Genomic DNA, 117,159 nt, shown 5'->3' with positions numbered 1-117,159 from the left:
GAATGACAGATGGAGAGATGGAGAGAAAGACTCAGAGAGACAGCGAAAGAGACATGCAGACACTCAAAGACTGGGACATCCAGAAACCGCAAATACCCAGGCTCCTTGCGCCCCTGCTCCTGCCTAGTTCCCATTAGCACCCAGATCCTCCTCTTGCCATCCTCCCTTAACACCCTTCTTTCATACCAGCACTCCTCGTGGCCCCCACCTCATGGCCTGTTGCCAAGCTTGGGCAGAGGTCCCTAAGCCAGCAGCCCTGACTCACCAGGGCCTCCCAGGAGCCTCCTCTGGGTCCACCAGGAATCCTCAGACTCCACCAGCATTGGGAGCCAGCCTTTATGCCCCATCTGGATCCTGTGTCCAACCCACCCCCCTGGGCCTCTCCGCTCTTCCCTCCAAGAAGACCTCTGGCCTCAACAAGCAGCTCCTGACTCTGGTTCTGCCCCTCCCAACCCACCCACCCAGTGCCAACCACCTTGACCCTCCCTTGATTCTACTGTTGTCGTTGGCCAGCCCAGCTGCTCCAGATGTGTCTAGACAAGGTCAGCCCCACCTCCGGATGTATTAAAGACATTCTTGGGTTGGTGGGTGGCTGGCTGGCTGACCTGGGCAAGCAGGCAGGCAGATGGGAGAACTCACAGCTGGCCTCTGGCTCCCCATCACCTTCTCAGGGTTGAGCAAAACAGATGCGCAGGAAATATCTGTTAAATGGGGGGAAGACATGGGAGACTAGAGAGCAAAGGCACCAACTATTATTACAGGCCCATCTGGGGAAACTGAGGCATAGGCTGAAGGCTCAAGGAGAGGTGTGACTGCCTGGGTTTTGGCAGGGGCAGGTCAGAAACTGAGAAGCCTGAAGCTATGAGAAAATGAGTTCAAAAGTTAAAACCACAGTAAACAAGGCCTGGCCAGGTAGTTCAGTTGGTAGAGCACCATCCAGATGCACTAAGGTTGTAGGTTCAATCCTGGGTCTGGGCACCTATAAGAATCAACCAATGACTATTTGAATAAGTGGACAAATAAGTCAATGTCTCTCCCTCCCTCCCTCCCTCCATCTCTCTATAATCAATTTTTTTAAAATTTAAATACTTTTAAAAAAACTGCAGTAAAGAAACCATAAAGAAGCTGAAGAAAGGAAGTGCAGATATTTTTCCCCAGGATGACTATTCCAAAGTCTTACGAGTCATCAAAAATACATTCTGGATGCAGTTATAGACTTAGTGCCTGGCAGGTGTCTGCCCTCAGGGCTGGTTAGGCAGGGGCATCAAACTCGTTTTCACCCAGGGCCACCTCAGCCTCAAGGTTGCCTTCAAAGGGCCAAATGCAATTTTAGGACTGTATAGATGTAACTACTCCTTAACTAGGGGCAAGGAGCTCAGCACTGCCTCTGGGTAGAAACAAGGTGCCAGGCTGGATGAAGCAAGGTGGAGGGCTGGATTCGGCCTGAGGGCCTTATGTTTGCCACCTGTGGCCTAGTGGATGGGCTGAGAAGTGAAGCAGGTCCAGAGCTGAGCCCTCAGAGCTCAGAATCTGGGGGCCAAGTACAAATGCAAAGCCATGTCATACAGTGGTTAGAGCACGGACTCTGGGCGCAGAGGGTTCAAATAACTCCATTATGTACTCATTGTGAACTTCAGAAGGTTGTTGTAACACTTTACTACAGTGTTTCTCACTTAAGTCAATTGTCCCCCACCCCACCCAGGGGACACTGGGCAATGTCTGGAGACAAGTTAGGTCCTCACACCCGGGGGTGGGCATGCTATGGGCATCTCCTGGGCAGAGACCAGGGATTCTGCTAAACACCCTCCAGTACATAGGACAGCCTCTCACAGCAGATTGTAATCCTGCCCCAGGTGTCAACAGTGCTGAGGCTGAGAAACCCCACTTCAAGGTGTAAGAAGCACCTCTGTATTTTAGCACACAGTAGGTGCTAGGTAGGTGCTGACTGCTATTCCTAACAACCAATGGAGTTTTCAGGCTTCTCCCTCACCAGCAAATCCTGACTGCTAACCCCATGCTCTGCCCACCACAGTTCAGAGAAAGCAGTGGCTTTCCAACCCACCCAAGTGCAACCTTCAGTCAGGCAAGTCCTGTGTTAGCCTGGCTCTCTCTCTCCCTGCGACTAGGGTCTCCATGGAGGTAGGACCCCAGAACCAGCTGATGTGGGACTGGGAAAATGCTTGGCTCATAATAAGTCTGCACCAGTGACCACTCTGCTCCAAGCATGAGAATATAGCAGAGAGTGAAGAAAAACCAAATCCCTGTCTTCATGGATCAGAGACATAAGTGAGGAAAAGAGAAAACAGAGAAGCATCTCTATTGGAAATTTCCATCGGTGAAGGGGGGGTCTCAGGCAGTGAGGCAGAGGGGATGCTGCTGTTCAAGGCTGAGTGTTATGTCTCTTCCTTGTTGGAACCCAAGTAATGAGAATGAATATCAAATCCTAGTTTACACCTTAAATATATAATTTTTACTTGTCAGTTGTACCTCAGTGAAGCTGAAGGAGGAGAATAAATGTTGAATGAATGAATGAATATTCACAAGTCTGAACCTCACAGAAAATACTGTGGCTGATTCCCAAAGTCTGATACAAGTATCCTGAGCCGTTAAGCCTGGTAATTTTAGACAGCACACAGAGGAACATTTTCTATTTTATTCTCTATTTTATATATTTATGGTAAATGAAATGTGATTTGATAAGTAAAGAACACATTCTCAGTGGTATGACAATGATATAAATTTTCTAAATAAATAAGGTTTAAAAGGAAGACTACTGAAAGAAAACTACTAAGTAATAGAAACATAATCCAGAGATCGGGCAAACATGGCAACAGAGGGCTGTGAATGGTTGGAATTTCAGAATCGGACACCGTATGTCTGCGCTAACAAAGATGGAAGAAGAAGCTCAAGACCTCTAAATTTGAGTTTTGGAAATATTAGAACACCAATCTTTCCCAAATTCCAGCAAACGAGAAGCAAAGAGCTCACAACTTAGAAGAGAGACTTTAAAAACAAGTGTAAGATGCCCCCTTGGTCTAGCAGGTGATAAACTTGGACTCTTCATTTCAATAATGTTCTCTCACTTGGTGCTGGCCCTTGGCCAGGGAGGGAGGGGGCAGTGTTTCCAGGTGAAGAAGAGGTGACACAAATAATTGAAGCTTTGCTGCTGGAGGAGGCAGAAGGGAGGCCAGGGAAGGCTACGTGAAGGATGTGACATCTGAGCTGGTACTTCAGGGAGAGGTTGGATTTCAACAGGTGTGGGAGAGGGGGTGGGGCTCAGGCACAGAGAAACCCAAGGGTGTGGCTGGGCAGATGGCTTTTCCTGGCTTAGTGGTGTGAGTCAAGGAGGCTGGAGGGGTGCAGGGGTGAATGTAAAGGGCCTTGAAGGCCAATCTCAGTGGCTGAGGGTTGATATGGTGGGCAATGGGGAGCCACAGATGGTGCTTGAGCATGGGAGGATCCCCCTTTTGATTGATTTGTTTTAAAACACATCAGTGAGGTCGGCTTTAGCTCAAGTAGTTACTTCGTCATGGCAGGCACTAAAACACATCAGTGCTAACTGAATTTTTTAAAGGTGTGAATTTTTTTAGGGATGTGGGGCATGTCCTTATTAGTGACTGGCTGGATGTGAGGTTCCAGAGAGCAGAGGAGGAGAGAAGAGGGTGCCATCCTAGTTTCTTTGCCCTCAAAAATGGAAGGAGAACCAAGTCAAAGGGCATGGAGATAAGCAGTCACTGAAAGTAGGCTTCCTGGCCGTGTGACCTTAGTCAAGTGCCATGACCACTGTGAACCTCCATCCCACACAGACAAAGTAGAGGAGAGGATCATAAGGTGAGGCGTTGGTTACAGGGTGTTTGGCCTCCTGCTTGGCACACAGCTTAGTCTGGACAAACTTCAACACTTCAAGTTTGCCATTTGATTTGAGCTATCTTAGAGGGTCTCACCCAGGGCAAATTCTCCCCCCAGGGGACATCTGGCAATGACTGGAGATAATTTGGTTGTCTCACTGTGGAGGGAGAGGTGCTACTGGTGTCTAGTTGGTAGAGGCCAGGGATGCTGCTCTACACCCTACAGTGTGTAAGACGTCTCCACCCCAGAGAATGATCTGGTCCCAAATGTCAACAATGCCAAGGTTAGGACACTCAAGGTTACCTCGCTTCTAAAAGGCCTATGGGCCATCCAGGGAGACACCCAGGAGGCAGCAGGGCCCAGTGTCTCTGACTCACCTGATTGGGTAGACAGTGGCCCTAGAGTGGGTCAGTGAGGTCACTCCGGGAGGGAGGAGGACATTGAAGAGGGTGGGGAGCCAGCAGCTGTATTAGGGAAAGGACAGGCATGGGCCTGGCCCTGAAGGTGGAGACAGCCACATCTGGAAGATTAAGGAAGAAGAGTGGCAGTAGGTATCAACACCTCTGCCCAGAGGTCAAGGAGCCGAAGCCCCAGAAAGGGACAGGATCATGGGATTAGCAGGTCACCAGAGTCCTCACCCTGGTAGCAGCCAAGGTCCCAATGAACTAAAGTCAGAGTGGGAGGGTAAGAAGCTGAGGTGGTGGCTGGATTAAGAAGATGGTACCAGAAAGACATCTGGAAGTGGGAAAAGTGGAGCATGGAGGGAAGGGCTTTTGCTGGGGCCCCAGAAGCACACAGCAGACTTTTAGAGGCAGAGGTAGAGATAAAGGCAGAGATAGATAGATAGATAGATATAGAGATCTCATCATACACTGTTCATGGGAACGTAAAATGGCGCAGCTGCTATGGAAAACAGTTTGGTGGTTCCTCAAAAACAGAAACATTCACTTACCGTGTGACCCAGCAATTCCACTCCTAGTATATAGCCAAAAGAATTGAAAACAGGGACTCAGACACATACATGCACATGTGTGCTCATAGCAGCACTATTCACAATCACTAGAATGTAGAAACAGTCAAGTGTCCATCAGTGGGTGAAAGAATGAACAAATGTTGTCCATCCACATGATGGAATATTACTCAACTATGAAAAGGAATGAAGCAACCTCAGCTGGTGTGGTTCAGTGGACTGAGTGCCAGACTGTGAATCAAGGGGTCACTGGTTCAGTTCTCAGTCAGGGCACATGCCTGAGTTGTGGGCCAAGTCCCCAGCAGGAGGAGCACAGGAGGCAACCACACTGATGTTTCTCTCCCTCTCTTTCTCCCTCCCTTCCCCATTCTCTATACATAAATAAATAAATAAATAAACAAAAAGAGATGAAGCACCCACACACTACAACATGGATCAGCCTCAGAAACATGCTGAGTGAGGAAGCCAGGCAAAAAAACACATAGCGTGTGATTCCAGGCAAAACCACAGAGACAGAAAGCAGATTGGTGGTTGCCAGAGACTCACTAGGGGGATGAGGAGTGAAGTCCAAACTCAGGGAAAAGGGGTATGAGGTCTCCTCTTGAGGTGATGAGAAAAATTGGAACTAGGCAAAAGTGATGGTCGCCCAACATTGTGAATGTACTAAATGCCACTGAGTACACTTTAAAATGGTTAAATTCATATGATGTGAATTTCACTTCAATAAAAAATAAAAAGAGGGAGTTCCGGCAGGAAACAGAGCACTCAAATGGGGTAATTTGAATAGAGTTTGATAAAAGCACTATTTTCAAAGGGATAGTGAGCATCCTAGGGGCTAGGAAGAGCCAGGCCCATCACACCCCTGGGGGCTCAGGCCTGGGCCCAAGAGGCCATAGTATTAATAGTTATTGGAACCTGAACCAGATAGGGCTATGTGGGGAAGATTGCCTGGCAGGGGCTATGAACCTTCAGTCCAGGGACACGGCCAACCTGCATGAACCATAAAACAAAGGAGATGAGGTACAGACATCCTGACCTCACTGTCCTACCTCCCTCCAATGCTGCTGTGGCTCCCCTTTGACTGTACCCAACCAGAAGCCACAAGGCAAAGGAACCTGTTGAATGGTCCATGCAAGTCATCCTCCCGGGACATAAAATATGGAGCAGAAGAGCTGGAGACAAGACAGAAAATATCAGAAATTTGAAGCAAAGACCAGAGCAGTTCAGAGGTGTGGGGTGAATGGGGGAGCAAACCGCCCCTTCCAATTCATTACTCACCACTCACTCTTGCTCAAGGCTCACAGACCAGACACTTGGGGCCATTTTTTCCAAACCCATCAAGACCATCTCTGTCACCTTTGCGTATGCTGTTCCCTCTGCTTAAAATTATTTTTCCTCTCACCTGCCCAGCTAACTCTTACTTATCCTGAATGTCTCAGCTCAAGAGCTATTTTCTCTGAGGGCTTGCCCCTCTCTCAGCTGGCTGAGTGCAGCCCATACTCGATGCAGCCGTATCTCCTGTGCATCCTCAGTCTCAGTCTCAGCAAAATTGCTCTTGGGATGATTTGTTTAGCGACTGTACCTGGATGAGGCTATGAGCTCCATGCAGACAGGCAGGGTCTTTCACATACCCTGTTTTTTCCCAGCCTGAGCAGGTGGAGAGCACATATTCCTTCAACAAACATCGAGTTCACAGAGAGTACCTGGTGTGGTTTACACTGAAAAAAGGGGTCACATTCCTGCTCTCTGGAAATCACATAAAGCACAACTAGAAAACACATATCAAAAGGGGGTATTCTATGAGATACATACTACAGAGGAAAGTCCAGCAAGATAAGGAAATGAGGACGGTCTCTCTGAGAAGGTGATATTTGAGCAGAGACCAAAAGGGAGGGGGGATCTCTGGAGGAAGAGCATTCCAGGCACGGAGCACAGAGACCAGGGAGGCTGGAACAGAGTAAGCAGAGTAAGCAAGTGGGAGAGTGGGAGGAGACGAGGGTGGGGAGGTGACAGCACCGATCATATAGGGCGAGAAGGTCCAGGAGGAGGACCTAGGCTTTTGGACATCAAAGGTGGCTGAAGTCCGAATGGTCTTCTACCCTCAGCAGTCCAACCTCCATCTTTTGGACACAGGCCTCTGTGACAGGCAGAAGCCACAGATGGTCTGAGCTTAGGAGGATGGAGCCAGATTTAGGCCTTAGCAGACTCTCTCTGGCTTCAATATTGTGAACCAACTGAAGGGGGCACAAGAGCAGCAGGTGGTGGCTGCAGCCTTGGACCTGAACAGCAGCAGTAACAGAGGTGCTGAGGATTCTGAAGGATGATGGAATTTGGAATTTACTTTAAAAGTGGAGCTGATGGGATCTTCTGACAGACTGGATGTGGTTGTGAGATGTTAATCTAAAAATAAAAAGGTCTTTCAACATGAAAGGCAACAAACATTTATTTGAGATCAATAAGAATAGCTATTCAGGAATCATTAATTCAGGCAGAAGCCCAAATAATGTTCCGATTAGAAAACAAATACAGGGATGTTCACGAGAAAGGAAAGCACAATTACATCAATGGGAGGAAGGCAATTCTACTGGTGCAGATAACATTAATATAATGGTGTTAATTCTAAACAATGTTTTTAACTTTAAGTTCGGTAGTCATCAGGCCAGTAGTCATCATATCTGCTTTCTTATTGTCTTTGCAGACATTTCTTTGGGGCACAAGGTTGCTGTAGGCCCAGCCCAAAGGTTATTTTGCTGTTTCAACATTCCAGTGTCTGAGGTAGAAGACATACAAGGCAGTTCCTCTGGAATGGCAGCTCTGGCTCCATTTTGAAGTGGCTCCATTTATTTATTTACTTACCTATCTCTTTATCTACTCACAGAGAGAAGAAAATTCACAGGTGACTGCAAGATTTTTGGCGTGGGTCACATTAGGTTGCTACTGTTCAATGGAGAACAAGAGAAAAGGAAAAACTGGATAGAGCCCTGGCGGGTGTGGCTCAGGTGGTTGGAGCATCATCCCACACACCAAAAGTTTGGTTGTTTGATTCCCAGTCAGGGTAAATACCTAGGTTGCAGGTTCGATTCCTGGTCAGGGAGTGTATGAGAGGCAACCAATCATTAATGTTTCTCTCTTCTCTCTTTCTCTCATCAATAAATGTTTGGATTTTTTAAATTTTTTAATTTTTTAAAAGATTTTTAAATTTATTTTTATAATTTTTATTTTTATAATTTTTATTTTTATTTATTTATTTTTAGACAGAAGTGAAGGGAGGAAGAAAGAGAGGGAAAGAAACATCAATGTGTGGTTGCCTCTCATTCTCCCAGCACAGGGGAACCTGCCCTGCAACCCAGGCATGTGCCATGACTGGAAATTGAACCAGCAACCCTCTGCTTGGTAATCCGGCACTTAGTCACTCAATCCACTGAGCCACACCAGCCAGGGCTGGTTTGAGTTGTTTTGTTTTGTTTTGTTTTGTTTTTTGTTTTTAGAAAAAGGGGATAGAGAGAAAGATAGCAAATAGGGCAGGAGGGAGGCATGGAAGGGAGGGGGAAATGTACAAGAAGGAGAGAATTCCTGAGGGAGGAGAAGGACGATAGCCAAAGAGCCAGGTGGGTGCAGAAAGAGAGCCTTGGGGTGGGTGCAGGGAGGAGAGGCCCTGGTCCTCAGAAACTAAGGGGAGAGATGGAGAGGTGTTCCCCTAGAAAGTGTGGTAAGTAAGGATGCTGTAGGGAAGTAATAGGGAGCTAGAAGGACCAAGGTGCAAGGACTTAGCCCTCCACCTGGGAAGTGACTCCTCGCGCATCTGGGCCAGAAATTCTGATGGTCAGATCATTCTAGAGAAGGGCAGACAGGCAAAGTCTGAATTGCCCAGGATTAGCAAGTAGGAGGAGTTCACAGGAAGGGACTGGGAACCTAATTTAGATAAGGTGGTCAGGGCTAGGCTTCTAAGAGGAAGTAATGTTTAAGTAATCCCTGAGTCATACAGGAAGATCTGAATTGGAGCATTACAAGCAAAGTAAGTCTCAAGTGCAAAGGCCCTGGGGCTGAATGAGGGTGGCATCCTCAAGGAGCAAGAGGCCAGTGGGTTAGAGTGAGGAACCCCCTATGAGAGGAGCTCAGAGGGGTTGGTGAAAACCAGATCATGATGGTTCTAGTGTATACAAGGCAGAAATGAGAGGAAAGGGGAAAGGGTGCCCTGAGCAGAGGGGCCAGCTGGAGCCAACACCTGGGGGCGAGGAAGTACCTGGCCCAGGCCTGTTTGGGGCCCAGGAAGTCAGCCTGCCTCAGGCTGTGCTGATATAAACTGTACAGCAAAGAAAAGGAGTGAGCAGGTTGGGGCAAAAGTGACTTGCCACAGGGGACCAGTTGTTGTGGTTTGTGACCACAGGCCACCCAGTCTGATTCAGCAAGATTCTGTGTTGTTAGAGGTCAGCTCCCCAAAGAGCAAAGCAGCAAAGCAGGGGACCTGCCCTAGGAATCTCTCCTTCTCACTCGCTCCCAGAGGGGTTAAGCTTCAGGAAACTTCTCAAAAATGCTTGCAGGCTGGGTTAGGTCACCAACTGCTGTGTGACTTTTGGCAAATTACTCCACCCTTCTGAATGTCAGTCGGCCACTTTTTTGTCTGTATGATCCATCTGTAAATCAAAGGCCCATCCTCTGCCTACATTACCATGGTCACTCTCCACAGTAAGGCAGAGACTCTGATCATGGTCACTTATAGGGAGAGAAATGGTGGCTCGGAAGAAGGAACTCACTTGCCCAAGTTGGGAGCTAAACCCAGATCTGTTGGATTCCAGCAATGGTGAGGCTTTTGGGGACCCAAGGCTAAAACCCTCTATAGCAAGTGTCTGGCACCCAGAAGTCACTAAGCAGACGGGAGCTATTTTTCTGGTCACTAGCCTTAGGATGGTGGGGGACCACCTCCCCTCTTCCAGCCCTAGTTTCCTCAGCTGCAAAATGGGGACTTAGAATCCTCCACGTAGAATTCTCTCCTTACCGGCTTTGGAAGATATCAGAGATACAAAGTGTGTAAAAATAAATGGTGGGCCTTTGGCAATTCCTTAAAAAGTTAAATGTCTAGTTATCACATGACCCAGCAATTTCTCTCCAAGACATATATCCAGAAAAATTGAAAATGGTACTCAAAGAAGAACAGGCTCACACAGGGGCAAAGCAGCACTAGTCACATTAGCTCAAAGCAAAAACAACCCAAAATGTCCATTATACAGCAATAAAAAGGTCAACATAGTAATGTAAGTCCTAGCCACAGCAATCAGTGAAGAAAGAAAAATGAAAGGCATCCAAATTGGAAAGGAGAAAGCAAAACTCTCATTGTTTGCAGATGACAAGATAGTGCACATAGAAAATCCTATAGACTGGAAAAAAAAAAAAAAGGGACAAAGCCATAGAAAGGAATGAGGCACTTACACCAGGACATGAATGAACCTTGAAAACATTATGCTGGGTAACATGAGCTAGACACAAAAGGACACATATTGTATGATTCCTTTTATATGAAATTCCCAGGGTGGGTAATTCTTTTTTTTTTTAAGATTTTATTTATTTTTAGAGAGGGAAGGGAGAGAGAAAGAGAGAAAGAGAGAAACATCAATGTGCGGTTGCTGGGGGCTATGGCCTGCAACCTAGGTATATACCCTGACTGGGAATTGAACCTTCGATGCCTAGTTCACAGCCCACGCTCAATCCACTGAGCCACGCCAGCCAGGGCCCGGAGTGAGTAATTCTTAAAAATAGACAGCATATTGGCAGTTCCCAGGGGCAGAGGGGAGGAGGGAACGAGGAATGATTACTTAATCGATATTGGGTTTACATCTGTGGTGATGAAACCATTCTAGAAGCCTGAATTGTACGTGGGATCTCCCTGACCTCAAGCAGGTTCCACTCCTCTGCCAGAGAGCCTTGCAGGTGACACACACCAACAGTGAAGTCACCACCCTTGGACACAGGTGACTCAGCAAGAGGGCAGGTAGCAGAACCCAGGCTATTGGGCAGCCTGACCTGGTTCTTCCCCCCTGGCTCAGGAGCACCCAGCCAGGCAGGCCCAGAGCTTAGGGGCTGTCGCAGGGGTGTCAAACCATTTTCACCAGGGGCCACATCAGCCTCATGGTTGCCTTCAAAGGGCCAAATGTAATTTCAACTCCTTAACTGTTAAGGAGTAGTTACATTTATACAGTCCTAAAATTATTTCTGCCCTTTAAAGGCAACTGGGAGACTGATGTGGCCCCCGGTAAAAATGAGTTTGATACCCCTGGTTTAGAGAGAAAAATCTGTTATTTTCACTTCTCTGTGCTCTGACTTGTGCTGATACCCCCAGAAGACTCAGCTCTGGAGCCAGCACTCAAGGAGCTCCCAGTCTGGAGAGTATGGAATTGGACAGACATACTCCCAGGCTTTCAGAGTCAGGACTGAGCCCAGAAAGGAGCCTGGAGCTGGGAAAGCCAAGAGGAGAAATCCAGAGAAGTGAGGCCTCCTAGAAAGGGGAATATAGAAGGTGGGTTTTGAAGAATAAATAGGAGTCCTCCCATTCAAATGAAAAGGCTTGTGAGTATTTTACGTACACGCATACTTTCCTAGTGGGAATGCAAAGTGATATAAGAAAATGAAAAAGTTTGTTAATTTTTTACACACTTGAATACTTTACTAGTGGAGAGGAAATGAATGATATCTGGCAAAATTATATATGAATTTATACAGTTCCAGGAATATATCCCAGTGATTCTTTTGCAAAAATAAGAAAAGATGGATGAACAAGGCTTTTCATGGCAACGCTATTTAAAGTATCAAAAGACTGTAAATATCCTGTATGTCTATCAATAGGGGACAAGTGAATAAACCATGGCACAACCACACTCTGGAGTATTATGCAGCTGTGAAAAGGAATAAGAAAGATCTCTGTACACTAGAAACAGTGGAAAAACAGCAACTTGGATTCATATATATATTTATTTTAATTAAAAGCTAGACCATGAAAAATTATAAATGGTGGCCTCAGGAAGAGGCAAAAATCATGATGGAAGGCACAGAAATAGAAGCTAGAAATCTCTCTGTGTACTACGTTTTATAGATTTGACTTTGAAACCATGTAAATATCTTACATAATTCTAAAATAATATTATATTTTAAAAATAAGGGGTTGGGCTCTGGGCCCTGAGCATATCTTCCCCAACCAGACTAAGGAACCAGAGCCACCCCAGGGCCCTACAGAAGGCACCGGAGACTGGAGCAGCGAGGAGCCTGAGGAAGAGCAAGAGGAAACCAGGGCAGGTCCAGCTGGCTATGCCTCCCAGCCCCTGAACCAAGATCCTGAACCACAGGAGGTGGAGCTGGCACCAGTGGGGGATGAAGAAAGATGTAGCTGTTAATATCCAGGATTGGATCCAGGCCCTGGGGCTTCACTTACCAGACCCACCATTAGAGAGCGATGATGAAAAAGAAGAGGGAGGCACAGCATTGAGCAACCACAGCTCTATTCCCATGGACCCAGAATATGTACAGCTGGTGGAAAGGCCAATGGCTGGAGTAAGCCTGCCTGCACCAGGAGTTCCTGCCTGGGCTCGGGAGATATCAGGTGCCCAGCGGGAAGACATGGTACAGAAGGCTCTCCAAGCCCAGTGGGCATCCCCTGCCTGAAAGTGACCATCTTGAGAGCTGCCTTACCTGCCAGCATTCCAGACTGGAAGCAGCCCAGGACTGAACACAGCCCTGGTTGTAATGAGCATCTCCATCCTCCCCATCTCCCTTTCCACGTCAAGGCAAACCAGACTTCTTCTCAGAAATCCACTTTATTTATTCAGTTCCATAAGTATGGGGACACTGGTCCAAGTCCAGCCCACCACAGCATGTACCACTCTGGAGAATAAAGCCCCCGGTGTACACAACCAAAAAATAATAATGCCCTCAGTTCACACCCATAACAAGAAACTAGCAAGTGGTGGTGAGAATAAGGAGTAAGTGGAACCCTGTGTACTACTGGTGGGAATGTGGAATCCAGCAGTTGTGGGAAACAGTGTGGAGGTTTCCTGAAAAATTAAACATACAATGACCATATTATCCATCAATTCCACTCCTGGATATATACCAGAAAGAAGTGAGAGCGGGAACTCAAACATATTTGCACACCTGCGTACATAGCAGTACTTATTCACAATAGCCCAGAATAGAAACACCCCAAATGTCCATCGACAGATGAGTGAATGAACAAAGTATGGGCCATCCATATAATGAAATATTATTTATTCTTTAAAAGGTAGGAAATTCTGACACATGCTTCAACATGGATGAAACTTGAAGACATTTTGCTAAGCAAAAGAAGCCAGTCACAGAAGAAAAACATGATTCCAGCTATATGAGGTCCCTAGAGGAGTCAAATTTACAGAGAGAGGAAGTAGATGGTGGGTGTCAGAGGCTGGGGGAGGGGAAATGCGAAGTTAGTGTTTAGTGGGAACAGAGTTTGAATTTGAAAGATGAAAAAGTTCTGGAGATGGACAGTGAATGGTTGGTCAATAATGAGATTGCACCCATGTCAGTGAAATGTGCACTTAAAGATGGTTAAAATGGTAAACTTTATGTCATGTATATTTTACTGCAATAAAAAAGTAATGTGGTATTGCCTTACTTGAATGACTCAGTTAATCTCAACTGCATTTGTTATAGTACAATATATCAGAGATATTTTTAAATGGAGGGGGGAGAAGGAAGAATGAGGTTAATTTTTTTATCATGATAAAAGATTGATAATAATAATTACAACAAGACTAATTCTGTTATTTGAGATTTTTTTAATTATGCAGTGGCCCATTTCAGTAAATTCATGGGTTCACAAATATGTATGTAGGAAAGGAATCTCATTCTTTACCTAGGGAGATGTAAAGGAGCCCAATAGCTATTTTGGAAACTAGAGGAAAGAAGAACCAAGCATTTACCTTGCTTTTCCCATGTGAATTGTACATTGGGACCAGGTGGCAGATGAGAGGATGATTCTTTCTAGAGGTATTCCAGCTAATGAAAGAAGAAATAAGATCATTCTGATATCACTCTGTCATAGCGCCTAATGAATTGATAGATCTCGACAATGACCAGTAATGTGAGATAATGTTGCAAAAGAGAACCCATGGGTGGAGGTCATAGAGAAATCAGGTTGGCTCCATGGAGGACAGGTGGCTCAGGAGCTGGCACCTGTCCACTGAATGATGGATGTACGTGGGGGTTCATTACACAATATTGTGAATACGTTTGAGATTTACTATTTAGAGAAAAATGTTTGAAGTCCTTTGCCTTGTGTCATTCTATTGAAACAGGGCAATGACAGCTAAGAGCCTGTAGGTCACAGGTGGCAAACACGAGGCCCGCAGGCTGAATCTGGCCCTCCATCTTGTTTTATCTGGCCCAGCACCTTGTTTCTACCCAGTGGCAGTGCCAAAATCCTTGCCCCTAGTTAAGGAATAGTTACATTTATACAGTCCTAAAATTACATTTGGCCCTTTGAAGGCAACCGTGAGGCTGATGTGGCCCCCCGTGAAAATGAGTGTCACAGCACTGCTGTAGGTACTAGGTAATTAAGTCCCAGGGAATGCCAATATCTGGTGCCATTTACCCCACCCTCGGTCTTGGTCTCTAGCATACTGACGAGGGCTGAACTCATGACTTCACTATAGTATCCAGTATCCTCAGTTACAAAACTCCCATCTCTCCTGTTCCAGGACCAGGTATCCTAGAGATTAAATCTTACCTCTACTCTCCCAGAAAGATACAACTTCAGTCAACTTCTACCCACTGGGGACTGTAGAATAGCCCCAGCTGGAGGCTGTGGGATTGATTGCTCACACCATGACTTGCTTTTCCCTTTGGAAAATTAGGTTCAACCAATTCTGGAACTGGCCTGTCCTGGCTTCAGTGATTTGGCTGGGGTTCCAGACTGGCTTAAGGTCCAGCCCTAAGGCCCAGCTGGCTGCTGAGGGGCCAGGGCCAGTAGGGAAGCCTGAGGTTGGACAAATGCCCCAGCTGCAGAAATAATAGGTGATCAGAATGTGGGAGTCTGGTCATAACAGATTATCCTGTGGGCTGGACCTCTGCTGGGGAGGCTGGAGCAGGTGGGTAGATTGGCAAAAATGACTCCTTACTCACCAAACGCTTTCCACATGCTAGCACAGTTTTAGCTAGTTTAACTCTCACAGTAACCCTATGAGGTTGGTACTATTGTCCTATTTTAGAGATAGACAAAATGAAGAATAGAGATTAAGCCACTTGGCCCAGCTAGTAAGCAACAGACTGAGAACTGAATATGGGTGGGCTGGCTGAGCATGGGCTTGCAAACTTTATTAAGAGGCCACATAAAAGTAATTGTGCAACAGTTTGTATATAAAGCTTGATTAAAACCCATTTTGAAAAAAATTTTAAAGGCCAAATGAATTTGAACTAAATGAAATCACTATTCTGAACAGATATCTGCACCCCAATGTTTCCTGATACATTATTCACAACAGCCAAGACACAGATACAACCTAAATGTCCATCAATGGATGAACAAATAAATATAGAAGGTGTGTGTGTGTGTGTGTGAATATATGTATATGAATATTATTCAGCCATCAGAAAAAAAGGAAATCCTGGCATTTGTGACAATATGAATGGAAGCTGAGTGTATTTTGCTAAGTGAAATAAGAGAGGCAGAAAAAGAAAAATACTGTATGATCTCATTTACACGTGAAATCTAAAAATAAAATCAATTCAGAAACAGAGAGTAGAATGGTGGTCGCCAGGGGCTGGGAGATGCTGGTCAAAGGGTGCAAACTTCTAGTTACGAGTTAAATAAGTTCTGAAAATCTAATGTACAGCTTAGTGACTATAATTAACAATACAGTATTATAGGCTTAAAATTTGCTAAGAGGGTAGATCTTAAAAGTTCTCAGCACACACAAAAAAAGGTAACTGTGAAGTGACAAATGTGTTAACTAATCGTACTGTGGTATGCATTTTGCAAAAGGTGCACATGTCAAGTCAACTCACCGTGCTCCTTAAACTTGCACACTGTTGTATGTCGGTTATGTCTCAAGAAGCTGGGGGAAGGGAGAAGTCACACAGTAAGAAATATTTTCAGATTTGCAGACCAGATGATTTCTGTTAAATCAACTGAATTCCGTTGTTATAGCATGAAAACAGTCACAGACAACATATAAGCAAACGGGAAAAGATGTATTCCAATAAACCTTCATTTTACATAAATGAATTGTGATATATCCATACAATGGAATATTATTCAGCCATAAAAAGGATCAATTCATGATTTTTAAAAAAGCACTGATTCACACTATAATGTGAATAAAACTCAAAAACATTATGCTCAGTAAAATAATAAAAGCCAGACAGGCCCTGGCTGGTGTGCCTCAGTTGGTTGGAGCATCATCCCCTAACCAAAAGGTTGTGGGTTTGGTTCCTGGTCAGGGCACACGAGAGGCAACCAATTGATGCTCCTCTCTCGCATCAGTGTTTCTCTCTCCCTTCTTCTCTCCCTCTAAAAGCAATGAAAAAAAATGTCCTCAGGTTAGAATTAAAAAAGTAAAAATAAAAATGAATGCCAGATACGAAATGTCACATAGTGGATGATTCTGTTTATATGAAATGTCCAGAAAACGAAGCATGGCTCAGTGATTGACAGGGATGAATGAATCCTGGAGAATGACTGCTTAATGGGTACAGGACTTTATTTCAGGTTGATGAAAATGTTTTAGAACTAGATATAGGTGGTGGTTATACAACATTGTAAATGTGCTAAATGCCACAGAGTTTATGCTTTAAAATTAGTTCACTTTATGTAAGGTAAATTTCACCCTGAGGAAAAAAAACATTGTTTTTTCCACATTGACAGCTGATCCATAGGCTGTAGTTTGCTGACTCCTGCTGTACAACATCTCCTAACAAAACCCAGAGCCGAATGTAAAACCTTAGCTTAGCCCTGGCCGGGTGTCCCAGTTGGTTGGAGCATCACCCCTGTACACCAAAAGGTTGCAGGTTAGTTTCCAGCCAGGGTGAATACCTAGGTTGTGGGTTTGATCCCTGGTTGGGGCATTCCGGAGGCAACTGGATCAATGTTCTCTCCTTCTTCCTCTCCCTCTCTCTCAACTCCCATTTCTTCCTCTCTCTCTAAAATCAATAAAAACCTACTCTTGAGTGAGGGTTTTTAAAATCTTAACTCAAAGCTCTGCACATAGCAATTATTGTTATCACTATTAATTATCAGGGTCTTCATTATTATTACATTACTGTTACCAAACTGAATATTATTAACTCTTACCTTGGCTCCAAGACCAGCCCTTCTCCAAGTTCCTTCTCCTCTGGCCTCTGGCCCTGATAGCAGCCTCACTTCAGATCCAGGGCCCAGGGCTCTGCCTGTCTGTGCCAATGCTACTTCCACTAGGGCTGTCCCCAGGCCCTGAACAGTGGCACTCTCGCAAGACCCCTGGTCTGTCTGCAACCTGGAGGGGCCTTGACCTGCCCTGGCAGGTGGCCTCACGAGGTGGGAGAAGAGTAGGGGTGGAGGTGATTCACCCTTGGAGCCTTAGCCTTTCTGCTTCCTCCCAGGCCCAGCCCAGCCCAGGTGCCTGTGTGCTCATCTATGTGTGTGGATGTGTTTCACATCCCGATCCCAAACTGACCCCACATCCTCAGTCAAGCCTTTCATGTATTCAGGAATCCCTCCCTGCCACCCACTTGGTCCTCGGCCTGTGCTGGGCATTTCTGGGCACTCTAAGAGGACTCTGCATCTCCTAGTCTCAGGGAGACAGAACTGGATAGAGAAACTCCCAGCCCTGAATGGACAGGTCTGGGTCGAAAGGAGGAGCCCTAGGCTAAGGAGCCAGGAAAAGAAAACAGAGCAGCCAGGGGTAATCATGGAGGCTTCCTGGGAAAAGGTCCTACCCTAGAAGGTCACAAATCCCAGACAGACCCTAAGAGAAATGCTGGCTGGCCATGACATTCCCCTCGTTCAAACTCGAGCCAGTCTCTGCCACCAACTCCAAACTTTAAAAGGGAATCAGCCCCTCTGGCTGGCCCCTGAATTCCTGGGTGAAGCTGCTCTGCAGCTGGTCAGCAAACACTTCCCCAGGGTGAAGGCTCATAATTACATTGATCCAGACCCAACCACAGGATAGTGAAAACATGCACTGGGCTTGGAGCCCCCCACCTAGTTTCTAGCTGTGTGACCTTGGGTGAGTTACTTAACCTCTCTGAGCTTATTCCCCCTGCTGGATAAAATGGGCATAAGACGGTTAAATAAAACCACAAGTTCCCCACTGCCCCAGGTGCAATTGGTGGGAGAATCAGAGTGACAAACTCAAGATTTATAATGCTGAATCAAGGCCATTCCCAGACCAGGTGGGCATCAGGTGGAATCTCATGGACAGCCACCCCCCACAGCACCCCAGGGCTCCCCTCTGGTCTACACAGGGCCACCAGGACTAGGGCGAGATGAGCGAGGCACAAAGACGGGATCAGAATTCTTGATTTTTCCTTACCTCTGGCTCCAGTAATCTCTGCACAGAACTGTCCCTGATCCATCTCCATCTATTATCAAATGTTGATATTTTGTCCATCATGGACTTCTTGCATTCACTTTGATCCATTAAAATATTGCTTAACTTGTTGACTGAGATTTTTGGCACCACCTTAAATTTTGTGCCAGAGGAGGATGTTTCACTCTCCTCATTCTAGTCCCTGCCCCAGATGGACACATGGACCTCTTCCTGCACATTGTTCTACCAGGCAGAGCCCCACTCTCATTGGAAACTGGGACTCAGAGGAGATTTCCTCGATTCTCCTGGGGAGTAGCCCCCATTCACTCCCTCCCCTAGGACCCTACTCCTTGAGCCTCCACTGTGTCCCCAGCTTCGTGCTGGGTGATGCTGAGTCCCCAGAAGGAAGACACAGGATATCTGAGCAGGCTCCCCCTGGGGAATCCCAAGCCTGGCTCAGCCTGGGCATCCCCAGGCCTGCCCAGGGCTTGCCCTTTGCTGAGTGCCCAGCCTAGTGGGTCCCCTGGAAACTCCCCAGGCTAGTTTCAGGGTGGGAAGGCCACAGTGAAGCAATATGCACAGCATCCCAGTCACATTGAGCCCATCCCACCTGACACTCAAATAAAGGGAGGCAGGCTCACTTCTGCAGGACAGGACCGCAGAAGGGGAGGACCCTTCACTGTCAACCCAGGTGAGCCAAGAAACCAGTTCCTGGGACAAAGCCACGGTCTGGAAGGCCGGGGCCCAGTCCCTGCTCTCAGCTACATCTGGTGGCTTTGGATCAGGAGCTGGAATTGAATAAGAAAAGACATCTCCTGGTCCCCTGGGTTCACATTGGGCCCTGGCAAAAATAATCCCCAGCCCCTGCACCCATTCTCTGCCTGAGCCTGAAGTGCTGGCAGCAAAGGCAAGAGGCAGTGCCAACTTCAGGTGTGTCCTCCTCTCCCCTCCCCCAGAACATTCAGTCTGACCAGTTGGGCTGGCACCTGAGAGTCCCCTGTAGTGGCCAGCAGCAGCCACCAAATGATCAGGAAAGAGGCAGGACTTGCTGGATTGGCCTCAGTCTGCTTTTCCGGGGAATGGGCAGAGTTTGTTGGAGTCTAAACTACCTGGCCTCCAGATGCCTCCTGGGTTGTGCTTGGCTTACTGACCTTTGACCTCAGCCTGGACAGAATAGGACAGGAAAGCCCCTGAGAACCATATGACCTTGACCCAGGGTACTCTGTCCCTATGCCTCCGCTGCCTCCCGCCCACAGCTCTGCAAGGGACAGCCATATCATTCACCCCTGGACTTTGACAGTGACCAAAGACACCGCTCCGCTCTCTGTGCCTGTCTCCTTCCAGCTCTGCCGAGGTCTCTGCTGAAGTCAACCAGATATGCCCCCCAGAAACTGGAATCCCACAACAGTAGTCCAGGCTGTCTTCTGGATCCTGCTTGGACTGTGGCTGTGGCCGGAGCCAGGGACAGGTAAGTCAGAAGGCAGAGGCCTGCGGCCAGGACGATCAATTCTACAGAAGTGTACTGCTGTCCTGTCTGTGACCAGCCCTCTACAGGGCAAGACTGGAGACCCCAGGAGACCTCAGTCTCAAGGAACCTTCAGTCTGGGGACACAGATACTTCCAGCTGAACAGGATCAAGGCAGGGGGTGAGGAAAAGACCTGGGGCCAGAAGAGCAAAAATCATGAAGGCTTTCTGGAGGAAGGGACACAGATCTAGGACAGGAAGGAGATTTTTACTTGGAGAGAAATAGGAAAAGGCATTTTAGTCAGAGAGAAAAACAGAGGAATTACAGTGTGGACCGTCCACTGGAATTTCTGGGTTCATAATCCTGCTTCTCCCACTTCCTGTCGTGTGACCTAAGGCAGGTCATTTAATCTCTCTGAGCTCATAAGGTCATCGTGAAGATTAAATTTGTAAAGTTATCGAAGTTGCCTGGCACATAGTAAATGTTTAAGAAATGTTAGCTATTATTCAACAACCCAGCTCTGAGCCCAGCACTCAGAGCTCAGGGTCCAGTTCAGCTGCTGACATTTCCTCTATAAGACACAGGCCCGCCCTGGCTGGTGTGGCTCAGTGGATTGAGTGCCCTCCTGTGAACCAAGGGTTCGTGGGTTCAGTTCCTGGTCAGGGCACATGCCAGGGTTTCGGGCCGGGTCCTCAGTGGGGGAGTGTGTGAGAGGCAACCACACATTGATATTTCCTCTCCCTCTCTTCCTCCCTCCCTTCCCCTCTCTAAAAATAAATAAATAAAATCTTAAAAAAAAAAGACACAGGCCTACCCTTCCCCTCCCTGCATGTCCTCCAGACACCTTGCCCTTTAAAATTCCCCACACTCCAATCCACCACCAAAAACTGTTCATCTTTCCCTTAGAATACCTGGGGACTCTGCCCACTTTTGTCCATCACACTGCCACCACCCTAGCTTTGGCAATCTTTATTGCTCACCTCCACATTGTTTCCCTCTCTCTACCCTAGCCCCCTGAAAATTCACTCTCCAAAGGCAGTCAAAGGAGCAATCTTAAAACACTCCTGATCATGAACCTGCCATGGCTCCCCAGTGCTCACAGGTAGTCTAAGCTCCTTAACCTGTTGTCTGTGCCTCAGTTTCCTCATTTACACAAGGATGGTGTTGGGAGTCACAGGGCTATCAGATGGAGAGCACTGAGAAAATGTGGAAGCAGCAGCAGGAGGCTCGGGAACAGGGGGTGCTGGGCTGTCAGGCTAACACTATCCCTCCTCCTGCAGCATCCCTGCCCTTCCTCATGGACTCTGTCATCCAGGCTCTGGCTGAGCTTGAGCAGAAGGCGCCAGTCACCGAGGCCAGCCACACTGCCTCCGTGTGGCAGCTGTCAGCCCAGGACTCTGGTCCTCACGATCCCCTCCATCACTTCCTGCTAGATGGATGGAGTCTCAGAGCCACCAAGTTGGATCTCCTTGCACTGAGTCCAGAGCTGCGAGGCCTGATTGAGGAGGTGGCTCGACACGATGTGCGGGGTGGGCAGGAATACGGGGTGGTACTGGCACCCGATGGCTCGACGGTGGCTGTGGAGCCTCTTCTGGCTGGGCTGAAAGCAGGGCTGCAGAGGCACAGGGTCATAAACTTGCCCTTGGACAGCACAGCCACCCCTCCAGGTGCCGGAGCCACGTTTCCAGATGTTGGAGCCATCGTTCCTGATGTAAGAGCCACCTCCCCAGGGCTCAGGGATGCCTCTCCAGATGTCAGCTCTACAGATGTGGGAGCTATGTCTCTAAATGTCAGAGCCACAGATCTCAATGTGGGAGCCATCTTTCCAGATGTCCAAGATTCCTCTTCAGATGTCCAAGTCACCTCTCTAGATAACCAAACCTCCTCACTAGATGCCAAAGCAAAGTCTCCAACCACCGTGGACAGCCTCCTGGTGGTCACCTTGGCCAGAGACCTGGGCCTGACCTTCCTCCAGGGCCCCCAGACCCAGAGCCACCCAGGCCTAGGAGCTGAGGGCTGCTGGGACCAGCTCTCCGACCCCAGGAACTTCACACTCCTGGACCCTGCGGCATCACTGCTTACGACAGCCTTCCTCAATGGTGCTCTGGATGGGGTCCTCCTTGGAGACTACCTGAGCCGGGCCCCTGAGCCCCGGCCACCCCTCAGCCACCTCCTGAGCCAGTACTATGGAGCTGGGGTGGCTGGAGACCCAGGATTTCGAAGCAATTTCCGAAGGCAGAACGGAGCTGCTCTGACTTCAGCCCCTGCCCTGACCCAGCAGGTTTGGGGCGCCCTCATCCTGCTACAGAGACTGGAGCCAGCACACCCTCAGCTTCAGGGCATGAGCCAAGAACAGCTGGCACAGGTGGCCACCCTTGCTACCAAGGAGTACACTGAGGCCTTCCTGGGTGAGAAGGACCCCCTCCCCCAAGACCCTCCCTCTCACAGAGACAGATACTCTCAGCCCCATGTGGTCAGGGGGAGCCAGGACTAGGAATTCCAGAGGGAGAAATAGGGCTCTTGCTGGGGGGACAGGGCAGCTGCAGAGGTAAGCAAAAGCTAGATTTAGGTCTTGAAGGATGAATAGGAGTTCATGTAACAACAAAAAAAAGTAAGGAAGCAGGCACTGCAGGGGGTGGGCTCAACACATGCAAAGGCACAGAGACTGGAATAGAAATTCAACCAGTTATTCCTTGAATCTTTAGGTAAGTTGCTTCACTTCTCTGCATCTCATTTTTTTCAGTGAAGTGGGGTTAGTCTGCTACCTCTTGGATTTGCTGGATGGTTTGAGAAAGAAAGCAAGTAGTACACAACTAAGCATAATAGTTGTGGGCCAAGATTCCTCTTTCTCAGTGTGGCTGTCTCTCCTAGGGCTCAGGGCAGGGCCAGCTGCAGAGAGTGTTGCGTCCTGGGTTGTCAGCCTTGAAGTCTGACCTACAATTCTTGGGGGGTTTTCTGAAGGGCGTGGGAGTCATAGCTGAGAATTCCTATGGGACTGGGATGTTGTAAGATTTAGTTAAGTTAGATCTCAAGGGAGGCCAGTGTGGTGTGAGACTGAACTGTCCCCAAATCTGGAAGGAGGCTAGGGGAATAGCCCACAGATGCGCTTGAATGGGGCTACAGGCGGCAGGAAGAGAAATGATGACTGACCCCAGCCCTGTACACCCTTTCCCACAGGATGCCCGGCCATCCACCCCCGCTGCCGCTGGGGTGCAGCACCGTACAGGGGCCGCCCGAAGCCGTTGCGGCTGCCTCTTGGGTTCTTGTACGTGCATCACACATACTTGCCTGCATCTCCCTGCACCGCCTTCGAGCGCTGTGCAGCGAAAATGCGCTCTATGCAGCGTTTCCACCAGGACACACAAGGCTGGGAGGACATCGGGTACAGGTAGGCGGGGCCTGGGAGCGGGGGCGGGATCAGTTACTGGGTGCAGAGCTCGAGTGGGCGGAGTCTAACTCAGGGAGCCGGTTGGACCAGAGCAAACCTGCCAGAACAGAGGAGTGGAGTGGCTGGGGCAAGGTGGAGAGGGGCGTGGCCTAAACGAGGGTGGGACCCTCTGGGGCTGGAGCAGGGCAGTGGTGGAGTTAGGCCTAAGACAGAAAAGTGTTGTGAATTGGGCAGGAGCTGGACTTGAGTCAACTTGGAGAGGCCGGACAGAAAGGAGCGTAGCCAATGCCAGAGAAACAGGAGGGTTACTGGGTGGCATCCGGTAGAGGAGTGGGACGAGGCAGGGCCAGGCAGAGACAGTGCGACCAGGCAGAACTTGGCACAGACGTCGGGCAAGGCACCCCTGACGCCGCACGTTGGCTGCCCCCTTCTCCTCCGCAGTTTCGTGGTGGGCTCAGACGGCTACGTGTACGAGGGCCGCGGCTGGCATTGGGTGGGCGCGCATACACTAGGCCACAATTCCCGAGGCTTCGGCGTAGCCATCGTGGGCAACTATACTGCGGAGCTGCCTGCAGATGCTGTGCTGAGCACGGTGCGCGACGTGCTTCCCAGATGCGCGGTGCGCGCTGGCCTTCTGCGGCCAGACTATGCAGTGCTTGGCCACCGCCAGCTGGTGCGTACTGAGTGCCCTGGTGACGCGCTCTTCCACCTGCTGAGCACCTGGCCTCACTTCGACGCGGTGAGTCCGTGATGCCAGTACTACCTCGGCCTGAGATCTATCTGACACAAGCTCAGCTCCCGACCCTGCCTGCCTGCCTGCCTGCCTACCCAACCTCAGCAGGCCCCTCTCTTTCCTGTAACCCCTATGCCCACACAGCCTCAGCCAGGTCCCTGACCTCCCTTGCAGCCTTTCTATTCAGTCAACCTAGTCCCAGCTTTTAAGGTGTTTTGATTGCAACATTTCCTCTGCCTGCACAACCTCAGCCTAGCCCCAGATCCAGCCAGGTTGTTGTTTGCCCAGCTTTCAATTCGTCTGCCCTCCCAACCAGGGCATGGACTCTGACTCCTCCAGCAGCCCCTTTGCCCTCGCAACTTCAGCCTGGCCTGCATCACCTATACCCAAGTCACAATGCTTCTGCCTGCACAACCTCATCCCAGCCCACCTAACCTTGGACTCACCCCTGGCCCTTACTCAAAGGACCTCTGTATACACAACAGTAACCTAATCAGTGTTTCCCTACAGAAAACCCCTTTGCCTGCACATCCTCTGTCCAGTTCCTAACTGTAGGTTTCAGTCTTCTGTCCTGACAATCTCATCCCTGAGGATGCTTGCACAGCCCCAGCCTCCCTGACCCTTGATGACAATTCTTATGCTAGAGCAATCTAGGCCCAACCAGCACAACCTTGGCCCCAGACCCTGACCTCAATCACCACCAAAACATTTCTATTCACACACCTGCACAATCTCAGATAGTATGCTACCTGCATACTACCACTCTATTTCATTAAGCTGGCCTGCAGTTACAGTTGTACCCACCCCCTCACTTTCTCTTCTTCCACATACAGGGCTCCACCATGAGGAGGGGTGACCAGCCTCCCCTTCCCCTCAAGCCTCACACTCTTTTGTCTTTTCTAGAATGTGAAGCCAAGAATTGCCAGGAGGGCCTCTAGGATATCTAAGAAGAAGCTACCTCCAGTGACCCTGCCAGCCACAGGCCTCCAATAAAAACTGTGGAAAGAAAGCCTGTGTCTATGCATTATCTGTGTTTGCGCACGCTGTCTTGGTTTGGATTTGCTCAGAATCAGACCCTGAGACAAAAATTCCAGTACAAGTAGTTTGGGAGGTGATCCCAGCACACATCATTTGGGGAACAAGGAAGAGAGGTAGGGAAGGGAAGGCAGCCCAGAAACAGTGCCTTATCAAGCAAGTTGGCACTGGGGGCACATGGAGCTCAATCCCACTAGGGACCTCTGGGAGACAGTATAGGACATGCCCTAAAGTCATCCCACCGCAGTGGTGAGGAAACTGGAGTATTAATCTTCCAAATCCCATAGCCATTGGCTGAGGACTTCTCTTAAGGAGGTGCTAATTCTCTGGCACTTTTGGGCTGCTTGTTGCATGGGCTCCATCTGTCAGAGAAAGTCCTCCAGCAAAAACACGGGGAGGTTGGAGTGGAGCCAGAATGCAATGAGGTGGTAAATGCTCAGAGACATGGAGGAACACAAGAAGGCTCCGCATGTGTGTGTAGTGGGTGGTCCGATACAGTAGGAATAAGATGGGTATATCTAAGGTGTGTGCACCTGCCTGTTACATCCAGCTCCAGAAGGGTCTTTGGCCCTCATAAACACCCTCCTCTTCAGGATGAGTTATAGAATTTGTGAGGCCCAGTAGAAATGGAAGTGCAGGGCCCCTGTTCAAAAAGCAAGAACTTCAAGGCAGCAATAGCAGAGCATTAAATCAAATGTAGTGTGGAGCCCTGCTGAGCGTGGAGCCCTGGGTGAATGCACAGGCCACATGCCCATTAAGGTGATTCTACCCTCCCTACCCTGCAGATTCTTGTCACCCTTGCTTTTGCACAAACCATTTCTTCTGCCTAACATGCTCTTCTCATGGCCAGCTCCCTCCCATGCTTCAGGTTGCAAATGCACCTCCTCAGGGAGGTCTTCCTGGATTTTTCCAGCTCAAAAAACATCACTTCTGTTCAGCCTCTACATCCCAGTCCTCCTCATAAGGTAGGATTGCCCTACACTGAGAGTTCCAGGAGGGCAGGAATCATGTTTGTTTCATTTCCCGTAGCTTCTGTGGCATCTAGCACGCAGTGGGTGCTCAGGAAACTTTTTTTAAATAAAAGAAGGCTCCTATTATAAACCTTCTGAAACTGATATTATCATTGTGTTGTACGAATATGGAAATCGGAGATCAGAGAGAGGAAGTGACTTGCCTGAGGCCACACAGCGAGAAAAGGACCAGCTGGGACTGGAACCCACTCATGGGCCAGGATTCTACTGACTCTCATGTTGACTCACTTATTTCTCAGAACAGTAATTGCCTGCCTCTTTTTCATGAAAATGTTTATTAGAAAAGTGCATCAATGAATTTCCACAACCTAACACATCCATGTAACCAACATCCCACTCAGGAAATAGACATATTAAATTTATGTCATGTGGCTTTCACCTTAAGTTTATTTTTTTACTCCTCACCCGAGAGCATGCTCATTGAATCTTTAGACACAGAGAGAGAGGGAAAAACATTGACATGAGAAACTTCTATCGTTTGCCTCCCAACAAACTCCAACTGGAACAGAATCCGTACCCTGTTGGTGTATGGGATGACACTCAACCGACCGAGCCACCTGGCCAGGGCTTTCACCTCAATTTTAAAAGCAGAGACAAAAATCATGATCAGCTCCCAGAATCCTTCCTTGTGCCCCCCCCCACTAACCCCTCCAAAGAACACTGACTTCCATATTTGTTGCATATTGTCTTGTCTACTTTGGAACTTAATATATATGGAACAATACAGTGTATAGTCTTTTTCTTTCTTAGCATTGTTTGTGATTAATCTGAGTTCAATCATTCAGTAGTTTATTCATTCTCCTTGCTGCCTGATATCAGTTTACCCATTCTACAGTATGTGAACACTTGGGTTGTTGCCAGTTTGAGGCTACTATGAATAATGTCAGTGGGCATGTCTACTGGATGAACTGCTGAGTCAGATGAGAGGTGTATGGTCAATGTTTGTCAATTAAACCAAACAGTTTTCCAACTTGGGTGAATCAGTCTACACTCTAACCAGCAGTGGATGAGAGTTCCAGAGGCTCCACGTTCTCACCAGCCTGTGCCCATTTCATAGAGATCGCAACCGAGACTCAGAGAGGGGCATGTACTCCCTCCTGATCAGTGAGAGATTCTGGTTCCTGCCCTGTCACCTCCTCTCCCCCTGCATCCTGCCCTCACTGTGCCTTACCAGCCTGCCTGTGGGGTGGGGTGGAACAGACAGGGTCACGTGGAGTAGCGTTCAGTAGGAGGAAGCCAGGCAGTGTGCAGAAGGCTGCTGCTTCTGAGGCTGGTCAGGAAATCAAGGTAAGGGAAGGAATGTGTGTGGCCCCCGGGAGGTGGGGAGGTTTTCTGGGGTCCAGCTGAGAATGGGGAGGGGGCCGAGATAAGGGCAGCATGTGGGCCGGCACAAACCAGAACTGTCATCCTCTCCTCCCCCAGGAGAATCCCCACCATGGACCCACCACCAACAAACCAGTCCTCTGAAGCCCAGCCTGCAGCTCCATCCCCAATAACCTCCTATCGCTGGCACACAGGAGGAGGTGGGGAGAAGGGGGCTGGAGGGTTCCACTGGGGCCGCCTTGCGGGCTGGGGGAGAGCACTGAGCCACCAGGAACCCATAGTCAACAGCCAACCAGCTCGTCGTTCGCTGTTCCGTCGTGTTCTCTCTGCGCCCCCGAAGGAATCACGCCCAAGTCGCCCCCGAATATCCAAGAGCTTTTGGGGGAGGCATAAGAGCCCACCACTGGAGCCAGAACCAAGACCAGAAGCTTCAGGTACGTGGCTCCCCCACCCAGAGCTTGGGCCGGATGCTTGGGTTTTGACTGCCTCCAGAGCATCAGACTTACAGACACAGGAAGTTGTGGGGAGTACGAAAGCCCAACAGGAAGTGGCTGGGACCCAGCTGCCCTCTTCCCTCTTTCCCCCTTACCCAGGGCCTGGGGGAGGGAGGTGTGGCCAAGGGCCTGTGGGCCAGGGGGTCTACTGAGGAAGAGACAGGGAATAGGCTCTTGGCCCCACCTGGTCTCTTTTCATATTCAATGGCCCAGTCCCATCCTCTCTTGCCTGGATATCCATCTCAGCCTCCTCCTGCTCTCTAGCTTCCATTTCTTAGTTCCAGCTTCCATGTCTTAGTTTCTTCACTTCCTTTGGCCTCAGCTTCCCCATCAGTTAAATGGGAATCATGCTCCCTACCTGGAAGGGTATATGATGTCATTCATTCATTCATTCATTCAAGCAGAGGTCTTGGAGCATTTACTATGTGCCAGGCACTGATTTAGGCACAGAGAACACAGCAGTGAACCAAACAGATGTCACTGGCTACCCTGTGAAGCTCACAGTGTAGTGGGCATGAAAGACAGTGAACAAGTATGAATGAGAAATGGCAAATGGAGCTAGGTGGTGCACAGAGGGATCTAGAAGGGTGCCATGAGCCTTGGAGCTCATGCGTGAAGCGCTAGGCCAGGGCCCAGCACATTTTAAGTAGTCCGTTAACAGTGGGAGTTATCATTTCTTTCCCTAGTGGTAAGACAACAGGACAGACAGGTAGTCTGGGAGGGTTGGTTCAGCCCTCCTGTTCCTGGAAGCCCATTTAATTCTCATCATTCATAGCTCCATTTTGCAAAACATCCCTTCCAATTTCTCCAGGTGTCAAGTATTGCCCACTCCATAGAATCCAGAGAGCTCTCTTTAACAAGCAGATCTGATTTTTGCATGCTCAAGTACGTTCCATTGCTCCACACAACCCCCAGGGTAAAACCCCTTCTAACTGGCACCCAAGGTCCTGTACCAGTCTCTTCCTGGACCTCCTTCTTCTCTAGCCTCTGTGTCCCCCCAACACTTTTGTCCTTCCCTTTATTTCCCTGGGTCTTGCCATGTCTCAGCCTTTGATCAAGCTGTTCCTGCCATCAAGGCCTAGCACAAACTTACTGTCCCTGGGAGACCACTGCACTGCCACCACCCCCTACCCTGACCTTTTTCTGTCCCTTTCTCAAACATTGAATATATTCCACCTTAGACTAGTTATTTATGTAAGAAAATAGGGTGCTGTCCTGTTGTTTAACTTCTCAGACCTACACACGGAATTGGTTCAGAGAAGGATGCTTGCACCTGAGGCCCAGCTCAGTCACTCACAAGCTTGTGAATGTAGAAGAGTCACTCAGTCTCTCTGGGTTTCAGTTTTCTCCTTGGTAAAATGGGGGTTACAATAGTCCTTTCAATGGCTTTGGAGGATTAAATGAGAGAAAGCATGTGGCGCAGTAAACACAGAACAGGTTACATACTAGGTGGGCTAAGTCCACTATCAATGGCCAGTGGGGACAAGGCTCAGAGAAGGACCCTGCTCAATAAGTCAACAACTACTTGGCTGCCTGGGGTGGGGGTGAGGGGATGAAGGAAAGAGGAGGCACTTAGGAGGGGGCCCCTAGTGAGCCTCAGGGAATGAAAAGGGTGGTCTGAGGTTCAAGGAGAACTCCCAGGTCCCCAGCATCTCCTCCTCTACCCAGATCCTGAGCCAGAGCCGGAGCCCCCTAGCCCTCAGATCCCTGAGGCGCCCGCACCTGATGTGCCCATCTGGAATATTGGGGCCTTCGCTCTGCTGGATGGGAGGCTGGTGCTGCTTGGGGGTGAGGAGGAGGTGAGAGAGGAACCCATGGGAAGGAAGGAGGGGAAGGGAGTGGGGATAATGGAAAGATGTCCGCCTCTCCCTTGGTCTCTTTGCCTGCCTCCCTTTCTGACTAACCACTCCTGTGGAGGAACAGGGTCCTCGCCGGTCCCGGGTGGGGAGTGCTAGCTCTGAGGGCAGCATCCAGGTGGCCATGGGGAACTTCAGGGATCCCGGTAAGTAAATGTGAATGGGGGGAGGGCAGGGGCATCCGGGAGCCTTTCAAGGTTGGGAAGAATCCAGATGATCCCATCCCTCAACCCTCCACCCCTGATTACCCACAGACCGGACCTCTGGAAAGACCGAACCAGAGGCTGCTGGCCCCCACCAGGTCCACAATGTCCGGGTGAGACATGCAGGGGGAGGTGTCTCAGAGGTGAGAGGGGACTATTACTGGGTGATTCTGGGCAGGTCACTGAACCTCTCTGGGCCTCAGTGTCTCTATCTGCCAGATGGAGCAAATGGGAAAACCTCCCTCTCTGGGCTGTTTATGAGAAATCAACAGAGAACGCAGGAAAGCATATGATTGGTGCTTTAGAAATGGAAGCTATTGGTTGCCTTTATTATTCTTACTAATACAGCCTGAGCTTGTGGCTACCTAAGCTTGTGGTCCCCCAAGACTAGCAGACACTCCAGGACACCCTGAGGAAAAAGAAGGTGAGGAGGGAGCACAGGGTTCTGCCCAGCTGACAGTCCTCTCCCCACAGGGGCTGCTCAAGCGGCTGAAAGAAAAGAAAAAGGCCAGGTCAGAGCTAGGAGCCAATGCCTCCCGGGATGGGTAAGAGCCTCTGAGGGGCTAGAGGGGCTAAGATTCAACATTGCCCCCTCCCCCTTATCCTGCCTATCATTTTGACCCTCAACACACACCTTCTATTTCCCCCTCTATGTCTTGCCCTGTGTTGGGCCATGCTAGGGCCACTGAAAGACCCTAGCACGGAGCCAGTTCCTCATGGAAGAGTGAGAGTAGAGTCTGACAAAATAATTCTAAAACCGGGGCTAAGTCAACATCCTGGTCTGGGAGTGTCGGGGAAGGGAACTGAGCTGAAATCTGAAGGATAGGTGGAAGTTAACTAGGCCAAGAAGAGCAGAGACAGCATTCCAGGCAGAGGGAACAGTATGTGCAAAGGCCAAGAGGTCAGGTGAAGACACAAAAACAAGGCCAGTGCGATGGGAATTCAGTCAGTGATTAAGTGAAGAGAAATGAGGTCAAAAGATATCAAGAGCTATACTATGTAAGGTCATGCAGGCCACCATGAGAAACTGGGTTGATCCTAAAAGTGATGTGCTCAAGTCCAGTTTAGGTTTAAGTCTATCCTGGCCTCTCCTCACCCTTCAGGCCGTAGGGGGTGTTGGAAGGAGAAGGGAGAAATGACCCTTGTTCCCCATCCCTCCCCAGAGCCCCCAGTGCTCTGGGCTCTCGGGAATCTCTGGCCACACTCTCTGAGCTGGACCTGGGCGCCGAGCGGGATGTGCGGGTCTGGCCACTGCACCCCAGCCTCCTGGAGGAGCCCCACTGTTTCCAGGTAAATGTAGGCAACTCTTGACGTCATTCTGACCCTTTGGCTCCACCTTGGTCTCAACTGCAAACTGAAATCCCCCTCCCCAACAGGTAACATGGGCAGGAGGGAGCCGCTGCTTCTCCTGTCGCTCAGCTGCTGAAAGAGACCGCTGGATCGAGGACCTTCGTCGCCACTTCCAGCCCAGCCAGGTCAGTACTGTCGGAAGTCAGGAGCTTGGAGGCCCAGGCCACACCAGAGCCCCAGCCCTTTCACCAACCCTGGCACAGCCCGCTCCTTAGACACTCTTGCCCACCCACACCTGTGCAACTACTCCGAGACCTTCCCCATCTAGTACCAGTCCCCTGCACAACGACCCCGTTCCTTCTTTTCAATCTGAATCCTATTCACATCCAAAGCTCCGCCTACCAAGCAGTCTCCAAGTCCCCACCCCTCGGCTGTTCCACAGCACCATGTAGAACCCATCTATCCGGGAGATCATAGAACAGCTAAAGGTCTTCCACTTGGCCACCTTGGGACCCCTGTGGCCTGACTTTCTTCCCCCAGGGGCCCAGCGATCTCCCAGGGGGCATGGGCCTCACATTTCACCTCTGGTGCCCACCACCGAGCACCCACTCCTCCCTCCACCACTCTGGTCCGCAGGACAACGTGGAACGAGAAGAGACATGGCTCAGCGTGTGGGTGCACGAAGCGAAGGGGCTGCCACGAGTGGCGGCGGGGCCGCCAGGAGTGCGCGTCGAGCTTTGGCTGGATGGCGCGCTGCTGGCGCGCACTGCGCCACGGGCTGGTCCGGGTCCGCTCTTCTGGGCAGAGCGCTTCCACTTCGAGGCGCTGCCGCCAGCGCATCGTGTGTCGTTGCGGCTGCGCGGAGCGGGCCCAGGAAGCTCGGCTCTGGGCCGCGCGACACTGGCACTGGAGGAGCTGGGCGCCTCCCGAGCGCCCGCCGCGGGCCTGGAGCGCTGGTTCCCGTTGCTTGGGGCGCCAGCCGGCGCCGCGCTGAGGGCGCGCATCAGGGCGCGGCGCCTGCGCGTGCTGCCGTCCGAGCGCTACAAGGAGCTAGCAGAGTTCCTTACTTTCCACTACGCACGCCTCTGCGAGGCACTGGAGCCCGAGCTGTCCGCGCAGGCCAAGGAGGAGTTGGCGGCTGCCATGGTGCGAGTGCTGAGGGCCACCGGCCGAGCACAGGTGTAGTGCGGCGACAGGGCGGATCCTGGTGTCCAGACTAAGTGGTACCTGCGAGGGGCGGTGCTCCCTGAGGGGCGGGGCCTGAGATTCAGCGGCGAAAGTCTGGGCCTGAGCTGAGCCTCAGCTCTGAAAGGCTTACATTTCTGCTGTGAGAGGCGGGGGTTCCGGTCTGTTAGGTGCCCCAGCAGAAAGGCCCGGGCCTGACCTGTAACTTTGGGGGGCAGGGCCTGTGCCCAGGTGGGAAGGACTCGCCAAGGGCAGGGATTCCCCCTGGCTCAGTCTGTGCCCAGGCAACATGACACCTGCTATGCCCAGGCACTGGTGACAGACCTGGGCACCGCAGAGCTGGCCCGCAGTGGAGGCCGTGAGGCGCTGCTGTTCCGGGAAAACACATTGGCCACCAAGGCCATCGATGAGTACATGAAGCTGGTGGCACAGGACTACCTCCAAGAGACGCTGGGTGAGCAGCGCAGGGGAGGGGGATATGACATAAGCCTGCTGGGAGGACTAGGGGATCCCAGAGGAGATCTGGGAGTCCCTGGGTAAACTGGATTCTGGCAGTAGGTGATGCCTTGGGATCCCCACAGTAAACTGGAGATAGATTGGAGGTTGGGTGTGGTGACTTCTGGTGGTCATGGCCCTGGCCCCTGTCTGGCTGTGCTGGATGTAGGGCAGGTCGTGCGGCGTCTCTGTGACTCCACTGAGGACTGTGAGGTGGACCCCAGCAAGTGCCCAGCCTCAGAGCTCCCCCAGCACCAAGCCAGACTGCAAAACAACTGTGAGGAGGTCTTCCAGAATATCATCCACTCCTATGAGTAAGAATCCAGGCTCCAGCTCCTGAGCCTGCCCCTGCCTCCCAGCCACTGTGCTAGTTGCCAGATAAAATACAGGATGCCCAGTTAAATGTGATGCAATATTTGGAACATACTTATGTTTAAAAATTATTTATTTTTTATCTGAAATTCAAGTTTAACTTTAAAGTTATTTCAGAGTTTTATTTGCTAACTCTGGCAACTCATTCCCAATGTTATGCCAGCTAAACCCATTAGCCTAGGATGCAATTCCTTGCCCTCTAAACACAAGTGACCACAGACCCTAATTTCATGCCACCTGACCACAGTTAACATAGGACTTCAATCTTATGACCTCTGATTTGAGGTAATATCATTCCCTCAGTCCCATGACCCTTGACCTTAATTGACCCTCTACTCCAAATCCCATGCAACTGATCACAGGAAACCTGGGATTCCAGTTCATTGACCTCTGACCTATATGCCTAATCCCATGCCACCTGCGACATCGACACCATGATTTCTGAACCTAGGTGACCCTGTGAGCACATTCTATTTCATATCATGTACTCTATCTGGCACCACAATCTCATATTATAGCTCAATCCCAAGATCATGGCCTCTGTCCCCATGTGAACCTGTACCCCCAACTCCAAGATTACTGACTCCAGAAGTCACCATAGTAACACCACCATAAATCCTGACCTCAAGCATCATTATTGATGTTGCCAATCTTGGAACGCAGAATGCAGGTGACTTTGATCCCTGACCTTAGGATTTTGATCATCCGTGAGCTCTATTCCCACATACTCCGCTTTTGACCATCGCCTATTCTGCCCCAGTTGGTTCCCAGCAGAGCTGGGCATCATTTTCTCAGGTTGGAGAGAAGCATGCAAGGCCCGTGGTTCCGAGGCACTGGGCCCCCGGCTGGTGTGTGCCTCTCTCTTCCTGCGGTTCCTGTGTCCTGCCATCCTGGCACCCAGCCTCTTTGGCCTGGCACCAGAGCACCCAGCACCTGGCCCAGCCCGCACGCTGACACTGATTGCCAAGGTCATCCAGAACCTCGCCAATCGTGCCCCGTAGGTGCTGGAAGGCTGAGGGGCAGAACGGGGCCATGGGGGTGGCAGATGCAAGACCTGACCCACTCAGTTGGACTCTCACCCAGGTTTGGTGAAAAGGAGGCCTACATGGACTTTATGAATAGCTTCCTGGAGAATCATGGACCTGCCATGCAACACTTCCTGGACCAAGTGGCCATGGTTGATGTGGATGCAGCACCCAGTGGTTACCAGGGCAGCAGTGACCTGGCCCTCCAGCTGGCAGTCCTGCATGCCCAGCTCTGTACCATTTTTGCTGAACTTAACCAGGTGTGACCAGAGCCCAGGACATGGCATAGGGAGGCAAGAGGGCAGGGAAATTCTGTCCCCAGAGAGCTTGCTCAGCATCTTCCCTACGTGCCTCACTAGGCAACCCGTGACAGTCTGGAACCTCTGCCCACCATCCTGCAAGCCATAGAGGAAGGCCGGCCTGTACCTGTGTCTGTGCCAATGCGTCTTCCACCACCCCCAGCCCAGATCCACTCCAGGTAACCTGCCTGCCTCCAGTCTGTCCAGTTCTGACAGGTGGGAGAAGGGGCAGGGCCAAAGGCAAGCACAGGGTCTGGCTGGGATGAGAGGTAAAGGCCGGATTATGTCAGGAATGAGGGCCAGGATCACATTGGGGTCAGTGTCAGTGTTGAGTGGAAGTCAGAGGCTGGAGATGGGGTCACTCAAGGTGTCAGGGAGAGGCTCACAGTGTGGTCAGGGGGTAGGCACTGGACCAGATTGAAGTCCAAGATGGAAATTGGTCATTTCAGAAGTAAGGGAGAAATCACATCTGGTGTCAGAGAGAGAAAGTGACATTGTGGTCAGCAATGAAGGTCAGATTTCAGTGAGAGGTTGTCGATGGGGTTAAATCAGGGGTCAGAGTCAGGTCAGATGTTAAGATACACCATCAAGGGTTATGGACAGGTTAATATTGTAAGCAGAGGTAAGGGTCACATGGGTCAAGGGTATAGGCAGAGTCATGTTTGTGGTCAGAGGTCAGACCATGGTCTTTCAGGGGGCAGGTCAGAGACAGGTCAGTCTAAAGTCAGAGGTTGGGGGTACAAGGGGATCATTTAGGAAGGAAGAGGATACCTTTGTAAGCAGAGACTGAGCCCAAGGTCAGATTGGAATTGAAGTTACAGAGAGGGTCAAGTGAAGGGTCATACTGTGTTAGAGTTCAAGACAAGTCTAGAAAAGAGTCAAAGGTTCGATTGGGGTTGGTGTCAAGGATCATAGAGAGGACAGTACTGTCAGAAGTCCAGAACAGCGTCAGAGGTCAAAATGTGATCCTATCAGCGACTGGGTTACATAGGAGTAAAGAAATCATGGGTGTGGTCGTTTCAGATCAGAGCTAGGAGCAGGATCTATCTGCTCAGGGGCCAGTCAAGGGTCTGAGCTCTCCTATCTTACCCCCAGCTTTTCAGCAGGGGAGAAGCCCGGCTTCCTGCCCCCTCGGGACCTCTCCAAGCACACCCCTCTCATCTCCAAGAGCCAGTCCCTTCGCAGCGTTCACGGCTCAGGATGTTGGGCCCGGCAGCGGCCAGATCAGGAGCAGCCCCCACGGCTGCCCCGACCTGTGCAGCGCACGCAGAGTGTACCGGCTGGCCGCCCAGCCCGCCGCCGCCCGTCCGCAGGGCCCCGGCCGCGACCCAAAGGATCTGTATGCACAGGCCCCGCGCCCCGCGGCTGGCCCTGCACTGGGGCCTCGGCCTCACTTCCTCGGAAGTCGTCAGTACCCTGGCAGCGCCACCTGGACCAGCCGCGAGACAGAGACCAGGCGCTAGGCACGCACCGACCCATGGGCAAGGTAAGGTCCAGCCCAGGTCTGCGCACCGAGGGCAGAGAGGAGACTTGTAAACCAGGCAGGTCTGGGTTCAAATATGAGCTCCCTGAGTCATGCTACCTCGGGCCTAGCTCAATCCTCTCGGAGCCTCAGTTTCCTTCTCTGCATAAGAGAGCGATGTTCCCCAAGAGGGAGGTAGTGAGGAGGCAGAGCGCAAGGACTAAGGAGGTCAGGGTCCTCCGGAAGAAAAAGGGGTGGGACTGCGGGTCAGGTTACAGTGGTTCCCTGCCCTACAGCTGGCCGAGCTGCAGTGCGAAGTGGCCGCCCTGCGCAAGGAACAGAAGGTGCTGTCTGGCCTCGTGGAGTCGCTGAGCACCCACATCCGGGACTTGACTGAGCAGCAGCAGCAGCTTCGCGGCCAACTGGAACACCTGGACTCCAGGCTGGGTGGAAGGTGAGTCCTGCCTCTCTATTAGCTCCGCCCCCAGGTAGACCCGCTACACGTAACCAGATCACCCAGGCCTTACTTTCATTCAGGCCCTGTCTCTCAGTCAATCAGTCACACTCAAATCCCGCCAGGCACGGTCATGCCCCATCTTACCTGTCTAAAACCCGCCTCTTAAAGCTCTGCCAGTACCTAAGTAAGCCCGACTGCAGGTCCATGGCAAGTAGTCTTGTCAAACCCTATTCCTCGAACAGAACCTCCTAAGCAGGTTGGGCCAGGCTCTCTCAGTCTGAGCACGCCCCCAACCTGGTCATCACCCCACCCAGGATGGACCAAGCCCCGCCTCCAAAGGTTCCATTTGTCCTTTCATCCTAGGCATTCCGGGCTCTGATTGAGCCCCTTCAAGTTTACCGAGGCCTCTTTCCCTATTCTGGACAAACTCCACCTCTAACTTAAAGCCCCGCCTCCCTGAATCTCTAGCTCTCCAATCAGGGGCTGGAGGGGAGCTTCCCAGCCTCTGAGCTCCCCATTCGCCCTTGATTCCCACAGGACGTCGCATTTGGATCTAGATCGAGACCCTCCAAGCAGTGAAGCTCACTGTCTGAAAAGTCTGGTGAGACACACACCCGCCCCGACCGAAATCTGGGGCAGATCTGGGAGGTGAGGAAATGAGAGTTGGGGTGCAACTCTCCTCTGGCTCTGAGCCCACTGCTGCTGCCTCTCCAGGAGCATCGCTTGGCTGAGATGGAGAGTTCTCAAGCCCAGCTGAGGGATGCCATCAAGAGCCTGCAGTTCCTTCCATGGACGCCGGGCACCCAGAGCCAGCCTTTGCCCCTCAAAGCACCCTGCGTCAACGGAGACACCACCTGAGCTGCCCACGACGCACCACAGGGTCTGGGAGCAAAAGAGATCCGTATATTAGGGGCCCCTACCTCAGCCCTACATGGCCCACAGTGTGCAGTGGAGCTGTAGGTGGCAGCCAGTCTGGCACTGTGAGGTTGCCCAGTAAAATCTTGATTTCAGTAAAATCAATGGTTTCTTTGTCCCTAAGTGTTGCCAATTAGAAAGCAACCCCTCTCCTAAATTATCTCCTAATTGGAGGGAATGTAGGGGGAGATGTAAAGAGATTCTCACTAGCTGTGTGACTTCATGCCTTCACTCTCTTAGAGCCTTAATGTCCTCATCTGTAAGTTGGATCTAAAGGTCCTTACACAGTAAAGGACCCGTTGTTTAAAGTATTCAGAAAAAGGTATTCATTTGTTAGGCCCAACATTCACTTCTTAATGAAGCCCAGATCCCCACTAGATCCCACCTCCACCAACCTCCATGCTCCATTTGAGAGTATCTTCCAGGGTCCCTAAATCCCATACCAGCTCCTCCATGGCAGGGAGAGCATGAGTCTGGGAAGCAGATGAAGAAATAGGTGGGTAAGTGTGGAGGTAGTTGAGCTCTGTGGCTGTTGGCTGGGTAAATGAATGAATATTTGAATTATGGGTGAGGGGTAGAGTGGATGGGACATAGACAAATGAATAGGTTAGCATTTGCTAGATGTTCTCACTAGTGGGTGAGTAGTTAAGTAGGTGGTTAGCTTGGGTGGGTACATCTGTCTAGAAAAAAACCCATTTCATACTAGGAAATAAATATTTGAATTAATTATGTGGTTATATGTGTTGTATGAACATTTGTTAAAGTGTCCTGAGACTCTTGAGCTGGCAGTGGGGAAATAGTGATGAATTAAACAGGCAGGACTTCTGTCCTCAGGGAATGTACACTCTAGTGGAAGAGGCAAGCAAGTAAATATGCAATTGATGGATGGATGGATGGATGTTTGGGTAGGTGGGTGAAAGGTTCTGAGTAGGGAAGGGTGGAGTTGTATGGATAAGTAGGTATTCACTTGGGTGGTGGTAGATGGACAAGTAGATGAGACATGATGGGTGAGAGGGATGGATGTTCGGATAGGTCGACGGGTATGGGGATTCGGGAGTATGGTTAGCTGACTAACAGGATCTGACGTTGAGTTGAGTGGTAGATGGATGAGTAGGTAGATGAGAGGTAGATGGGTAGTGGTTAGAGTGGGTCTTTGGATGGATGGATGGGTAGGTGTTGGACAGGTGGATGGATAGGTGGTTAGTTGATTGGATGGGTAGATGTATGGTGGACAATTCAGTTGTGTAGATGAATGGAAGGAGAGCTGCATGGTAAGACATGTGGATGAGTGGTGGCTGGGAGAAGGCACCAGGCCTATTATGTGTGTGTAATAGGAGGCTGAAATTCTAGGGGGAGAAGGGGTGCTTAGCAGTGGGAACCTAGGGTAGGCTCTAGGGCCATGGAGATTCTGAAGTCCAGTGTGAATAATGAGGAAGGAGGGAGTGAGCTTGTGGTTGGAAGGTAGCTGACTGGGGACTGAAGGCTAAGGAATGACTGGGTGGTCAATGATCTAAGTGACCCATTGGGGAAGTTCTCTGCCCCTTTCCCACTCTTCTGGTGCTATTAGCGAGCTGCATTGGAAGAACCAGTGAAGTGATGAGGAGCCATGGGGTTGGGGGGCGGGGCAGGAGGACAAGAGTGTTGTCATGATAATAGAGCCTCTCCCTGGACTCCCAGTCTGCGGGACCCTTTAAGGGTGACCCTCCTGGCCACTCCCAACATGGCGCGCCCGCGCTGACCGCTCCCCGTTCAGGGGCGCCGCTGAGGGGGGCGGAGGGGGCGGGGGGGCGTTGCTGCCCAGACCTCCCCATCATGGCGGCGCGGCGGGGCTGTCGCGCTTAGGTCACGGCGGCGCGCCGGGGGGGGGCGGGGCGGCGGGGGGGGGAGCAATTTAAAGGGACAATGTCCCCCGAGCGTTGGAGGCAGCGGCGGCTGCGGAGGCCGCGGCACCGGTACCGGTAGTGGCAGTGGCGGTAGCAACAGCGACTGCCGCATCAAAGAGGGGAGCTCCGAGCCCCGGTACCTGGCCAGCTGCGCCGCCTCCCTGGTGAGGCCCGGTCTGGCCTGGGGAGCCCGCGGGCGGGGCGGAGCCGACGCGGGGGAGGGGGAGGCCCGGCCGGGCCGGGCCAGGCGGGACCCCCCGGGGCGGGGGGCGGGGGCGGGGCCTTCAGGGGCGGGGCCTGGGCGGGGGCGGGGCCGCACAGGTGGGGGGAGGAGCGGGGGTCCTGGGGCAGGTGTCCCCCCCACCTCCGCGCGTCCCGCGGGGTCTCCCGCCCCGAGATGCACGGGCGGAGGGCGCAGCTCCTGGACCTTGGTCCCCCGAGGGGTGCGCTGGCGCGGCGCCACTCCCACCCCTGCGACTCCCGGGGGGCGTCCAGACAGGATCCCCCTTCCTCACGCTGCCAAAGTGCTCCGAAGTTGCGATTCCACCGGTTCCCCGCCGGCATTGCCCACCGGGTGGGTACCCGCAGGTGCTTCCTTCAGGCCTGGGCTGGGACCCCCGCCACGACTGCCAATCTTCGGAAGGGCCCCCTGGGAGCCCCCGGGCCCCCAGGGCAGCGCCCGCAGCCAGGCCTGGAACCCCGGCCCCGCCCCGGTTGCCAGGGCTCGGCCTCCCCACCATCTCCCCAGGGAGGGCGCCTCATTCCTGCCCTTCACTTTCCGCCGTTACCTTGAAGGTATTTATAGGTGTAGAGGACAGCCCCCACCCTCACAGCCTCCTCAGGGTCCTCATTTCTGGACCAGGAGCCCCATCCATCCCTATTGCCTACAGACTAGAGAGATATTGGGAGGGGCGAATGGAGGAATCCAGGCTGGGTGTACATGGGGGGTAATATTGGGGGAAGGCGAAGAGGTTAATCTGGGGTCACTTGAAGCTGTTGTGAGGGTGAAGGTGTTAATGCTGGAGAACCCTAAGATTGTGGGGGGAAGGCTAGAGTGTGGGAAAGTGCAGGGGTAATGATGGGAGGGACTTTAGACAGGGTCTAAGATCAGAGTATTGAAGTGGCCGGCATGCATGCCACAGCGGGGGCATAGGGTATACATGTGCATGGAAGTGAGGGCACTCAGCAAGAAGTGATAAGATTAATGCTGGAAGAAAACAGGTGGCTGAGTGTGCATGTGTAAGAATGGGTAAACTGAGGCAGCACAGGATCTATGTAAAGAGTGTTCTCTGTACACCTGTATAGGACCCTAGCACCATTTATTCAGCTCACCTGGCCAGGAGGTAAACTGAGGCACTGGCCTGCAAGGGTGAGGACTGGGGCTCAAGGAAGGAGAAACTGAGGCAGAGTCCCTTTCCTACCTCTCCTAAGCACCTGTCTCTCTGCCTCCAGACCTACAATGCCTCACTGAGCCAGCCCAGCAGCTCAGTGGAGCTAAGCAGAAAGCATCCATGGATGGACCCCTGGCAGGCGGCCTGGCTGCCCCAGATCGTCCTCGGGGCCCTGAGAGACTGCCAGGCCCGGCACCAAGGGAGGACATCGAAGGTGGAGCTGAGGCTGCTGAGGGGGATGGTGGCATCTTCCGATCCACCCATTACCTGCCTGTCACCAAGGAGGGCCCTCGAGACTTTTTGGATGGCAGAGGTGGCATTTCTGGTAAGAGAGTGGGCCCTGTGGCCCTGGGGGAGCATCCAGCCCCATTCCCAAGGCTCAGACAGGGCCAATTCACTCAGCCCATCAGGCGCTAGGTTGGGATTCAGATTCTGCTTGAGTTCAGAGCCTTCTTTTTTCACTCTGCTTAGTTTTCCATTTTATAGTAGTTAAAACAGAGGCCCCACAAGCAAATGACCTGACCAAGGCCCCACAGTGGGTAGCAAGGAGCTGAGACTTGAACTCAGATCTGCCTCTCTCCCTCCTCTGAGCACACTAATTGGGTTCAGGTGCCCAGCTTTGAACTTCAAGCTCCCTGCCCCAAGTCTACTTGTTCCCCAGGGTTACCCACTTGTTCCCCAGCAGTCTATCCTCACTCTCTCTTGCTGCACTATCTTGGTGAGTCCTCCCCATGAGCCCTGTGCCAGAACAACGTGTGCCCTCTAGTGGCTGGGGAGAAACTGAGTTGTCAGGGATGCCAGCCACCCCTTTGTGCCTCAGTTTACCCAGCAGGAGATTTCACACTGTCCCTACCTGAATATTTGTTACTCATTAAATTCTCAGCACCTACTAAATGCCAGTTTTTGTTCTAGGCTGAGAATACAGCCATAAAAACAAGAGGCACAAGTCCCTGCCCTCAGGGTCTTAACATTCTAGTAAGGGAGATAAACAGCAAGCCACCAAATAAAGTAGGACAAGTAGTGACAGATGCTGTGAAAGTATTCAATAAAACACCAGGCCTGTGCCTGGGGGACCTGGGAAAGCCTTTCTGAAGGGATGGAATTTGAATGGAGTGTGGAATGAATGGTGGGAAGGGAAAGCTGGGTGGAGAAGATGGCCGGTGCAAAGGCCCTGTGGTGAGGAGGAGTCTGATATGGCTGGAGAGTGGTGAGGGCAGTGCAGGCTGATGCACCAGACACATCTCCCTTCATCACCTTGGCCTTAAGGCCTTGGTTTCTAGGAATCTGCAAGCACCCCGTTGGGGGGTGGGGGGATCCTCCATGCCAAGCCCTTACATGATCATCTCATGTGATTCTCAAAAGAACCCTGTGGGGTAACCTTGGTTATTATTATCCCATGTTAAAGATGGGGAAACAGACCCTGAGGGTTTAAGTTGTCCAAGGTCTTAAAGCTAGTCAGTAACCTGGCTTGACAGCCCTCCCTCATCCTTAATCACCACACTCCATCAAGGCATTCTTGACCTGCGCACGTTCACCCTAGCAATGCTCATGATGCTCAGATATTTACAGAGCACTCTCTCAGCTGGGCACTGGGGCACAGCTGGTGACCAACCACTCACACCATCCCCTCCCTCATGGACCCTGCCACCTGGGATCAGGACGACAGACCAACCACCAGTCACTGGGGCTGCAATGGGGGAAGCCCATTTGGGCCCAGCTTGGAAGGCATCCAGGATTCAAGGATGAGGAACAGTGAGTTAGGCAGCAGGCTCCATACATGCGATGGCATGGAGGTGACTGGTGGCACCTGAAGGTATTGTGCAAGAGGATGGCAGAGGGAGACCTGTGGATACTGGAGCTCAGGGGCCTTAGCAAGCCCCTCTTCCAAACCCTTAGTAACCAAGGCTGAGAGAGACAGGACCCTGTCCCAGGTCACACTGCTCCCACAACTTCCCTGCAGAGCAGGCCCAGGACCTTGACTGGGAGCCCCAGGGAGCAGGCTCTAGGTTCCAGGGCCTGGTTCTGAGGAGTTGGGTGCTTCTCTAACTGGCAAAAACCCCAGGTAGGCAGGTAGGTGGATAAGTGTCTCCTCAGTAGCACCCAGCAAATCAACCAGGGTCCAGTGCATGTGCCTGGGGAAGAGGGGAATGTGGCTGCTGAGTGGGGGGGGGAGGGGGGCAGGCCCACCCTTCGTGGTGTCCCTGAGTGAATGGGGCATAGGGTGGGGATGGCTTGAAGTGGGGTCTCAGCCTGGCGGTTGGAAAAGGGCCTGGGCTTCAGGCATGGCATTCCCCCTACCCCTGCCGCCCTCTCGGCCTGCTCCACCCCCCTTCCCTGGCATGGGCACCTGCCCTAGGAGTCTTGTGATGTCTATAAATAGGAATAGTTTCTTGTGCTGCTGCTCCACCCTGAAGCCTGGGCCCTCCATCAGCCCCACCCAGCCCTCGGGATCCCCCAAGGGCACCCCTGAAATGGCTATCTTTTCCACCTGGACATGGATGTGTCCACTGCCTCTTCTGTCCTCTAGTAAGGCTGTTGGCCCCCACAACTTCCCTGCAGCCACCCTCCAGTGTTTGCCCTCTCTGGTTGGCCTCCCAGGAGCAGCCAAGGTTTGGGGGGCTAAGATGGTCCACGCAGATTGATAAAAAGTTTGGTGTGTACTGGCTTTGGGACCAAGGGGTCGGGGGATGAACAACACATCTGCCCTGGTGGAGCCCCAGGCCAGAGAGGAAACTGGAGCATGGAGTGAGCAGGGGCGAGAGACTCTGGGGCTAGCCCCCAGCTTCCAACCTGGGACATCTGGGGACCCCCCTGACCCCGTGGGCACTCCTACCTCTTTCTTTCCCCTCTTCTGCTGCCTCTGTAGATGGAACATTTATTGTCTTCTCTGTGGCACCAGTTACCTGCCATATGAGACTGGGTCTGTGGCTATCCCCACTATACAGAGGAGGAAACTGAGGCTTAGAATTGGAAAGGCATGCCCTTCCTGTCGCTGCTGGTTCTTGAACTAGAATCTGTCTGACTCCAAAGTCTAGTTTTTTGACCACTCAGCCATGCCGCCTGGCTTGGGGTTCAAGCTGCTCACAGACACCTTTCTTGTATTTCCTCATTTCCAAACCTCTTGGGGATCCCAGAAAGCAGGAGTCCATGAGGGCCTTTTGGCATGGCCACTGCTGAGGCCTGTGTCCTGGGCACCTCATCTGACCCATAGGGACTTCTGAATCCCTGCCGGCTGGGTGAGCTCCTGGCCCCCAGGTGTTTTAGATATGGGGCTCTGCTTGGCCTGCTTCCTTCAAAGTCACTGCCACTAAAAATAGGAGCCTCACTGGAGCTGCTCAAAGAGGCCAGGGGGCCCCCTGGCTCATTGCATTCTTAGACAATGGCAGTCACAGAATCATCAGATCTGGGATGCCCGGAATCTTAGCAGCTTGAGGTCCCTGAATCTCAGTAGCAGGACACTGGACCCTGAAACTTGGAGCTGTGCTGGGGCCTGTTGCCAGTGAACTGGTTGCCCTGTTCTGAGAAGCTCACACCTCTGCTGCTGGGGTCTTATTCCCTTGGCTGGTGTAGGCCTGGCTTTCCACCCTCTCCAACACTCCACCCGCCCCATCGTCCTACGCTGACACTGCCCCTTGCATCCACACATACCCCTGGCCCGGCTCTGCTCCCTATCTGCCTACTCCAGGGGTTCTCAAATGAGGGGCAGTTCTGCCCCCAGGGGACATTGTAGATCTGGAGACATTTTTTATTGTCATAACTGCAAGGGGGAGGCAGGGATTACTGGCATCTAGTGGGTAGAAACGAGGGACACTGTTCAACATCCTACCATGCATAGGGCAACCCCACTAAAGAATAGTTAGCCCCAAATGTGAATAGCACCAAGAGTGACGAACTGCTCTGGACAATGAATTTCTACACTTCCCTCGGCATCCTTACCTTCCTGAGGCCAGACACCAGTCACAGCCCTGCCATGCAGAAAGCCCCTCGGGCAGTAATCAGGACTCTCTGACCTTTCTGTCTGTTCCCGCCCAGACTTGTTATTCTTTGACTCCTGACAGTCAGCTCTCACTGTCCTGGGAAAATTTGACAGTGGGGGGTTGGGGGGAAAAAAATGAGCCCCAACTCTAGACCTGTTTCTGGCCCTTCTTCAAATTGATACTAATCCAGCAATTGCATCTGTTGGGCTCTGGACAGGGTACAAGTTCCCCAGTGTGTTAACCTTGGCCCAGGCTGTTGGCAGGAGCCCCGATTGGTGCACTCGCCTTGTCAGGCAGGGGCGGCGGGCAGAGGAGGCACAGGCCAGGATCCCTGTGGTCCCTCTAGGCATTGGCTCCACAGGCGGATAATGGAGAGTTGGCTCTATCTGTGTGAGGGGTCCCAGGAGGAGATTCTAGGATATAGGCTTGGAAGGTATCTAGAAGGCAAGGATGGAACCTCCCCGGCTCAGGCCAGAGGGCTCCTCACTCATCTGACCAGTGTTGTTTGAGCACCTGTTGTGTGCCAGATGCTGGGTGCTACAGTGAATGAGGATGAAAAGTTCCCCCTGCCTTCAAGTGGTGCTTACATACAAGCAGGGGACACAGGCATGCAGTCATCCAGAGAAGGAGCTAGGCAGGTCAGAGAGTGCTAAGAAAGAAATGAAATAGGTGATGAGAGAGAAAAATCATAGGAGCTCACTTTAGCAGGTGGCTAGGGGAGTGCTCTTTGGGGCAGAGGGGATAGCTGATGCAAAGACCCTAAGGCCAGAAAGAGTTAGGTGGGCTTGAGGCTTCAGCAGCAGTTGGGGGTGGAGTGAGAGAGGGGTGAAAAGAGGGAGGTAAGGCTAGAGAGACCTGCAGAGGTCTGACCTCACAGGCCCTCATGGGGCCTCATAGATGGTGCTTGTGTCTGGCTTTTATTGTAGGTATGAGGAGCCAGATGAGTTTTTACCAGTGAGTGACTTTAAAAAATCACCCTGGCTGCCTATCAGGAACAAAAGTTGATTGAAGGCAGTAAGCCCCTGGTGTCCCCCAGGAGAGCTAAGGGGCTTCTCCAAGGAAACCCCTTTCAAGGCTCAGGAATGTAGAGGCCAAAGGCCTCTCAGGGGAGAGGGTTGGGGAGCCAGGCCCTCACAAGGCTCCTAGTAGAGCTCCCAGAGCTGGGGTACAAAGGGCCCCAGCCAGGGGACACCAGCCCCTCAGGGTCTCCCCTCTCTGTTGCAGACGGGCAGCCCCATCCCGGCCTCAGCGAAGCCCTCCCCCGTGCCACCTCCGCCACCCATCGGATCAGCAGCTGGTGAGTGCCACGCTGGCCCTGACCTCAGGGAGGGCAGGGGGGCAAGCAGGATGTACCCAAGCTTGAGGAAAGCCCATGGAGTGAGAAGGGGACCAGAGGGATTCAGGAGGCCAGGCAGGAAGAGGTGGCTCCCAGCAGGCAAGCCCCTGGGCGTGTGCAGGGGGTGGGGGGAGGACTGGGATGAACACAGACGGTCAACTCTCATTATCCCTGCCAGGAGCAGAGCCAGAGGGGTAGGAACCTGGAGGTTGGATCCTTGGAGTCCTGTCTCTGCCAGGTGATCCTTAGAATGTTGCCAGGCCTCTCTGAGACTCAGTTTCCTCATCTGTAAAGTCCCTAAGACACATCTCATGAGCTTATCTTGAGGATCCAAGGGATGTTGAATGGAAACAGGAATCAATAGCAAAGCTGACGGCAGTGACCCTTTAGTAAAAGGCATGGTGGGTGCCAATACGTGATAATAGTCATACCAGGATTAATAATAGCTCTCTGTTATTGAGCACTTACTGTGTGCTGGGCTCTTGGCACAGGTTTACCCCACTGAATTTTTTCCACAGCCCTGGGGGAGTGGTCTTGTTAGTATCTCATGTCACTGATGGGGCTTAGAGAGGTGGCTCTGTGATTTCTGGCTGGCCTCTTGGTGTGGTTGACAACCCCTTGAGGAGGCGGGATCTTGGAAATGAAGGGAGATGCATCTGGAGCAGTCATACTAAGGGCCCACATTAGTCATGGGCTGACCAGAAGCCAGGCTTTGGGCCAAGTGAAGCATTTCCTCAGGCTGAGTTGTGCCATTTTCACCCTGCACTTCATGTGGTCAAGGTCCCCGTTGAAGGGCTGTGGTTGGGATCATTAAATAACCACCCTTCACATCTTAAGTTTTCTTCAATTGTGGACATGAGAGAGCTCCTTAGATGTTGCATAAGGGCATAGGAGCTCCTGGTTCTTGGGCCTTGTTCCATTTTTAGGATTGGAAAACGGAGGCTTAGTGAGATGGCCTTCACTCACCTTCCTCTTCCCCCAAAGGAGGTCAGGGTCACTGGGGCCAAAGGCTTAGTGGGAACTTTGCACCTCTCTTGACTGCTCTTCCAAGAGGAGACACATGGAGGGAGGGGGTGGTGGTGCCATTGGCAAGGGGAGCTATGTCCCTAGAGCTGTTTATGCCACAGAGTTTCAGCAAATTTGCTGGAAAAGTGAAACTAAATAAACTAAATCACCCCAGTTTGGGAGGACTAGTACAAAAGCAGCCTGGAGCATGGGTTAAAGCCTTGGGGCTTCCCCGGGGACAGATGAGAGTTGACTGTGCTAGGAGACTTGGAGACATACGTTATGACCCCAGTGTGGTCTCCACACACTCCCCTACAACGCAACAGGGCTAGGCTATATGCACAGGTACATCCTCGGACCTGAATCTAGCTTTTGGCCTAATAGCTCTAGAAGGGCCCACATGTACTTCCCCCACCTCCCCATCCTCACACCCATATTCCCAGCCATTCTGAGGTTGCCCTTGGGCTGGGTCTCTGGGGCCTATCTCAAATTGCCTGGGAGGACCACTTTCCCCCACTCATGGCTAACTGAGGGAAACTGAGGCCCATGGCTAACCTATCCCCATTGGCACTTCCTTGCAGCTGCTGGGATGGAGGCAGCCTGGACTTCCGGCCGGGCTCCCCACCACCCCATCTCCTGGGCCACTTCCCTGGCCTCCCTGATGGCCCAGGGCCCTGGGAGCACCCCGTGGTCCAGGAAGCCGGGGAGGGCATCCCATCTGAGCAGAGGTTCGAGGATTCAGTCATTGTAAGAACCATGAAGCCCCGTGCTGAGCTTGAGGGCTCTAGAAGGTTCTTGTGCCACCAGGGTGAACCAAAGCTCTTGGAGAAGCCCCACCAGGGCCACCCAAGGTTCAACTGGCTCCAAGACGCAGATGAGCAGTCCCCACCCCAGGATGCAGGGCTGCCCTTGGACCTGCCACCTCCACCACCACCTCTCACCTCCTTCAGGACAGTGCTGGTGCCCGTAGAAGACACCACAAAGACCTTGGATGTGGCGGTGGTGGGCACCAGAGAGCACTTGACGGATCTGGAGGGTCTGGCCCAGCCAAGTGTGGAGTGGTGCCTGCCTAGGTCAGCCACAGAAGTGGCCACTCAGACCTGGATGGTGAACTCTGAGGCCTCTGTGGAGCGACTGCAGCCACTGCTGCCCTCAGTCCGGACCAGTCCCTACATGTGTGAGCTGATGCAGGAGGTAGCTGAGGGGGTGGCCAGCCTGGATGAGGATGAGGACGAGGACCCAGCTGTGTTCCCGTGTGTGGAGTGCAGCATCTACTTCAAGCAGAAGGAGCACCTTTTGGAGCACATGAACCAGCACCGCCGAGCCCCAGGCCAGGAGCCCCCAGCTAACTTGGCCCCAATGACCTGCAGTGAATGTGGCTGGGCCTTTGCTGACCCCCGTGCTCTGGAGCAGCACCGGCAACAGCACCAGGCCTCCAGGGAGAAGATCCTTGAAGAGATTCAGAAACTAAAGCGGATTCCGAGCGATGAGGGCCGGGAGGCACGGCTACAGTGCCCCAAGTGCGTCTTTGGCACCAGTTCCTCCAAAGCTTTTGTGCAGCATGCCAAGCTGCACGTGCGTGAGTCTCCAGGCCAGAGTGCCAAGGAGCCCTTTGGGGGCAGCAGTCCAGGCCTTGACGCTACTGCCCTCAACTATCAGCCCTATGGAGCCTCTTCAAGCTTTAATGCTTGTGTTTACTGTGGCTTCCCAGCATCCAGCGAGAGCCTTCTCAGGGAGCATGTGAGGCTTGTACATGCCCGTCCCCACTGGGAGGAGGATGGCGAGGCTTTCGAGGAGGACCCAGCTAGCCAGCCTGGCACCAGCCAAGGTTCATACTCCTGCTTCCCTGAAGCTGCTGAGGACTACTTTGGCAATGCTGAGCCTGTTTTGGCCTCCACATGGCAGGAGAACCCTACTGGATACGACCCCAGCCTGGCCTTTGGCCCAGGCTGCCAGCAACTGAGTGCAAGGGATTTCCTGTTGTCAAAGCCACTGCCACACAGCATGGTCCAGAGGCCTCTGGGAAGGCCAGCCTTTCCCTCACCATTAGCATCTACCCCCTACTCCTTACAGCCCAGTAATAGCAAAAACACTGTCTATCTGCAGAGGCTCCCAGCCCAACTGGGGGACCAGAGGCACCCCTGGAGTGAAGAGGAGGAGGAGGACGTACAGCTGGCCTCAGAAATAGACTTTTTCCCTGAAAATGGGGTCTTTCCACCCCTAGCCATTCCTGGCCTCATCCCAGAGCCAGCACTGGAGCTGAAGCGGACTTTCCGAGAAGTCCTGCAGGCAGCCAAGGCCTCACCAGCACAGCAGCAACAGCTCCTTGGGATGGTACCAGTTGTGCTGGTGGCTAAGTTGAGGTCCCAGGTCCTGGCTGCAGCAGCCAGGGCCCCCCCAAGGCTGCACCCCGAGGAGCTGGGGCTAGGGGGCAACCACCCCCTGGACTTTTTGCTCCTGGATGCCCCACTGGGTGGCCCGCTGGGGCTGGATGCGATCCTGGATGGGGACCCTGCAGTGGCGCTGAAGCATGAGGAGCGGAAGTGCCCCTACTGCCCCGATCGCTTCCACAATGGCATCGGCCTGGCCAACCATGTGCGGGGCCACCTAAACCGTGTGGGCGTCAGCTACAATGTGAGGCATTTCATCTCCGCTGAGGAGGTGAAAGCCATCGAGCGCAGGTTCTCCTTCCAGAAGAAGAAGAAAAAAGGTAGGGGGGCTTCGCTCCAGCACTCACCTCCCTCCGAGGCCCCCAAGACACACAGCTGGGCAGCTGAGTCTGAACCAACCCTCACTCTAAATCCTCCCATAGTGCCAAGCTGGGTGAAGTTGGGGCCTCCCCTCTGGGAAGACCTGGGAGCCACAGCAAAGGCAGTCACCTCGGTGGAGGTGTGGGGATACCCCCATGCCATGGCCCTTCCAGCAGCTGGAGGAAGGAGTATAGGCAGAGGAGTCGGCCCCAGGCAGGAGATTTCATTGGTTTCTTCATTCAACAAATATTTACTGAGCGAGGTCCCCTCTGTTCTGGGCTTTGGGGCCACAGCAGTGAATGAAACAGCAGTCCCTGCTCTCCTGGATTTCGCAGCCCAGTCACAGCAGTGGTGGGACCCTGGCTGGCTTCAGAACCTCCGGGGCTGCCTGTGAGGTATGCAGAGTTCCAGGCACCAAGGTTCTGATTCCACGGGTCTTTCTCCAACACCAATGCCCTGGGTAGTTCTGATGCTGGCAGACATGGAGACCACTTTAGGAGATGTTGGTATGGTGTTTGAGAGTGTGTGTGTGCACATGCGCTGGGGGTGAAGGACATGGGTAGATAGCACAAAACCAGGCAGTTATGTGATGGTGAGTGACCAGGGCTGTGATGGGGGAAGAAGCTCTGGGAACATGAGCTCTAGACACGAGAAGGTCTTAATCGATCACTCACCCAAATGATTGCAAATCTACTACTGGAGAAGTGTTTGAAGGTGGGATCCCTGATGCTTCAAACTGTTGAGTTGGGGGAACCTAAGAGGTCAGGAGAGAATGTTTCTTGGAGTTGGGGAGAGACTTAGGAGCTGACACATCAAGCAGGAGCATGATGGGCAAAGGAAAGGGAGGCACCCAAGTGAGGAACAGCACCAAGTATATGATCCTCAGAGGGTGAGCAGTCCTGGGAGAGGGAAGGGCTAGGGCTGGAGAGTCACCCACCCCTTTCCCTTTCAGGCAGTCCATGTCCACTCTCTCTCCACAGTGGCTAACTTCGACCCTGGCACCTTCAGCCTGATGCGCTGTGACTTCTGTGGGGCTGGCTTCGACACGAGGGCTGGCCTCTCCAGCCACGCTCGGGCCCACCTGCGTGACTTTGGCATCACTAACTGGGAGCTTACCGTCTCACCCATCAACATCCTACAGGAGCTTCTGGCCACCTCAGCCACCGAGAGGCCTCCTAGCCCCCTTGGCCGTGAGCCTGGGGGGATGCCTGGTGGCTATCTGACCTCCCGCAGGCCTCGATTACCTCTCACAGTGCCCTTCCCGCCCACTTGGGCTGAGGACCCAGGGCCAGCCTACGGAGATGGTAAGGGGAGAGAGGGTGGGCAGGTGTGGAGCCCTGACCCTTCCCAGGAGCCCAGAGGGATGAAGAGATGGGTGGGGGCAGCCACTCCCCTTTCCTGAAAATGTTTCAAGTTACTCTACAAAGTATGTTGACAACTGTTCTCATAACCACCCTGCCACTTACCGGTCATTAATTTACTCAGCTGGCCCAGGGCTCCTCCTAGATCCAGTTCCACCCTGCCTTGCCTGACAGTTATTTTAACACCCTTACTGGGCTCTTACTAGGAGCCACTTGCTGTTCTAAGTACTTTACAAACATGAATTCATGTACATGCTTCTAACAACCCGATAAGGGTGGTATGATGAGCTCCATTTTACAGATGGGGAAACTGAGGCACAGAGAGCTGAATTAACTTGCCCAAGGTCACACAGCCAGACGTGGTAGAGCTGGGATTTGAAACTCCAGGCAGGTCAAGCTCCTGATCCTTGCTCTTAATGACAACTTCTATCTAGGGCAGTGCCATTTGGTAGAACTTTCTGAGATGATGGAAATGTGTTGTCCTACAAAGTTACCACAGACCACATGGGGCTATTGAACACTTGAAATGTGCAGGTTAGTCTGATCCTGTTGGACAGTGTGGTTTTAGAATCTACACTCTAGATTTTCAATGGTGCCTAATTTATCCAGCAGCAGCGATAATTCAGTGCTTGCTGTATACTAAGGTTTAACCTCATGTATACCACAAAGCAATTTCTTGGGGCTAAGGATTGTTCTGTTCCTGTTTTATGGTTAAGGAAACTGGGTTATGTGCTTTGCCATGGCCACAAACCAGTAGGGCTAGACTTCTGAACGTCATGCTCAGTGGTCTCTCTAGTGAGAGGGCTGGCGAAATGCAGAAGTAGTATTCTGGAGAAGGGACCTGAGGCTTGGCACCATGAAGGGACCCAGCCTTGGAAAGCCTGGCATTATGGAAGCCTTTATTGAACCCTGAGGCAGAGAACTTGGCAGTGAGGAGTAGGTGGGTTTGGAGGAATGGAGAAGGTACCTGAATGGCGTAGGGTGAGGGGGTTGTCTAGGGGCTGAGGCTTCCTTGTTTCTCCTGTCTGGAGCTTCCTAGGTCCTACCTCAATCTGTACTCTGGTTCCATCTGCAAGACCCGTTAGCAGTGTAGGGCACTTGAGGGGCTGCGAAAGGGAGGGGAGGGCTATCAAAGCCCCCTTTCCTCCTTGGACCAAGAGGTGACTGAGGCACAGAGAGAGGATAATGGCAGGTCAGGGTCACATTTTGGGGGAGTGACAGAGGGGGGACATGACCTCAGGCTTCTTGCCTTTGCTGGAGACTGCCCCCTGAACATTCAGCTTACACACCTGGCTAGGTTTGTGGTGTCTCAGGGGTGGCTTCAAGGCACAGCTGGCAGTTTGTAGGCGGTAGGCCTGCGGCTGAATGTTAGTCTCACACCCCTTACACACCCAGCAGCCAGGGTGAGCTCTGGCTAAGCAGTTTCCACCAGAAGACCAGTGTGCCAGCTTCCCAGTTAGTGATGAGGGAGCCTGCCAACCATAAGATTGTGAGGAAGCAACCCAACACTGCCCTGGCCTTGTCCCTGTGAGGGGTAGCCATGATCAGTCTTTCAGTGGGTGGTGGGGGCGGGGGCGGTGGGCGTTTAAGGAATGCTTAAGATCCTGACAGCCTTGCCTTGAGGAAGGATGCTGAAGATTGGGCTAGGTTTGGGCACTGGCCCTGCGAAGCTGTCCTTAAAAGCTTCTCCCACTCCTCCCGAAGTGGGCCTTAGGGGGCGGATGCTAAATTGGAGGCGGGGCAACAGTCAGATTCTGGCCCCACCCAGCTGTCAAGGAACAGCTGGGGGCAATCGGTTTGGTTTTAGAGAGACGAGGGTTTTGCTTAAAATGTGGTTTCGGCCGTGTGAGGAGTTTTGTAGGGACAGTGCGGTCAGAATGTTGGGGGGATCCTCATGGTTGGGAATCAGGGATCTTGCAGAATCCCCGACTCAGATGAGAGACTTCAGGGAAGGGAAGGGAGCAGGGTCCCAAAGCAGGTCCTAGCTCCGTTCGTCGGGTTCTGGGACCCTGGAGGCTGTTAAGACGGATGCGTGTGACCGGAGGATTCCTATCCTAGCCTTGGGGGCTATATATACTGGGGAGGCCGTTGGAGGGCCCTGGAACCCAGCTCGCGTGCATCCGCCAGCGGCGGGACTAGCAAGGCCGGGACTAGCGTTTCGCTCTCTGCGCTCGGCGTTCGACTGGCCGTCCTGGGTGCGCACCAAGGGGCGGGGCGGAGCGGGTTCAGCGGCGGCTCTCGGCGCTCCTCTGCTCCCGCCTGGGGCGGCCGCCCCGCGTGCGCCGGAGCCAAGATGGCCGCCTCCACCGCCCAGTGCCGAGTGACAAAAGCGGAGAGCAAGGCGGCGGCGGGGCCGCGCGCGGGGGGCGTCCGGGAGCGCGCGCCCACGGGGGCTCTGCCGCCCGGTCCCCCGAGCCCGGGCCCCGCGGCCCTCCCCGAGCCGCTGCTGCCGCCGACCCCACCCCCGCCGCCGCCGCCGCCACTGCCGCGGGACGGGCCCAAGGCCGAGTCGGAGCCGGGGCCCGGGCCTGTGCCCGCGCCGGGTAAGAGCCCGAGCCGGGGAGGGATAGGGGAGGGCGAAGTCGACGTCCCATCTGCCCTGTTGCCCCCAACGCCCACCGTCTGGTCTCCGGAACTGCCCCTCCCCCCAGGCCCTCCAGTCGCGCGGGTCTTGGGCCTCTTGTCGCAGCTCTCAGGCCCCCAGCCTTCAAAAACACTAAACCGCCACCCCATGGGACCCTCGCCCGGTCTGACAGAGTCCTGGGATCGTCCCTCGCCAGAGTTCTGATCCGTACCGCGTGGAAATCAACTCCAAGTCACTTTAGCCCTGACACAGCCCCTGTTCCATCTGACAGACACACCACTTCACTTCACCCGGAGACTTTGACAAAGTTCTCGGTGTCCCGGCCCCACTGGTCCCCTCTGCCTGCCTTCTGCTTGCTTTCGTAGGACTCAGCTGAGCAGGCGACCCGCCAACTCCCCACCATAGCACTGATTGCTTCCAAGGCCCTATCTGACACACTGGTCCTTCCTTCTCAGAGCCCTGTCCATGCTCTAAGCACTAAACCTGGGGCTCAACAGGCCTCTCAGGCCCTTTTCTCTAAAAATTAGACCATGAAAAAATGCTCCTTTGACTCCCTGTCCTCATGCACATCTAATTCAGGGAGGCTTACTGACCTGATGGATGATGCTTCACAAACTTATACTTAAGTTCTGTGGTTTCCATCCAGTCTCCAGTCATCTCTTAGTTCTCACCTTACTCTACCTGGGACTCAGCTTGGGATAGATAGGCCAGACCAAGGTCCTCCTGTTGTCTTTGCAGCTCCAGCCCCAGGTGTCTCGCCTGTTTGGAGATTCCCCACAAGCTCCTTGGAGCCTGCTTCCTGTCCTTGGCTCCCCATCTCTGCATTGTCTCTTTGCCTCTGACCCTGGTCTTTTCTTACCCAATTCCCATTTTGACCATCCCCCATCTGCCCCTAAGACTAACAGATGCCCCCCTTCACAAGTTCTGCCAAGAGAAAGATGTTCTCTGAGATCTTACACCATAGAATTCTTGGCTCAGATAAGCACTGCGTTACTGACCTGTCTGTGTTCAGAGGTGGGTGGAAGCTGCTCCCAGTCTCTGTTGTCAGTGGGCATCCTTGACATCCTTGCATTGTACTGGCTCTGGAGGTTATGGATGGAGCCTCAACTTTCATGGGGTGAGCTGCCCCCAAGAGTGAGAACAGGCACCAAGGATGAGGAGGAGGGCTCCCCCACCATCATGTCCCTGCTCTTAGTCCTTATGGGGGTAGATAGCCCATGCCTTGTCTAGGCTGAGCCTGTCTTCCCAACCTCACAGGCCTGGGTTCTGAGGAAAACACCATGGTGGCCATGGACTTGGGCTCCCCCCCGCTCTCCAAGAAGAGCCTGCCTGTTCCCGGGCCCCTGGAACAGGTAGCCAATCGGCTGAGCAGCAAAGTGGCTGCAGAGGTTCCTCATGGCAGCAAGCAAGAGCTGCCAGACCTCAAGGGTGAGTGGCCCAGGTGGCAGGGCGGGGTTGCTGGTCAGGCTGGTCACACTCACAGGGAACTCTTGGGCCTGGGGATTAATGTGGGGCCCCAGGTTGGCCACAGTTTTCTTCTCTTTGCCACCCTGAGACAGCAAGGAGACACCGGCAGTCTTCTTATTCTTCTTTTTTAAAGATTTTATTTATTTTTAGAAAGAGGGGAAGGGAAGGGGAAAGAGAGGGAGAGAAACATCAATGTGTGGTTGCCTCTCTTGTATCCCCCACAGGGGACCTGGACTGAAACCCAGGCATGTACCCTGACTGGGAATTGAACCGGCAACCCTTTGGTTCACAGCGCATTCTCAATCCACTGAGCTACACCAGCCAGGGCCAGCTGTCTTCTTTTTTGAGCTGCTTCTGCCCTGGGTATTCATGGCCTTGGGCTTCACCTTTACTGGGTGAATGAAGGGCCTCCGGAGAAGCAGTGGGTATGGGTAACAAGGACTCACACTGAGACCCAGTTCATTGGCTGACTTTGACCCTTGTTAGCTGTGTGATCTTCCTCATGACATTGCCTTGTCTGTGCATAGATTCTCAGGTCATTGAGTAGTGACAGGCACTGTGCTGGACCCCAGGGATGTGAGAGATGTAAAATAGACCTGGTCCTTGTCCTTGGGGTCATGGTGTTGGGGAGTGGGAAGGCAAAGAAGCAGAAGACAGGCAGGGATAAGGGCTCTGTAGAAGAGGGTGAAGGACACCACAGGGACCGTGGCTGGGGCATCCAACCCAGTGTTTGGGGCATGAGTTGAGTGGCAATGTAGTGACCAGGACCTAGCTCTGTGAAGGGTGTGGCTGGCAGGTCAGCGATTGTGTGAAAACCTGTTGCCAGGACACTCTGGTACATTGGAGATCTGAAAAGCATTTCACTGGCTGGATCGAGTAGGGATCTGTCTTCTGCTGTGTACCCTTGGGCACAACTCTTCCACTCTCTGAGACTCAGTTTCCTTATTTGCAAACTGGACAGGCCAATTCCCACCTCATTATGGTCATTTTAAGGATCACAAGAGCTTGACTATATAGCAAAACCCTTGCAAGGAGCCTGGGTGAGTGGGGCCCTGGGGAAAGAGAAGTGGGAGAACAGGGCCTGTGGGGCTCACAACTGGCTCTCCTGGCCTCTGTCTTGCCCTCCAGCCCAGAGCCTGACCACCTGCGAGGTCTGCGGTGCCTGCTTTGAGACACGCAAGGGCCTGTCCAGCCACGCGCGCTCCCACCTGCGGCAGCTAGGTGTGGCCGAGTCCGAGAGCAGCGGTGCCCCCATTGACCTCCTCTACGAGCTCGTGAAGCAGAAGGGCCTGCCTGACACGCCCCTCGGGCTGCCCCCAGGCCTGACTAAGAAGTCCAGCTCGCCGAAGGAGGTGGTCGCTGGGGCCCCCCGACAGAGCCTGCTCACCCTGGCCAAGCCCCTGGATGCCCCTGCTGTCAACAAGGCCATCAAGTCGCCTCCTGGCTTCTCAGCCAAGGGCCTGGCTCACCCGCCCAGCTCCCCACTCCTCAAGAAGGCGCCACTGGCCCTGGCAGGCTCCCCTACCCCCAAGAATCCTGAGGACAAGAGCCCCCAGCTGTCCCTGAGCCCCCGGCCGGCCTCCCCAAAGGCACAGTGGCCTCAGTCTGAGGACGAGGGGCCCCTAAACCTCAGTGAGTGTGGGTCCTGGGAGCCAGGGGAGGTGCCAGCACTGGGGGGGTGGGGACCTCAGGTTGGGCTATGGGACCAGGGTAGGGGCAATGGAGACTGCAGGTCCTGTGTCCTGGGTCACCTGGGTCAGAGTGTTGGTCACAGTGCTATGTTTCCTGTTGTGCTGGCCGTGCTGCATATTAAAACCTGTCTCCCACTTTGCTGTTCTTTCCCTGGAGGCTTGGTTGTGGCTGCTAAGCCCGCCAAGGTCATCCTTGCCACTTAGGGCAGCTTTTGGCCTTATCTGGGCCTAAGGGTTGGGGCAATGAAGGGAACCAGGGTTCCCTTGAGACATCTTAGGCCCTGCAGGTAGACAAGGGTCTACCTGACAGGAGGTCCTGTGGTTGGCCCTGTCTTCACATGCTCTTGGCCATCAGTTCTGCACAGAAGCACCTCTGACTGCCAGCACCAGTCTGCCTATGGGCCTGGCTAGACAGGGTGTGGGAAGAAACCACCTCAAACTCAGTGAGCAGGTTTAACTTGGGCAGCCCTTAGAAAGTCAGGCCTTCCTTCACATTGGTGATCCCTAGAATTTAGGGATGACCATCCCAGTTGGCACCTCAGGTTCCAATGAAGCTATTTCCACAGTCGGCTGTACTTCCAGGAGCAGGTCCCTGAGCTGCATGTTCCCTTGGCTGCACGATGCTGGGCAGCCAGACAGAGCCCTGCTTTGTACCCGCCACTTACCGCGCATAGCACCCATAGTTGGGGTCCCAGGGAAGAAAGCCTGGGAGCATCAGATTAGATCGCTGGAACCTACTGACTCTCTACCCCACATCCTTGAGCTCTCCACACCCACCGTGATGCCAAAGAACGGGACAGGTAGCAGGACATCCCCCTTCCCAGAACCTCTTAAAATCAATCCATGGCACAAGTCTCAGACCCCAGATGGCCTGAGCAGCCGAGCATCACACCAGGCCCTCCTGCCTCAGTCCCCCAGGGCCGGCCAAGGTGGCGGCCGTGAACCCCCCCCTGTGTTTTGTCTCCGCAGCTTTAGATAGTGACGGGGGCAGAGAGCTGGACTGCCAGCTGTGCGGTGCCTGGTTTGAGACCCGCAAGGGCCTGTCCAGCCACGCCCGTGCCCACCTGCGCCACCTGGGCGTCAGCGACCCGGACGCCAAGGGATCCCCCATAGACGTACTCCACGGGCTCATCAGGAGGGTCGGCGTCCAGAATCGCCTCCCACCCGGGCGCGGCGTGCTGGCCCAGCTGGGGCGGCCTCCTGCCTCCACAGCCCTCTCCTTGCTCCCCCCCCCACCGCCGGCCAAGAAGGCCAAGCTGAAGGCTGCGGGTATGGCCAGCCCCTGGGGGAAGCAGGACCTCTCGGCCGCCGCAGCCGCCGGCATTTTCTGGGCCTCTGATGTGGAGCCGTCTCCTCTCAACTTCTGTAGGTTCTCGCTTCAGCTGCCCCCTCCTCCCTGCGGGCCCTTGAGCCCCTCCCGGGGGGGGTCGCAGCCCCCTCCCTACTCCCTCTCTGCTGGGGCAGGGAGTAGACAGGGGCCCTTGGCAGTGGGACGGTTCTGCCCAGAGATCTTGTTGGCAGTCAGCTCTTAGGCCCTCCCTCTTGGCCTTTGACCTCCATGATTGTGACCTTCCCTGAGAATGAAGGCCAAGAGTGGGGTGCTGCCTGTTGGTGTGAAAGGTGTCCATGGTTTTCCCTGGTCCGGATGGCATGTGGCATTTAGACTGCCACTTCCTGTTCTCCTGTCCCAGTCATTGTTGGGACCCGCAGAGCTGTGGAATCTTGGTTCCGTCCTTCTCCGCCAGGACTGAGGGCCCATGGCCCTCTGGAGCTTCCCCTTGCTCCTGCTGGGTGTCTGGCCCCCACCCCTATCCTCAGTTCCCTGGTCTGCACCTGCCCTTCACCACCACCCCAGCCTGCGGGTGTGCTGCTGCCCACGCCCAGCTAACCAGGAGACCTGCAGGTGACAATGCTGATGGTACCCATGGTGTTAACTGCCCCTTTCTCCTCCTGCTGCAGCTTCAGGCCCAGAACCGACTCGTGACATTCGCTGCGAATTCTGCGGTGAGTTCTTCGAGAACCGAAAGGGTCTGTCCAGCCATGCGCGCTCGCACTTGCGGCAGATGGGCGTGACTGAGTGGTATGTCAACGGCTCGCCCATCGATACACTACGGGAGATCCTCAAAAGACGGACCCAGTCCCGGCCCGGCGCACCCCCTAATCCACCGGGACATAGCCCAAAAGCTCTGGCCAAGGTGGTGGGCAGTGGAGGTCCTGGTAGCTCACTGGAAGCCCGCAGCCCTGCAGACCTTCACCTCTCGCCACTGGCCAAGAAGTTGCCACTGCCACCAGGCAGCCCCCTGGGCCACTCACCAACTGCCTCTTCTCCTCCCACGGCCCGAAAGATGTTCTCAGGCCTGGCCACATCCTCCCTGACCAAGAAACTGAAGCCTGAACAAATGCGTGTGGAGATCAAGCGTGAGATGCTGCCGGGGGCCCTTCATGGGGAGCTACACCCGTCTGAGGGTCCCTGGGTGGCGCCACGGGAAGATATGGCCCCCTTGAACCTGTGTAAGTGTGACCCTGGGGCAAGGCATGGAGAACAGGTCAGGTTGGGGGTGACCTCCCCCTCCTCCTCGGGATACCCAGAGGGCCCAAGGTTGAAATGGAAGGGAGGATACACAGGTCCAGAGGACTAGGGGCTGGCTGTACAGCCCTGCTACACTGACCCTTAACTGGGCTGCGGCTTAATTCTCCTTCACACGTTCAGTGATGGCAAAAAGATTCTATTTCTTTTGTCATCTTCAATCAACTGGTTAGTGGCTATCAACCATATTCCTAAAGAGAAAGATCGCAGGGGTCAATTAGTGATATCTGCCTTGGGCAGGAGTAGAGACCCACTAGAAGCCAGTGTCAAAACTCTCTGACATTTGTAGTCACTAAGTGCTTGACATTTGGAGTCAGGTTCAAGTTAGGGTTTCAGCTGCCCCACAGTCTAACAATAAATGATCTTGGGCACGTTTCCTCTTTTGGAAGATGGAAATCAGCATGGTCCCCACTCTGGTTTTCTGAAGTATAAAATGCTTACCATGGTGCCAGGTGAAAAATAGCTCAGTGTATGCAGTCAGTAGTTGTAATGTCCTTGTCACTCACTTCCCTCTTGCACTATCAGGTTGGCTGAGCTCTTACTGCATGCCCAGCGGATGAGGATGGCCCAGCCCTAGGCTTTAGCGCTCATGTGGTTTCACGCTGCTTGGTGCCATGTGCTCTGAACTGTTCCCACTTTAGGCCATCCCAGTAACACTGGGAGGTGGAATTTCATTTCCATTTTGCGGAGGAGGAAAACCCAGGATCAAGGGAGTGCTTGCTCCTTAACACGTCACCATGTCACAGGGAATCATCTGGAAGCCCGCTAGACTTTGAGGTGACAGAACAAGCAGAAGAACTAGATGTACACAAGGGCCCCTGGAGGCAGATGAGGGAGCAGGGCAGTTAACACTAGCCTCCAGTTTGGAGGCCTCCTGCCAGTAGCCACCTCCCTATTTTCCCCTCTTCCCTGACCCCTTGCAGCATCTCGGGCAGAGCCGGTGCGTGACATCCGCTGCGAATTCTGCGGTGAGTTCTTTGAGAACCGCAAGGGCCTGTCCAGCCATGCGCGCTCCCACCTGCGACAGATGGGTGTGACTGAGTGGTCTGTCAATGGCTCGCCCATCGACACACTTCGGGAGATCCTTAAGAAGAAGTCCAAGCCGTGCCTCATCAAGAAGGAGCCCCCAGCTGGAGACCTGGCCCCTGCCTTGGCTGAGGATGGGTCCCCCACAGGGGCTCCTGGGCCCATGCAGCCTCTCCTGCCACTGGTGCCCATGGCTGGCCGGCTGGGCAAACCAGGAGCTGGGCTGGCTCAGGTACCCCGAGAGCTCAGCCTGGCACCCATCACTGGTGCCAAGCCCTCAGCCACTAGCTACCTGGGTTCAGTGGCAGCCAAGCGACCCCTGCAGGAGGACCGCCTCCTCTCTGCAGAGGTCAAGGCCAAGACCTACATCCAGACTGAACTGCCCTTCAAGGCAAAGACCCTCCATGAGAAGACCTCCCACTCCTGTAAGCAGTGGGTGGCAGGGTCTCGGGAGGGCATCTGCCGGGGCCTGCAGGGCCGGGCACTGCCTCATGCATGCCCACCCCCAGCAGGGGTCAAGGCCCCAGTGGGAGGCGGGACTGGCTCCCGACCTGGGCAGCGACTTCTGGGTACCCTTGCTCCCTTGGGACTGGGGCTCAGCAGCGCCCCCTCTGCCTGCAGCCACCGAGGCCTGCTGTGAGCTGTGTGGCCTTTACTTCGAAAATCGCAAGGCCCTGGCCAGCCATGCTCGGGCACACCTGCGGCAGTTCGGCGTGACTGAGTGGTGTGTGAATGGCTCACCCATCGAGACACTGAGCGAGTGGATCAAGCACCGGCCCCAGAAGGTGGGCGCCTACCGCAGCTACATCCAGGGTGGCCGCCCCTTCACCAAGAAGTTCCGCAGCGCGGGCCACGGCCGAGAGGGTGACAAGCGGCTGCCCCTGGGGCTGGCACCTGGGGGCCTGTCCATGGTGGGCCGCAGTGCTGGGGGTGAGCCAGGGCCGGAGGCTGGCCGGGCAGCCGACAGTGGTGAGCGGCCTTTGGCAGCCAGCCCACCAGGCACTGTGAAAGCTGAGGAGCACCAGCGGCAGAACATCAACAGTGAGTGTTGGGGTCAGAGGGTCATGAGGGCAATGGACACCAGCAGGGTCCACTCACTGCCTCCTCCCCATCGGGTTTTCTGCTGTGCATCTGTCCTGGAGTCACTTCCTCAGTTGCTCAGCCATTCACTTACCATCCACCATCCATCTGTCACCAGAGCCAGGCAGCATCCAGGCACCAGCTGTCCCATCTTATAAATCCCCACAGTAATTGCCCATTACTTGCTGAAGGCAGGAACCTCCCCAGGGGCCTTGCCCTCCAGCTTATCTCCTATCCCTCTCCCTCCTCCTACCTCAGAATTTGAGCGCCGACAAGCCCGCCCTGCAGATACCTCTGCGGCCAGGGGGGGTGAGGAGGCCAACGACCTGCAGCGGAAGCTGGAGGAGGTGCGGCAACCCCCACCCCGGGTCCGGCCAGTCCCTTCCCTGGTGCCCCGTCCCCCCCAGACGTCACTGGTTAAATTCGTCGGCAATATCTATACCCTCAAGTGCAGGTATGAGTCCCCTGGGAGAGGGAGGGGTGGAGGGAGGCTACCTGCCTGGGACTTGGCCACCCGGAGCCTCTGAGCAGGATGGGCTGCTCAGGGTTGGGAGAGGGAGCCTCAGCGATGCCCTGGGATGGGCTAGGCCCAGGCAAAGGGCTTCTTACAGACAAAGGCCCCTCAGAGCATTAGGCTGGGGCCCTGAGCTTTTTAGCCAGGGAGATCTTGACACTTAGCAGCTTAGTGACTTTGGCAAAGGACTGTCTGTTCCATGCCTCAATATTCCCACCTATACAAAGGGGTTGATAGCAGACCTACCTGATTGATTTGTTATGAAGATTAAAAGAGTTGAATGTTTATAAAGCAAACTGTGCCTAGAATACAGCTCTCAACAAGTGTCTGCCTGATTAAGAAAAAATAGGTCTTAGTTCATTTTTACCAAAGTGTAGGTGGACATCTGAGCCCAGGAAACTGGGAGTCTGGGATGTGAGAGGGCCACCTCAGGCTACGCAGGCCAAGTCAGAAGTAGGATTTACACCCACGTCTCTGCAGCCACAGAGGAGCCTGGGTTTAGGGCCTGTGTGCTCTGAAACCTCCCTTAGGCTGTGAGGGCTGGGAGCTGGTGAGTTGGGTGCATAAGTAGGGTGGGTGCTGGTTAGTGCCTGACCCTCCTTTCCCCAGCTTCATCCTTCTGTCCTGGAACCTGCCAGGGCAGGATCTGTTTCTCTGCTCTCTCCAATCAAAGTGCATGCTTACAGTCAGATGATAGAGGTGCTTGGGAAGCCAGATGGCCTATACCCAGTACCTGAGCCATCAGATTGCCCTGAGCATAGAGATGGGCACTTCAGGGGACCCACCAATACCCTGTGATGGGTAGAGGTAGCTGTCCACATGGTAACATCTGGCTTCTGGGCTCCCCTCAAATCCTGGGCTTGCTCTGTCCACACTGAGCAGCAGCAAGTTTGCTGGACACTCAAGGTGTAGCCAGGACACTGGCCACTCCTCCCTTTATCTGTCTCCCATGCAGGTTCTGTGAGGTGGAATTCCAGGGACCTCTCTCCATCCAGGAGGAGTGGGTGCGGCACTTACAGCGGCACATCCTGGAGATGAATTTCTCCAAAGTGGACCCCCAGCCCGAGGAGCCCCAGGCCCCGCCAGCACAGACAGCGGCGGCAGAGGCGCCCTAACACAAAAGCATTCCAGATCTCTCTCGTGCCACCTCTGTCTCCTCCTCCTCCTCCTTTCTTTTCTGTTCCCAAAGGAGCAAGCCAAAACCTCAAACCGGCACCCTCGGGGGCCGGGCACACTACAGCCGGGGTGCCCCTCTCCTAGTTCAAGGACTCTGGGGCCAAACCCAGGGTGTCTTCCTTCAGGCCACACCCATCCAATCCAGCCAGGGTAGTGGCCAGGTCCCTGGTGGCAGGTGATCTGGTCACAGGAGAAAGGCCAGTGCTCTCCCAATGTCTAGCAGCAGATGGGGCTCTGTTTGCCATCTGTGGCCATTCACAAAGACCCCAAAGACCCCCTGTCCTTTTGCCCCGTAAATATCCTCTCACACGCACGTATGTACGCACGCACCTCGTGAGGCCCGGGATCTGCCCCAGCCCCCCAGTTCCCGAGTCAAACGACCACATCATGCCAAGGTGCTTGCTCAGGGGAAGGCACACTCCCTCTGTGGGTCACTGGGGCCTGGGAGCCCCCACTGAGCCCACAATGCCACGGAAATCCTTCCCTCCCCATCCAGAGTGGCCTTCCCAGCTGGGAAGAGCCCAGAGCTGACAGCTGCCTCCTGCCATGTCCAGGCCCCCTAGAGCCTCTGGGGCTCTGGGCCCTGGAGGGGGTGGGGTGGGACTCTCCTCCCCCACTCCCATTCCCCTCCTTCTTTTTTTCACTGTTCCTTTCTATGTATAGCTCCCTAGACCTTTCACTTTTTTAAAAACGCGTTTTGTGTAGAGAATAAGGAACGTGGATCTTTTTATTTTGCAATCCTGGGCCAGCTAGAAACTGGGAGCTGATCGATCTTTTAACTTTTTTCAGTGGCCACATTTTGGTTATCGATGTACTTAGAAGTATGTAAATTAGATTAAATTTCTCTTCTGGAAACACCCTGGGGCAGGCGGCCAGTGTGTCTTTTTCTGTCGAGTGGACAGGCTGGCATCACCTGGTGCTGAGATCAAGCCACCTCCACCCAGGGCCCTTGGAGGCCCTGGGTTTTCCCATTGGCCGCCAAGCCAACCAGATCCAGCTGGGGATGAGTTCAAGTTTCCAGCTTGTTGGCCTTCCATGGCATGGCCAGTTTGGGGGGCGGGGGGGGGGGGCTTCTGGCCAGGTGGTAAAGGGGCTCCTGTGTGCAGAGGAGAGGAAACAAGGCTCTGAGCAGCTGGTCCAGGAAAGGAGCCAGGGTGGAGACCCAAGGGCTCTCTCTAGGAGGCAGGAGCTGACCAGTGAGGGTGTGGGGACACTCTGGGTGAGGAAAGAGTACACAGCTGCCAGGAGCCATTAGAGGGCAGGGGCTGGCCTACCATCAAGAAATGTAACCTGCCGGAAGACATGCACCCTGAACCCCAGTGACAAGGAAAAAGGAAGCTGCTGGCTCCTCTGTAATGTTATTTATTTTCTCGCTCTACAAATGTTTATTGAACATTTCCGAGATTTTAAGAGATTTTGTTGGCTGCTCCTTCTTGTTTATTACATGTGGTTTTTCAACTTACCGTTTTCACTTGAATGGCCAAGGACTAGAAAGTGGGAATGACCTCATGGGGTACAGACAGAAGAGGCCTCCTCAGCCCTCTTTTACCCTCCCTAGTTCTCACCATGTACCAGGCTGGGAAGAAGAGGCTAAGAACTGTTACGATATGCCCATGGGAGTGGTCTTAGCCTGCACACTTGGCTTTTCTGCTTGTGGGTGGGAGGTCAGGACATATCTTGCCCAGTGGAGGAAGGCTTCTGCCACTGCTCTCCATTCCAGGCTGTGGGTGGGTGTGTCTTAGACTTTGAAAGCAGGGAGGATATCTTGGATGAGAACTCACCTAAAGGCATATATTTCAACTTTTTACAAATTAGTTTAAAAAATATGAAAGTGATATAAGCTGAGTTTTCAAAAAGTTCAAATGATGTAAGAACTTATAAAAGTTACCTGAGAAGCCCTTCCTCGCCCACAATTGTGTAGTGATAGCTGTGTAAGGCCTTAAAAGGGTCAGAGGTCTTACCACTAAGGCGTCTTTTACTAAAACTTTTGAGCACACCCCTTATTAAGTCATTCTGACTTTGAGGTAGAAGATTGGATGTTAACGAAATCATCAAATGAGAGTAAAATGATGGCTGTGGTATTTGATACAAAGGAAGCTCCCCAGGAGAAGTATCCAGGGGACTGCTGCAGAGGACAGGCAGGCAGGCATCCCTGAGGGAGGAGACACAAATGAGCCCCAAAGCTGGAATGTGTGTGTATATGTATATATATTTATGTGGTTCACGTAGGAAGTGTTTCAAGGCATCAGAAACCTTGTCCCATGAGGCAGCAAGATCTGCAGAAAGTCCCCCTTTGCGGGGGGAGGAGTCGTTTTACTAAAATTTTACAGAGAATCCGATCCTGCAAAATAGAATAGTACAATGAACCCTCTCATTTACTCATAGGTTATTAACTCATGACCAATCTCTTTAGCTATTAATTCTCCACCCCTCCTCCCCTTACCCTGTCCGAATTATGCAAAAAAGTGTAAAAGCCGTAATTGTGTAGCTTGATGAGTTTTCATAAACATACATTAAGGGCCATTTTCAATATCTGCAGCTCTGTTGAGTAATGTCTCAGAAGTTATGAGATGTCTCTGACTGATGGCACATATCCAGTGATATGAACACTAGTGTGAACAGGGCTGGAGCCTGGCCTGGCTCTGGAAGGATCCCTTGAAGTCCAGAACCACCAAGAAGGTTTTAGAGGAGTCATTGCAGCTTTAACACTTAAGTGTGAAGGATCTTGAGCAAGTTATGAATTCTGTCTCAGTTTTCTTTTTAAGTGAGAATTTATTTTATTTTTAGAGAGAGGAGAAAAGAAGAAAGAGGTAGAAAAACATCAGTGTGCAAGAGAAATATCCATCAGTTGCCTCTTGCATGCTCCCAACCAGGGTCCTGGCCCACAACCCAGGCATGTGCCCTGCCTGGGAATCAAACCAGCAACCTTTTGGTTCACAGGTCAGAGGCACTCAATCCACCAAGCCACACCAGTCAGGGCTGACAAATTTATTTTTAAAGGTCCTCGTAGGTATGAGGAAGCATTCAAGATGACAATCCAAACATTTATTACATCTATAGTATAAACATGCTATATAAATATATTTGCTATTGTTACACAACCATTGATAACAAAATATAACATTTAGTGCACCCGGCACTAGACTGATTGTTTTACATATATTGCCTCACATGCTTGAACTTCTGCCCAGCATCTTGTTTGGCACTTAGTTATTATTTCATTCCAACATGGTTTTACCATGCTCGTTTTGGAGCTGAAAGCCAGAGATGTTAGAAACAGCCCAGGCTGGCACAGCACCCCGGTGGCCTACCCCGGCTCCCTCTGGTGGGCGTAGGAGGCACAGACTCTCCTCCCACCAGGCGTTCCTGAGCCTTAGGGTGTTCCGTAGTGCATATCTCCGCCCCTTCGAACTGTACAGGACTCCACCTCCAGAGCTGCTTATTTTAGCCAATCACTGCGGGCTTGAGATAACGGAAGGAGGGGAATAGGGTGGGACTTTCATGCGATTGGTAACGCCTTCCGCGTTTGATATATACAGCATGGTGGCCCAATAGGCGTGAAGCCAGGGCCGGGAGTGAGCCAATGCGGTTGGGAGGCGGAGCTCGGTTGTGTGCAGAAAGAGTCGGTGGGATTGTGTCGTGAATTTCGGCGTACTGTGTGCGGTGCGCCTGTCTGAGTTTTCAAGTGCAATATTTGCCGCTGCCATGAGCTACACAGGTGAGCCCGGCAGGATTAGGGATCGCGTCTCCTGGGACAGGGACGTACCAAGGCCGCGCCGGGCTCACCGGCTCCTCCCCTGAGGCCTTGATGCTGCCCTCTCTGCGGTCACAAAATGGCGCCGCGGGCCGGTCGCCCAAGATTCTCGCTCTTCAACCTTCGGCTCCGCAGTTGTCAGTGCTTGCACCCTCGCGTCCCAGCTCCGGGCCGCCGGAAGTCATTACTTCTGTTGCCCGTGTCTGCGGGCTCCGGCCTCGGGACTCGAGGTCTTTTCTTTCACCACCTCCGCTCCTGGCCCGGCCTCCTCGGACTTTGCAGCCACAGGTCGTCCTTTCTCAGGTCTCACCCCTTTGGATCAGTCAGCAGGCTCGCCCTCTGTCGCTGTTGCCCTGCACAGTGTCCCTGCAAGATGTCGCAGCTCCCTCCCGCCCCTTGTGATCCCCGGGCTGGGAGAGACACCGGTCCCGGGGCGAAGAGTAAATATTTGGAGGGTTTGAACTTAGCGGGGTACTTTAGGCCTTGAGGAGGAGCTGAGCCCGAGCTGAGCCTTGAGCAGAATGGCTGGTTGCCACGGTAATTCATTCACCATCTGTCAGATTCATCCTGTTAGGTGCTGAATCGGCACTGAAATATTGGCAAGAATGCCTCAAACAGTTTATAGGCCGAGGCAGACCAAAGCAAGCAAACAAATGAATATGGGATATATTCTGGGCTGGTCAGTACTCCGAGGGGATTGTTCTGTTACATGGGCTGGTTGGAGATCTCTAAAAAGGTAACTCAAGCAGAGACCAGACTAGAGTAAGGGAGTTAATATCTGACCCAGGGAGCCCTTGACGTAAAGGCCGGGGGTGGGGGTGCGGTGCTGCAGCTGCCTGGCTCCTTAAAAGATCTTCCAGGGAGGCCGGTGGGACTTGAGCAAAGTGGAGGGTGGATGATGACATCAGAGAGGGGGGCTTGGGATATGCTTGGGCAATTGTAAATCATCCCTGGATGAATTGGACTGCTGCGATTGTCTTGGTAGTAACCAATGAGGCGCTCAAACAGGAGAGACAGACAACCATCCCCTCCCCCCTCCCCGTCGTTGTGGGTATTAGGCTGAGCACGTGTGGTTGCCCGGTAACCAGGATTCTACTCAGGAATGTTGGGAACTGAGAAAGGAACCTAAGCCTCTGGGGCTCCTCTGTAGGCTGCTTTATGTTGGTCTAGGCAAGAAGTTGGTGCCAAGCTTCCCAGGTCAGGAGCAATCATCCCTTAGCCGAGTGGTTCTCAACCAGGGGTGATTATAACCCCGTAGGGGACGTTTGGCAATGTTTGGAGACATTTTTGGTTGTCATGTTTGGGAGGAGGGGGTGCTACTGTCATCCAGTGGATAGAGATCAGGAATGCCGCTAAACATCTTACGGTGTACTCCCACCACAAAGAATTATCTCACTTGCCCTGACCCGTGTGACTCAGTTGATTGGGTATTAGTTCGAAAAGCAAAACGTTGCTCGTTTGATTCCCCATCAGGGCACATATCTGAGTTGCAGGCTAGTCCCCAGTTGAGGCAAGTACAAGAGGCAACTGATAGGTGATTTTCTCTCCCTTTCCCTCTCTCTAAAAGTAAATAAATAAGTCTTTAAAAAATGAAAGAATCATTGGTTTGCAAATTAGTAATGCCAAGATTGGGCAACCCTGCCCTAGCATTTCTGTAACTTTCCTGATTCAGGAGGAAAGTCATTAGGGTTGTTACTGACATCTGTGTAATTGAGTTGTAATCTTTTTCACCAGGTCTTACCAAGAACTGGAAGATAGTTCCATATCTAGGGGCAAGAATTCTGAAGAAGCCACAATAGGAATGGTTAGGTACTTTGGGGTAACTTAAAAATGGAGCATTTATATTTATAGATAAGGAAACTGAGTTAGAGAGGTCCCTAATGGCCAAGTCTGAATTTGAACTCCAGATCTTGTAGATTGTAGGTTCAGGGTTTGAGCGAGTACTGAGTTAGCAAAGCTAATGAGGTTATGATTAGTATTTTTTCCTTGATCTTGATCAACTAAAAAGCACAGTAGGTTTATAATGTCTTTCGTTTTTAAAAAGCAGACCACTAAAGTCAAAGGCACTTTAATTGAATCTCAGACAACCATTTTGCCTTTAAGAAGTTCTGGAGGCCTTGGAGCAAATGTTACAATTACTATTACTAATAGAATGTGATTAAAATAAATTATCTTCATGATAATTTTTCCAGCTTTTGAACTTAGTTTATGTGTACTTGGGAAAGGAGTCTCCATCTCTGGCACTGAGGGGAGAGATGAGAGCAGTGGAAACACAGGACAGAAAAAGCCAGAAGCAGGCCTTCAAACAAAGGTCTTAAACACTACCAGTCTTTTTATGGGAACATTTATTATCTCACAGTTTCTGTGTGAGAACAAACAAGTGGTTTAGCTGGGTGGTTCTGGGTTGGGATCTCTCGTGAGATTACTTTTCTTTCTTTCTTTTTTTTTTTCTTCCATTCCTCCTCACCTGAAGTCATTTTTTCATTGCTCTTAGAGAGGGGTGGGGAGTGAGAAAGAAACATTAACCTAACAGAGAACCATCTCTTGGTTGCCTCTCGTAGGCTCCCCAACTAAGGATCGAACCTATGTGGGCCTCTCCACAGTCCTACTGAAGGGACCCTACAGCATGGTGGCTAGTTTTCCCAGAGTGAATGATCTAAGAGAACACCGGGTGGAAGCCTTGGAAGTCATACTCAGTCATTTTTGCAATCTTACTGGTTACACTGACTACCTCTATCAGTTTGGGAAGGGATAACATAATGGCAGAAGGCAAGAATCATTAGAGGCCATGTTGGAGGCTGGTTTCCACCACATAGTTTCCCCTTTCAGAAAAAGAAGGAAAATAAACTGAGACGCTTTGTTTATTTTTATGTGAAAAAGATGTCAGGGAGGCTGGCCAAGAGGAGGCAGCTATGATGCATAGTTACCATAAATCCATGGTCTGACCCTTAGCTTTATAGGACCAAAAACTTGCTTATTTTTTACCCAGAGTAGGTCAAACTGGTTCATCAAACCAAGAGGAGAATGATGTATGAACCGGACAAGAAAGAATTTACTCACAGTTAGAGCATAACTGGCTATTGAAGGTCCTGACCTGGGGACAGTGTCGTGGAACAGAAAGTTAATGTATGCAGAGCAGAATTTGAGCAGAGGTTGCTGTTGAGCTCTTAAGGCTGGATAGATTGCCTTTCCTTTTTGCCAGGGAAGAAAGAACCAGGGCCCCTTTCCCTGGGTAGACAGCTTTTGTACTGTGCTCCAGTGTGTGTTCCTGTCAACATGTGGTAGGTTCCAGTTGCAACTGCAGTACTTACAAACCACATTACCTAAAGTTTGGTGCCATATTGTTGGTGGTCTGATTGCTGAACAAAAAGGTTTCCAGAGGCTATTTCAGCAAACAGTGGAGAAGGCTGGTGTAGGGTACCTTTTTATACTGAGGCTTTCCCAAAGGTGAACCATATGAAGAATGCTTTTAGTGTTTCTTGATCTGTTTCATCAATGCTTAGAATTTATGTATCTTAGGAAGCTACTTGGTCCCTGGAGAGAATCCATTTGAATGTGCCCTCTCTAATTTTTTTAATTGATTTTAGAGGGGAAGTGGGGAGAGAGAGAAAGAAACATTGATTTGTTGTCCCATTTATTTATGCTTTCATTGGTTGATTCTTGTATGTGCCCTGACCAGAGATCAAACCTGCAGCCTTGGTGTATCAGGATCATGGGACAATGTTCTATTCAATGAGCAAACCAGCTGCCTGGTCAGGGCTAAATGTACCCTCTTTATTTATTTACTTGAAATAATTTTTTAAAGATTCTTTGTTATTTTTAGAGAGGGGAGGGAAGGAGAAAGAGAAGGAGAGAAACATCAGTGTGTGGTTGCCTCTTGCGCGCACTGTACTGGGGACCTGGCCCGCAACCCAGGCATGTGCCTTGACCGGGAATCGAACCAGTGACCCTTTGGTTTGCAGGCCGGTACTCAATCCAGTGAGCCACACCAGTAAGGGCTGAATGTGCCCTCTTTCATTAGGGAAGGTTAAAAAGGTTGGATTTGTATACTTCAGGCTTTTTCCTTCCCCGGTGCCTCTTCTTAGTTCCCTCTGGAAATGAAAGTGTGGGTCTACTGATCCTCATTTGAAACCCTTGGTGATGGGTGTGTTTTGGAATTCTGGCTTGAGAAAAGGACATTCCACAGCACCCACACCGGAATGTGGGCTAGCACCCAATAATTAAACACAATATTTCTGTACCTAGTGGTGTAAAGAAAGATTGTTCTCACAGGTCATTTTTGCTCCCTAATGAGTATTTTACCACGTTTGAGGAGAACACTTGGTTTACAGACATTTTTGGACTATAGGATTGCAGGGTAAGGGATCTTAGCCCTGTCCTCTTTGTTGCTTGTGGTAAGGACAAAATAAAATAATGCAGATATAGCTCTTAGCACCCTGTGAAAGAGACCCTTGTTTAGTATTGGCTGCCATTGCTGTCATCTTTGTGGCTGTGGTCTTAAGAGATGAACTAGAGAGACTATCAACAATACATGAGTGCCTATCCCAGGAAAGGCACTTCGTGTATGCTTTTGTTCTAAATCAGCTGTTGGAGGTGCTGGCTTTTATTTTTAGGTCATGAGTTGGTTCTGGTGGAAATAGGCAAAGATTGCCCCTTATGATTATCTGTCATAATTTCCGTGTTGTGGGTAAATCATTAAAAAAAAATTATTTTAATGTAGGTTTTCTTTTTTTAATCCTCATCCAGGGTTATGTTTATTGATTTTAGAGAAAGGGAAACATTGATGTGAGAGGGAAACATCAATCAGTTGTCTCCTATATGCACCCTGATGAGGGATCAAACCTGTAACGTAGACATGTGCCCTAACTGGGGATCGAACCTGCAACCTTTTGGTGTATGAGATGACGCTCCAACCAAGTGAGCCACCTGGCCAGGGCTAATGTAGTGTTTTGTTGTTGTTGTTGTTGTTGTTGTTTTAATTGATTTTAGAAAGAGAGGATAAACATCAATTTGTGTTCTACTTATTTATGCATTCATTGGTTGATTCTTGTACATGCCCTGACAGGGGTCAAATCTGCAACCTTGTCGGGTGGATACAATGCTCTAGCCAGCTGAGCTACCAGGCCAGGGCCTTGATGTAGTTTTAAAGATAGTGTTAGGATTGATCATAGTCTATTACAGTAAGTATTTAAAGCAGTAGTGTCTGTAAAAGGTTCAAATTTTCCTTGCTTGGAACCAACTCATTTTAAGTTGAGAAAATAGGATATAATATATATGTGATATTTATTCCATATAAACATGCTAACCCAAGTAGTTACATTCAAAAGGTAATTGTAATACATACATTTTTATAGGAAAATTAAAAATACAAAACAGGTTTTGGTTTGGGATTTGGGGGAGGGAGAATATTATTTGTGTTAACATTGTTCGAAAATAACCCCCATCCTTGTCTGAATCGGAGACAGCCCACCTGCAATAATCAGTCACTTGATATGAGCATTTTCCTCATTTAAGTGAATGATATTTTGGGTACTCATTTATCAAAACGGGTTACTGGTTTCAAGTATTTGAAATTTTTTATCCAATTCTTCTGGTGCAGCAAGTTAAATATAGCCTGCCTTTCCATTGGTTAATATGTTATGGAGGTATGATTAAAGTGTTCAGAAGCTAGAGTTTTTGGTGGCTTTTCTGTAAGGGGCAGACCTGTCAGTCTACACTAAAGGGTATTTTTAGGTCATTGACAGATGGCTTATTTGGGGAAATTAACCACACTCTGCATATGTTTAGGCTTTGTCCAGGGATCTGAAACTACTTTGCAGTCAACGTACTCAGACACAAGTGCTCAGCCTACCTGTGATTATGGTAAGTGTGGGCCCCTGGGAACCAGAGAGTAGGCGAGTACCATCTAGTGCCAGAGCAGCCTGATTGGTATGAGCAAAAACCAAGCCATTAACTTAGCCCCAGGGTAGTATATGGGACTGCTGTGTCAGAGGCTGCCTGGCTGAATCGAGCAAGCTTTTGGAGATGTCAGGCCTATCTCAAGCCTGGCAGCTCCTCTAATATAGGGTTGAGGGAATATCACAGCTTAATTTCTCAATTGTGGACAGACGTACTAAATCTAAATCAGAAGTAGTCACCAGCTGATAAAGCTGGTCTTTCCATGGCCTGTCAGTTGACAAGGAGCCTTCTTTGGAATTAATAAGGATAATGTCTTGTTTGCTGAAAATGGTTTGTTTGTTTTACTATCAAGGTCTGGGAAAAGACAGCCTACAATGGTAACATTCCCTCACTGAATAAATAGACATTAAGTAAGCTACCTGAAGTACTAGCAGTAGTCCCTACAGAATAGGAAGACTTAAAATATTTTAAAATTGGGTGAGGAGTTACCAGGTATTTCATAAATGAGGAGAAACTTGGTTTGCATGGCTTCCATCTCCTGCCTGCCTTGCCTCACCCCTTTTAATCAAACACGGCACCAAATCGCACATCTTTTTTGAATTGTTTTCCCTCTGGTTTATGTATCCTGGGTATAGGGATTTTATCAGATGTGCCATTTGCAAATATTTTCTCCCAGACTGTGACTTTTCTCTTTATTCGCATCAGTGTCTTTTGAAGAACACCAATTTTTCATTTTGATATTCAATTTATCAGTCTTTAATAGATTGTGATTCTGTGTTTGTAAGAAATTTATGCCTAACGCAAGGTCACAAAGATTTTCTTCTAAGATTTCTTTTCTTTAGGTGCTTCGTAGTTTTATGTTTGACATTTATGTATTTACTTACTTATTTATAAGATTTTTAAAAAATTACTTATTTTAGATAGAGGGGAAGGGAGAGAGAGAAACATCAATGTGTGGTTGCCTCTCACACACCCCCAGCTGGAGATGTGACCTAGCCTGCAACCCAACCTTGTGCCCTGACTGGGAATTGAACCAGCAATACTTTGGTTCACAGGCCGATGACACTCAGTTCACTGAGCCTCACCAGCCAGGGCTGTGTTTGATATTTATTTTGTGGTCCATTTTGAGGTTTTTTTTTTTTTTTTTAAGATTTATTTATTTATTTTTAGAGAAGGAAGGGTGGAAGAAAGAGAGAGAGAAACATCGATGTGTGGTTGCTGGGGGCCGTGGTCTGCAACCCAGGCATGTGCCCTGGCTGGGAATCGAACCTGCGATACTTTGGTTCACAGCCCACGCTCAGTCCACTGAGCTATGCCAGCCAGGGCATGAGTTAATATTTTTACAAAGTATGCGGTATAAGTCAAGATTCTTTTTTTACCTTTGTTAAAAGTCAATTGAATATGTATGTATGAGTCTGTGACTGTACTCTAAATCTGTTGCATTGATTTATATGTTTAAATACCCTCCAGTTCTACACTGTCTTGATTGCTTTATAGTAAGCCTTGACATCAGTTAATATGAGTCATCCAAGTTTATTTGTTTTTCCAGAATTGACTTGAATATTCTAGTTCTTTTGATTTTTTTGCATATGAATTTTAGAATCAATTTATCCATTTCTATAAAAATTCCTGATGAGATTTGAGTGGGATGGCCTTGAATATATATGGATTAGTTTGGGAGAACTAGCATATTAACAATATTAAGTCTTCCAATCCATAATATTCCATTTATTTAGATCTTAGATTTCTTTTGCAGTTTCCAACACACAGATTCTTCACATATTTTGTAATTTACGCTTAAGTCTTTCTTAATGCTAAGGTAAATGATAGTTTTAAAATTTTTAGTTTTCAACTGTTCATTGCTAATATGTAGAGATTGGGTTGATTTTTATATATTGACTTTGTAATAAACCTTGCTAAGCTCACTTATTCTAGTAACTTATAGATTGTTTGAGGTTTTTTGTTTTTGTTTTTTTAATGTAGACAGTCATGCTGTGAAAATATAACAACAGTTTTATTTTTCCTTCTGGCTTAAATTACAGGAACAATGTGACAACATTTAAATAACATTTTGAAAAATATTCCATCAAGATCTCACCATTTTAATATTTAACTTGTATCAGCATACCTATCTTAGGTAGTTGAATAATTTATGTGTGGCTAGAATTGTGTATCCTGCTTTATTTTTCTTACTATAGCAAATTTCCTTGTGCTACATAAAGCTTAATAGATTCTTTTTTGGTGCCTATATGAGATATTTCACCAAGAATTTATTTTTGCTTTATAAGTATTGCTTACTGTGACCATCTTATTTCCTCTGACTTGTTTCTTTAAAAAATGTGTGTGTGTGTGTGTGTGTGTGTGTGTGTGTATGTATGTATCCATGGCCCAGCCCTGACTGGTGAGGCTCAGTTGGTTGGGCATCATCCTGCAAACCAAAGGGTTACAGGTTCATTTCCTGGTTGGGGCACATGCCTAGGTTGTGGGTTTGGTCCCCAGTCAGGGCATATATGAAAGACAACTGGTTGATGTTTCTCTCTTATGTTTCTCCCTCCTTTCTGTTCTCTCTAAAATTAGTGAGTATGTTCTCAGGTGAGGATTTAAAAAATAATTTAAAAAGAAATGTCCTAAAAATTCCCTTTGTTAAAAATGATCTTATCTTTCTGGGAATGGAAGTAAGTTTGGATATTCTTTTGGAAGGAGCAAATCTTGGAGGGTGGGGGTTGTGTCTCCAAATGCCATAGGGTAGATAAACAAAGGTTTCTACCTGAAAGGACCCAACTGGGGAGCCCATCAGCGAGTCTGGGTTGCTCTGGGCGTAGCAGTTAGTACATAGCAACTGCTTGTCTGAGCCTATCATAGCAGCCAGCAGCCTGTGCTTGTGTTCACAGAGTCAGTGTCCACTCTTTCCTTCCCTTGTGCTTCCTCACTGTTCTGGTAGGTCCTCAACAGCCTCACTAACAGCCTCAACGAATCTGCCTTGCCTCCCAGTCCTGTCTCCTTTTGAATATTTAGGGTCACTGTCCCTCATGCAAACAGCCACATGGCCAGGCTCTCTGTAGCTGCCAGGGCTAAGTGCATTATTCCTTGTGTAGCTCTGCCAGCCTCTCTTCTTATCCATCACTCATTATGTGATTTCTCACTCCTGACTGTCCATTGCCACTCATTGGTTTGTATTGTCTCTCTGTTTTAACATGCCGTGCTCTGGGCCTGAGCAGTGCCCACATCTGCCAGGCTCTGCTCTGTGTGCTTAAGATGCTAGTTTTTGAATAAATGAGTGAATGAGAAGAGTCTGCTTTGGTTTCCTCAGATGAAGTGCTTTTTTGCTTCATGAGCTCTTTTGTGCTCACATGCATTAAAAATAATGGTCATCTAAAGTCCCTTGCTGGTTTTTGACACCTCCCCAGTCTGTTTGTGCACTAGATTAAGAGGGATCTCAATCTGTCCCAGGTTCTGCCTAGTTCTTTTTTTTTTTTTAACACTTTATTTATTGATTTTTAGAGAGAGGGGAAGGGAGAGAGAAAGGGAGAGAAACATCAATATGTAGCTGCCTCTCATGCAGCCCTACTGGGCACCAGGCCTGCAACCCAGGCATGTGCTGTGACTGGGAATTGAACTAGCGACCCTTTGATTCACAGGCTGGCACTCAATCCACTGAGCTACACCAGTCAGGGCCTGCCTGGTTCTTTTCAGTGTGTGTGTTCTTGCTCCACTGTGGGTGCATTCTGCCATTCATCATGCTGCCATCTCACTGAACTTTGGTCCTGCTCTGGAATGAGCATGGCCTCTTTGCAGGGCAGAGAGAACCAGGAGTAGGAGATGACTCTGGGCCCTCACCAAAGGTACTGGGAAGGTGCTTGTCCTCATGAATTCCCTTATGGAGGAAGCATGTCTGCCTGACTCAGTTCCCACTTGGCTTCATACTTCATCAGTTCTAAATGGCTTTGTGTTCCTGAAGGAATAAATTTTTTTCATGTTCTGTGATAAACTACAGAGCATATTTAGTTTATAATCCAGATTGGAGTTGTGTCTTGTCTTTTCCTCTGCTGATGTGTTACACTCACACAGTTTGATGGCTTGGTGGCCCTTCCAGACATTTGAGGGACTATCGTGGTCAGTTTCTCTACTCCACAAAACCTTGTTGGACAGTTTGAGTGAAATGACTTCAGAGTTGATGTGGACTTGGTGCTGAGCTTCTTGTACAGCAGAGTCTATGTGAGGCGCTGGGAACCACTCTCCTTTTCCTTTGATCAGTACTTAGCCAGGAACAGGGGTAATCTTCTAATTTGGGGTCCTTAAGAGAGTATGGGAGCCAAATTCCCTAGCTGAGAGTGTTTTGAAGGGGAAGCTCCTTGAATAGCAGGTGGTCAGAGACCCAGAAAGTGGAGCGCCAGGGCAGCAAGTGGCCTGGATCATTTAAGTGGTTCTCTCAAGCTCCAGGCTTCTCAATTAAGGACAGGTTCAATCTCCTACAGCCAGATAGTAGAAGTCATTGTCTTTTTTCATTCCTGAACTAAACTCTCATTGTATTGTAAGAGGTAACTACCCTTTTACTTTTTGTAGGATATGGAACTTGGAACTCTGGGACAAACAGAGGCAAGTATCATTTCCATGATCGCTCTCCTCTCCCTTGGGATTGAGCTGGTTGTGTATTTCTGCCACTGGCCAGCCTGATCAGGTGGGATGGGTGCCTTTGAGGGCTCTGGATTGGCTACTCCTACACAGGAGAACTCCTTGGGTGGCTAGGGTCCCTAGATTGTCTCTAACAGAAAATGTCCTTGTGTCTGTGTTCGGCTCTGTCTCTGCCTGTCTTCTCCCTGCCCCCGCCATCTCTGTCTGTCTCCCTGTTGCAGGCTACGAGAACTATGGTTATGGCTATGGCTATGGCCAGGATAACACTACCAACTATGGGTACGGTATGGCCACTTCAAACTCTTGGGAAATGCCTAGCTCTGACACAAATGCAAACCCTAGTGCTGTGGGTAGCGCCAGTGCCGATTCCGTTTTGTCCAGAATTAACCAGCGCTTAGATATGGTGCCGCACTTGGAGACAGACATGATACAAGGAAGCATGTACAGCTCAGGTGGAGAAAGGTGAGTGGGCACCTGCCTAGGGCCTGAGGCTCTGTAGGGGCGCTTCCTGCCTGTTGCCTTCTCCCTCTCTGAACTGCCTATGTGTCTGCTTCCTCCCTCCTTGCTCTCTTGCTGAGGCTCTCAGAGACTCTGCTGGGGTCCAGTACACTATCCTCTGGCTTTGCCCCCCTGCCCTCACCCCACTGCCCAATGGCCAGCCTCTCCCCAAGCTTGTAGCGGAGAACAACCTCAGACCAGGCTGGTTTTACTGCACCCTCCAAATGGCTCATAGGAGCAGAGTGTTAAGTAGTCCTTCCCTCTGGAGACAGCCGTTTGGAATTTGTACAAGAGTTTGCATCTTCCTGCTGTCAGGGCAGGACAGATGGGTTGGGTGTGAAGAGTGGGATGAGGCTGTGGGGCTGAGCACAGTGGGTTGGGCCATCCTTACATAAGGGACAGGACAGACATGAACACTTCCTGGCTGCCCTTCAGCACCTGACAGACGTGTGCACCTGTCGATCCTCCGAAGTACCCTGTGAAGAACTGTCCTGTCCTCATTCTGCGGATGGGCAACATGAGGCACAGGCATGTCACACCCTTGCCCGAAGGCACCCAGGAGTAAGTGGTGGAGCTGGGCCTGGCACCCAGACCTGCCCTACTCCACAGCATTACTCTGTAGGCATTTGTCACTGTCTGAACTGGTGGTGGCCCAGGAATTCTTGTGCTCTAGTAAGAAGCTTCAGTGAGGGAGCGTATGGATTTCTAGCACAAAGTGGAGTAGTGGGTCTAATGGCTCCAGTTGACAGATGGGGAGAGCAGAAAGTGAGGAGGGGCCTGGCTGGGTACTGGTGGGGTCAAGTGAGACCCCCAGGGCCACTGGGAGGCAGAGGGACTTGCTTGCATGGGTTATGTAGAAAGCAAAAAAGTGTTGGGGGAACCCCAGGCACAACCCTTGCCCTTGTGCTGACAGCCACAGTGCTTGAAATTGAGGCTGCCAAAGGCAGGGAAGGACTTGGCTCTTGTCCTGGTGACCTTGTGGCCCCTTTGCTGCTGCGTATGTACCATCTGCCACAGCCTGGATCCAGGTGTGAGGGATGAAGTGGCAACTGGGTAGCACTGGCCACTTCCTGTGCCTGAGAGACAAGTGGGTTCTGGGCCTGTGGGGCTGTGGGCTACAGCCACGGGTAGAATGGCTCTCTGCAGTGCCCTGTCTCCTGCCATAGGAGGTTTAGCCTATCTTTCTCGTTACTACATAGGGTTCAGTCCCCTGCCCCCCCTTCCCCCCTTCCCCCAGGGTTCCAAGTTGATGGAATAGAGTATTTTTTCCAGTCCCTGGGCAAGCTCCAAGTGTTTTTCCTGGGAAACATTTCCCATTTGGTCCCCTTCTCCTTTTGGATATTGAGGGGCTTTAGAGAGTTTTGGGATTCCCCCAGCCATGAGGGATGAGATCAATTCAGGTTTCTCATGGGCATTATCAGTCCATTGGACAGGCATTTCATGTGCTGAAAGATGTTGGGGTGCTCAGCTCTGCCTCTGCCAAGGAACAACCTTGGGTGGAGTGGCTACCACAGATACATGCATGTGCTTTCATAGGGTTAAGGGGTCTGTGGTGTCTCTGCCCTTGAAACTTACTCCACCCCGGTCCTCAGTCCTTCTTAGGGTCCCCAGGCTGGTGATTGTCCACATGCAGGCTTGTGGGGACATCAGCTGAGGGGGCCGTTCCTACTGTTAGAACTCTGCTCCCGAGAGGCCTTTTACCTGGCATTTTTGAACATTGAGCCTCTCCAGCAAGGTGGGTGGGTACTGGAACAGAGCTTTCTGTCCCCAGGACAGGGGGGTTTGGGGGGAAAGAAAGGTGACAGGACCTGAGGCCCTCCCTGATCCTTGCCACCTGCCTCTGCAGATATGATTCCTACGAGGCCTGTGACTCAAGGGCTGTCCTGAGTGAGCGTGACCTTTACCGGTCGGGCTACGACTATGGCGAACTTGACCCTGAGATGGAAATGGCCTACGAGGGCCAGTATGATGCCTACCGAGACCAGTTTCGCATGCGTGGCAGCGACACCTTTGGCCCACGGGCTCAGGGCTGGGCCCGGGACTCCCGGAGTAGCCGGCCAATGGCCTCAGGCTATGGGCGTATGTGGGAAGACCCCATGGGGGCCCGGGGACAGTGCACGCCTGGTGCCTCCAGGCTGCCCTCCCTCTTCTCCCAGAACATCATCCCGGAGTATGGCATGTTCCAGGGCATGCGTGGTGGGGGCGCCTTCCCAGGCGGCTCCCGCTTTGGCTTCGGGTTTGGCAATGGCATGAAGCAGATGAGGCGGACTTGGAAGACCTGGACCACAGCTGACTTCCGGGTGAGTGAAAGAGGTCTCCCTTCCTGGCTCCTGACTAGGCAGAACAAGGAGCTCAGAGCCACCTGCCCTGACCCAGCTCTCCCTTTCTGACCTAGACCAAGAAGAAGAAGAGGAAGCAGAGTGGCAGCCCTGATGAGCCAGACAGCAAAGCCTCCCGGACTGATTGCTCAGACAACAGTGACTCGGACAATGGTGAGCAAGGGTCACCCTTGTCACTGGTCACTGCCCCTACCTCCTGCCCCTGGAACTCCTGGGCTGAATGTGTCTCCTCTTCTAGATGAGGGCACTGAAGGGGAAGCTGCTGATGGCACTGAAGGTGCAGACGCTGTGGAAAGGGGCTCCAGAGTGGTAAGTGGCTCTGGCCCTGTGTGCTTTGTCTGCAGGGGTGCCAGTGAAGAGTGGACTGCATGAGTCCCTGAGCCACAGAGCAGGGCTTTCACAGGGAGGCAGAGAGCTCTGGTAGAGGGAGCAAGGGCTACTGGGAAGGTGTGTGGCACCTGGCCCAGTATCTGTCACATTCAGGGCCTTGTCATTTATAGCCGTTGCAAACAACTGCAAATGCTTGACATTGGGTTTTTGAAATCATGTCTTAGGAAGGAGAAGACGAAGAGGGAAAAGAGGAAGGAAAGGAGGACGGCAAAGAGGATGCAGACAAGGGTGAGTCTCCTGAGTGGTCTGTGTGTTGCAGCAGCTCTTCCAGGTGCTCATGGTAGGAGGCATCCAGCTGAGGGCAGGGTTGTGGCATAAACATGCCCAGCTTGGGCCTTACCTTGTGGGGCTGGCAGGGGGCTCCTCTTTCTCTGGCCCCTTTCTATTCTGTCCCTATTTTCAGAGAGGCTATGGGTGGTGATGGCTCCTCCTAGCACATTAGTTTTGACTTCCAGTGCAGGCAGCAAACAAGTATGAGTGAACCCCAGGCACACCCCCTGCCCTCAGTCCCTTAGTAATGTGAAGTCCAAGTCCTCAGTGGCTGGTGTCTAAGCTGGGACCTTTGGTGCAGTTTTTGCGGCTCTGGTTTGCATGTTCTCTCCCTAGCCCCTCTCCATCCCCTGTTTTGGGAGTCCATGTCCCCCCACTCAAGTGAGTGCCGGCAGGTACCTAACAGTAAATACATCCTAAGCCCACTATTGCCATGGTGTCCAGTGGGGATGGACAGGGCCGTGTAAGCTTTGGGATCTTTGCCTCTGGGGGCTGTACTTAGGCCCCGGCCATAGCCTCACTGCATCCCACACATAGGCCCTCCCCACCAAGGTGGCCTCTCTTTGCCTTCCAGCTTCCTAGTGGAAGGCAAAGAGAGGAAGGCCTTCCCATACTCTGCAGAGTATGGGTGTCCTGGAGAGTGGTGGGGTCAGTGTGTATCTTCCCCGTTTAAGGCCAAGACCTAAGCCAAAACTGCTCCCTGTCTAGCCCAGGGTACCCACCTGCTCAAGGCCAGAGGCCTTGCTCAGCAGCTGCTCTCAAAATGGACCCCCTGGAGTAAATGGCAGATGATACAGCTACAGGCCACAGGGCCTGCCCTGACCTGTTGGAGCCAAGCTGGTAGCTATGCTCCTTTGTTCTCATAGGGTCCTTGAGCACCCAGGATGAGGGTGGCCAGACCAAGCGCAAGTTACAAGCAGGCAAGAAGAGCCAGGACAAGCAGAAGAAGCGGCAACGAGACCGCATGGTAGAAAGGTAACCAGCTCCCCCCCTCCCCACCTTTTTGCCTCTGCCTCACAATTGGGGCTGCTGCCAGGAGAACAGGGCCATAGCTCTGCCGCCTCATCACCCTCTGGCCTCCCTTGGGAGCTGCCACCTGCTCGGCCGTGCATGGACCCTGCTTCCCACCCGACCCAGCTCCAAAGCCTGGCTCGTTCCCTGTCTCTCTATGGCCACCTGGCGACCACTGGTGTCTTGGGTCTGAGACCAGACACTGCTCAGCACTGTTGCCCAGAAGCTCCGGCGCTTGGTCAAATTGGCGCAGGGGCCTCGAGGTGCACTGGGGGCCTGATGCCCCTGCGGGAGGGGGCCAGCACATCAGAGACTCAACGTCCAAGGCGCCTGTGCCACCCCAGCTAGCTGCCAAGAGGCCGCCGCTGTACCCAGGAGAGATGGCAGCACCTGTGGGCTGTGGCAGCCTTGGGCCTGCCCTCTGCCCTGTCCATCGGCCCTATCAGGCCGGGTCTATCTGTGGCTGAGCCCTTCACGCCCCTTGGTCGGGTCTGTCTGCCCTCAGGGCTCCCGTACTGGCGCTTGCCTCCTCCTCCTCCGCCTCAGACTCTTGCTCTTGCTGGACCTTCCTCAGCCTCGCCGGCGCCCGGCCCCCTGGGCTCTCCAGAAAAAGCTGACCCTGTGGCCCAGATAAGGACGTCCGGCAGAGGTAGGGACCTGCCCCGAGGCCTCGGTGGCGGCTGGCCTCCTCTGCCCCTTGCCACGGCGACCTGCTCCAGCCCAGGCCCCAGACCCCAGGCTTCTGCTGTGGATACCAGGCCCAGACAGAGCACCTTGCTCAGGTGACTCCAGGCTGCCCTCTGGCAGGCCAGGCAGGCGTCCTCCTAGCTCAGACTGGTCTCTTCTTGGAAGAGGAAGATGAGGCAGCAGGTGCCCAGGCCTGCTTGCCTCCCATCCCTCCTGACACCACCCCCAAGCACTCTGAGCAGAGGATGGACTGGGCCTCTCAGTCCCCCAGGCCCCCGGAGGAAGATGCAGCACCTTTTCGGGCCCTGCTCAGGACTGCGTACTCCACTCTGCACCTCAGGGCCACCTGGCTCATGCCAGGGCATCCTTCCTTCTGGTCCCCAGTTGGGCAAAGTGCACAAGCTCCTGCCCAGCCTTGGTAGAGAGGCCCTCCGGCTACCTTCCAGCAACTCCTTGCCTGTTGCAGCAGCTGCTGCTTCAGCCTCCTGCCTGTGGGAAGGAAGAGCTCCTCCCCTGTCCCCTACGTTGCAGTAACTGCAGCTTAGAGATGTTCTGTCCCTTTCTACTCCTGAACCCACTGGTCCTAGCCTGTCCCCCTGCTGGGACTGCACTTCAGAGGCCCATGAACAGAGCCTGTTCAGGGCTCAAAGCAGGGTTGGGTGAGGTGACAGCACTGTTCCATGGGACACTCAGGCCTCAGCCCCTCATTTCCCTCCTGTGGCAGGATCCAGTTTGTGTGTTCTCTCTGCAAGTACCGGACCTTCTACGAGGATGAGATGGCCAACCACCTCGACAGCAAGTTCCACAAGGAGCACTTTAAGTATGTAGGCACCAAGCTTCCCAAGCAGACAGCTGACTTTCTGCAGGTGAGCCTTGAAGAGGCACAGCTGCTCCTCTCTTTCCAGTCCCCTCAGGAAATAGAGCGGCCCACACGAACCTTGATGTGGTTCTCTCCTCGCTGTCTCTGGCAGGATTACGTCACCAATAAGACCAAGAAGACAGAGGAACTCCGAAAAACCGTAGAGGACCTTGATGGTCTGATCCAGCAAATTTACAGAGATCAGGATCTGACACAAGGTGAGAAGGTTCCATCCCACTCCAATAACAGGGCCTCAGCCTGCCCTCTGAGCATGACTTCCCTCTTCCCCCAGAGAGGGTTTGTGAGAACAGCCTTAGGCTCACATGGAACTCAGAGGATGAAGTGAGGAGCTAGTCTGTGTTTTTCCTAAACTCTTGGGTCTGTCTTAGACACCTGGTGCCAGTGGCAACTCTCTCCTTTTTCCCCTACAGAAATTGCTATGGAGCATTTTGTGAAGAAGGTAGAGGCAGCCCACTGTGCAGCCTGTGACCTCTTCATTCCCATGCAGTTTGGGATCATCCAGAAGCACCTCAAGACTGTGGATCATAACCGGAATCGCAGGGTGAGTGGCCATCCTGTGGGAGATGCTAGGGCTACATAATCTGCCTTCCAGTGAGGAACTGCAGGGGACAGGTAGATACGGACATTTGTGGCCCAGTACAGTCACAGACAAGGGTGGGAAATAGGGACTCTGCTGGAGAAGGCAGAATCAGAGCTGGATTGTAAGGAGCAAGCAGTCTGTGGGATATGGGGAACTCCACGTGCATAGGGGCCAATGGCCAGATTAGGTTCAGAAAGGAAACATAAGTGTACAGTACACATGTTGCTGGAGGAGGGGTTGGACTTCAGAGATTCGTGATGGGTGGACTGAAGGGTCTGAACTTGTTTCCATAGACAGCAAAGTTTGTAAGTGGGGGACTAACAGGATTAGTGTTGGTGTTGAACTAGAGACTTTGGGCACCTGGTGTGGGAGGGAAGCTGGAGCCAATGACGGGCTACTGCATAAAGGTGTACCTATACCTTGGGGATGAAGGGAACAGCAGGATAGAAGGTCTGTTTAAGGAAGCAAGCAGGAGATCAGCTTGAGGGAGTGTCAGGAGTCTGGAATGTCTCAGATTTCTGGCCTGAGTACCTAGGGGGCTGTGGTGCTGCCATGATGGAGAAGACAGAATATTGTACAGATAAAGGAACAAGTTTGGCAAGAAATTGAACAAATTCTGTCTTAATTTTTTCAGTGGATCCTCAGTGCCTAGCATAGAAACCAGAGTATGTGGAAGTGAGGGAGTTGTTTTGTTTTGTTGTTCAATGGGTGTTGACATGCTGGGTTGGAGGAAACTGTTAGAGATCGGATGGAGTTAGAGGGGCTGTACAGTTGGGAAAGAATTGAGAAGATGGGCCTGGGATAGACAGAGGCTTAGCTGCCATCACCCTAGAGGAGGCCGAAGGGATTTATGAGCAGGTGATAGCAGTCAAGGGGGGGCCATAGGAAATAGCATTTATCAATCTTTTTTCATGCACATTAAATTCATCTCTGGTCTTTCTCAGTGCAGTGATTCTCAACAGTGAGATGAGGTTAAGGGTCTGGCTTGGGTAGTTGAGATTCAGGCTGGGTATTTGCCACTAAGAGAGCTGGAAAGAGGGGAAATGCCCATTGTCTTTGCAACAGAGAAGCTGTACAGATCCTACAAGGTCAGATTCTTAGGTTGGGAGCTAATAAGAGGTAGGAAGAGAACAGAGAGCAGATTGCAGAGTGTGGATGGTTCATGGCATTAACTTTTGGAAAATCTAGGTGAAGTGGGTGATAGCTAGCGAAATATAAATTCAAAATTGACCCTAAGAAGTTAAAAGAAAAAGAAAGAAAAACAGCCATAACAACTAGAAACCATAGAGGGGTTTAGAAGGGTGATGAAAAAAACTTAACAAGGTACCAGAAGTAGTTGGTTTATAGAGATAATTTAATACAATTTAAATACTGTATATTTTTGCCCTGATGTGTGCGTCTTGGTTGGGCATCATCCCACAAAGCGAAAGATTGCCGGTTCAGTTCCAGTCAGAGCACATGCCTAGGTCATAAGAGGCAACTGGTCAATATTTCTCTCTCACGTTGATGTTCCTCTCCCTCTCTTTCTCCCTCTCTTCCCCCTCTCTAAAAATAAATAAATATTCTATATTTTTAAATTCTAGACTGTAGAAATGAATGAGAAAGCTTCTAATTATTATTTTTATAACAGCTTTATTGAGATATAATTCACATACTCTACAATTCAGCCATTTAAGGTATATAGTTCAATAATTTTTTTCCCCAATTACAATTGACATTCAATACTATTTCGTAAATACTACTTTTCGGTAAACAACATAGTGGTTAGATAATCACATACTTTACATTTAGAGAGGGAAGGGAGGGAGATAGAGAGAGAGAGAGAGAGAGAGAGAAACATCAATGTGCTGTTGCTGGGGATCATGGCCTGCAACCCAGGCATGTACCCTGACTGGGAATTGAACCTGAGACACTTTGGTTTGCAGCCCACGCTCAATCCACTGAGCTACGCCAGCCAGGGCTATAATTCAGTAATTTTTAACATATTTACAGTTGTGCAGTCACCATCATAATTAATCATAGAACATTTTCATTACCTCATAAAGACACCCAGGCCCTTTTTCCATTACTCCCAAACCCTCAGTGCTTCTTTCCCTATGATAGGCAACCGCTAATCTATTATCTGTCTCTACGTATTCTCTTAGTCTGGCCTTTTCATATGATTGGAGTCACATAATACATGGTCTTATGTGATTGCTTTCTTCTACTTAGTATGTTTTTAAAGTTCATTCACATTATAGCATGTGTCTGAACTTGTATGGCCTAAAAATACTATCTCACATGGGAATATCACATTTGATTTATTCATTCATGAGTTTGGATATTTGGGTTGTTCCAGCCTTTTGACTATTATAAGTAATAGTCAACATTATTATATTTGTGTGCAACTTTTTGTGTGGACATAAATTTTTATTTCTTCAGGGTATGTATCTAGGAGTGGAGTGTTAGGGTCAAATACTAACTCTTTAACTTCTTGAGGAACTGCCAGGCTGTTTTTTAAAAGGCTGCTCCACTTTATATTCCCATCATCAATGTTTGGGGGTTCTGAGTTACCCGCATCTCAACAGCACTTATTTGACTTTCCGATTATGCTAGTGGGTATGAAGTGGTATCTGTTGTATTTTTCTATTTGCGTTTCCCCTAATAATTAATGATATTGAGCATCTTTCATAGGCTTTGGCCATTTGTCTTCCTTGGAGTTGGAAATGTTTGTTCAGATCCTTTGTTCATTTTTTAACTGTGTGGTGCTTTTGAGTTGAGTTTTGTTTTGGTTTTGTTTTTGTTTTAGTCTATTTTAATTATTTATGTTTAGAGAGAGGGGAAGGGAAAGAGAAAGAAAGGGAGAGAAACATCAGTGTATGGTTGCCTCTCACACTTCCACTCACTGGGGACCTGGCTCAAAACCCAGGCATGTGCCCTGACTGGGAATCAAGCCACGACCTTTTGGTTCACAGGCTGCTCTCAATCCAGTGAGCCATACCAGCCAGGGATGAGTTGAGTTTTTATTATATTCTAGATATATCTCATATCACATATAGGATTTGCAAATATTTTCTCCTATTCTGCAGGTTGTTTTTTCACCTTCTTGATGTGTCTTGCAGCATAAAAGTTTAATTTTGATGAATTCAGTATATCTCTTTTTTTCTTTTGTTGCTTATGCTTGGGTATTATCTTTAAAAATCCATTGCTGAATTCAAGGTTACAAAGATTTATATGAGTTTTACAGTTTATCTCCTGTAATTTGGATCTCTTCTCCATTTGAGTTAATTTGTGTTCATGGTGTGAGGTAAGGGTCCAGTTTCATTCTATTCCAGGTGGAGGTCCAGTTGTTCCAGCACCATTTGTTGAAGAAATTGTTCTTTACCCATTGTGAATGGTTGTGGCACCCTCGTCAACAAAAGTCAGTTGACCATAACTGTGTGGGTTTATTCCTGGACCCTCAGTTCTATTTTGTTGTTCTGTATATCTGTTCTTATGCTAGTACCACATCATAGTTTTGTAGTAAGATTTGGAATCAGGAAGTGTGAATCCTCCAACTTTGTTCCTCTTTCTTAAGATTGTTTTGGCTAGTCTGTGATCCTTGAGTTTCTATGAGTTTTAGGATGAACTTACCGGTTTCTACAAAGAAGCCAGCTGGTATTGTGATAGGATTGTGTTCCATTTCCAGATCAAGTTGGGGAGTGTTGCCATCTGAGCAGTATTATCTTCTAATTCATAAATAAGGGATGTCTTTCCATGTATTTAAATCTATAGTTTTCGAAGTGTGTTTGGCACTTTCTTTTGTTGTTGTTAAATTTATTCCTAAGTATTTTATCCCTTTTTTTTTTTAAGAGTTTATTTATTTTTAACCCTGGCTGGTGTGGCTCAATGGATCGAGCTCTGGCCTGTGAGGCAAAGGGTCACTGGTTCAATTCCCTGTCAGGGCACATGCATGGGTTGCAGGCCAGGTCCCCCCCAGTAGGAGGCATGCTAGAGGCAACCACACACTGATGTTTCTCTCCCTCTCTTTCTCCCTCCCTCCCTTCTCCTCTCTCTCAAAATAAATAAACTCTCTTTGAGAGAGAGGAGAAGGGAGGGGAGGAGAAGGGAGGGAGAAAGAGAGGGAGAGAAACATCAATGTGCAAGATAAACATCTATCAGTTGCTTCTTGCACTCCCCCACCCCAGAACCCAGGCCTGCAACCCAGGCAGGTGCCCTGACTGGGAATTGAACCAGTGACCTTTCGCTTTGAGAGAAGACACTGAACCTACTGAGCTACATCGGTCAGGATCAGGGCAATATTTTATTCTTTTGATGCCGTTGTAAGTGGAATTGTTTTCTTTAATTCTGTTTTTGGGTTGTTCTTTGCATGTATATAAAAATACAATTGAACTCTGACCCATGTGGCTTAATTGGACATTGTCCTACAAACTTTAAGGTTGCCAGTTCTATTCCAGGTCAGGGCACATGCCTAGGTTGCAAGTTTGGTCCCCAGTCAGGGTACCTACGGAAGGCAGCTAATTGATATTTCTCTCTCACATCAATATTTCTCTCTTCTTTCTCCCTCCTTTCCCCTCTCTCTGAAATAAAAAATATTTAAAAATACAGTTGAGTTCTGGCCAGTTATCTCAGTCGGTTATAGTGTCGTCCCCATACTTCAAGGTTGCAGGTTTGATATCCAGTCAGGTCACATACGAGAAACAACCAATGAGTGCATAAGTCGGTGGAACAACAAGTCAGTGTTTCTCTGTCTCTGTCTCTCTAATCAATAAATAAAATTTTTTTAAAAGAATAGTTGATTGTCTGACTGCTGTGGCTCAGTTGGTTGGACAACATCCTACAAAGCAAAACATTGCCAGTTTCATTCCCTGGTCAGGGCATATTGGGTCATGGGTTCTGTCCCCTGTTGCTGCGCATACAAGAAGCAACCCACTGATGTTTCTCTCTCACTTCAGTAATTTTCTCCCTCCCTCCCACCTTTCCCCTTTCTCTAAAAATAAATAAATAAATAAAAATGTAAAGAACAATTGATTGTTGTATATTTATTTTGTATTCTGGAACCTTACTGAACTTGTTCATTAATTCTAGTAGTTTTTAGTGGATTCCTTAGGATTTTTTGTGTATAAGGTCAATCATCTGCAAATAGAGATAGTTTAACTACTTCCAGTCTGGATGCCTTTTCCTTCTTTTTCTTGCCCAGTTGCTCTGGCTAGACCATCCAGCACAATGTTGAAAAAGAAGTTAGAGTGGACATCCTTATCTTGTTCCTGATTTGGGGGGTAAAACAGTCTTTTACCATTAAGTATGTTGTTATCTGTGGATTTTTCATAGGTTCTCTTTATCTGATTGATGAATTCCCTTCTGTTTCTATTTTGTTGAGTTTTTTATCCTGGAAGGGTATTGGATTTTGCCGAATGTTTTTTCTGCATCTTGTTGAGATGATCATGTGGTTTTGTTTTTTATTCTGTTGTAATAATATATTACAATTAATTGATTTGGAGTATTAAACCACATATACCTGGGATAAATCCTGCTTGGTCATAATATGTAACTCCTTTTATATGTTGTTGAACTGGGTTTGCTAGTATTTCATTTGAGAATTTTGCATCTGTATTCATAGAGATACTGGTCTGTGGTTTTTGCTGATGTCTTTGGTTTTGGTATGAAGGTTATACTTGCCTCAAAGGATGAGTTAGGAAGTTTTCCCTTTTTTTTTTTAGAAGAGTTTGTGAAGAATTGGTATTAATTCATTAAGAGTTTGGTAAAGTTTGCCTGTGAAGCCATCTGGACCTGTGCTTTTCTTTGTGAGTAGTTTTTCTATTGGGTTGGCCAAATAGTCCGTTTAGTTTTTTCTGTAAAATAAAAGACGTGTTCTCATTTTCACCAATAACTTTATTGATTTGGATATTTTGAGTAAGTCAACTGTCTCCCGCTATTGGCTTCTAGTGGGCAGAGGCCAGGGTGCTGCTAAACATCTTCCAATGCATAAGACTGCCCCATAGCAAAGAATTATTTTGCCAAAATGTCAATAGTAACAAGAAACTTCTCAAACCACTTTTGACACATTTGATCAGTCACAGAACCTTCTCCATACGCTGCACAAATCTTGTTTTTGTGTTTCAGTTGCAATTTTACCTTTCTTGAAATAATAAAGCATAATATGCCAAAAATGTTGCATACTTCATTTGATGTTCAATAATAAAATGACTGCACAAAAATTCACTAATTTTGACTTTTTTTAATATACACTGATATGACAGCTGTCATGATACAATCTAACAAAATTGTTAGATTGAATGAAGTTAATAGACAACCAAACACTACTAGAGCCATCATTTGAGAAAAAACTAAATGAACTTTTTGGCCAACCCAGTATTACTAATACAATTTCTTTAATTGGTCTACTTATGTTTTCTAATTCCTTTTGACTCAGTTTTAGTAGTTTTCATCTTTCGAGAAATGTACCATTTCATCTAACTTACCTAATTTATTAGCATACATTTGTTTATAGTATTCCTTTATAATCCTTTATATTTCTGTAAGGTCGACAGTTCCCTTCTTTCATTTCTGATTCTAGTAATTTGAGTCATCTTTCTTTCTTGGTCAGTCTTGCTGACACACTCAAGTTTTGATAATTTTGTTAATCTTTAAAAAGAACACACTTTTGGCTTCATTGATATCACCCACTCCCATTTTTTTTCTCTTCATTAATTTTCACTCTAATCTTTATTCTTTCTTCTTTTTGCCTTTTAGGTTTAGTTTGTTATTTATTTTACTCATTTTTAAGGTGGGGTGGTAGGTTTCCTACTGCTTTCACTGCATCCTATAATTTTTGGTATGTCATATCTTCATTTTCATTCACCTCGTTATTTTCTAATTTCTCTCTGATTTCTTTTTAGACCCATTGATTATTTAACAATGTGTCATTTAATTTCCACAATTTGTGAATTTCCCAATTGTCTTTCTATTAGTGATTTCTAATTTTATTCTCTGTGATCAGAAAACATACACTGTGTTATTTTAGTCCTTTTTAGTGTACTGAGGCTTGTTTTATGGCCTATGACCATAAGGTCTCTCCTGGAGAATGTTTCTTCTGCACCTGAGAGAAAAATGTATATTCTGTTGTTGGGTGGAATGTTCTGTAGATCTGTTATGCTTATTAGTCTCTCCACCTATTATTGTTGAATTGTTTGTTTCTCCCTTCATTTCTGTCAGTTTTTATTTTACGTATTTTTGGTGCTTTGTTAGATGCATCTATAATTGTTATGTCCTCCTGAACCTTTTTTAAATCAATTGAGAAGATAGGAAAGGAAATTCACATTTATAGTGTCTTTTAGAATTATACCTTTATTTTTTTTTTCCATGTGAATTCACATTACTCTGGGATCACTTGCTTTCAGCTTGAAGAACTTCTTTTGGTATTTTTTATACAGTCCACCAGTAGGAAATTCTTCCAGTTCTTTATTACAGAATGTTTATTTCACCTTCATTTTTGAGAAGGCTTGGCTGGGCATAGGGGTTGTTGGTTGACAGTTTTTTCTTTAGCATTTTAAATGTTATCCCACTGTCTTTCGGCCTAATTTCGGATGAGAAGTCAGTTTTTTACCCCTATTAGTGTTCCCTTTTAAAAAGTGATGATTCATTTTTCTTTTGTTGCTTTTAAGATTTTTATTATGATGTGTCTTTGTGAATCTCTGTGTTTATCTATTTGGAGTTTTGTTGAGCTTCTTGGATGTAGCAAAGTTTTTAATCAGATTTGTGAACATTTTAGCCATTATTCAGATAATTTTTCTGCTCCTTTCTCTTTTTTTCTGATGTTCCCATTATACATAGTTGGGTGACTTCATGGTATCAGAGGTTGTCTGGGACTGACTATTCATTTTTCTTTATTCCTTTTTCTCTGTTTTCAGATTGTATGATCTCTACCTATCTACACATTTACTAAATCTTCTGCCAGTTCAAATCTGTGAAGCTCCTCTAGGGAATTTTTCATGTCCATTGTTATATTTTTCAGCTCCAAGATTTTTATTCATTTTTTTAATATCCTTTTATTGATTTCTATTTGATGAGACAGTGTCATTATGCCTTTTCTTCTTCCTTCCCCCCAAGTCTTGTTACTATACATTTGCTTCCTTGTTTGTTTAGTTGCCTTGTCAAATTATGTTAGTGTTCCCTCGCTGGTGTGGCTCAGTAGATTGAGCTCTGATCTGCAAATCCAAAGGTCACTGGTTTGATTTCTAGTCAGGGTATATGCCTGGGTCATGGGCCAGGTTCCCAGTTAAGGTGTGTGAGAGGCAACCGATCTGCAATGTATCTCTTACACATCAGTGTTTCTCTCTCTCTCTCTCTTTCTCCCTCCCTGCCCCTCTCTAAAATAAATAAAATCTTTAAAAAATTATTTTAGTGAAGTTTCTTTCATCCTCACAGTGTAAAGCCTCTGATCGTGCCGTGGAGGAGGAAGCCATAGGCAAGTGTACAGCCATCCTGGGATAATAATGGTTCGATAGGGCTGTCTTTGATTATTTCTTTCCCAGACTTGCACTTAGCTGTTAAGCTCCACAAATCGTTGGCTGATTTATCTATTATTCTCAACAAAGCCTTGAGTCATGAAATTACTCCCCAATCTGATCTAAGTAAATTTGGGCTAGTTTACATGGATCATTTTTAAGGTCATTGTTTGAGCTTTATTGTGAACTCAGTTATTCTTAGCTGTCTGTCTCACTTGTCTTCTCTGGTAACCCAGCCAGCCAGTGGTTTAGTTTATATTGCTGTCAATCTACCTGCCTCCTTTTAGTTTTCTCCACACACTCCACTGTTTTGAGAGTGCTGTTAGTCTTGAACTTCCCTACACTCCTGCAAATGAAGTATGTTCCTTTGGGACGAGATTTGAAAGTTTATTTTTCTCAGGCCTTCCTTTCTCCCTGAGCAAAATCTTTGAGTCTAAACTCCAGAATTGGGGTTGGGGACAATGGAATGCTTCTCTTTGAGTAATTCTGCTGCTTTAGAAGAGATGGATGAAGGGGCAGCTGTAGCTTCTGGTATTCTTGGTTTGGCTTGCCTCTCCCAGCATGGGAACTCTGCTTTATGAAAAAGCCAGTATTGTTAGCATGTCATGTCCAACCCAGCCTCCATTCCATGGAGAACTGGATAGAAGAAGGGAGTACCCATCTCTCTACTGAACTTGTCCAGAACTTAGCCTCAGCAGCAGATAGTTAGATGTTGACATCCTGTCCCTCCTGGGAAGATACAACCCTTAATTGGAATGATCTGGGTAGAAAAGGAGGCCTGTATTCTTGGTGATGCTATCTGTAGTGGAGTTTTCATCATGCTGAGCTGAGAAGCCAAAAAGCTACAGGTCATGGTTAAACCACCATCACTTGCCCTGGCTGGCATGGCTCTTTAGGTTGGAGTGTTGTCCCATAAATTGAAGGAACGCGGGCTCAATTCCTGGTCAGCGTACATACCTAGATTGTGGGTGGTCCCTGGTCGCAGCACATGCAAGAGGCAACCAATTGATGTTTCTCTCCCTCCCTTTCTCTTTCTCTAAAATCAATAAAGCATATCTTAAGGTGAGGATGAAGAAATAAATCTGCAGAACTTCTCAGGATGCCATGCTGGAAGTCTATTCTCAAATTCATTTTTAGAAAGCCTTTTTAACCTTAATTCCAAAAATTTGATAAAGATAACACCAAGATGAAACTGGAGGTTAGTTATTATGAAAGAATAAATGTGCCCCGGCTAGGGAGCATCATTCTGTAAATCAAGTGGTGGTGGGTTTGATTCCCAGTTAGGGCATGTACCCAGATTGTAGGTTTAACGCACAGTCAGGAAACATGAAAAGGCAGCTAATATTTCTCTCTTTCTCTTCCTCTCTCCTCTCTGTGAAGGCAATTCATCCTCGGCAGAGGATTAAAAAATACTCAATAAAATATTTATAATTATAAATCGAGGAGTGATTGAAATGTGTGATACACTATAAGTTTGTTTCCGGAATACAAGGATGGTTCAATAGGAAATAAGCAACATCATCAGTATAAAGATACTGAAAATGAAAACTTTTTATATGCAAATAAATGAATCTCAGAAAAGGCGAATAATTCCAGCAAAATGTTCTTAATTCATTGAATTTGGCAACTGGGTTGAGATTTAAAATAACATACAAAAAGTACTAGTTTTTCTCCACTCTTGTAATAACCAGTTAGAAACGTAAATGGGGGGGGGGGGGTTACCAATAACCACAAAATGCATATAATAACTAGGGATGTAGCTTCAAGAAGAAAGTTATGGGATCTTAAATTTCAGACAAATAATACCTCAATGCATGAAGCCTGTGGTCTTAGGTGGGAGATTTAATAGAAAAACAACAAAAACTAGTGTTCCCCACATTAACATAGTGCAATTCCAGTCAAAGTCGGGGAAGGAGGCTGACTGAAATTATTTGAAAGTTTTATTTGTAGAGTATAATTTATATAGAAAGTAGTAGTGAGTTCAGGGCCTTGCTTAAGCAGATACAACCAACTACAAAGCCATTGCAATTAATAAGAAAAAAATGATAATGACACAGTAATAAAACTGGAACCAGAATAGCATCAGTCTAGTGAAAGATCCTATGTGTTTAGGAACTTCATGTTTGTCAACATCAGTACAGGTTCCTTATCTGAAACCCTGCAGCCAGATCTTCTTGAATTAATTTTTGGATTTCAGAACACATGATATGGTCACTTGGATATGGGGAAGTTCTTAGTAGTTGAACCCTCAATAATTCTTCAGGTGACTTGTATGTAAGTGGAACAAATAGAAATGGTACAAAAAAACATAATGTCAGTTCATGTTTTACCACTGAATGAGTTTTAGGGGGAAAGTTGGGGGTTTTAGTGGAAACTGGTTTACCTTATAAATTTTTGGAAGGATAAGTTGACTCCTACCTCCTACTATGTAATTAGATTCTAGAAATCTTAAATGTACAAAACAAAACAAAACAGATTATTTGTTTACCTTGATGTTTTAAAGGAAGCCTTCCTAAGCAAGTCGGGAAACCCAGGCCACATAAAAACACTGGGCAGGTGGCCACTCTGCGTGTCAGAGCACTTGGATTCTCTGGTGGGCAGGGACATGCCATGGGAAGCCACAGAAGTATCCCACAGTGCTAATAACATCTAATGGTGACCAGGAGGCAGGGGAGACAAGTACATTGTTTTAGTGCAGTTGGAGGAAGCATGCTTTACAACTTTTTTGCAAACTACTCCTGCACACGGCCTTTGGTGAACCTGTTTGGTAGAATTAAAAGCGCCAGCATAGAAGTTTTTGTTTATTCTGCTGATGTTTGGTCATTGCAGCAGAAATCTGAAAAGAATGCAAATATACCTCATTTGGGAGACATTGTCCTGTGTGCGACTGTGCTCCTCCTAGGAGGAGGATACTGTGTTGGCATGTGAGAAAGTTGGGGAGGAAGTGGTCTGTTGTTATGTCCCAATTATGCATATCTAACTTGTTTCATTTTGACTATGCATGAGTTCTGTTAATGTTTTCCCCAAGTGGTAGAACATGTTAAAAAAAAAAAGGCAAAGGCAGATAAAGGGAGTAGAAACAGCAAGTGAAACATGATGTAGAGAGCTGGTTGCAGGAAGTGGAGTTTCCCCCCAAGAAAAATAGCTTTATCAGTTACTTTCCTGCTTATGGCTTTATATACACATTACCTTGCAATGATAAAAGTGTGGTTTGCCTGTAATCTCACCGCTGAGGAAATCACCTAGCAGTTTGTCGTCAGTCCTCCCAGGCAAAAGACTCTGGTAACTATACAGACGGTCTGTCACACAACTTTATTATCATGTCAGGGGAGAGAGATGAGCCCTATCTTAAGGACTGCATAGTGTTCTTTTCAATGTATGATGTTTAACTACTACTCCACTGAAGAACATTTAGGTGCTTTCTAGTGTTTCATTACTGCAACCCACTGCACACACCATTCCTATTCCTAAATTTAGGATAGGATAGATTCCAGGAAGGAATTAACAGTACTCAAAATTTTTACTTTTGATACTTTCTACCAAACTGCTTTCCAGAAAATACAAGTAAACGGTTGAGCATCTTTCCAACAGGGTAAAAATGCCGTTTTTCAACCTTGCCATTAGTGTATATATTAAATCTTCATCCTGGGAATCCTATTGATTAGAAAGGATGTGTGTCACTTAAGTTTACTGTCAGATATTTATATTCTTGCTTTTATATCCTCCTTATTGATCCTAAAGAGTTCTGTGCTTATTAGGGCCGCTCTTTGTTACAGATTGCACATTTAGCTCTTAGTAGGTTTTCTAAATATGTTCACTTCCTATAGCTTTTATGTAAGTGAATCAGATTTCTGCAATACAGCTGTAAAGAATGTCTTTAATCAGTTGCATACAAAGTATGGTGTGGGAAAACAGAGCATTTCAGCAATGATAAAATCTGTTAGTGGCTCCATGCTCAGAGGGTTGGCCGGTGGCTCACTTGTACCCAAGGTACACTTAAAAACCTAAGAAATCAGGTTGGTGTGCAGTGCAGGAGGGCCCCACCATCTGGCAGGGTGGGGGTCTCCACACCCAGAGAAGCCTCTCCAACCCCTCCCCGCCTGCCCTATCCACAGCTCATGATGGAGCAATCGAAGAAGTCATCACTCATGGTGGCCCGCAGTATTCTGAACAACAAGCTTATCAGCAAGAAGCTGGAGAGCTACCTGAAGGTGAGGTATGAGTGGGTGCCTGATGTAGGCCCCAGCTGCATTCCCCAGTCCCTGGTCCCACGGGTCCTTTCTCCCTGACAGCATCTGTGCCCTTTCCACAGGGTGAGAACCCTTTTACTGACAGCCCTGAGGAGGAGAAGGAACAGGAGGAGGCTGAGGGCAGCGTCCTGGATGAGGGGCCAATGGTGGAAGCAGCAGGGGACACTGAGGGTACCAAAAGCATGCCAGTGCAGCCCCCAGTGCCCCCGGAGCCGACCCCTGGAGCTGTGTCGCCCCCACCGCCGCCGCCTCCCGAGGAAGACGAGGAGGCCGTGCCTTTGCTAGGGGGAGCGCTGCAGCGTCGGATCCGTGGTATCCCCGGCCTCGACGTGGACGACGATGAAGAGGGCGGTGGGGACACCCTGTGACCGGGGTCAGAGGCGGGCAGGGCGTGCGACACACAGGCTGGTAGAAGAGCTCAATAAAGTTACTCCTATCCCACCTCCAGGCGTGTTTCTGTGGGTGGTGCGGATGGCAGGTGGAAGCCGGGACCTCCCCAGTGGGTGGGGGCCCTTGCGTGTGGGATTGGGGGGAGGGGCGGGAAGGACGAGTTATGAGCCTGCGCACAGTGTGGCCCCGCAGCCCTACCCAAACTCCCATGATGCTATGAGCGCCAAGCCAACCAACCAGCTGGGGCGATGGGGGCGGGCCCACCGTGAAAGCCAGGCAATGGTACTAAACGCAGAGTTACGTATGCGTCTGGTCTTCCAGTAGCTGACGGCGGGAGGTGCTTTGAGCGCGAGCGTCTGGTGGCAGCTTAGAAAAGGGCTGCCGGAGGGCCGAACCTGAGACATGGAGCAGGGCTACGGAGGAGGTTCGTGTGGTCAGTCTGGTGTAGTGTGGGTCGGGCAGGCCTTGTCCACAGACGCCGCTGCGCAGAGGGCCACAGGGCCTGGGCCTACGCCCGAATGCAGTTACCGCAGCCTGGTCGTGTGGAGAGGCGGATAGGGCGCGCGCGCGCCGCTCATTGGAGTGCGACGCCGTCGCTCCCGCGGCGCTGCGTAGGATTGGACCGCGGCGCTTGAGGAGGCGGGCAGAACTCAGCGTCCCGACGCTGCGGCGGGCTTCTAGGGCTGCCTTGTGCCGCCTGGGCTGTTTCTACTCCTCACCCCCAGCGCGGCTAAGTTCCTTGCCGACTGTGCCGTTCGGGGACCTTCCTTCTCCTTCGGAAGACGCCACAAAATGGCGGTCTGGGGGGGCGGAGCCACTGTTGGAGCTCGTGGGGCGCTGAGTCCTTTCCTCAGGCGGCCGGGCCTGTCCCGGGAACCACGGAGTTCAGTGGGGACCTCTACGCGTCGTACGTGGCGAGGGGCTCCCATTCCAGAGTGCGTCTGGGCGGCACTGGGTTGGAGGCTTTCCCACCAGCTCCGCGGTGCAGCGTGGCCGGGCCGGGTGAGGCCTCTGTGGGGCTCAGCCGTGGACCTGACTCGTGTGGGCCTAGGACGAGATCTTGAGGGTCATATGCTGGGTATTGTGCGAAGCTGGAAACCTGATGTATCTCGAAGTGGTGGCAGATTGGTGGCTTTCTCTCAGGCAATGCCTTAATGTGGCCTGGAGGTGCTAGAGGGTTGTGTAAAGAGGGGACGTGTTCTTTCCCCACTTGGGTTGTAGGGTCTGCGGCAGGTTGGACCTTCTAGGAACTTACTCTTTGTCTTGAGAATTAGTGTCCTGGGAAGCCTTGACTCTCTGTGCTTGGAGTCGAATTTGCCCTTTAGGAACAGTTGGCTTGACTAGGGGCAGATCCCTATCTGAGTATATGACGTTGGAGAAGCAGGCGATCTGATCTTGGAAACAGCAGCTGGAGAAGGCGTCTACCTTGAGAGGTGGCAGTCAGCGTTAATAGGATCCAGGCCGCAGGAATTACTGAGGCAGAGAGGTTCTGAGGTGCATAGGTGTGTCCGGGGTCTTAGAGTGGTTCAGCCTGACTCTCCTGATCTTTTCTGCATCCTGACTGGGTCTCTTCCTTCTTTGCTTGCCTTCCCACTAGATCTCTCAGCCAGTAATCAATCCTGCCTGATGCAGGACCTTAGCTTGAAGACGTTACCCCACACCACCGCACCCCGCTTTGTAGCTGCTAAAAACCTTTCAGACTCGGTGTAGATGCTGCAGCTTCCCTGAATCTTTCTGTAGCTTTTCCACCTGGAGTTATTTTCTAGGACTTGCTGACTCTTGACAATTGCTCCCTGACTTATTTCCCAACTCCATGATTTTGGGCAAGTGACTTGGTCTCTCAAGCGTTTTACAACAGGAAAAATAGTAACATATCTTAAGGGATACTGTGAAGTTATGTGAGTAGTATATGCCATTTGTTAGACCAGTGTCCTACAGTGAAGCAGTTAATACCCTGCAGTTGGTCATTTGCTGTTAGAACTGCCACTCTGCCTTTCTCTGCAGATGTGGAAGCTGTGTTGCATGGGGAGAGTGTACCTTGCAGAGGACAAACTTCCATTGTGACTTTGGATCAAGTACCCGAACCTAAGCCTTAGCTCCCTTGTCTCTGAATAGCATTCTGTGATGCTGGCTAACATGTTGTTGATTGGCCCACAGTAGGCAGGTCAGCTAGTGGTTTGGGTTGTTCAGGTAAGGGAGACCAGATGTGTTCTTGCTTCATTAAGGTGAAGTCATTTGACAGTATAGATAGCTGCCTGTCCCCAGCTCTGTACCACATCAAGGATCACAGAGATGAAGAGGGACCAGATGGATGCTGTTATTGGGGTCTGGAGGGGCAAGGGAGCCACCACAAAAGGGAGCATAGTCTGATGCCTTAGGGCCAGATGAAGCCCTGGGACTTGAAGGCCCATAGGAGCTTTGGAGAGTTCAAAGCCACACGGAAGTGAGGCTTGGAGAGGCACAATTGTCTCCAAATTCCAAAGTTTCTTCACTTATGGCTATTTGGTTGGTGAGGCAAGGAGGGGGAATGGGAGTGTCCTAAATGCTGGGTTAACTGGTGGCTCTTCTGTGTTATCCTTAGTTATGGGTTGAGACTTAGGCCAAGGTCTCTCAGCAAGTGACCAGAGCTGGCCCAAGGCCCATTTCTCTTCCCTCTTTTTTCTGCTTTGACCTCAGGCAGGTGGGGTGTGATGATGTAATCACCTAACTGTGGGATGACCTTTAGGGAGGCAGTGTTGTGGTTCTCCTGTCTTCTTGGAAGGCTATCACTGAGCTTCTTTGAAGATACCCTTTTAGGCTCGTCAGAGCACCTCCAAAGCACCTATTCTCTAGTCTGACACCCAGGATCCTAACTCACAGTTCTTCTCTTCACAGGTTATGGGGCATGGAATGCTGGACCCACCAACACCCAGGGTAGGTTGGACCTGCTTTCCAGGGAGGCAGGGGCTCCCAGGACCTCCAGCCCAAGGCATCAGACTGACAGAGCTGTTCCGAGGGCTGCATGGGGGCATAGTGGCCTGTAGCCTGGAGAAGCATGGGGTAGGGGTGGGGGGAAGCCCAGGGACCAGGAAACCTTTCTGTAAAGAGCCAGATAGTAAATTTTTTCACCTCTGCACGCTACATGATCTTTGTAGTGCAGCAGCCACCATGGACAATTTATAAACAAATAGACATGGCTGTTTTCCCATAATGTTTACGGACAAATAGACATGGCTGTTTTCTAATAACGTTTACTGAAGAACATTTGACATTTACGCACCATATAATTTTTTCATGTGTCACAAAATAGTCTTTCAGCAATTTCTATTATTTTGTTCTAAGTAAGTAGCTGATTATATAACCAAAGGTTTCTTAAATTAATAGATTTTCTGAGGTTTTGATTTATAAGACAGAATAGATAATATATAGAGTTTCATATACTCACCATATCTTCCACCCTACAGTTTTCCATATTATTAATATCTTGCGGTGGAAGGATACATTTATTACTATTAACAAACCAGTGTTGATACATTATTGTTAATTGTAACCCCTAATTTACATTAATATTTACTCTGGCCCTGCCCGTTGTGACTTGGTTGGAGTGTTGTCCCGTAAACCAAAAGGTTGCAGGGTTTGATTCTCAGTCAGGACATAAGTCTGGGTTGCACGTTCAGTCCCCAGTCAGGGTACAACATGCAAGAGGCAACTAATCGATATTTCTCTTCCTCTTTGTCTCCTCCCTTCCCCTATCTCTGAAAATCAATAAGCACGTCTTTGGGTGAGAGTAAAAAATATATGCATTTACTCTGTATTATACAGTTCTGTGGGTTTTGATGAGTATATAAATGATGTTTTTGATGTCATTAAATATTCTTTTCATTTTCATTTTCTTTTTCAACCATTTAAAAACATAAAACCCATTCTTAGCTTGTGGGTAGCTGTACAACTGGTGATTGGCCTGCAACCTGTTTGCTCACCCTGCTCTGGAGTCCAGGTCATGGTGCTGAGTGCATTTGAGGGACCAGAATGTGCTCTTGTTGCCAGCTTTATGCAGCATCTGTCCCAGGGGGTGGGGCGATGGTTTCCTTTGTTTTCTGAGCCTGGGACTTGCCCCTAGCACCATTGGGGACAGGGTCACTTCTTCACCCATCCCAAGAAGAGGCCTTCCATGTCACTCAGACATACATTGTCCTCTTGCTCAGTTGAGTTGGGCACGTAATTTCACACTGGTGCATTCTCCATGTTCTTGGTGGTGCCTGAGCCCTGGATCTTCGTGAGTGCTTGGCACTATAAAAGGGCTCTGCCTGGGGACCTGGCCTGCTAGCCTCTTGGTGGTGGCCTGTACTGGTTAAACTTCCAGGGAAGGATGCAGCATCCTTCCTGTTGTTTTGATGGGAGAAACTAGGCTTGCCCAAGAGGGAATCCCTGCTTATCCCTGATTAGCGGAATGCTCTGGAGGAAATTAGTTTTACCACCAGGGGCCCAGCCTTTCCTGGCCTTAATAGACAATCAAGGGTTGCCTCCCACAGTGCTGCAATAGACACCTGCAGCCCTGGCCCTGTGGATAGTGGAATGAGGTGACAGCTGTCCTTCAACATCTGGAGGTTGGGTTGTCTCACTTGCCTTTGTTCTGCAAACAAAGCTCTTGTGTATTCTTGTTTCTTTTAAGGTGCATATGGAACTGGTGTGGCCAGCTGGCAAGGTAGGCCCTTATGGGAGCCAGTGGGTGGGTGAGGGAGCCTTTAATCAGCCACCCAGAGGAGCTAGGATGCAGGGATACCCCCATCTCCTCTCCTAGCTGTGCTCATAGCTCTCCTGAAGGCTTGGCAGGCTGGGCCTGAGGTGCTGAGGAGGCCTCAAGGGGAACTTGCAGGAGGTGAGGAGGTTGTGGTTGTGTTCTGGGAGCAACATCTCCATGGTAGATCTGTCAGCAACCCTAGCTGTCACTTGTGTGTTCTCAGCCACCTCTGGATTTGGGTGGGAAGCAAGTCTTAGGATCTGTCACAGAAAATCCACTGCTAAGAGTTGAGGTCTTGCCTCTGCCCTCCTGTAACAAGGCAGTGTGGGTGATACCAGCAGCACTTGGTCCCTTTTCTCTTATGGCAGTAGGTGTTCCTCCCCAGATGTGCCGACCATGGACAGGCCTTGTGGCTGCTGAGGTCTGACTTGGCTCTTCTTCCCTCTGGCAGGTTATGAAAACTACAATTATTATGGTGCCCAGAACACCAGCGTCACCACAGCAGCAACCTACAGCTACGGCCCAGCCTCCTGGGAGGCCACCAAGGCCAATGATGGCCTAGCCGCTGGGGGCCCTGCCATGCATTTGGGTTCTTATGGTGCAGAGCCGTGCACTGACAATTCCGACTCACTCATTGCCAAGATCAACCAGCGTTTAGACATGATGTCCAAGGAAGGAGGCAGGGGTGGGAGCAGCGCCTGTGGGGAGGGCATGCATGACCGGGACAGGTAATTATGTACCTTAGCCCTTTTCTGGGGATCCAAATATTATGCTTTGTGCAGAAGGGAGTGGGCACCCACTCTCCTAGAAAGGCTCTTCCCAAGCAGCCTCCTGAGTGTGGGTGGATGAGTTGGGCCTTTGTTGGGGCAGAGACATTGTAATAGGACTTGCTTATAATATATTTCCTGAGTGGTGGGGTTTAGGGCATGACTGTGGCTAAACTGTGCCAGACTCCCTCATTTCTGCACCAGGAGCTTAGCAGAGCCAACGGCTTGTGCCCTCATTCGTCAGCGTTCCATTTTGCTTCTGAGCATTTAGGAGGGGTGCATGGTGGTTTGGTTTTCTTTGCTGTTCTTAGAGTAGGAAGGTCAGCTTTGCAGGAGGTGTTGAGGTTGCACCCAGAGTGTGTAGTGACGGTTGTGCTTTCTTTGCAGTTCCTTCCGCTTCCAGTCATTTGATTCCTACGACTCCAGGCCTTGTCTGCCCGAACACAATCCCTACCGCCCCAGCTATAGCTACAATTATGACTTTGACCTGGGGCCTGACCACAATGGTGGCTTTGGTGGTCAGTACAGCGACTGCCGGGACCCCTCCCGTGAGCGGGGCTCACTTGACGGCTTCATACGGAACCGAAGCCAGGGTCGCTTCCAGGACCGGAGCAACCCCGGCGCTTTTATGCGCAGTGACCCTTTCATGCCATCATCTTCCTCTGATCCCCTGTCTGCTCCCTGGACTGAGCTGAACTATGTGGGTGGGCGGGGTCTGGGAGGCCCCTCCCCCAGCAGGCCCCCACCTTCCCTTTTCTCCCAGTCTATGGCTCCCAATTACGGGGTAATGGGCATGCAGGGGACCGGAGGTTATGACAACTCTGTGCCCTACAGATGTGGCCAGTCACAGACCCGGATAAAGGATCGGGTAAGCCCTTCCAAAGTTATAACCTGCTTGCTTTGCTTTGCTTTTTTAAACAGCTTTATTGAGGTAAAAGTAATAGATTGTAAGATTCACTCATTTTCAAATGTGTAATAGGACTTTTAGTAAAAGTGTACAGAATTATGCAACCTTCTTCGCCATCTAATTTTAGAGTGTTTCTGTCAACCCAGGATGAAACTTCTGTCTTTAGCAGTCATTTCCTGTTCTTTCCTCCAATCTCTGGCAACCACTAACATACTCTCTGTTCCTATGGATTTCCCTGTTACAGACATTTCATATGAATACAGTATCAGTATTGCATCCTTTTGTGTCTGGCTTCTTACATTCAGCATAACTTGTAGGCGGGGGTAAACTACGTTGTTTTTGCTTTCTGAGAAGTCCTTGTCTACTCTTACTCTCTGGTCTTAAAACCTTTTCATTCTTCGTTTCTTGGGGGTATCTTAATGGTCTGGGTAAGCCGTACATGAGGATATGCTTGTGTCTGTAGCCCAGGTGGAGAGGGTTTGACCGCTGTGGCCCAGACGGCATGAGCAGGAAACGGAAGCAGTTGCAAATCTACAATGAACCAGATGCCAAACAGGCCCGGGCTGACAGCGAAGGAGATTTTTCCGAAAATGGTATGCCCTGGGGGTGGGGGATACAGTGAATTTTCAGTTGGTGTAAGAGGAAACAGTCTCATGCTTAGTTCTCTGCCCGCCTGTTCGTACAGTGAATGCACAGGAACTCAAGGGTGCTGTGTGTCATCCAAGCTCCTGTAGCCCCCACCATAGTAAAGATGAGCTTGGTCACTGGACAGTGAGCTTGGGAGGGTGAAAATTGAGTGGGCCAACTGCTGAGGGGCTGACTTTCCCTATTCCTTTTGTGTCTGGTAGATGATGGAGTTGGTGACTTCCGGTCAGGAGATGAAGAATTCAGGGGTGTAAGTCCACCTTCACTCGTCAGCCTCATTTGTCTCCAGTGCAAGATTTCTTCCTTATTTTATTTTAGCTTTTTTCTCTCAGAGGCAGGAACTGCCACTGTGGTAGATTCACCTCCACCTTGTGAGTGGCTTTAATACCCTGACTTGCAGCTGGGTTTCTAAGAATATTCCACTTGCAACAATCCTTCTTTTCTGGAAAAAATTCTTAGTCCCCTCCCGTGTCCTTGTAGTGAAGCATCTAGCTGCACATGTGGTTAGTGCAGTGGCTCTGCAGGCTGAGGCTTCCGAACATGTACTGCAGACTGCCAGCTTCATGCTGGTGCTGAGCTGCATCCATGTCATTCAGTCCTTCCAACCAGTCATGGTAGTCTTTCTAACCAGCACGTGTTTAAAGCCGGCTCGTGGCCAGAACCACACCTGAGGACCCGGGGAGCCAGCCTTTACCACCTCCTGCAAATTCTGATCCAAGTCTGGGTCGGTCTGGGGTGTGTTAAAGGCTTTGTCCAGGTGCTTCTAATGGTCAAGTTGGTTAGGGTTAGGTGGGAGGGGTAGGGTACAGTGAAATTTCAGCTTTTCTGAGGGCCTTGCTTGCCCCTTATGTATCTTGCTTCTGTCTTGAGTCTAGGAATCTCTGTACCAGCTGATTGGTAATTTAATCTTTGGTTCAAGGAATGGGCTTCCTTGCCCTGGCTGGATGGCTCAGTTGGTTGTCGCATTGTCCCATATACCAAAAGTTAGCAGATTTAGTCTCTAGTTGGGGCGCATATAGGTGGCAACCAGTCAATGTTTCTTTCTCACATCAGTGTCTTCTCTCTCCTTCCTCTCTCTGAAATCAGTAAAAAAGTCTTTGGGTGAAGATTTAAAAAATATATATTTTCTAACTGAAGGGCAAAGAGCCCATTCCTTTTTTTTTTTTTAATCCTTACCTGAGAATATATTTTTGTTGATTTTTTAGAGAGGGAGGAATGGGGGGAGGGGGAGAGGAAACACTGATGTAATATAAAAAGAAAACATCAATCAGTTGCCTCTGATACAAAGATTGGACGGCAGCCTACTAGATACATGCCCTGATAGGGAATCAGACCCACAGCCTTTTGTTGTATGGGACAATGCTCCAGCCTACTGAGGCACCTGGCCAGAGCTAGATGATCATTTTTATCTACACCTGCTTTTTTTTTAATAGCCTTTGGTAAATACAAACACATAGCTAGGAAACTTGGTAAAGCCCATTTTCAGTAAAGAGTGCCTGAAGTAGCATCCTACAGATTGAGGTTTCTTGACATACAGTTTATGAATGACCTCCTGGTATTCCAGTGTGCAGAGCTATGCAGGTGTACATTGTCAGAGGCCATTCTTTAGCTTTAGAGAGAGCTGAAAGAAGGTCAGTATCTTTAATAGAAAAGCAAGCTAGTTATGATCACAGAATCTCAGAGCACCCAGCAATGACAGGACACACTGAGGCTCTATCCCATAGCCCTGGGTCTTGTTCTAACACATTGTGACTAGGTTCCTGGTGGCACAGTTTCCACCAAGTGGTGTCAGAGAACTGGGCTGGTGTGGAGAGTTGTGAAAATTACACCTCACTCCCCAACTTCATGTGTCCTTTTTCAGGAGGATGAATTCTTCGACTCCGGGAGGCAGAGAGGTAGGCATCACCTATCGTTCCTTTGAGCTTTCTTGTGTCTGCGTGGCTGTCCTATATTCACTGCCCAACTCCGAGCTAAACTGGGCTCCTGAGAAGCAAGCCTGGATGGGGCCTGAATGGAAGTACTTGCTGACAGTTCAGGGCAGAAAAGGGGCTGTGATTGCTGGGTGGGCCTTGGCTATGGCACTCACCCCAAGGCTTTACTCCATAGTATGGAGTAGACTTGCTGCAAATGGGTCTGTTGGTCTCATTCAATGCAGGCTATGGAGAGGGCAGGGAAGAGACTCATTTGCAGGTGTCTGAAGCAGCTCACAGTGGTAGTGAAAGGAGTCTCAGAAATGGAAAAGAGGAAAAGAAAAGGTGCCCTACAGCCTGTCTTCTCAGTTCCCCTTGGCCAATGCAGGTCCTAGTACTGTATTCTTCTGGGCTTCATTGTTTCCACATTTTTCCTTGGTTACCAGCCCAGAGCCATGCTCTCAGCCTCTATGGTAGGAGTGCTGGCAGTTGCAGTGCACTTGCTGCATGGGACAGAGTTTGGGCACCTGCCTGGATTGGCAGTTCAGGGCAGTGGGGAGGCTGTCAGATACACCCAGGTCCAGATACTCCAGAGGCAGTCATTGCTCAGCAGGTCTCATCATTTACAGTGGCAGAGACCTAAGAGTCCAAAGTCAGTGGCAAGACCAAAGCCAGGTTAAACCTATTGGGGGAGCGTGGAGAAGCAGCCTGAGACATGGTGGCCTTGAGCTTACCAGAAAGCCATTTTGCTGTTTCCATGGGTCTGTCCATAGCTGTTTCCCCCATGAATCACAGGCTGGCTCTGCTCCCATAAATTTTGAAGGACCCTGGCTTAGATGTTCCTTCCCTTATGTGTTCAACCCTCTGAGGTCCTCTCACCCTGTTTATTGAAGCAATTGTGTTTGTAGCATGGGACCATACAGCATTGAGCAGCTCGTGCAGCGGGGAAAATGCTAAAGCAAAGGTGACATGTTTATTGCGCACAGGTCCTGCTACCTACCTGGGATGACTTTGCTATTAAACAGCAGTAATAGTTTCAGGCAGTGACCTCTTGCCAAAAATCCCACACGCCCTTTTGAGAGGCTTCTGAGCAGCGCACGCCGGTCGCCATCTTCGTGGGACAGTCTCGTGACTGGCATCAGGGGTAGGGGTTACAGTTCAGATGCTTATCCAACCTTTTTTCAGTGTCTAGCCCTGGCCCTGAGCCACGGTAACCTGGCCTGGCCTCGCCTCACACTGGGATGCTGGGCTGCACAGCTCTCAGAGGAGCTCCTGCACTGCCCCAGGGGATGGATGGAGGACCGATAGGTCTCTTCCCACTTTTATTTCTAGGATTGCTTTCCATATAGCCATGAGAAAGCCCTAGAGTAACAGCTTTTGTGAGTGGAAGGTAGAGTTTGGGCCAGCAAGGACTGACAGACCTGCTGAGGCCCTAGTTCGGAGGAGGCTTAAGGGACGGTTTTCATTGTCCACCTAGAGGTGGGACGGAGGGAGGTAGAACAGCTTTCTTTATTTTCTGAGGCCTTCCAGCTGCTGCCTCTTTACCTAGAATTGTTTCCCTCTTAACTGATTTTGGGAGAAGACCCACTTGTAGGGCACTGAATTGGAAAAGCAGTGTAGAGAAGGTCAGAGAGCAGATGGGCTGCAGTGTGAATGGGACAGGTGGGCCATGTCCCTGGCCCATTCCAGCCTTATCAGGCTATGAGAGAAGTGAAGTGTCTACCCTGGGAACTCCCAAGGGTTCTCATCAGAGCCCATCATTGTTGGGAGCCTTTGGTGCTTAAGGGTGTCCTGACCCTGCTGTGTGTGCAGGCAGCAGCAGGGCATGGGGTGCAGTGGTCACGCTGCAGCCCATCAAGGCCCTGGTGCTCAGTTCCTCTGTGGGCTCAACAAAGGGTCTTGAAGGGATTTTTCTGTTGTAGGAGAGAAGGATGATGAGGATGATGAAGTGAAGAAGAGAAGAGAAAAGCAAAGGAGAAGAGACAGGATGCGAGACCGAGCAGCTGACAGGTGAGTGGCAGGTCAGCGGAACCTGGGCACTGTCAAGGCTGAGCTTATCTGTCTTCACTCCGTCGGGTGGGGTGGGGGACCTGTCTGGTGAGGAAATCCTAGTCAAAGTGGTGGGAGACAAAACTTGGGAAACATGTATGGAATCATATCCTTGCCAGGGGGTCCTGTGGCCCTCATGTCCCCGGCAGGGGCCTCTGTTGCCCTTGTCCATACTTGTAGGGAATTACCTTGTCTCCTGGCTTGTGTCTGTCATCCCAGTCAAATGATCTTCACTCAGCAGAGCTGCTAAGAAAGTGCTCTGTTGCTTTGTCTAAATCCAGACCGCCTTTGGCGTTTGATTTAGCAGTTACATGTGCATAGATGTTACCTTCAAGATTGTCTTTGAACAGAAAAAAGAAGCACAAAAGTGAAAAGCCAAAAGGGTGTTGGTGTATGGTCACACCATGCACTGCTCTCCCTGCTCAGTAATGAAGTAGCTGCTGACTAAAAATGTAAACCACTGCTGGCCATGGGAGCACTTGCTTGCCAAGGCTTTAAGCACACAAGGCTTCTTCTCTGCACAGGTTCTCAAAAGAGCTAACACAGGCAGGGAATCTAGGAACCAAAAAGTAGGAGCTCTCAGTTGTTTAAAAAATTCATCAGCCCTGACTGGTTGTGGCTCAGTGGATTGAGCACTGGCCTGTGAGGCAAACGGTCACTGGTTTGATTCCCAGTTAGGGCACATGTCTGACTTGCAGGCCTGGTCCCCAGTAGGGAGCACATGAGAGGCAACCATGTATCGATATTTCTCTCCTTCTCTTTCTCCCTCCCTTCCACTCTGTCTAAAAATAAAACTTTTTAAAAGTTCATCAAAACCCTTGTTAAACAGATGAGTAAGTGATGGCTAGTTTTTATCTATTTTCATGCTACATGAAAACTGAGATGACATTTTTTAAAAAGAATCTTTACATTCCACCTTAGTGACTGAGGATTCTCAGAGCAATTATCAATTCTTGGAGCAATTCTCATAGGGGAGATTAAGATGCACCTGGGAAGCATATTTCTTTCTGACAGTTCTACACATAAGGCCGGGATGATTTTTTCCTCTTCACTCCTCTGTCAGGGTTACCTACAAAAGCTTGTGGTGTTTATATAGAGATCTAAAGCCAGGTGTTGGAGGCTGGCAGAACTCTTGAGTTGGCCAAGGAGGAGTCCTGAGTAGCACAGGGCTTGTGCTCTTACCCCGGAAAATGCGCAAAAATCCTGGGCACATCCAAGGGAAGCAGCACTCCACTGTGGTGGGGGTGTGGAGGTCTGCAGGCCTCTCTCCCCTCACCTTACAGCATAATTGCATTTGTGAGACTTTGGAAGCACATGATAAAAAACCTCAGTTTTTATCCATGAATTTGACATAACATGCCTTTACATTGAGTCCTGTGGGAGAATTGATCTTAGATTATGTGAATTTTTAATTGTGCAAAGTCTTTGGAATTTTCCCACCACGTAAAATTGGGTGGCCTTATATCATCCCTATGACTGTAAAAAGAAACACATCTGAGAAGCTGTGGTGTTACGTACTGTGCCCCCAGAGCAGTGGTCTAGAGGCTTAGGGAGTCCACAGTTCTGAATAGTCTCCACCTTTGGGTGTTCTCTTAAGGACCTTTGTGCCAAAAAGACTGTTATGGTAGTAAATTGTTATGTGAGTCATTTTCCTGAAGGCTTTTGAGGTTTTACTCCCATTCTTAGGATGAAGAAACAAGGTGGTAACTGGTGGTTTTGACACCCAGTGAGAAGTCAGAAGTCTTGGTTCAGAAATTGCTTTCTCGTTTCCATTTCAGTTCTAACCAAAGATGAACTGGTTATCCCTGAATCACTACTCTTGTTTTTGTCTTCCTTTTCCAGGATTCAGTTTGCCTGTTCAGTGTGCAAGTTTCGTAGCTTTGAAGATGAAGAAATCCAGAAGCATCTGCAAAGCAAATTTCACAAAGAGACACTGCAATTTATAAGTACCAAACTACCCGACAAGACTGTGGAGTTCCTTCAGGTGAGGCACACTTGTTCTGCATCAGCGGTTCCCAATGACCCTATAGGTGTCAGATTCTTCAAAGGGAAAGGAAAGGGAAGGGAAATAGGAGGTCTTAACTTGGTTGGTCAAGTTTTCTTTTTCCAGAATAACAGCTATTCCAATCTCCAAGTCAGAGGGACAGCTGAGAACTCCAGCCATTGTAGTTCCCTTTAGTTCTACCCACAGAGCTGCTGTGGTAGCCATCTTCCCACCCTTGGAACAACTGAGACAAGACTGTCATCTGATAGGGGCTTAGCAGCTACCAGCGGTGAGCCGCCTCTGGTGCATTCGAGATATACCCACACATGCTACCCTCTCCTGATTTCATTTGGTGCCATCTCCCAACCCCTCTAGGAATACATTGTAAATAGGAATAAGAAGATTGAGAAACGGCGTCAGGAACTGATGGAGAAGGAAAGCATGAAACCAAAACCGGATCCTTTCAAAGGTGAGTTGTGATCATGGGAGGTATGCTGTTCCATGCGGCACCAAGGCACATGACTTGGTGTAAAGTTAACAAAGGGCTGCTGAGGATGTGATTGAAGACCTGTGGGAGAGACACTTAGTAGGGGAACGAGGTACTTGAGTAGATCTCAGCTCTATAAGCAACTTACCAGAGTAATGCAAAGTACTCTGCAGTTATTTCCTCTTTGAATCAAAGAATGAGAAAAGTTGGAAGTAATAAATGACCCAGTGCAGAGGCTTGTTGTTCCAACCCTATACTCCTGCTGGAAGGCAGATGACGCCTGTCTCAGATTCTGTCCTAACTGAATCCCTGGAGAGGGCTGCAGGGAGAAAAGGTGGACCTTGTTGGGGGCTGGGAGGAAAGCATCATATGCATGCTGTCCCAGATCCCACATGACTTGGATTTCATCAACAGGGATTGGCCAGGAACACTTCTTCAAGAAGATTGAGGCTGCTCATTGCCTGGCTTGCGACATGCTGATTCCTGCACAGCACCAGCTCCTGCAGCGGCACCTGCACTCTGTGGATCACAATCACAACCGCCGGGTGAGTCCCATCTGGATGGATGCTGGCTGCCAGGCAAGCCTTCTCGGGCTGCTAGTCGGGTTTCAGAACCTTCTGTGTCTTATAGGGAACACTAATATCTTCAGGGGCTCTCGCCATATTCCATCAAGTCTCACTTCATCAGTTATTTGTATGATGCATCCCAATTTCTGTTAAAAATAAGAGAAAATATGTTGCTTAGAAATGATTAATGTGTAGCTGAAATTGCCCTGGCTTGAGAATGTTCCCTGTAAACCACATAAATCAATTCCCTGGTTGCTGAAAAACTGGATTTTCTTTAAACTAAGGCCAAGGGCCACTCAGAGCAGAGTCCTGGGAACCCGTTTGGTCCTTACTAACTAGTGGGGCCTGAGACTAAAAGTTTTGTCCGGGGTCAGCAAATTTTTCTGTAAAGAGTCAAACTGTAAATATTTTTAGCTTTGCAAGCCATAGGGTCTTTGTCCAACAAGTCTGCCATTGGTGGGCAAAAACAGTCACAGATGCTAAGTGAAGGAGTTAATGTGGTGGCACTTGGGCCACTGGCTATAGCTTACTGACCCTTGATTTAACATCTCTGTGCTTAATTTATCCACCTATGAAATAGAGCAATTGATACCTGCTTGCCCATCTCCCAGTTTTATTAAAGTGCAGCCAAAAGCACTATGTAAACAAAGGATTACTATATGTGTGACTAGGTCTGTTTTGGAACATGCATACTTCTGGTAATAAACTTACAATTAAGTTAATATAACTCAAAACTGAAAAAATTCACTCCTTTCCCTACAAAGTTCACAAAGCTGCTAATCTGTAAATGCTTATTTCATCCTTGCTTACGCACATCATACCTGTACATCAAAAGTGTGTCTGTGCTTTTATCTTTTAAGATTATCAGACTTGTACAGTTTCACAGTGTTAATTCTGATGTCTCTAGTTCTTTCTTTCTCTCACTCTTGGAGTCTGGCACTTTGGGATTTGTCTCAGTGAAGAAAGTTTGGTCATCTCTGCTTATGGCTGATCTCAGGACAACTTTCTTTAGCCTGGCTGGTGTGTTCTCCTGCTCCTTTATATGTGCCATTTTTTAAAGTCTATATTTGGTTCCCCTTGCAGCTGGCTGCTGAACAGTTCAAGAAAACAAGTCTCCATGTGGCTAAGAGTGTTTTGAACAACAGACATATAGTGAAGATGCTGGAAAAATACCTCAAGGTTAGGAGTCCAATGAACGGGAAAAGCTTTTGAAATGGACTTTGAGTATGGAATTGTATCTTGGATGCAGTATTTAGCATTTCTGAGGTTTTTGAAGAATTGAGGGATGTTGGAATATATCAGGCTTGGGATTTCCACCACTGTGGATTTCCTGAGACACGGTGTTTGCCTGGGAACTCTGGGATGTGGTTCTGCTTGATTAATCTGTACAATAATACTGACTCTGACCATGAGAAACTTTGACTATCTATCCATAAAATACTGAGCAAATGATGGTGAGATGCTTAAAAAAAATAACAAAGACAAAAAACGTATCTAAGGTAGGTAATTGCCCCAGAAAGAAGCTGAAAACAGGTTTTGCTGGCAAATCCAACTGACACTGAAATGGAGATTCATGGCAAAGGGAAGAGCCAGAGGTGCCACAATCACTGAGCCATAGTGACAGGAGCAGCATAAGTCCCAAAGAGGAGGAGGATTCCTGGGAGAGAAGTTGGAGGAGCCCCTAGTTTTTCCTTGGGAAGCCCATTTTGCTAAACGCTTAGCACCATGACTTCAACATTTGAGGCTGGTAGCTAAGCTGCAGCATAGCCTGGTTAGGTGGGACCTGTTTGCCTTCCTCTCATTTATTAAATGCTTCAGTGTTTGACCGTTCATTCTGTCCATTAAAGGCACAGAATCTAAATACAGCAAGTCCTCAAATAATGTCTGTTCAATGTCATTTCATTATAATGCTGATGAGATACCACAGGTACTTAACTCTTACTTCTATCAGTTAGCCTATGTTAAAATTAGTTTAGTTGTATACTGTTTATCTGCAGTTCCAAGAACCTGTTGATGACACTAAGTGAGGACTTACTGTAACCAATTTAATAACCATGACTGTCAGTGTTTTACCAATGGCCTAAACAGATTTAGTCTCTGGAGTCAGATGCAGGCTTAAGCTTCTAATCACCATATTTTAAAAATACATTTCCTATTCTGGTAGTCATAATAATTTAGTTTCTTTTTTCTAAACTGGAGACAATATGCTTGTGAGAAATTTGGCTTCTGAGAGAGTCAGACTTGGATTTGACTCCTGACTGATGTTTAATAGCTGTGTGACCTCTGGCAAGTTACTGATCTTTAAGTCTCATTTCCTTATCTGTAAAATGGGGACAATCCTCATGCCAGGGTTTTGAGCCTAAATTAAACTAAAATTTAAAATAGTCTTGCACTGGCTAGTGTGACTCGATTGATTGGAACATTGTCCTTAACCAAAATGTTGAGGATTTGATTCCTGGGACAGGGCACATACCTAAGTTGCAGATTTGACCCCTAGTTCAGGCACATATGGGAGGCATCCAATCTATATTTCTCTCTCACATCAGTGTTTCTCTTCCTTCCTTTCTCTCTAGAAGCAATGAAAAAATGTGGGGTGAGGATTAAAAAAAACGTTCTTAACAGTAGTTAACTTCCTGTTAGGAATTTTTCTTTTTGGTTTAGATACTAGGTCTTTTTGAACTTTTTCTCATGGTTACATGCTTGAACAAAAAATACAAAAAATAGTTGTGGTAAAGATTTTCAAAGATGTCGTTTCTGAATTTATAGGCTCTGAGAACCTTTAGGATTAATTTACCTGGTATACTTTAAAGTATTTTTCTTGTTGATTCTGCTATTGTGAAAACACAAGCCCCCAGCAACCTGGGCCTCCTTCCATCTCTCATTTGGACAGTTCTTTAGATTGCACTGACCTGTGTTTCTTCTTGGCCAGGGTGAAGACCCTTTCACCAATGAAGCTGTCGATCCAGAAATTGAAGGAGATGACAATTTAGGAGGTGAGGATAAGGAAGAGACACCTGAGGAGGTGGCTGCAGAAGTGTTAGCGGAGGTGATTACAGCAGCAGTGAGCGCAGTAGAAGGAGAAGGAGAGCCCCTTCCAAAAAATACTGAAATGCTGGCCAAAGTAAAAGGCCTCGTGGACATGGCAGAAGCCACTAGTAAACAGCCACTGGAAGCAGACACACGCTGTGAAATGGCATCTGAGAAGGAGAATGCTGAAGCAGAGGCCAGTGGTGAAGCTGCCCAGGCTGCTGAGGTTGAAGATGAAACAGAGGCAGAAAGCACCATAACAGTCACTGTTCCTACCCCAGCTGCTACAAAAGCTGAAGTGGAACAAACTGATGCAGAGTCCAAAGATGTTATTTCCACAGAGTGATACTCTCTCCCTGTTTCAAGGGATGTTTATATGATGCATTGCTCTTTCTCCTTTGGTTTATACGCAGTACTAGGGTGTGTGTACTGGAATATGCTGAAAACTTGTTTTGGTGAAGAGACCCAGCCATTTCCTTCAGAAAAATGTACCTCACAGGCTTGTCTTACAGAGTTGTGTAGCTTTCTGCCTCAGTTTGAAGGCTGCAGAAGTATTGTACATTCCCCCAAGCAGCTGTGCTCTCTCTACAGTTGAAATAATAAAATTTGGGTAATTAGATTTTGATAAAGCTTTGCTTGTTAAATACAGCCATTAGTTGAATGCCGATGATGATGATGATGATGATGTCTGGGAGCAGCTCATTCCTAGGATACACCTTGCTTTTTGATGGGTTTTTTTGTTTGTTTTTAACTTTCAAGATTTTGTTTTGGCATCAGTTTTTGATTCCTGCTTTTGTTGTCACTGAATGGTGTGCGATCCTCACAAGATGTGGCAGAATCTTGTTAACACGTGATGCTGGTTCTATCACATCAATGAACTCTCAAAGGCCTGTTGAATCTGACACAACTTCACTGGCAACACACCTAGTGGCCCCTCAAGAATAAGACACTGACTAGGGAGTTGTTTTCCAATCTTTAATCCTTGGTGAATCACCTTCAGAATTTATCTCATGTGTTCCATCTCTGCATTACTTCAGGGTTTCCTCTATAAATTGAAGTATTTTCTCTAAAACATTTAAAAAGAAAACTTGATGTCACTCCTATGAATGGAAAAACCAATATAAGTTGCCACAGATAAGATGCTATGTGTAAAAAATTAATATAATGGAATAAACATTTATTTTAGATATGTATTCTTCCTTTGGAGCTTTCTGAGTCTGTGAGAAAGGAAAGTTAGCATGTGTTAAAGTCTAGTGAGCACCAGTTATATGTTCATATAATCGAAAGAATTGGAAGAGACCTCCCATTTGAAATGGTATTGCTGGGGCTGTTTTCCTGGAAACTTTTGAACTCACATTTAAGGAAGCATTTGACCAGTGAGAAATTATTTAAAAAGAGATAGTGAAAATATTTGATGAGTACTCTTGCTGGTGTGGCTCAGTGGTTGAGTGCCAGCCTGCGAACCAAAAGGTTGTCAGTTCAATTCCCAGTCTGGGCACATGCCTGGGTTGTAGGCCAGGTCCCCAGTGGAGGGGCATGTGACAGGCAACCACACATTGATGTTTCTATCCCTCCCTCCCTTCCCTTGTCTAAAGAATAAATAAAATCTTAAAATATATATATATATATATTTGATGAGCATCTACTGTGTACCAGGTGCTAATTCATGATAAAAATAAGATACAGATGCTGCTCTTTAGGAGCTTTATTGGAGATGTGAGGTGAATATATATGAAAAAATTCAATATTAGAGCTGAAAAATAAATGCTCATAAGCAAGAAAATAGTGCCTCTGAATTGTTTCTGCTCATCATTCCTTAATACTGCATCACTGTGGCTTAGTTCCAGGTCTACATGCCCTTTGAAGCTTATTCCCTTAAGGCAAAAACGACTGAAAAATGATAAAACTATAAAATTGCTTTTTTTTTCCTCGTAAAAGTAATTCAAGGGCTGTTATTAAAGCTGTCTAAGTTTCAGTGAGGTTCTTCCATCCCTGACCCAATGCTAAATGACACCAATCATTTTATTCCTAAAGGTGGATTGAACCAGGCCATCATTCCCCAAGATGAGGAGTAACAACTTGGGTGCACAAAGGAATGCCCTTACATTTCTAAAATGACCGGGGCAAATTGCAAGCTTCCTCACTGGGAACTAATATTTATCACTTACTTCCCAATTATAGACTCCTGAGGGGAAGGTGAAGGAATTTTAGGGTGACACCTTGAAAATGTAGGGATACCCAAATTAATACATAGGTCTGTTAAAATACCAATGGACATGAGCCTTCCATAGAGGACCTTTGTTTAAAAACAGGCTTTGTGAACATGGCAATCCCTGCTATCCAAGCAAAGAATATTTTGGGAATGGCAGCTTAATTACAACTTAATGTAATCATGTTGCTGGCCAGTGTGATTTCATTTGTTTTTTATGAAATAAATACAGTTGCTAAAGGGGAAACTTAAATGTAATGACCAAAGTGCCCATTCAAGAGTACATATCATTAGTATCAACTCCAAAATTAGATTTTTGGACCATAAAAAATCCTATACACTGCCTGATAACCTGGTTGAAAGTGGTCCCTGCTCACCATAAGTAGAGTTCTGGCACAGTAGAATTCAAGTAGAACTTTAGAATTAATGGAAGTAGAGTAAAAGCCTTTGAGCATTTTTTTTAATAGATTTCTTGGGGGTCTCAATAAATAGGCATGGGGAAAAACAAACCATGGGTGTGCCTTTGCAGTCATGGAACATGAATGGCTCTGGTATTTGAGAAAGTATTGGGCTACTTTCCCATCATCTTACACAAGGACACTGAAGCCTAACAAGGTACTA

At 49.6% G+C, this 117,159-nt stretch overlaps 5 protein-coding genes and 1 pseudogene across 19 annotated transcripts; all 6 read left to right on the top strand.

The window, feature by feature from the left end:
* Positions 1–9,489: 9,489 nt before the first annotated feature.
* Positions 9,490–12,469, top strand: LOC123828570 (annotated as a pseudogene).
* A 7,143-nt stretch (positions 12,470–19,612) lies between these two features.
* PGLYRP2 (peptidoglycan recognition protein 2) lies at positions 19,613–24,941 on the top strand. The gene is made up of 5 exons (XM_045853271.1): positions 19,613–19,813; positions 21,092–22,219; positions 22,989–23,199; positions 23,641–23,938; positions 24,836–24,941. Exons 1-5 carry the CDS (start codon positions 19,723–19,725, stop codon positions 24,923–24,925), a joined length of 1,818 nt encoding a protein of 605 aa, XP_045709227.1. The 5' UTR covers positions 19,613–19,722; the 3' UTR covers positions 24,926–24,941.
* A 2,250-nt stretch (positions 24,942–27,191) lies between these two features.
* On the top strand, positions 27,192–38,100 carry RASAL3 (RAS protein activator like 3). Of its 2 annotated transcripts, none has more exons than XM_045853463.1 (18): positions 27,192–27,285; positions 27,421–27,755; positions 29,484–29,614; positions 29,739–29,817; positions 29,926–29,987; positions 30,349–30,419; positions 31,038–31,164; positions 31,251–31,349; positions 31,801–32,343; positions 32,659–32,803; positions 33,014–33,158; positions 33,977–34,213; positions 34,300–34,501; positions 34,601–34,719; positions 35,636–36,026; positions 36,299–36,456; positions 36,997–37,060; positions 37,174–38,100. In XM_045853463.1, exons 2-18 carry the CDS (start codon positions 27,434–27,436, stop codon positions 37,315–37,317), a joined length of 3,039 nt encoding a protein of 1,012 aa, XP_045709419.1. In that variant the 5' UTR covers positions 27,192–27,285; positions 27,421–27,433; the 3' UTR covers positions 37,318–38,100. The 2 variants fall into 2 exon arrangements, with proteins under 2 accessions (XP_045709419.1, XP_045709418.1); XM_045853462.1 differs by having other exon boundaries at positions 29,926–30,017.
* Positions 38,101–39,286: 1,186 nt separating this feature from the next.
* On the top strand, positions 39,287–64,059 carry WIZ (WIZ zinc finger). Of its 9 annotated transcripts, XM_045852989.1 has the most exons (13): positions 39,287–39,421; positions 40,710–40,973; positions 45,850–45,922; positions 47,548–49,676; positions 50,697–51,020; positions 54,919–55,089; positions 56,257–56,760; positions 57,789–58,184; positions 58,779–59,330; positions 60,330–60,857; positions 61,054–61,473; positions 61,771–61,966; positions 62,982–64,059. In XM_045852989.1, exons 2-13 carry the CDS (start codon positions 40,769–40,771, stop codon positions 63,139–63,141), a joined length of 5,658 nt encoding a protein of 1,885 aa, XP_045708945.1. In that variant the 5' UTR covers positions 39,287–39,421; positions 40,710–40,768; the 3' UTR covers positions 63,142–64,059. The 9 variants fall into 9 exon arrangements, with proteins under 9 accessions (XP_045708945.1, XP_045708936.1, XP_045708940.1 ...); XM_045852980.1 differs by lacking the exon at positions 54,919–55,089; XM_045852982.1 differs by lacking the exon at positions 54,919–55,089 and having other exon boundaries at positions 39,291–39,393.
* Positions 64,060–66,768: 2,709 nt separating this feature from the next.
* On the top strand, positions 66,769–97,318 carry AKAP8L (A-kinase anchoring protein 8 like). 5 transcript variants are annotated; one of them, XM_045853358.1, is made up of 15 exons: positions 67,288–67,493; positions 72,744–72,818; positions 77,418–77,450; positions 77,708–77,765; positions 77,868–77,948; positions 79,831–80,284; positions 80,380–80,476; positions 80,562–80,632; positions 80,878–80,941; positions 81,850–81,958; positions 83,406–83,547; positions 83,653–83,758; positions 83,972–84,102; positions 96,743–96,838; positions 96,940–97,318. In XM_045853358.1, the coding sequence occupies exons 1-15, from the start codon at positions 67,478–67,480 to the stop codon at positions 97,243–97,245; spliced, it is 1,839 nt and encodes a 612-aa protein (XP_045709314.1). In that variant the 5' UTR covers positions 67,288–67,477; the 3' UTR covers positions 97,246–97,318. The 5 variants fall into 5 exon arrangements, with proteins under 5 accessions (XP_045709316.1, XP_045709313.1, XP_045709314.1 ...); XM_045853360.1 differs by lacking the exons at positions 67,288–67,493; positions 77,868–77,948 and adding an exon at positions 66,769–66,920; XM_045853357.1 differs by lacking the exon at positions 67,288–67,493 and adding an exon at positions 66,769–66,920 and having other exon boundaries at positions 77,708–77,948.
* Positions 97,319–97,558: 240 nt separating this feature from the next.
* AKAP8 (A-kinase anchoring protein 8) lies at positions 97,559–115,516 on the top strand. Of its 2 annotated transcripts, none has more exons than XM_045853308.1 (14): positions 97,559–97,691; positions 100,142–100,180; positions 101,919–101,951; positions 102,439–102,715; positions 103,142–103,622; positions 104,125–104,254; positions 104,510–104,556; positions 106,168–106,201; positions 108,139–108,226; positions 110,108–110,249; positions 110,625–110,718; positions 111,151–111,281; positions 112,386–112,481; positions 114,232–115,516. In XM_045853308.1, the coding sequence occupies exons 1-14, from the start codon at positions 97,670–97,672 to the stop codon at positions 114,673–114,675; spliced, it is 2,058 nt and encodes a 685-aa protein (XP_045709264.1). In that variant the 5' UTR covers positions 97,559–97,669; the 3' UTR covers positions 114,676–115,516. The 2 variants fall into 2 exon arrangements, with proteins under 2 accessions (XP_045709264.1, XP_045709263.1); XM_045853307.1 differs by lacking the exon at positions 97,559–97,691 and adding an exon at positions 97,818–98,174.
* The last annotated feature ends 1,643 nt before the right edge of the window (positions 115,517–117,159 follow it).

This window comes from Phyllostomus hastatus, unplaced genomic scaffold (assembly GCF_019186645.2).
Source record: "Phyllostomus hastatus isolate PE091 unplaced genomic scaffold, TTU_PhHast_1.1 phas_contig_98, whole genome shotgun sequence".
Taxonomy (NCBI): domain Eukaryota; kingdom Metazoa; phylum Chordata; class Mammalia; order Chiroptera; family Phyllostomidae; genus Phyllostomus; species Phyllostomus hastatus.
Note: the sequence above shows the minus strand (reverse complement) of the source record. Positions and strands in the feature narration are given on the sequence as shown.

What these genes read in the sequence shown, in the direction of transcription:
- AKAP8L (XM_045853356.1), top strand. An exon ending in CAACAGTGACTCGGACAATG is followed by an intron (nt 80,477 to 80,561) that starts GTGAGCAAGGGT and finishes CTCCTCTTCTAG; the next exon opens with ATGAGGGCACTGAAGGGGAA. An exon ending in AGCTGGAGAGCTACCTGAAG is followed by an intron (nt 96,839 to 96,939) that starts GTGAGGTATGAG and finishes CCCTTTCCACAG; the next exon opens with GGTGAGAACCCTTTTACTGA.
- PGLYRP2 (XM_045853271.1), top strand. Translation starts at nt 19,723, where the DNA reads ATGCCCCCCAGAAACTGGAATCCCACAACAGTAGTCCAGGCTGTCTTC. An exon ending in GTACACTGAGGCCTTCCTGG is followed by an intron (nt 22,220 to 22,988) that starts GTGAGAAGGACC and finishes CCTTTCCCACAG; the next exon opens with GATGCCCGGCCATCCACCCC. An exon ending in TGGGAGGACATCGGGTACAG is followed by an intron (nt 23,200 to 23,640) that starts GTAGGCGGGGCC and finishes TCTCCTCCGCAG; the next exon opens with TTTCGTGGTGGGCTCAGACG.
- WIZ (XM_045852989.1), top strand. Translation starts at nt 40,769, where the DNA reads ATGGATGGACCCCTGGCAGGCGGCCTGGCTGCCCCAGATCGTCCTCGG. An exon ending in AGGGCCAGCCTACGGAGATG is followed by an intron (nt 51,021 to 54,918) that starts GTAAGGGGAGAG and finishes CCAACCTCACAG; the next exon opens with GCCTGGGTTCTGAGGAAAAC. An exon ending in CGAGGGGCCCCTAAACCTCA is followed by an intron (nt 56,761 to 57,788) that starts GTGAGTGTGGGT and finishes TTGTCTCCGCAG; the next exon opens with CTTTAGATAGTGACGGGGGC.
- RASAL3 (XM_045853462.1), top strand. Translation starts at nt 27,434, where the DNA reads ATGGACCCACCACCAACAAACCAGTCCTCTGAAGCCCAGCCTGCAGCT. An exon ending in TGCTTGGGGGTGAGGAGGAG is followed by an intron (nt 29,615 to 29,738) that starts GTGAGAGAGGAA and finishes GTGGAGGAACAG; the next exon opens with GGTCCTCGCCGGTCCCGGGT. An exon ending in CAGGGGGAGGTGTCTCAGAG is followed by an intron (nt 30,018 to 30,348) that starts GTGAGAGGGGAC and finishes CTCTCCCCACAG; the next exon opens with GGGCTGCTCAAGCGGCTGAA.
- AKAP8 (XM_045853307.1), top strand. Translation starts at nt 98,060, where the DNA reads ATGGCGGTCTGGGGGGGCGGAGCCACTGTTGGAGCTCGTGGGGCGCTG. An exon ending in AGTGGGGACCTCTACGCGTC is followed by an intron (nt 98,175 to 100,141) that starts GTACGTGGCGAG and finishes TTCTCTTCACAG; the next exon opens with GTTATGGGGCATGGAATGCT. An exon ending in CGAGACCGAGCAGCTGACAG is followed by an intron (nt 108,227 to 110,107) that starts GTGAGTGGCAGG and finishes TTCCTTTTCCAG; the next exon opens with GATTCAGTTTGCCTGTTCAG.